The 141,462-nt window shown below is 34.3% G+C and overlaps 8 protein-coding genes across 14 annotated transcripts; 6 read left to right on the plus strand and 2 right to left on the minus strand.

Moving 5' to 3' along the window:
• The first annotated feature begins 1,911 nt into the window (after nucleotides 1-1,911).
• Nucleotides 1,912-4,219, plus strand: LOC136778006 (uncharacterized). Its single transcript, XM_066734605.1, has 7 exons — nucleotides 1,912-2,156; nucleotides 2,263-2,454; nucleotides 3,008-3,082; nucleotides 3,181-3,261; nucleotides 3,357-3,557; nucleotides 3,651-3,781; nucleotides 3,893-4,219. The coding sequence occupies exons 1-7, from the start codon at nucleotides 2,085-2,087 to the stop codon at nucleotides 4,098-4,100; spliced, it is 960 nt and encodes a 319-aa protein (XP_066590702.1). The 5' UTR covers nucleotides 1,912-2,084; the 3' UTR covers nucleotides 4,101-4,219.
• A 5,107-nt stretch (nucleotides 4,220-9,326) lies between these two features.
• ari-1 (E3 ubiquitin-protein ligase ariadne-1) lies at nucleotides 9,327-17,999 on the plus strand. Of its 2 annotated transcripts, none has more exons than XM_066734625.1 (8): nucleotides 9,327-9,384; nucleotides 9,676-9,945; nucleotides 10,061-10,234; nucleotides 10,308-10,373; nucleotides 10,449-10,664; nucleotides 10,738-11,295; nucleotides 11,370-11,596; nucleotides 11,685-17,999. In XM_066734625.1, exons 2-8 carry the CDS (start codon nucleotides 9,736-9,738, stop codon nucleotides 11,764-11,766), a joined length of 1,533 nt encoding a protein of 510 aa, XP_066590722.1. In that variant the 5' UTR covers nucleotides 9,327-9,384; nucleotides 9,676-9,735; the 3' UTR covers nucleotides 11,767-17,999. The 2 variants fall into 2 exon arrangements, with proteins under 2 accessions (XP_066590722.1, XP_066590723.1); XM_066734626.1 differs by lacking the exon at nucleotides 9,327-9,384 and adding an exon at nucleotides 9,469-9,588.
• On the plus strand, nucleotides 12,798-79,980 carry LOC136778143 (uncharacterized). Its single transcript, XM_066734754.1, has 4 exons — nucleotides 12,798-12,810; nucleotides 78,968-79,212; nucleotides 79,287-79,669; nucleotides 79,726-79,980. Exons 2-4 carry the CDS (start codon nucleotides 79,095-79,097, stop codon nucleotides 79,978-79,980), a joined length of 756 nt encoding a protein of 251 aa, XP_066590851.1. The 5' UTR covers nucleotides 12,798-12,810; nucleotides 78,968-79,094.
• LOC136778141 (uncharacterized) lies at nucleotides 27,448-29,615 on the plus strand. Its single transcript, XM_066734752.1, has 3 exons — nucleotides 27,448-28,102; nucleotides 28,185-28,341; nucleotides 28,412-29,615. The coding sequence occupies exons 1-3, from the start codon at nucleotides 27,889-27,891 to the stop codon at nucleotides 29,613-29,615; spliced, it is 1,575 nt and encodes a 524-aa protein (XP_066590849.1). The 5' UTR covers nucleotides 27,448-27,888.
• Nucleotides 77,151-78,564, minus strand: LOC136778142 (putative nuclease HARBI1). The gene is made up of 6 exons (XM_066734753.1): nucleotides 78,359-78,564; nucleotides 78,139-78,267; nucleotides 77,982-78,088; nucleotides 77,588-77,892; nucleotides 77,271-77,509; nucleotides 77,151-77,163 (listed from the first exon to the last, which is right to left on the minus strand). The coding sequence occupies exons 1-6, from the start codon at nucleotides 78,562-78,564 to the stop codon at nucleotides 77,151-77,153; spliced, it is 999 nt and encodes a 332-aa protein (XP_066590850.1).
• A 10,819-nt stretch (nucleotides 79,981-90,799) lies between the features above and the next one.
• On the minus strand, nucleotides 90,800-96,142 carry LOC136778144 (uncharacterized). Its single transcript, XM_066734755.1, has one exon. The coding sequence runs from the start codon at nucleotides 96,140-96,142 to the stop codon at nucleotides 90,800-90,802; it is 5,343 nt and encodes a 1,780-aa protein (XP_066590852.1).
• Nucleotides 96,143-104,858: 8,716 nt separating this feature from the next.
• Atg2 (Autophagy-related 2) lies at nucleotides 104,859-113,906 on the plus strand. 2 transcript variants are annotated; one of them, XM_066734636.1, is made up of 19 exons: nucleotides 104,859-105,737; nucleotides 106,014-106,326; nucleotides 106,401-106,714; nucleotides 106,799-106,984; nucleotides 107,059-107,283; nucleotides 107,380-107,849; nucleotides 107,912-108,190; nucleotides 108,266-108,383; nucleotides 108,460-108,560; nucleotides 108,623-109,117; nucleotides 109,373-109,651; nucleotides 109,715-110,234; nucleotides 110,309-110,496; nucleotides 110,565-111,064; nucleotides 111,139-111,622; nucleotides 111,704-112,450; nucleotides 112,547-112,821; nucleotides 112,886-113,196; nucleotides 113,287-113,906. In XM_066734636.1, the coding sequence occupies exons 1-19, from the start codon at nucleotides 105,567-105,569 to the stop codon at nucleotides 113,524-113,526; spliced, it is 6,216 nt and encodes a 2,071-aa protein (XP_066590733.1). In that variant the 5' UTR covers nucleotides 104,859-105,566; the 3' UTR covers nucleotides 113,527-113,906. The 2 variants fall into 2 exon arrangements, with proteins under 2 accessions (XP_066590733.1, XP_066590734.1); XM_066734637.1 differs by having other exon boundaries at nucleotides 104,860-105,737; nucleotides 112,895-113,196.
• An 18,715-nt stretch (nucleotides 113,907-132,621) lies between these two features.
• LOC136777984 (uncharacterized) lies at nucleotides 132,622-140,301 on the plus strand. Of its 5 annotated transcripts, none has more exons than XM_066734572.1 (14): nucleotides 132,622-132,887; nucleotides 133,817-133,975; nucleotides 134,127-134,259; nucleotides 134,425-134,579; nucleotides 134,703-134,773; nucleotides 137,545-137,728; nucleotides 137,975-138,106; nucleotides 138,174-138,227; nucleotides 138,289-138,375; nucleotides 138,538-138,750; nucleotides 138,818-138,901; nucleotides 138,973-139,190; nucleotides 139,502-139,661; nucleotides 140,062-140,301. In XM_066734572.1, exons 5-14 carry the CDS (start codon nucleotides 134,771-134,773, stop codon nucleotides 140,187-140,189), a joined length of 1,263 nt encoding a protein of 420 aa, XP_066590669.1. In that variant the 5' UTR covers nucleotides 132,622-132,887; nucleotides 133,817-133,975; nucleotides 134,127-134,259; nucleotides 134,425-134,579; nucleotides 134,703-134,770; the 3' UTR covers nucleotides 140,190-140,301. The 5 variants fall into 5 exon arrangements, with proteins under 5 accessions (XP_066590669.1, XP_066590668.1, XP_066590667.1 ...); XM_066734571.1 differs by lacking the exon at nucleotides 132,622-132,887 and adding an exon at nucleotides 132,910-133,504; XM_066734570.1 differs by lacking the exon at nucleotides 132,622-132,887 and adding an exon at nucleotides 132,910-133,075.
• Nucleotides 140,302-141,462: the final 1,161 nt, after the last annotated feature.

Consider the following 141,462-nt stretch of genomic DNA (forward strand, 5'->3'; position numbering starts at 1 on the left):
TTCCATTCCATTTTTCGACATCCCTACATTTCCAACATAAATAATATGCTTTCTGGATAATACTTTTACCAGAGATGAAACGGGAGATTGCTCATGCGAGGTCCCGAGGCAATCCCTACCGGTAGGCGGCGCTGGTGTTGGCAAACGCGTGTCTCAGGTCCATCTAACCCCTAACGCCATCTATCGGAAGAGACCACGAAGCACGAGCGTTAAGCTTAGAATAGGGTAAAACATATATGCATTGTTGCCAGAAAGCGGAATAAAGAGAGAGCGGAGATATTTTCTCGGACCTCTCTGTCTTTCTCGCTGTTAGCTTCTAGCAGAAGAGTCGAGGCAAAATCTTTCCGTTTCGCTTTGCCGAAAATCTACCAATATTCGATGTCATTTATATTTGCAGGCCAATGCCTTTATACATGATTTTTTCAGCATATTTATTTATCAGCATTGATTTATTTAAATCAATAATAAATTAAGGAAATGCGTATTTGATATATAATAATTATTTTAACTATAATTTCATCGTTATATTTCGCTTATTTCCGTAAAATCTGAATTTCTTTAGTTTATTATTGATTATTGTAAGTCAATGGCCATTAAAAAAAATTTAATCTTAAAAAAAAAAGAAAAGTACCGTTCAGGAATCGAACCCGGACCCACAAATCGCCACGCTATTACCTTACCGCCTAGACCACGAGGCTTCTTCAGTGCACCGTAAACAGATAGTCTTTTTAAGGGCTTGAAATCTTCTTTTAAACCATATAAATAAACGAGCAACCGACAGCTTTATTCATTATTATTCTGTCATAATGGTACACAAATTAAGGAATAATTATATTTTGAATAGTTTTCAAAAGCTTTTCCAATAGCCAAGAACGAAGATAAATAATCAACGCTCGCAGTTTCCGTTCTTGGTTATTGGAAAAGCTTTTGAAAATCTACATTATATAATTATTCTTTAATTTGTGTACCATTATGATAGAATAATAATGAATAAAGATGTCGGTTCTTCGTTTATTTATATGGTTCAATAGAAGATTTCAAGCCCTTAAAAAGACTATCTGTTTACGGTGCACTGAAGAAGCCTCGTGGTCTAAGAGGTAAGGTAATCGCGTGGCGATTCGTGGGTCCGGGTTCGATTCCTGATCGGTACTTTTCTTTTTTTTTTAAGATTAAATTTTTTTAAATTGCCATTGACTTACAATAATCAATAATAAACTAAAGAAATGCAGATTTTACGGAAATAGGCGAAATATAACGATGAAATTATAGTTAAAATAATTATTATATATCAAATACGCATTTCCTTAATTTATTATTGATTTAAATAAGTCAATGCTGATAAATAAATATGCTGAAAAAATCATGTATAAAGGCATTGGCCTGCAAATATAAATGACATCGAATATTGGTAGATTTTCGGCAAAGCGAAACGGAAAGATTTTGCCTCGACTCTTCTGCTAGAAGCTAACAGCGAGAAAGACAGAGAGGTCCGAGAAAATATCTCCGCTCTCTCTTTATTCTGCTTTCTGGCAACAATGCATATATGTTTTACCCTATTCTAAGCTTAACGCTCGTGCTTCGTGGTCTCTTCCGATAGATGGCGTTAGGGGTTAGATGGACCTGAGACACGCGTTTGCCAACACCAGCGCCGCCTACCGGTAGGGATTGCCTCGGGACCTCGCATGAGCAATCTCCCGTTTCATCTCTGCCATGAAGACTACACAAGGAGATTCAACTCTGGGGTATGAGCTTGTGCCCATTACTTGACTTACAATATAATTATAATTTCTGCCACCCGTGGCGCAAGTGTTATTAGTGTACCCATATGTATATGTATATTTTCATCAAATACTTATATACACAGTGACTCACTTGTTCTATTCCACATTTTAGTGATGACATGACGGATGATCGCCTGAATTTGAGGGAATTGAGCCAGTTGAGGTGGCTTGATGTACTCGTCGTTGCTTCTTTGCCCTCAAATAATACTTTCTTAATTATTTTATATACTGGATTTTTTATGAAATTTGTGAATTTTAAATATTTAACCTTTTCCACTGTTACAATATATATTTTCTAGCAATATGCGCTGTTGTTGTTACCCCAATTGCAAAAGAGATAAAAACCAAATTAGGTCACTTTTTAAGGTTCCAAAGGTATGTATTATTAACAAACATAAACATGAGCACAATATTTAGTATATGTATAACTCTCATCTTTATTACTCAACATCATTATAATTCATTTATTTATCTTTCATAGAATTCTGAAAGAAGGAATGAGTGGAGACTTGCAATGGGTTATACATCACTATGTAATAATAATTATGTATGTGAGCTTCATTTTAAAGAAGACGATATCTTGAGATCATATAAGACTTTAATGCCAGATGGATCTTATAATATTATAGAGAAGGCTAGACCTAGATTATCACCTACGTCAGTGCCCATTAAGGTATTTAATAAAAAATTTAGGTATCAGTATCCAAAGTTTATTATAAGCAATCTATATATATGTTGTATACAAAAATGTATTATTTGATTTGGCACAAAAACCGATAATTTTTTAATTGGTAAGAGTTAAAGTTAAATTAACTTTCTCATTGACATATTGTTATTAGAATAAGACAACCAAAATTAATATTGTCTCCTTTGATAAAATGCTGTAAAATATTGGACAGAATTAATCTTTTTTTGATAGAACGAGATAGATTCTATCCAGCATTTTATAGCATTTTAACAAGGGCTGATTTTCTCTCTTTAATAAACAAATTCTTCTCTAATAAATGATAGATATCACTAAAACAAATTTAACCTTGACTCATTGCAATAAAGTTTATAGTGTAATTTACAACTTTTCTACTTTTCTAATAATACATGATTATTAGTACTGCGACAGAAATACTAACATTGAATATTAAATAAGACATCTTTTTAGAATATACAAGTTCAAACCAAACTAAACCAAAAAAAAATAAATAAATACAAATGTTAAAAGTTATTTTTAGATTGTAGGTAACATAAGTACAAAAAAAATTGGAGGCAAAACATCTGACATATCTGAAACAAGTTCAGTTATTAGTGTAAGTAATTTTTATAATATTAAGCAATAACGATTTCTTAGGATTAATAATTGAATTCTTTTTCCTATATTGGTCTTGTGTCATTTAATTTTTTATAGACTACAAATGATGTATCAATAATGGATTCGCAAAATAATGAAAGTGAAAGTATTCCATTGTTGGAGTTGTTTCCTAGTGAAGTAGGTATTTGTATATATTTAAAAAAAGCAGTTGTGTTAAATCAAATAAAGGTAAATAACAAGATTAGTACTAGCTACAAACAGTTTTTTTGTAGGATATGAATGTACCGCCATTGATAGCACTGTCTCCATCCTTTAAATGTTTAGATTTAAGAAATCTTCAAAGGCAAATATGTGATCAGCTTCCTACAGAATGGACTTCCTTCATTATTTGTAATCAGCTGACAATATTAAATATGTCAGAAAAAAGTGAAAATATAAAAAGTCTAATTATTCATGAAGACACAACTACTGAGGTAACAATGATTTATATATTCTTACATATTTCAATTGTTATAATAGTGTGTATAGCTTTCCTAATAAATCACTAATTATAATTTTAATTGCAGTTGTATATAGCAAATAAGAAAATGGTTAATATATCAGGTTTAGTCAATGTTGAATCTCTTAGTGATATATTAAAGAATATAAAAGAAATTTCACCGTTATTATTGTGTCAGGGTATAGGGGATAGCAAAGGGTAACTATTTTTGTAGTTCTTATATTTTTATAATTTAGTTTACAAATGCAGTCAATAAATATATAATTTATAGTTATTTTAACTCATTTAATTTTTTGTTCATATATATAGTTATTCCACAAGTTGTGCAACATATATAACATTAACATCTCGTAATCGAAGATGTAAACAATGTGCAATTGATAAACATAAAATTTTGCTGAGAGAAAAATTGAATGGTCATAAACTAACTCTTCTAAAACAAAAGCTTATGGATAAAACCAGAGCTCTAAAAGTGGCAAACCAAAGAATTAAGAGATTAATTTCTAAGGTAAAGTGATGTAGTTTTAAGAAAAATTTATTTAAATTGTCAATCTTTACTTCTTAAAATCTAGCACAAACATACACCAAACTCATTTTACATTTTTAGACTATTGAAGTTAACAATTTTAGGTTCAAATTTTTCAATAAATCAATGTATTACATAATGAATATATCTTTGATTACTATGAAGTTATCATTTAAATTTTGCATTAAAATAAATTATATGATGAAAAATGTAAAATTTAATCGCTCATATTTTAGTAATAAAAGATATGATATATTTGAAATTTTCAGAAATTCAATGTTTAAAGATATGTCGTCATTGAATGTAATATTGAAATATATATCAAAGACTTGTGAAAAGGTAGTGCATATATACTTTAGAGGCCTTTTTAATACATATATGCAAAATTTCCTTTCATGTGTTTCAGATGAGTGAAATGAAAAAAAAAATTTCTATAATGCATCATCAATTTTTAGAAAGAGATAATGATTTGATAGAAAAAAAAATAAAAAATTTATGCAAAGAACAGCAAGATATAGTAAGAACATACTTTTTAGCAGCCGAAACGCCAAAAAATGGAATACGTTACACGAAGCAATGGATATATGAGTGTTTATTAATGCGTATAAAAAGTAGAAAATTATACGAACATCTTCGTAACCATAATATTTTGCCTTTACCTCATATAAATACAATCCGAAAATATATTGAAAAAATATCAAGCTCATATGGTTTCCACGACAGTGTTTTTCGATCAATGAAGGAAAAAGCTATTGAGCTTCCGCAAGAGGAGAGACGCGGTATAACAATTTATTGTTATTATTGTCTTCATTAAAATAATGATATTCTTGATGCTTATTCACAAATGGACTAGGTCATAATAATTGCATATAAAAATAATTCCTTATTCGACAACAGCATAAAACTTACAGATATATTTGATTGTTAACGATTCACTGTGTTTTCAATGAAGCACTATTTATTGTAATAGCCCTAATTTTAACTAATAATGATTTTAGGTGCAATTCTAATTGATGAAATGAAGCTTATGGAGAATACATCATTTGATCGTAAGACCATGCAGTTTAAAGGTTTGGTTGATTTGGGCGATTACACACCTGAACACCAGAAAAATGAGCGTGGCGACCATGCTCTAGTAATAATGTTTCAGCCATTTAGAGGGCAATGGGTGCAAACATTGGGATGCTTTTTAAGTAAAGGTTGTGCACCTAGCAATGTTTTGTGCTGCCTAATTCTTGAGTGTCTAACGCTATTAGAACAAAGCTCTTTCTTTTGCGATGTTCTTACTACTGATGGTGCTCAGTGGAACAGATCTATGTGGACTAAATTTGGTGTTGATGAACATAATATTAGTTGTCAACATCCTTGTGATCCAGAAAGAAAACTGTGGTTCTGTTCAGATTTCCCTCATCTCGTTAAAAACTTCAGGAACTTTATTGTTGCGAATGATGAAACATTTGTAATCATTGCATTTTATTATTACTTGTAAATATTGAACTCTAAAAATGAATATTTTTGTATAAAAACATGTTTTCAGACACCTGATGGTATAATAAAAAAAAGACATTGGGTAGCTTTACTGGATATTGAGCACCAAGATACATTTGGCTTAAAAATTTCTTATAAATTGACAGCTGATCATTTGCAGCCGAAATTTTATCAAAAAATGAACGTCCCCATGGCTTTTGAGGTAAATATTCAATATTGCATAGAAAATTATTATATTGGTAGATATGATTTTATTTCAATTATATAATTTATTTGCGTATTACAGCTTTTTTCAGATCGTGTATCAGCCGCCATGTTAATTTTTAAAGATATAAATGATGCTTTATGTGATAGTGAACCAACTGTTAAGTTTATAAATCGTGTAAATAAAGTAATTAAAGCTATGATGTCACGAAGTGCCATAAATGCTCTCCGGTTACATTCATCAGAATATCAAGTATTTTTAAATAACGATTTTATTATATTACTCCAATACAAACATCTATAAACAACTATTATATTCTTTAATTTAATTTAGACTTTATCCGACTTTCTGGATTATCTCCAAAAATGGGAAGATCTAGCTGTACAAAACAATTATAAATTTTTGACAAAAAATAATGTGACAGGACTAAAAGTTACACTAAAGGCAGCTTTAGAAATTGTTACATTTTTAAATTTTGAGCATAATTATCTTTATCTCATGACTACAAGGCTGAATCAGGATGCATTAGAGGTAATTCTTTAATGTGTTATTTATATATTCTTGTGCATTGAAGGAAGTCAAAAAATTGTCCAACTTTTTAGATAAGAAATTATTGATTATCATGTAAAATATATATTATACATATTATTTAGTGAGCATATTGCAATTCATAATTTTTGAATAGTTATATCAAATTACTTATGAAAGTAAAACAACAAGAATATTTATTAAATATAACTGCTGCAATACAAAAATATTACAAAAATTAGGGTATACGAGGTTTAGATGTTATACGAATAAAATGTAATAGCTTTATACAGTATCTGAGCAATGGGTTTTAATAGGGTGAGAGACTAAGCACATAAACTGTTATCGGACATTATATCAAATGCTTATTATGTTTTCTCTACGTTTCTCTGGGATTAATTATACGTACAATGCTTTTAAATTATTCCTTTTTACCCCTGTAACACTTATCGACAGTTTCCCTCTGCATTATGTCATACTCCATCTTTGCGTTAAAATATTTTGCAAATAATCATTTCATGCAGATTTCTTTTTTTCCCTCTAGATAGGTACAAAAGCAGTTCAAAATGAATTGAAGATTTTTTCCACTTATTCCAATAAAATATATGCAGCACGTTTTGTGTAATTAAAGCTTTACAAATAGAAGTTATTGTTAGCCTATATTATTATTAAAAGTAGGCAAGGCTAGAACAGTTGTAGGCTGGAGTATGCAAAGGACAATACTGGATGATATAAAAACAAAGGCTAATTAAATTGTTCCCATTAAACATAGAGTTAAAATACATGCTGCATATATGTGTTACTGAAAAGATGACATAAATAATACTAAAAAGAATATGCAAATTATCATTTTTTAACAGGTAATAGATTGAAAGAGGTGAAATATCAGGTTTGATTGTATTATTTGACTATACCACGTTACTTGATTCGTGCTTTACGCCAAATTCTCCACATATTGGTAAAAGTATGTTTGATAAAAATTACAAACTAGTCAATTCTATTCAGTTTCAAGCTTTACCTAACAGAAAAATTTATCAAGACGTTTAACAATATGTGAAAAAACTGGCCTTTAGTCAAATACTCCAAAACCATTATTATTGCTACTAAAAATATTTATTTTTTAATTTTTTTTTAGCGATTTTTCGGGTTGGCTCGAGGTGTATGTGGGTCAAATGATCATCCTGATTCCACTTTATTTGGATACATGTTTAATTTAATGTCTTCATATTCGTTGCTGAAACCTTGTAAAGGATCAAATATTTGTGGAGGTGATAGGCTAACTGCACTTTTGACAGCTGTAAATAATTCTAAAACATCAAAAGCTCATGAAGAGTATACGCTAATTCTAGATGACATAATAGAAAACAAAACATATATGGCCGATGTACGAAATCCGCTTATTGATGAAGTAAATAATAATACACAGTGGTCAACAAACTACAATGACACATCAAAATATATTTTATCGTATATGGCTGGATATATAGTCAGAAAGAGTAAGAGATGGACAAAATGTGGTGAATGCATGGGGAGCCTTCAGGAAATATCAGAATTCGAAAAAAAGAAATTAGATGAAAATAAATTGATTAATTTGTTAAGCAAAGGTTTGCTAAAACATCCTTCTAAAACTCTATGTTTACTGCTACAAAAAGTGGAAAAAAATATAATGGAAGTTATTTTAAAGAACAATAAAATAGAGGCTGATACATTCTTTCATATATTATATTCTTTACAAGAGACAGAAATACCAAAAGTTGGGTGCTCCATTCATTTAGACAACTTAACACGAAAAATTTTAAACTTCTATTTAATAATGAGGGCTAATTTTCTCTCTAAAGGTGAAAATAAAAAAGCTAATAAAGCTAAAGAACAAACAAAAAAATCCAGGAAAATGGCAAAGCTATAAACTTATTGTAATAGATATGATGAGAAGTATGTTGGTGATTGGGAGATTGTTTTCCTTTGAATATTTGTTCATAGGTTATCAAAGCGTATAAAAATTGTTCGTTGTAATCCATATATGTATAATATATGATTATTTATATAATATGTTAGAAAAGTTGAAATATATTAGAACTGAAATAAAAACTTCAAGAATATAACTTTTTTTTTATTGAAAATGTAAAACCATCAATAACAGAAAGTCGACGTTTTTCGCTTTTCATAAATAATGTAATAATGCTTATAATATAAATAATTTTAAATGATATAAATTTTTTAATAATTTCTAAAAAAATGTAATGCACTAAAACATAAACATTTATATTATAAATGAAAAGCTAAATCCATCTTTATGAAATCATTTATTTTATTCAAAATATCTTTCATTTTGCTGTTTTCAATATATTCTAAATTCTCCACCCGGTATATGCAGTTGGATAATGTACTACTATATAATAATACGATATATATGTATATGTATATTGTACACTAGTTACACATGCGCTGCCAGTAGTCAAAATATTAACTATAATATTGTTTCATCGTTAGTCTTCAAATATCTAGTAAGTTTTACATGGAGTTGAACCTCCTTGTGTAGTCTTCATGATCTCTGCTTTTACTACGTCCAAAACGTCATCTTCATATTTGTCGATGTCGCATTTCGTCTGCTGTTGTCTTTAAATTTTTACTATAAGATAGTATAGAGGAGTTGAGATACTTGAGATGGACATGAATCAATTTTGCGAGAAGCATTTTTGCTACAAGATAGTATAGGGAAGCAGAAACTATACGTGTACATGATTCAGTTTTGAACAGTGTACCTATAGGTCTGTTCTTTTTCGCTGTATTACTGCACTAGTGCAATAAGTTAGAGTGAGAAAACATACATATGTATGCAGTTTGTCTTATTTCAACTAATTGCACCAGTTCGATAGTGCAGTGAAAAAGAACAAACCCTATGAATACGACCATTGGTGAACCTCACCCTAATAACGTTTCCGTGAACACACCTTGAAGTATAGCTAAAAAACGAACAAACCTCTTAATTCAAAATGGCGGAGTTGGCATGAAAATACTGTTTTCCTTGCTCTGTCGCAGTTAACATTAATGCAGGTGCGAGCTGACAAATTTACAGTGTTTACAATTATCCTTCTACCTGAAAGAACATCACTGACTATAATTCTGTTTTATTTGATATAAAATACTTTAACCTTTTTTAGAGTAACATCTGCTTAATGAATGAATATACAATGCAAAGCTAATGAATTTTAAGCCTCTCTCTTTTATAACTTTTTGTCTTTGCATGATATAAATCCAGTACTTTTTATTTTGACTAATGTGTTCTAATACATATTCTTTCTTCTGATTAAACAAATGATTATTAAAATTTTATATCTCCTACAGATTTAAATTTATACCAAAATACAAAAGATTACACAGATTTCAAAAAGGAAATTAAATACAATGGATTCCGAAGAAGAAACATTGTATGATGATGTAGACTCTGGCAATGAATCCAGTGGTGATGATGTTGATTTTGCCATGGAAATAGAGTCAGGAAACCTACGTGAAAGAGCAGCTGATGTTGATGATTATCCTTTTGAAGTATTATCTACTGAAGAAATTGTGCAACATATGGTAGATTCAATAAAAGAAGTTAATACAGTTGTGGAAGTAAGTATCTTATTAGTGTGGCTAAGAATTTTATAATAAGGATAATTTATTTTATACATTTTTTTCAAGAATTATATAATTGTTTCTTATTATCAATAACTTTTTAATATTATAGATTCCAACTACAACAACAAGAATTCTGTTAAATCATTTTAAGTGGGACAAAGAAAAATTAATGGAACGATTTTATGATGGGGATCAAGATAAGCTTTTTGCAGAAGCACGTGTTATTAATCCATTTAGAAAGAATCCTTTGGGAATGAAAAACAAATTCTCTCAAGGCTCATTGGTAAAATTATCTCATCTCTTTATGATAAAATATTATCTCTGAACTAGAATAATAAAATGTTATTATTTGTCAGTCAAGAAGATCTTCAACAAATAATACAGAAGAATGTGGAATATGCTTCATGACCCTGCCATCATCAGTAAGTAAATAATATAATATGGTTGATTTAATTGACTTTAATTGCCTGATCATTAATGAAATAAACCTTTGCTAGATGATGACTGGGCTTGAGTGTGAACATCGATTTTGTACAGGCTGTTGGGGAGAATATCTTACTACAAAAATTATGGAGGAAGGAGTCGGTCAAACTATTGCTTGTGCAGCACATGCCTGTGATATTTTAGTTGACGATGCAAGTGTCATGCGTCTTGTAAAAGACTCTAAAGTGAAACTAAAATATCAGCATCTCATTACTAATAGTTTTGTAGAAGTAAATATTTGTCATATAGATCTATATACTCAAACATATTTACAGTACACTAATATTAAATTTATATTTTTAGTGCAACAGACTGCTAAGGTGGTGCCCATCTCCAGATTGCAATAATGCGATAAAAGTACAATATGTTGAGTCACGACCTGTGACATGTAAGTGTGGGCATACATTTTGTTTCCATTGTGGTGAAAACTGGCATGACCCTGTTAAATGTCACTTATTAAGGAAATGGATAAAAAAGTGTGATGATGATTCAGAAACATCTAACTGGATTGCCGCGAATACAAAAGAGTGTCCTAAGTGCAATGTTACTATTGAAAAGGATGGTGGCTGTAATCATATGATTTGTAAAAATCAAAATTGCAAAGCTGAGTTTTGCTGGGTATGCCTTGGACCTTGGGAGCCTCATGGCTCCAGTTGGTACAATTGTAACCGTTATGATGAAGAAGAGGCTAGGACTGCTAGAGATGCTCAAGAAAAATCTAGATCTGCTCTACAGAGATATTTATTTTATTGCAACAGATATATGAATCATATGCAGTCCTTAAAATTTGAGAGTAAATTATATGCTAGTGTAAAAGAAAAAATGGAAGAGATGCAGCAACATAATATGTCTTGGATCGAGGTAAAGCAAAAATTGAGCTAAGAAATTAATCGCAACAAAATAAATTAGTAAATAAGATATACTTACTTTAACAGGTGCAGTTTTTGAAAAAAGCTGTGGATATATTATGTTCCTGCAGACAGACACTTATGTATACCTATGTATTTGCGTATTATCTGCGAAAGACCAATCAATCTGTGATTTTTGAAGATAATCAGAAGGATTTAGAGAGCGCTACAGAGTGCCTCTCTGAGTACCTAGAAAGGGATATAACAAGTGAAAATCTAGCTGATATAAAGCAAAAAGTTCAAGATAAGTACAGGTAAATACATATTTATTATATTCTTTATTTGTTGCTTTTTATCTCGTAATTTTTAATTATCCATATTTCTTCATTTTTGACTTTAAAGATATTGCGACAGTCGAAGAAAAGTTTTATTAGAACATGTACACGAAGGTTATGAGAAAGAATGGTGGGATTACATGGAATAAGTAAAGAACATAGAATTTACCTGTGGAGATATCGTCTTGCATACCTTTCTCTTTCTCAGTTCCGCCCCCAGCTGTGATAAATCCAAGAAGCTGACAGGAGAAAGAGATAGAGCATATCCAGTGTTATGCATGATATGTATATTAAACAAATAACAAAACAATATAGTCTCTGGCAACTCGTGTAATAACATGTTTGTTAGACTTATCAAAATTACATTTTGTTATCGACACAAATTTAAGGTATTTTAGCTCATTAGCTTACTTATGAAAAATTTGCTGAAAGTATATGGGTTTGATTAATGAGACATTTACTGATGATAGTTCATCAGCCAGTTATGAGTATGAATTTCGTTTAACTAAAGGTAACACATTTATTAACATCATAATGTGACACAATGGACTCATATACAGACTACATTAAACGTTTATTGGCACTGACTGATTTAATCATCATCAGTGAAAAAGATCTCCTGATATTATCTTTAATGTAAAAAGAAAAGGACAACAATGATCAGTACTGTGAGATTACCCCACATTATCTCTTCATAGTTATTCTAATTGTTAGAATGATCCCGTACTTAGAAGGGTACATTTTTAATACCTTAGCACCTAATGACTAAAGGTGCAATTATAATAAATTGTCTTAATGAATTTTATGGATTTTATTTAATCTGGACGATAGGTCTAAACGACAACTGCTAGCATTTTACAAAAAACATTCGTTGCTTTAAATACAAATGTTCAATTTGTTATAAATCAAAGATATTGAACGTCGCAAGTACTTTTACACGATATTCATCAATTTCTTTGTTTTTCTTTTTTTTAAATATCTCCATCATAAAAAAAAATAATACTGCTTCATACAGTAAGCATAGCCTTCAATTAATACATTTTTTGAAGCACCATACGAGTACTTAGCACACTATAAATTTAATTAACAATGGCTGCGTTAGCGCACCTCAACTATTGAGTAGGCTGAACGCAGCCGATAGTTGTAAAATATTTGAACATAGCTTGAATCGTTCTCTCTTCTGGACTTTTTACGTAAGAAAAATTGTAATTGATAATAAAAAAATTGCATAGGGCTACAAAAAGTAACATATTTTAATAATCACAGTTCTCGGAATAGGTATTCCTAAAAGATTGTGGTGTGCTAAACACCTGTTCGTTGGCAAAATTGTCTTGACACATCAAGGTTTTAGGGTATCGTAATCTAAATGTACGGGATAGACCATTTTTTGCCTCATAACGGATATGATATCATTTAGTACTAATATTCACTTTCCAATACCATTATTAGAAAGTATTAAGCGATCATTCTCCGAGAACTAGCATATTAAGCGTAAACTTGGCAAAGTTAAAATAAACATTTTCTACCAAAATTACTAGGCATAAAACGCTTATATTTTAAATGAAATTATATAGGTATCCTTAAGGGGTTTCCGAGTCGTTTAATGTGAATCCACTATCAAGCTTAACAAACTCAATATGGTTGTTTTAAAACGTTAGATTTGATATTAACCCTTAGATGATCGTATCTGTTAAAGCTAATAAAACTTAATAGTATCCAAGTAAAGACTGCTGAAACTTTTAACACAGACACAAACAGTGGCAAATATGTATATATACGTTTAGGCATGACGTTATAGAACGTCATAGCGATCTTCTAAAGGTTAGTGGGATATCAATTTTAGCCATTAAAACCCGTTTATTGAATTCTTTAAGTTTCATTACGAATTCATATTCAGTGTTCCGAAAATCTTTTATAGATACCTATAGGGTTTCGTATAAAATGTATGTTTCTTTGTGCTTATCAGTTTCGTTACACAATACCTTGCTTATAAGCCTACCAAGAATTATGAATATGTTAGCTCTAGGAGAAGATAGATCATTTAGCACTTTTTAACAGTGGAATTGGAAAGTGAAGATTAGTACTAAACGATATTATATCGGATATTAACCAAAAAATTTGCTGCCTTTGTCACGTAAACACAAATACTCCTAAAGTTATCTTTTCGCATATTCAGGCTACGAAATCTCAACATCTGGACGTCTTTAGTAATTTTGACAACATCTTTTCGTATTCAGCACACCAAAATACTTCAGGACCATCTATTACATTTTTTTTTTTTTTTTTTATAAAAAAGCGTTGACCTGTATTATCTGTGTATTTCTAAATAATTATTGAAATATATTAATATTGCTATTTTTTCTTAAATATTATTTTGCGAATTAATGGAAATCAGTATGTTTATATAATATAGCGAAAGTTTGTTTGGCAAATTATGATTATGTTTATCGATGGATTTTAATGTTATTGAATAGTTTTGGAGATGTTAGAAGCTTATAGAAGGAAGTACGTTAAAAAGTTAAAAAAAAAATGACAAAATAATGAAATTGTTTAAATAATGACATTGATATTTTAAAAACCACGCATAAATTGAAACATTTTCCAACATACTACGCTATATAATCTTACGTTTCTAGAGTCCAATAAGGGTATCATTACATGGCCTATGGATGGGCACGTTACGTCGTGTATCTATATATCTACGAGTAGATAAAATCTGAAGTAGAAATTCTCGCGCCGCGTTTCTGTATAGGTAGGCTTATATCTACAGGGTGAGGCACTTAAGCCGCCCCAGAATACGAATGCCAAAAGAGGTGTATCTCTTTAACTATACAGATATTCAATTTTTCCATAGGACATTTTCGAAGCCTCTTGTTGTTTGCTTTCAGAAAGGTTCTATGCAAAAATGGAATATCTTTTATAGGTGAAGAGATACGCGCCTTTCTGTATCCATATTCTGGGGCGGCTTAAGTGCCTCACCCTGTATATGTACTATATCTTTGCTTGTGTACGACGGTTGACACGCCATAATACTTAAGAGTGGGATCTCACGGCCTGAAAACTGTCGCGCCCGACTTGCGGTAAGTAGTGAGTGAAACACGTGTCGACTGTCAGTCGCATCGTGTTCCTCTCACTATTTACGCCAGGCGCGACAATTTTCAAGCCGTGAAATCACATCATAACCCATTGAGACCGGATAAACTATTGTGGCGTGTGGAAAGCCAAAAAATATCGTACACACGTAAAGTTTGCATATCGGTATAAGCTCACTCTTATACAAACGCGCGATGTGAGGAACTCCAGTTCGGGTTTTTTCTACCCGTAGGCCGTAAATAGATACAGGCGTATGGTGTGTCACTCCACATGTCGCGTAATGGCACCTTAACACGAAGTTCCGTCAAGAAATAACAACGATACATTTTAAATAAATAAATCAAAAAGTTTAGAACGAAATGAACTAAGGGCTGGTAAAGCAGAGCCAATCGGCCTTTCGTTTATTTCACAAGAATTCTTAATTTATTTATTTGAAATGTAAGGCTGATATTTCTTGACGGATTTTTTTTATATTATTGGGCTCTTTAGAAATGTAAGGAGATTATCTAGTGCAATATGTTGGCAAATATTTTTATTCATACGTGGTTTTTAAAATATCAATATAATTATTTAAACAATTTTTGTATTGCTTCGTTTTTTCCAAAATTATTCAGCATACTTCCCTGTATGAGCTTTTGTCGTTTTCAAGACGAATCGAATAATATTAAAATCCGTCAAGAAATACGGACACAATATTTCAAATAGATTTTCGTTCTGTAATGTCAAAACACAGATTCCCCTTAAGATTGAGACCGTTACTCAATAATTTTTTCGTCTGTTTTTAGTTATATTTTTACTATGCTTTTACAAATGAGCAAACTGATAATATAGAAGGCATTCAGTAAACTCACTCCAAACCGATAAGTACATACACAATGAATGATTTTAAGAATAAGATTCTTGTAAAGAATGTTTGATTTATATACCTTAATGAAAAAACTAAGGTTTAAAAATCCTACATTTTAAAACTTTTTATCAAACGTTGAATTACTTAAGCGATGACTGATCTGTAAGGGCTATGACACAAAGAGTGGCACAACGATTTTAGTCAATTGTTTATTTACTGATCAAAATCGTTTGCGTGCGTTTGTATACATAGCAGCCACCGCGTAAACTGCTACACGGCGCACAGCTTCGTGTCATAGCTTTAAGATAATTTTGTAAAATAGTGCTACTACCAGAAAATGTCTCAAATCAATAAATATTTAATTAGGAGGTAAATAAGAAATTATATAAGTAATTTATTTTTAAAATCACACGCTCAGCAATATATCGGTTTGGCATGAGCTAACCGGAGACACTCACTTAGTAACCGCGGACAATATTTGCACGTTGAGTTTGAACAACGGATATTTTTTTCTGTAAACGTTTATCAATTGATCCATTCTTTTTCACTGCACTGCTGTATTAGTGCAATAAGTGGGAAAGAAAAAACATGCCTTTCTCGTTTCAACAAATTGCACTAATTCCGTAGCACAGCGATAACGAACAGATCTAATGTTTAGAATGTACATTCACGAAATGAAATGCATAATTCTTGTGCATATCTAGCAATAAGTGAAATATATATCTGCTAGAAATACATAAGATTTGTGTAATTTATTCGCGAATTTATATTCTCGGTATAGGTAAGCATTTGCGTAAACGGAGTATCTAATTTTCGATATTACCCGTGGCTACTAAGATATGTATACACAACCATAAGTAATTATGTAATGCTTTTATATCACTAATTATACAGAGCATCTTAGAAAATATATATAATTCGAATATAATAAAGTTAAATATAAAACTCGTTTGTCATTAGGTAAAGTTCGACGGCTGTAATAATGAAGATGGAGTATATGCTTGTTCCTTTATTTATATTGTATGAGAATGAAAAAAGAAATATTCTAAACCTTTTTTTTAATTTCAGTCAATTATAATTGTTAATTATAAATGTAAGAACAAACACATATACTTATATATATGTAATATTATCAATATCAATAGTATATAGTGAATTAAAATAGTAATTTTGAAAAGTTATTGAAAACAAAAATTAATTCTTACAACCGTGTTCATGATATTGTCAATGGAAAAGTATAGACAAATTATTTTCTACAAAGATTAAAATACAAACGGGAGTCATTATATACACCAGAAGTAGGAACTTGGGTTTAGTTCTTGTATCAGATAATAGATTTTTAAATTCACCACTGTATATGAACAACTATTTTAAAACACTATTAACGGAATCCTTCACGCCTACTTTATCGATAGTTCAAGTCAATAAACAATTAGTTTAATAAAATTCAAATGCGAAGCAAATTGAACAATCAGGCGTTTGTTGGACAATGTGCCAGTCCTAACGAGTCAAACGAACTTAAAAACACTCAAATTAGTTGAAAAACAATGCTGTACCATTGCGCCGCGTTCTTGAAGAGAGGTTACTTTTGGTTATTTCCACTTCAAGAACGCGGGACAGTGGTACAGCGTTATTCTTCATCCGATTTGAGTTTTTTAAGCTCGATTGGCTCGTTAGAATTGGCACCTTGTCATAAAGAAGCCCGTTTTTGCAATTTGCTTCGCATTTGACTTTTATTAAACGAAATGTTTATTGTCTTGTACTGTCGGTAAAGCACGCGTGAGGGATCCCGTTAACGGGATCCCTCAAGCCCTCTGTTACCAACATTCTGGAACGAAAAAGGAGGGACAATGGCCCGGTGTAATTTTTCCTCCGATTTCAATGTTTTTGGATTTGTTGGAATCGTTAAATCAAGCAAAGTGTCATAAAAAAGCCAGATTGTTCAAAAAGCGTCAAATTCTTTAAACAATTGCATTAACTATATTTGAAAGTAAAACAAATCAAAAAAACGGGCTTCTTTAAGACAAGGTGCCAGGCCTAACGATTTCAACAATCTCAAAAACATTGAAATCGGTTGAGAAATAGAGCTGTACCATTGTCCCGCGTTTTTGAGGTGGATGAAAACCAAAAACATTTAGGGAGGAAGCTAGCCTCCCGCCCCTCTCACAGTTCACGCTAACGTGTTCCCCCATTCCAGCACCGAAACTTTATTGCGAAGCTTTCCTCATATTTACGATATTCCCCTATCTGTAACAATATATATAAATACCGCTAAAATAACGTTGAGAACATTTCGCCGATATAATGAAATTGCTAAAAATGTAATTATCGTTTTGAAATAAAATTGTAAAAAAGGAGATTTCGTAATACTTGAAATATAAGGCATACGGCGAAACGCGGTACAATGGTACAGTCGTATTTTTCAACAGAATTGAATGAGGCTAGTAAGAAATAAAGCCATTCTTCATGTAGATTGTCCTAAAGAGCTCGCATTTTCGATAAATCTTATAGTTTTTCAGCTATAAACGATTGAAATTGCACGGCGCACAAATACATATTTCTTCTCTCGCGTAGATCAGCTGTTGCGCACGTTCATCTTCAATCGTTCATAACTGGAAAACTATAAACTTGATCGAAAATGCGAGCTCTTTTGGACAGTCTACACGAAGAATGGTTTTAGTTATAACTAGTCTCATCAAATTCTATTGAGAAATACGCCTGTACATACCATTGTTCCGCGTTTTGCCGTAATTTCAGGTCTTCAAGCGTCACTGACTCGTTCATTCTGCTATTTATTTCGGAACAAATAAAAGTATGATTGCACATTGAAAAAATACATTAGAAGCTCTCGATAATGTACATGCTGCTATAAGTATTTCTTAATCTTATGAAATTTGTCGTAGGAGGTGTAATGCAATAAATTTATAAGGGCGATTTCGCAATAGAACATAAGACCCACGTACATACAATGACCGGCAGAAATGGCGTCCCTTGATGCGTTTAGGAACCGCGTTTTAGGATCCTTCGTATACTCTATTCTGCTAGGCGGAGATAGGGGAATGGAACCATGGAGGTACGAAGTATACCTGGAGGCAAGGTTGCCAAGTCCGCCATCTTGAATAGTACTACGCTCTATAGTAAGTGAATTTTGATATAAGGAATGCAGACTGCACAAAGTATACTGCCAGCGGAAATACGTCAGTAGCCATCTTAAATACAGAACGTAATATATCAAAAATTATATATATTATATTCACAGCCTGTCACCGTGAACGGCGTGAACGAAGACAAATGTTTTTTATACGGAAAAATAAAGTGTAATAAAGAAATAAGGAGTAGTGACAGCTTTGATCTATCTGACAGCTGATGTACTTATGGTATAAGTGAATAAATAAAATAAAAATGCTTTTCCTAAATTGATTTTTAATTTTGATAAAATGGTCAAATGTAGCCATTAATTAATTAGATTTGGTAATAAATACAACAAATGCGTTTTATTATAACAAATGAGTTGAGGTAAAATAAACTCAATGTTTTTATATTAATCTGTTAATAAATGCATTTTTTTATTTATTATAGAGTCCAATAAATTAATGGTTATTAAAAAAAAAATTCCTTGTAATGAAAAAAAAATGAAAAAATTTTAAACTTCACCAAGACTCGAACACGAGCCCACCGCATGACAAACGGCAACCTTACCGCCTGCGCTACAGCGCTCACTTGATGTACCAAGAGCAAAACAGCCTTTTAAAGACTGACTACAATTCTTTCACTAACTCGTCATAAACGATCAAGAATTAGCTGTAATAATAAATACATTTATCTACATAGCATTATTGTACTAAATTTATTGTTTTTAATTTGAAGCATACATTTTGCATGAAGATATGATAATTTAAAACCATTCAGTACTCTATATACAAAACTACTCATATGCTCAACTATCATAAATTAATTAAGTAATATTATAATATTTGTTATATGTAGTCGAATAACTATGATAAACCAGCATATGAATAGTTTTGTATTTAAAGTATTGCATGAACATCCTTAAAGTATCGTATCTTCATGTAAAATGTATGCTTCAAATTAAAAACATAATAAATTTAGTGCAATAATGCTATGGAGATAAATGTATTTATTATTGCAGCTAATTCTTGATCGTTTATGACGAGTTAGTGAAAGAATTGTAGTCAGTCTTTAAAAGGCTGTTTTGCTCTTGGTACATCAAGTGAGCGCTGTAGCGCAGGTGGTAAGGTTGTCGTTTGTCATGCGGTGGGCTCGTGTTCGAGTCTTGGTGAAGTTTAGAATTTTTTCATTTTTTTTTTCATTACAAGGAATTTTTTTTTTAATAACCATTAATTTATTGGACTCAATAATAAATAAAAAAATGCATTTGTTAACAGATTAATATAAAAACATTGAGTTTATTTTACCTCAACTCATTTGTTATAATAAAACGCATTTTCTGTATTTATTACCAAATCTAATTAATTAATGGCTACATTTGACCATTTTATCAAAATTAAAAATCAATTTAGGAAAAGCATTTTTATTTGCTTTGAGTTTTTAGGTAAACGCAGGACCACCTCACACGGATGACACGTAAAAATGTCACGGTTAGCGGTAGTCGCTCTTCTTCTAAAGCCAATGTTGCCTGAAGTCCAAATCACACCTATGCTCTCCAGGCATAGTTGTGTTTGTACCGCTTCCCTTTAAATTTTCTATACTGCTGCTTGCTAGCGCTTATCTTCATTTTTGTTGCTAAAAGCTTGATTCTGGCATCACTGCCGTGTGGAACTATTAGTTTGCTAATAAAAGCAGAGGCTTAATTTTAAGAGTTTGCAACATATAGTAATTAATATAGATACAATTGTAAAAAGAAAACAAAAATTTTATTTTACATATATTAACTTTAAATAAAATCCCACAAAGTACTGTAAAATATCTTACATGTTATATTATATATCTAATCTGTCAGCTTCATTGTTTTAATATTCATCTCAATTAACACAGTTTGATCCTCATCAGCGATGAAACAGAAACAACATTATGGTGAATCTATTCCTTTTGTTTTAATGTTCAATCCACATAGCTCCATTCTCAGCATTGACATAGTAAACACTTTACAATAATTTAATCTGAAACAAAATCCCAAAAAGTACTATATAAAATCTTACATTTGAAATTACAAATGTAATCTGTCAGCTTCTTTATTTGTATCGTACTTACCCATTGTGTTGACTTGTTTATTTTAATATTCATCTCAATTAACACAGTTTGATCCTCAGCGATGACACAGTAACCATAATATGGTGAATCTATTCCTTTCATTTTAATGTTCAATCCATATAGCTCCATCCTCAGTAGTGACATAGTAAACACATTATTATAATTTAATCTGAAATAAAATCCCAGAAAGTACTATAAAATATCTTACATTTTATATTATATATCTAATTTGTCAGCTTCTTTATTTATTATTGTATTTACCCAGTTTTTTCACTCGTTTATTTTATTATCCGTCTCAATTAACATAGTTTGAATCTCAACGATGACACAATAACCACATTATGTTTAGTCTATTCCTTTATTTTAATTTTGAAAATCTGCATAGCTCCATTCTCAGCACAGTGACATAGTAAACACATTACTATAATTTAATCTGAAATAAAATCCCACAAAGTACCACAAAATATTTATATCTTACATTTTATATTATAAAATTTATTGTTATACTTATCTAAAATGTTCAGTCCTTTATATACTTTTAAAAATTATTTTTATGTACATTTTACAAATTTCGTCACTTTATTTATTCACTTATACCATCAGTATATCAGCTGTCAGTAAGATTAAAACTGTCACTTTATTTCTTTATATTACTTTATAACTTGTGGTATGTATATACTAACATTTGTCTTGGCTCACGGACCATGCATTATGTATTTTGAAATTAGTAATTAGAAATATCTATATTGCGGTCCCTCTACAGTCTCTACCCTCTGACGTATTTCCGCCGACCAGTAGTATCAGCAGCGACTATAGCGTAGTACCCAAAATAGTACTACGCTATAGGATATGTCGCTTTTGGGTACTACGGTAGTACCGAAAGTACTACACTTGGCAACCTTGCCTGGAGGGAGCATTTGGCCTGTTTAGGGCTACAAATGTGAAGCCGAAGGGTGGGGGTAAAATAGATGGCCGCCATATTGAATGTAGGTACACTGTTCAAAACTGAATCATGTACAGGTATAGTTTCTGCTTCTCTATACTATCTTGTAGCAAAAATGCTTCTCGCAAAATTGATTCATGTCCATCTCAACTCCTCTATACTATCTTATAGCAAAAGTTTACAGACAACAGCAGACGAAACGCGACATCGACAAATATGAAGATGACGTTTTGGACTTGGTAAAAGCATTATCCAAAAAACATATTATTTATTTTGGAAACGTAGGGATGTCGAAAAATGGAATGGAAAATAATGCAAATATGGTGCATATATATAATATTATTTATCAAGTATAAAAAGGAAGAGATCGGATGTAATTTTCAACCTATAAAGAGGAAAAAGCATCAGATAAGTATCGGGAGCAGTAAATCAAAAGAAAGATTAAAGAATATTTTGCTTTGTTAAATTAATCTTTCTTCTGACTTGCTGCTCCCGATACTTATCTGATGCTTTTTCCTCTTTATAGGTTGAAAATTGCATCCGATCTCTTCCCTTTTATACTTGATAAATAATATTATATATATGCACCATATTTGCATTATTTTCCATTCCATTTTTCGACATCCCTACATTTCCAACATAAATAATATGCTTTCTGGATAATACTTTTACTACGTCCAAAAAGTCATCTTCATATTTGTCGATGTCGCGTTTCGTCTGCTGTTGTCTTTAAATTTTTGCTATAAGATAGTATAGAGGAGTTGAGATGGACTGGATGGACATGAATAAATTTTGCGAGAAGCATTTTTGCTACAAGATAGTATAGGGAAGCAGAAACTATACCTGTACATGATTCAGTTTTGAACAGTGTAAATATAGCACATAATATATATATATATATATATATATATATATATATATATATATATTTAAAGGTAGAATAAAAATTTTCACACAATTTTCAAATATATTTACTTTCATTAGATATAAACTGTTAATATTTCTTTATATGATGGCTGAGGCAAATATGATTAAGGTATGCATCAATATTTATTCGTGTCATTTCCAAAGTTCTTGAGACATTGCATTCTACGAATAGGGTCTTGCTATTAAGAGTTTATTTGATAACAGCATAATATAATTATAAGCTAAATGAAAAATTAGTGATAATTCATCTTTTATTTATAGGTCATCACATAGGCTTTCTCATTTTAAACATTAGAAGACATAGGAAATTTATGAAGATTGTAGAGAATTATAATTTACGTTCCTAAATGGCTTGCGAAGGATGGTTGCACCACAAGAGATATTTTGCAAGATATTGGTGGTATGAAATTTCAGCAGCTCTTGAATTAAAAAGTGATAGTAACATTGTGTGTGTAAGCAATTATTACTTTCAATAATTCGTCCCTATTTTAAATTTGTCATGTTTGCTCATCTAATATGAGTAAATTAGATGATTATCATTTTTCAACGAAACAAAACTGCTATGTCCTTTGTATCAATAGGACTGCGCTATTATTTGAAAATTTAAAATAATTAAGGTCAAGTAATCAGGGACCATTACATAGAAACAAACAGAATTTATTTAAACCTAAACAAGCACATGTTCATAAAGGATAAAGGAAAGCAATACGTACAGTATAATATTTAGGTAACTTATTGATTCAGATATATTTTACATTAAAATTATCATAAATATTTTGTGTAAATGTCAAGTTGATCCATTTTAATAATTGTATAAGTCAAAACCATTCATCTAATTATTATGAAATTTAATATAATCTATAAATAATTTTATATAATATAACATTTATAAGTTTGATCAATTAATGTAATCTATTCCTTTATTGTGTATGGAAATGTTAATTAAGTTGAATTCGTTGAGACGTATGTACTCTACCACACAAGTTACTTTGTTGCATTTCTTTTAATGTACATAAATTCTTTAAAGTCAATTATACATACAGGGTGTTTTTCTAACGGCGGCATATAGGAGATTCGTGTTAGTTGACTATAGCGCTCAGGATGATGGTATCTGAGAGCGCTGATTGGTCAATATCATGTAGTGCCAACATGAAATGGTCCGTTACCAATAGATGAATAAGAAAAATGAGACCCATCCGCCATTTTGGAGTGGAGAAGTGTTTACATGCTAATCCCTAGCAGAAAGAGGTGTAAAATGGAGAAATGTCAAATGGTAAGGTTACTAAAGTAAAAATTGAAAATAATGAATGGAAAGTACGAATATTTTTCATTTTCATTCAAAGTATTCAATTTTTACTTTAGTAACGACTACATTTGACATTTTTCCATTTTACACCTCTTTCTGCTACGATCAGCATGTAAACATTCTCCACACCAATATGGCGGATGAATCTCATTTTTTGTATCCAACTATTGGTAACGGCTTATTATCTGTTGGTACTACGTAAAATTGACCAATCAGCGCTCTCAGATTCGATCATTCCGAGTGCTATAGTCAACTAATCGAATCTCCTATGCTCCGCTGTTAGGAAAAGACCCTGTATCAAGGTTGCCAAGCAAGGTTGCCAAGTCCGCCATCTTGAATAGTACTACGCTCTATAGTAAGTGAATTTTGATATAAGGAATGCAGACTGCACAAAGTATACTGCCAGCGGAAATACGTCAGTAGCCATCTTAAATGCAGAACGTAATATATCAAAAATTATATATATTATATTCACAGCCTGTCACCGTGAACGGCGTGAACGAAGACAAATGTTAGTATACGGAAAAATAAAGTGTAATAAAGACATAAGGAGTAGTGACAGCTTTGATCTATCTGACAGTTGATGTACTTATGGTATAAGTGAATAAATAAAATAAAAATGCTTTTCCTAAATTGATTTTTAATTTTGATAAAATGGTCAAATGTAGCCATTAATTAATTAGATTTGGTAATAAATACAAAAAATGCGTTTTATTATAACAAATGAGGTAAAATAAACTCAATGTTTTTATATTAATTTGTTAACAAATGCATTTTTATATTTATTATTGAGTCCAATAAGTTAACGGTTATTAAAAAAAAAATTCTTTGTAATGAAACAAAAAATGAAAAAATTTTAATCTTCACCAAGACTCGAACACGAGCCCACCACATGATAAACGGCACCCTTACCGCCTGCGCTACAGCGCTCACTTGATGTACCAAGAGCAAAACAGGCTTTTTAAAGACTGACTACAATTCTTTTATTAATTCGTCATAAATGATCAAGAATTAGCTGTAATAATAAATACATTTATCTACATAGCATTATTGTACTAAATTTATTGTTTTTAATTTGAAGCATACATTTTGCATGAAGATATGATAATTTAAGGGTAACCGTTCAGTACTCTATATACAAAACTATTCATATGCTCAACTATCATAAATTAATTAAGTAATATTATAATATTTGTTATATGTAGTCGAATAACTATGATAAACGAGCATATGAATAGTTTTGTATTTAGAGTATTGCATGAACACCCTTAAAGTATCGTATCTTCATGTAAAATGTATGCTTCAAATTAAAAACATAATAAATTTAGTGCAATAATGCTGTGGAGATAAATGTATTTATTATTGCAGCTAATTCTTGATCGTTTATGACGAGTTAGTGAAAGAATTGTAGTCAGTCTTTAAAAGGCTGTTTTGCTCTTGGTACATCAAGTGAGCGCTGTAGCGCAGGCGGTAAGGTTGCCGTTTGTCATGCGGTGGGATCGTGTTCGAGTCTTGGTGAAGTTTAAAGTTTTTTCATTTTTTTTTCATTACAAGGAATTTTTTTTTTAATAACCATTAATTTATTGGACTCAATAATAAATAAAAAAATGCATTTGTTAACAGATTAATATAAAAACATTGAGTTTATTTTACCTCAACTCATTTGTTATAATAAAACGCATTTTCTGTATTTATTACCAAATCTAATTAATTAATGGCTACATTTGACCATTTTATCAAAATTAAAAATCAATTTAGGAAAAGCATTTTTATTTTATTTATTCACTTATACCATAAATACATCAGCTGTCAGATAGATCAAAGCTGTCACTACTCCTTATTTCTTTATTACACTTTATTTTTCCGTATAATAAACATTTGTCTTCGTTCACGCCGTTCACGGTGACAGGCTGTGAATATAATATATATAATTTTTGATATATTACGTTCTGCATTTAAGATGGCTACTGACGTATTTCCGCTGGCAGTATACTTTGTGCAGTCTGCATTCCTTATATCAAAATTCACTTACTATAGAGCGTAGTACTATTCAAGATGGCGGACTTGGCAACCTTGCTTGCGACCGATATTTTTAACGACAATTATCGAAAACTTTGTGTTACAGAATCGCTCTTAGCGATATCTCTCGGTAACTCGATTCAATTATCGAAAGTTGTCGGTAACTAATTACTGAATCCATATAGACGGAAGTTACAGAATCGCTCTTTTCGTTACTGCAAGCGACAACTATCGGTAGTTAGCGATACCGACAATCATCGCTGGGAAGTTACAGAATCCCAGTACAGTGATGCCAGATTCAAACTTTTAGCAACAAAAATAAAGTTAACCGCTAGCCAGCAGCAGTATAGAAAATTTAAAGGGAAGGGGTATATATTCCTTCCCTTCAAATTTTCTATACTGCTGCTGGCTAGCGGTTAACTTTATTTTTGTTGCTAAAAGTTTGATTCTGGCATTACTGACATCACTGTACAACGTAGTATAATCAAAATGGCGGAGTTGGCAACGCTGGTTAGAGAATCCCACTACTGCTATAGTTATTGCGTTCCATTAAGCGAGCAGTTTATACACAGGGGAGTGAAGCTATGGTGGGGAGGAAAATTTCTTACCGCCATCTTGAATGTTGGTAAATATAGCACATAATGACGTATATATATCGTATATATATGTTATATTGTGGATTCCACAATCCCGTGAACCAAGCCAAACCATTCAATTGTACTGTAGACCTGTAGACTCAACAACCCCGTGACCAAAGCCAAAACCATTCATTAACGTACGACATCAGCGACATGGTATTTGTTAAAATATCATCGAAGTGGACTGAACTAAAACGCGGGAGAAAAACGGAACGACGAAACAGTTTAAACTTCCAACCAAACCGACCAAAAAGTTCCGTGATTATAATTTTGTCTTCCGTCACGGGATTGTGGACTGTGGAGTGTGGAGTCCACAATATATATATAAATATATATATATTTATATATAAATTTGTACCTATTTTGTTTACCAGTATTTTTGATATAATTAATTTTATAATAGCTTTATTGTACAGCTGCAGTACTTTCAATGTTGTGATTATATATTGCTCACGAGTCTTCAAACTATTGCATGTATGATTTTTTCTCATATTCAACATCATGCGTAGTCTTCCCTCTGCAGCAGGCACATCTTTGGAGCGTTTGTCTTGTTTTTTCCTCTATGATGATAAATCTGTATAACCTGCGAAATAAAAACACTATTAACTTTTATAGATGTAAACCTGAAGAAGCAAATATTTTATTAATTATAGTATTAACATCTTTATCCAAACGACAGGAAACTATATAAGTGACTGACTAATGTATTCTATAATTAGCTAACAAACATGTGTTAAGAAATTAATATATAATTTCTACCTTTTTACTTGTAGCATTAACTCTGTTACAAATAGTACTAATATAGGCTGCTTCTAAGCTGTTTGCGGCCAACCCAATAGTCTTTTTTAATTCTTCATTTGAAATTCCAGTAACTTTATTGGTAAAGCCTGAGTAATGAATAATACAATTTTAATTTAAAGTAACCATAAATTGCATGAAAGAATATTTATTTCTATATTATAATAATAAATTAATTATTAATACAATACCAACCTCTGCACATCAGCTGCTATAATCTCTTAGATAATATATGTTAAAATTTTTGACATGTAAACATATACATAAAATCGAAGTCCATTTTCCTCTGTGTCAATTTTGATTAATTTCTTGAACGCTACGGTGCGCCACATTCGCTGAGAAAGGTCATATACACAAATTCGCCCTGTTAATAGTAAAGTGAGCGCCTCTTATGGCCGAAATAAGAACTGCTCTAAGAGCGGTAAACATGTGTAAACATAATGATTACTTATAAAGCTGTTAAGAATCATGTCAAATTATACGGAAGAAAAAGAAATTACTCGAAATAAACGGTATTGTTCTGCACCACAATGCAGTTTGATTGAAAGAGGTTCGCTGCACCACTTTCCAAGAGATAGAAGATTACAAAAAAAGTGGGCAATTTCTCTAAAGATAGGCAAACCCATAACCCCAAATATGCTTGTTTGTGCTGCTCATTTTATGAAAACAGATTTCATACCAAGTAAATAATTTAAATCTTTTTATCATATAAATTTAGTCAGATTTATTATTAAGATTAATGAAAAATTAAAATTAAATTTCAGATCCCAGTGCTAAACGTGTTAAGTTGAAAAAGAATGTGATTCCATCAATGAATTTGCCAAGAAGAAATTTTGATAAAGTTTGGAACTCCAAGCAAGAAGAAGAAAAAAAGTTAAGAAATATACGTGCTTTAAATAGAGAGCAAAAAAACAATGTCAGGTATATGTTTTCAACAGTTTTATCTAATACAAATTAAATAAGATTCCAATAATGTTCTATTAAATTTTAGAGATTCCAATGACTCTTCAATGGAAAAAGCTAAAAATACTCCCAAGGAATTAAAATTAGATAAAGAACAGGATATTGACGAAGAAAGTGCATCGAGTTGTAATATGAATATTATAAAAGACAGAGAAGAAATTTTACCTATAATTTTCAAGAATAATTGTGATTGTGAAGTGGATTCTATTTCTAAAAATATAAATGAAAATGAAGATTATGATATTGCTAATATTCTGCTTGAATTCCATGATCAAGAATTGCGGAAACATAAGAATCCACAAGAAGCACGCATTAAAGAATTTGTTTCCAGCAAAATACAGAAAGAAAATAACATCAACTTGATGCAGCTATTAAAGTCAGATGAACATTTAAAAACTTTTACAGGAATAACATTTATGTTATTGAATAATTTAAAAGAAATATTAACTTTATGTGAAAATAATTCAAATAAATTTGGATGTAATATTGAAACAAGAATAGTACTGTGTTTGTGTAAATTAAAATTGAATTTCACCTTTAAGTGCTTATCAGTTTTATTTTGTATGACACGACAAACTTGTAGTAGTTTATTTGTAACTACATTGCAATCCTTAGCTTATGTTTTAGAAAAAGCAATATACTGGCCAACAAAGGAAGAAATTTTAAAGAGTATGCCTAAATGCTTTAAAAAGTTCCAAGAAACGTATGTAGTCTTAGATTGTACAGAAATACCAGTAGAGAAGCCTAAATGTTTAAAATGTAATCTTCGTTTGTACTCGCACTATAAAGGTTGTGAAACTAAAAAATTTCTTGTTGGTGTAGCTCCTTCAGGATTAATAATATTTATTAGTGAACCTTTTGGAGGAAGGGCATCAGATAAAGCTACCTTTAATTATTCAAAAATAATTGAAAGACTTGAACCAACGAGAGATGCGATAATGGTCGATAAAGGTTTTGCTATTGAAGAAGATTGTGCATTAGCTCACATAAAATTGTTTATACCGCCTAAATTAGGAAAAAATAAGCAGCTATCAAAAGAGCATGTTACAAGTACTGTTGAAATTGCATCATCTCGAGTTCATATTGAGCGAGCAATTCAGAGAATTAAATTGTTCAACATTCTCAAAGCAAAAATGTCTCTGAAAACTGTGCCCTTAATAGGAGAGATTATTAAAGTCATTTGTGGTATAGTAAATTTAAGCGAATCAATTTTATCCGATGACAAATTTTAATAAATAACCAAGCTTATTAAAAATTTAAATAAATATTGTAGAAATATTGTATTAAAGAAACTATTTATTTGTAATACAATTTATTAATAAAATTTACATATGGTTTTAATAATGGATCACATTAGTAGTTTATCACATGCTTAAAACTTAAAATTAAAACAAATACTATAGTATTTAACTTCTATTAATTATACATGCTTTAATCAACAATTTTAAACTTTTATAAGTTATCAAAATCAATTTTCATATTATATATGCATTACATATAAGAATCTTATTTTCTATTATCACATTTTACAGGTACATTATTATTTAAATCACATTTGTTAGAGCATGAACTATTATTTTCTTTATCTTCCGAAACTAGATGTTTTAAAAGATATGAAAAATATACATTTCTTAGAGTAGGTAAGTACACGTTTTGAACAATATTCTCATCATATGAAATTTCTAATATATACATAGATGAATCATAAGAACAAAAAATGATGAAGTGGCACAGTTTTAAGCCAGTTAAAAACATACCTAACTCAATTTGGCAGTAATACTTATGCTTTGTTTTCAAATTCATTACTGTATGAACATCCTCCAAATATTTCAATTCTTTACAAGCATTAGATGCTGACATTGTTTTTCCAATTTTAGGGCTTATTATTTCTATTAATAATTTCTTAGGTACAATACCATCTGGGCTATATCCTAGCCATGGAATACTTTTATTTATTATCAGTCCTACTCGAATCACTGATAATCCAGTTGCTTTTTGGTATTCATCAATGACTCTTTCCTCCATTCATATACCATGACGTGTATCATCTGAGCCTGTAAACTTAGATTGCACATTTTTTTCAATTTTTTTATCCCAATTGGGATGTTTGTTTTTTGAGTATGTTACATAATCATACGCATTGCTAGCAGTAATCCTTAAAGCTCTTTCGCTTCTCCATAAATTATCATTTTGATAGCGAGTATTAAAGCATATATTGATTGCTTCTTCATGTGTCACTACTACTCGACTATTATAAAAATAAATTTCTTCAGCTGATATTGTATTATTTATCTTATATGTAGCTTGATATATTTGACCACTAGTTAAAACTTTAATTTCTTCTATCAAGAGCTTATAATTTTCATTATTATCTGACTCTATTTCAGCAATACTTCGGTATTTTTGTTTTACCTTCAGTAATTCTACGTTCTTCCCTAAATCTGCGAAATTTCAATATATTAATATTTTCAATTTTATATGAGTAGCATATTTTTCTTACCTTTCATTAAAATATCCAGAATATTTATTTTGTCTGAAGTAACTTTTATACTCGATTTTATTATCTTATTTTGTTGCAGATGACAAAATTTGCTTAAGGGCAATATTTCATACATCTCTTTTGCTGAATGTTTTAGCTTTCCCCATTCTTGTTTGATATCAGTACAGGTAGCTTCTTCAATTGCATTTGACGGCGTTCTTGAAAAATTAATTACTTTATTAATTTATTTCAAACAACCAAGAGATATTATATATAATACTAAATGCTTACTTATTTAAATATATTAATACAGCAACAGAATGTTTACATTTTCCCAAAGTTCCTGCTTTGCATGAACAGAGACGATTGATATTTTTGGCATCCTTCATTATTATATCCACCTTCACTTCGCGAGGATTTTCGCTTAATGCTGATGTTCTGAGACATAATGCAATAATTTTTATCCTTGTAGTAATTCGGCTTTTTAGTCCGCAGAATATGATGTGGTTAGCTCGATAAACTCTGTCTCCTTCCTCGTATGGCCTTAATCCATCGCCAACATATTTAACAATGTCAGCTAATTCAATAAAGTAATGTTCTTCGGTCATTCTTTGTTGCAATAATTATATTTTTTTAACAAATACATAAAATAAGCTTCGAATAATCACTATACTCAAACATTATAATTAATATCACAATTCGCATCGCATAAAAATGGATCATAATGAATTCATCACACCACTCTTAGAGCAGTTGTTATTTCGGTCGTAAGAGGCGCTAACGTTTCTTTTAACAGGGCGAATACTATAGATGTCCAGGCACCACCGCCATTTCGGCCTAGTATTTTTTCGGGCAAAAGAGCCACTACCAGTGCTGTAAGATCGTGCCGGATATCTCTCCCCACCACGCGACCGTAGTCTCACTAACACACGGTCAGCCGGTAGCATCGGTGAGACATCCCTACTCATGCGCAGCTCCCTAGTCACGCACACCATTGCAGCGATACGTGCGTGTCTCGGCTGCCTTCGCTAGGTCTCGGTCGGATTCGGCAAAACTGCAGAGCGAGAGAGAGCAGTATAGTTTTCTCGGCCCTCTCACTCTCTTCCAATCCTGACTGTCTCTTAGCCAAGGAAGCGTGGCAAAATCCTTTTCAGCCAGCACGGCAAGTGTAGTCCAGTCAAATAAATAAAAATAATTACCAAAAAATCGTAATTTTTTTTTTTTTTTTAAATTGTAAATCTTTAGGAGCGAAAATTTGCAAAATTCAAATTCCTAAGGGGTTTGCTAACGGGGGAGGGGGGTGAAAAGGGGGTAACCAAAAATATTTCGACTCCTGTACTTCGTAAAATAACAATTTTTTTTTATTTAACTTAGAAAAATATTCTCTACAACTATTATTGGAGAATATTTTTTGTAGCGAAATCGGTTAAAAAGTTATTCAGGAAAAAGAAATACAAATTTTGCAATGTTAACTTATTTAATTTAATATTTTGAATCCGGCTATTTTAATCGAAAATAAGTTTAAATATTTTTTGTAGGGTATTTAATTAGCTAGAATCCAAATTAGTTAAAAAATGATTTTTGTCAAATAGAACCTTCGGTAGGGTGCATCGCGCGAAGTTTATTATTTTAATGACTTATTTTGATCAGCGAATGAAGTACACATCTTTACTTGCTATTTTTTATGTTCAAACATTGAGCTCCTCGTATTTTTAATATATTTACAAAAAATGCTTTAAATAATAAACTCGTTTCCACACCACCCTGGAGGTAGAGTTGAAGGCGCATTTTTTTTAACGTGGTATCCCCAGAAGGTATATTCCACAGCATTGCTTATTTAGCCAAATTTAACACCATTACAACTTAATTTGTCAAAGGGATTAGTGTCAAGACACGCATTTGAAAACATTGGTGGCCTGGCCTAGTTTTACCGAAATTGCTGAATAGTATTTTTCTGGGAAAGTATGTTGGCTTAGCAAAAATCATACTTCCTCCTTTAATACTGGCCTATTTGGAAATTATGTGGAAATAGGAGGTAAGTGGGTAATATAACGTTCCTCCCTACATGATGGGAAGAGGGGGAGGAGGGGGAGAAGGCATTACTAGAACCCTTTTTATTTGGGTGGTAGCGAATTGTGTAGGTGGAATGGTTGGTTTTGGGTGTGTTATAGGTGAAATGGTTGGTTTTGGGGGTGTTGTAGGTGAAATGTCTGTTGATAAGTCCCTGATGTTGTCCGTGGGCGAGGTTCGTGTAACCGTTTGCATAAGTGCTTCGTTGTTTCTCTTGCGTAAATGATGACATAGTGCAAAGACGGCTGCTGCTATGAAGACAATGATGAGAGTTGATGCTGATGTGATAATGTGATGCTGGATGGGTTGATAGAAGTTTTGGTCGTCTTCACTGAGCTCCTTGTCCAAATTATTGAGATGGACGCTTAATTGATTGAGGTCGCTGACCCTTGTAAGTATATTTTCTAGCCGGGGTACGTTGCTAGAAGACTGCTGTATTCTTTCATCTAGAGCTTCCAATGAAAAGTTAAATCTCGGCACAAAATTTGTTATGCTCGGCGATTTAGCGGTTTGTACGGTCTCTAGAATAAAATCAGTAGCAGTAATAATGCAATTATTCCGTATCGTTAGCGTTCCAGAGCCTGTTATTTCTAGCGTATATTTATCTTTATTTTTACAAGTTACAGTGAGTTCTTCCATACGTGGTACTGTATAGAGCCAGGAGGCTCTGTCTTTTAGTGAGATTAACATAGGTTGTACAAGGTGAATAAGTTTATGTTCGCATGTTTCGGAGGCCTTGTTTTTTAGGTATAGAGTTATTTCGCATGGGTTTTCGCTTTTCATTTTGTTTGACGGCTTGTATGTGGGACAGAAATATTGGTCACCTACATGACTGCATTTTTGTAGGTCTTCTGCACTGTATTCGGTGTACCGTTCTGTCGTAATGTCTATTGCCAAGAATTCATTTCTGATGTCGATAATAGAGTATAATGACGTTGAGTTTGATACTGGTATGGGTATAGGATATACTTGTAGTAGATCGAATTCTTGTGGAGTAATCAGTGGGATGCATAGAACGATTATTAATTTGTTCGTTTTTGAGAATATGGTTGGTTTTAATAACTTCGACAGTAAATGTATATTTGTATTGGTCAACGATATTGGGAATTGTGTGCCTGCAGGAATGTATGGTTGCGCTTCCCTCAGATACCGCATAATTTGAGAATGTGGTATGATCTTTGGATTGATTATACCGTGGTTAGCTTGTGTGACGAAATCTAGTAGAGAGTCAATTTCAATCAAAAGTTCTTCTACAATTATACTGAGGTTGTATAGTACTTCTAAATTAGTTTCCTTTTCCATCAAGTCCTTTTTCAATTGTAGTAGTCTTTCTTCGTTCTCGTTTACTTTAGTTAAGGTATCGTTTAGGATTTCTAAATTTCTGCTGACTATTTGTATCTGCTTTTTCATTGCCATTTCGGTTTTGTGCATTTTTCGATCTATTAGTTTTAAATGATTATTAAATTCTTCTTCGTCTTGACTATCCATAGTTCCGAGGAGAATTTTACCTATAGATCCTACCCCATTTATTAAACCGCGTTGGATTCTTGTCGAAAATGATGTCATTTCTGTCACTTCGCGGAGTTCCCTTTCGATAGTGTCGAGTTTAAATGTTATAGGGTCCACCGCAGTGACGCAAGTTCTTACATTATTATCCATAAGACAGAGGCGTTGATCATAGAGGAATTTCATAACCCGTGTATGCCTTTCGTGGTATACGGCCATATCAGTATGCAGGACTAGTTTCCACTGTTGTCGATAGAAATTTAGTAGTCCAAATTTTTCATAATACAACCCTGGTTGTCCTTTAATTGGTCTAATCTCTACCTGCCCGTAGATCTTGCAAATTCCGATAGCCACTACGGTCATAACATACCTATAATTAAAATGATAAGTTTATTCCCTATTCTATTTGTTTAGAGAAATAATTTTTCTTATTCCATTTTTTATTCAACGTTTACTCTGATAGCGTAAAAGTAAAGTAACATTCAATATTCTAATGTGTAGTGTGACTTTTTCGTGGACGTTAAGTCAGCAGTTTTGTAACATTTTTCGGTAAGGTGGGGGTCTTCCTATATATATTGACTTGCCTTGAGACGTACTGTTATTTGTAACGATTTATTCATCGAAATTAAAAGTGACATGATTAATAACGCATAGAAAGTAATGGAGGGTAAAACAACCAGAAAGCAGCAAGTTGCTAAGGCGAGGCCCCATGACAGAGGCCTAAGGGACCACCGAGGAAGGAAATTATTCGCCATCGTGGCGGGTGGTAAGTAAATATATATATATATCCGTATTCGATATATGTGCGATTAAATTTCTTAATCATGTAACATTTTAATTTAATATTCTTTTCCTTGTGTTTAGTTTTAGTGCAGGATGGCGCTGCTATAAAAGATAGGCAGCTTTTCCGCGCCGGGGTCCGATTGGATCAAGCCTGGGAAGAGGAAATGGTGCAATCGGACGACGACTTTCGATGGGACTTCGATTACTTCGGGATCTTATGGATGCAGTCCACTTCTCCTTACCGTGGATGGGGGAGGACTAACCGCCAAGTGGAGGATCCAAGGCAATATGAACTGCCCCATATGTCCGAGAAGGACGTACTTATGTTCCATAATTTATTGTAATGTTAAGAAACTGCTTTTATATACCATTTTTATAATGGGGCGGCGCGAATGGCAAAGATACATGGTGGCAAAGTTAAAATTCAGACACAGCACATTGAAATCTTTAAAATTTTCTATTGTTAAAGTTTCCGGAAAACTTTCCAGGTAACCTCTTCTTTTTGTATTAAACGACTGTTCTAATATATGATGTTAAAATATTTTTATAGCTTGTACTATTTATAAAGTAAATGTATTTATTTACATGAAAATATAAATAAATCCAAAATGATTCAAACTTATGATCCATACTTTTATTATGAATCATACAAGCTATAAAAATATTTTTACATTAGATATACTGTTTCTTCGTAGTTTAAAAAGAATGAAGAAAAATGTTCTTTGACGCAAAGGAGTTTACATTTTATTGGTTACCCCTTTCTTACAGACCCTTCCCTATCCCTCCCCCGAAGCTCAACCCCTCTAAGTTTAATTACTACAAATTTTTACTTTTTATGGTTTACCAGTTTAAAAAAATATATAATGAAAATTTAAGTATTTCTTTAATTATTTCGTAAATTTCATTTTAGTATGACTGGATTATTACCATTTGTGGCTTTTCTGGTTGAAGGTGCCAAATTTGCTCTAAGGTAGATCAATTTCTCTTACAACATATATGCAATAGGTATGTTTGCCCCCCTCTAGCCACTGGGGAATTCGGGTAAGATCGCGTCTGGACCGAATAGATTGGGTCCTATTGCATGGAATTTCCACGGTCTCTCGGTAACATTTGATTCACAAAAATTATTTCTAATACCGAATTACTCATAACTTTACTCACCAGCTCTTCATCTTCTTGGCTGGCTGCAATTCTTCTGTTCCCAATCGAAGAAATTGCCTGAAGGCAATTAAGATCGTTGTCGAAATTAGAGGTGGCGTCGTTATTCCGTGACTTCTGAGAGGAAAGATTGACAAATTGATTAGGTCCGTTCGTGAAGTTTGACGATTCCCACTGATGCCACTAGCTTAATATTGTTTTTGAAAATTCTCTCAATAAATATCGTCCAGGAGGTGAAGGGTGGTGAGACGAATGCGTCAATCGTGTTTGGTACACTTGCTTGATTAGTGAAGGGGTTACCCCTTGAGGTGACTTAGGTTGAAGGATCCAAAGTCATACAGTGGAGTCAGACTTGTAAGTTTGATGATACTGATTTATTAGTTAAGAGAAGATGACTGCTCTTGATGAGAATCGTAGCACAACTGACTTTTTTGTTGGCCAGGCCCGTATTTAATATATAAAATGCAGCATCATACTTTACTATATTAGGAAAGGTCTTCATGTAATACTCTTTCCTAATTTATTTTTAATTTAGATATTTTCATAAAGACTGTTGATACAGTATGTATGGCAACACATGCATTTGTAAACATAGGTGGCCTTGCCTGACTCTGAAGAAATCCTAAGATCGTATTGTTCCTTTAGTGTGTTGGCTTAGCAAAAAGATAACTTTCTGATGCAATAATGGCTTACTTAGAAAGAATTTAATAAGTTAAATGGATATTATCAATATAAGGTCTATTGTGGATGAAAGTAGGTTGTGTTTTGGTCATATAACACTTTCACAAGAAAATAATAATGTTTTTACTTTTCTTGACTTGTACCAAGCTGTATAAAAGTTTATGCAGACTTTTGGCATAAATATATTTTTATACAGAAAGAGAATGATAGGCAGCATTAAAAATAAAATTTCTTAAAATTTTTTTTCCATTAGCTTTCCATTTATTTGAAAATTTCTTCTTTCAACATTTCGTAAATATTTATACATTACATTAATTTAGTACTTAATAAAATTCAATTGTTTTACAACTCATGAATAACAAACATAAGAAATAATATTTAAGATTTTCAAAAATATGACATTAATGTCAGTTGAATAATACTCCCATGAGATTTTGATTTCTTATTTATCATAATTAATATCAAATTCATTCTCATCATTACCACTATCCTCAGGATCATGAAGAGAACGTAAATTTAAATTGCTTTCTCTTTCTTTGGATGTTGGTAAATATAAAGTATTACTACTCATTAAGTTTAGATGATCCTTTGTGACAGTCATTGTAAAAGAGGATTCTTCTTTTGTCATCAGTGCGTATTTAATAACGCAGATAGAATTTAACGTATCATGCCCAAGTGTATTTCGTTTCTTCGTTTGCAATCTGGTATAATAGAAAAACATCTTTCAGCCTCTGCGTTTGAGTGAGGCAGAGATCTGACCAGATTCAATAATGACCTTAATTTAGGATATCGGAATGTGGATTTGTCTGTTGTCGCAGAACATATAGCTTTCTTCATATCATCAAAAGATAGTTTGGACCAATAATTTCTTATATCTGAACTTTCCTTTGAATATAAACACATCCACTCTTGCTTAATACCTTCGTCATCAAATATACCGAAACGGTGACAAATGGGAATTAGCTGCAAAGAACTTGTTTCTCGGTCCTCATCAAATAATGCTGTTTCCCTATTTATAATATTCAAAATTTAAAAAAAAGGATCCATAATTGGAAAACGATCACGAATTTCTTCTGTCGCTGTTATCAAAAAAGATAAACATTTTTCCCTTATTAATTTCACTTCATCTGCATTCAATTTATTTTCTATTAATTTTTGATCTAAATATTCTGCACAATCAGAATCGATATCTATTTCGTCAATAGGCAACTGATTTTCCTTTTTGGAAAAGTCAATATTATTTAAGTAAGGTAAAAATATTTGTAGCTTTAGTAATGCCGGCTTTATAAATTTTGTAGCCATAAATATTAAACATTTCAAAGATGCTTGATATAATCTTTGAATTTTTGTTTCTTTTGCTTGAAAAAAGGCGTTAAATGAATTCAATTTATTAAGGATGTGTTCCAAAAACATTAAATAGGCCCTTGTCTTGCTATCTTCCATTATGATGAGTAGTTCCTCTGCTTGAAGTACTTTTTCTGAAGTTTGTTCTAATAGAAATTTCAGTAAGACATCCCATTCTTCTAGGATACGTTTGATACATTCATAACGCGATAGCCATCAGGTCTCGGCATATTTTAATATATTCTTTGTTTCGCCCGTAAAATATTTTTGGAAATCTTTGAAAATTGCAGTCCGTTTAGGGCTTCCTCTTATAAAAGCTACCAATTTCTTTATAAAGTTTCCACATTCTAATGGTAAAGCTTTACATGCATTAGAGGCTACTAGAGCAGATGAGTGGCAAATGCATGGTATAGTAATCAACCGCGAGACCACTTAGAAAGTTTCGTTTGAAATGATTCATTTTTTCCAGTCATTACTGATGCATTATCACATCCCAGGCCAATTATATTCGATAATGGTATTTGTTTTTTTATTAGTTCGTTGTAAAATGCGGTAAAAATTTTCTGTGCGGAACAATCGCTTGCATCCAAATTTATTAATTCTAATAAATCAGTCTTTACGGACAAAGATTCACTATCCACATATCGAGTAAGAAGAGTCATTTTTTTTTTCGTTAGTAATGTCTGACGTTTCATCAACCAAAACTGAAAATTTATTATGTCTCAGTGTTTCGGAGATTCGTTCTGTTTCGTAAGCACATATAACGTTATTAATAATCTTCGTAAGTTTCATTCTGCCTAGAAACATAGACTGTAGAATCTCCGGTTCTTCGCCTATATCTTGAAACATGCTGAGCAAAGGTGCGCTATATATAAACGGAATATTGTGTTCCACAAAAAATGTCGATAATTTAATTTCAGCGACTCTAACTCTTTCATTGAAAGAGAACTGTCCACTAAAAGAAGAACGGGGATTTACGTTCTCATAAATCACTTCTGTGGCATTCAATTTTTCCATATTTTTTATATGACTTTTGGTTTTACTATGGTCCTTGATATTCGATTTACCACATTTGTTAGTAACATTGCAGGCAATGCAGTGATACTTTTCGGTATCTGTGGGTACATTCCGCAACCAAGCCCTCCAAGAAGGAAACTCATCATACCATTGATGTTGAAAAGTTTTCGGTCTAGTTGAGCTCATTGTTATAATAACCTATAAATAGTACAAAAGTGGTAGCGGCTCTTATTTTTTCAAAATAACAAAATAGAAAAATTAACTTACTTATTGCTATATAGTATGATCAGCGGTGTCTTTTTAAAAGTTGATACCAGCACTGCCACCACAAAACAATTATATCAGTGATTACTCCCAACAATATTAAAAAACTTATTTTCTTGAATTTCACAATTTTTAGCAATACACGATTTTAATTAACACAGAAACGTCCAAATAGTAACATCAAGACTATTACGTTTGTATATTCAATAAGCCACAAAAATTATATATATTTTGTACACTTGGAAATCAGCTTGCACTACTATCCAATGAGGCTGTTGATTGACTGTACCCGCTTAAGGAATTACAGGAATATAACAGAAAAGTATTACATGTACGTATTTATACCATTTTTTTGTTTCCATTCGTAATCACGGCATATACTAAGATCATAATAATTTTTGTTGCTCGTACGCCTTTTCTAAAAGATGTAATTGTACGTGGCAGATTGTAGAAATCGCGAGCACAACATTTTTAAATCTGGGGGAGCATCAACTAACACATTATACAAACTTCCTACATAGCAAAGTCCCAAACATCACGATTACTTAAGACATATAATTTCAATGTTTTAGCCCATAATGTTTTATATTGTGATGAGATTACATTGAAACAAAATATTAACACTATGGTCTATTATGTCATTATGATGAGGAGCTCAGATCATGATATTTACATATAATTAATGACATACTATAATTTATATTTGACGTCATACTGTATAATATTATGAGTTCCTGTCATGATAATAGAATGAAAATCGGAGAATTGCTGACGACAAATCATGAGTGAATTATGACTAAATTGAATGTTATTGTAGTAATACATTTAATATTTTGCAGTCAGGAGCGTTCAAAAAGCAAGCTATTTATCGGTATTAGCGCTAAGGCACGTATATTTATTAAAAACTTAAGAACCCATTACATAAATTCTATTCATTTTTACGCAACGGTGAATGGTTATACTGCATTGAATAAAAATGTAGGAAACACGAATATTATTGTCCTCGGTACGTGCTTCTAATGGGAATATATATATAACAAAGGAGATTCTAATTTTAATAAAATCATGCTGTTGGATATCGAACTGATTAACGGGATCCCTCACGCGTTCTTTACCGACAGTATAAGTTAATAAACAATTCGTTTAATAAAAGTAAAATGCGAAGCAAATTGAAAAAACGGGCTTCTTTATGACAATGTGCCAGTCCTAACGAGTCAAACGATCTTGAAAACACTCAAATTAGTTGAAGAATAACGCTGTACCAGTACCACTGTCCCGCGTTCTTGAAGTGGAAATAACCAAATGTAACCTCTCTTCAAGAACGCGGCACCATGGTACAGCGTTATTCTTCAACTAATTTGAGTGTTTTTAAGTTCGTTTGACTCGTTAGGACTGGCACATTGTCCAACAAACGCCCGATTGTTCAATTTGCTTCGCATTTGAATTTTATTAAACTAATTGTTTATTGACTTGTGCTGTCCGTAAAGCACGCGTGAGGGATCCCGTTATATCTTTTGGTCAGTAGTGGAAGAAGTGCAGATATTCAAATTTTAAGTCGAAATGAAAAGAAGAATGGAAGCAATCAAGTACATTCGAAGTAAAATCAACCGCCAATACGGTCAAAGTGAGTATAATTCAAGTTGAGGTGTTTGAAGAGTTACATATATCATTTTATCAGATTTTTTTTAATCATTTTTTAAAATTATTTTTCTAATTTAATTTATATTAAAAACATTAAAAAATAAATGCTCTTTAAACTACTGCAATTCATGTAACCTATGTATTTATCAAATTAAAGGTAAGTTTAAATTTTTTAGTTTTTTTATTGTTTTCAGTTGTGATTATTGACTATATTGAAAGAAACTACAAGCGGTACATTCGTTGATGCAATCGTTAAGCCGAGGACGAATTGGTTCGGCGAATGATACAGGATATGTTCTTCTAGGAGGATTTCGACTGATGGGGTTTTCGATGGCTCCACTCATGCGGCTGGGTCAACAAAAAATATCAATTGGAGAAGGGTGGTCCGGGTGTCAGCCGACCAGAACAGAAGAGGAAATCCTCAAAATACATAATTTAATATAGGATTTATATAAGGGGGGTGGGAGGTTAGTTAAGTTTAATATAGAAAGTAAGACAAAAAATAAATTGTAAAGATATATGTGTGCAGAGAGAAAAAATGTGAACATGCTGGCTTTAAAAACAATGTTGCCTAGGCGAATAAATGAATGTGAACTGGGCTCGAGGCAGTTTATTGTGATATGTTCCTTCATGTAGACTCATAGTAAATCAATTTTTCTAAATAATGGAATAGCATTTATTTCATTTCGTTATAACATTCTTCATTAGTATAAGTAGGTGACAACTCTGACAATTAGCACTCGTAGCTGTTACAGCGATTTTGCCATTGCTTTAAACCAAAAATTAGCGAGCAAAAATTACTTTAAAATAAAAATATTAACGGAGAAAGTATATTTTAGTCCTAAACGTTTCTTCTATTAACAATTAATTAGTATATTAAATTATTTCGAAATGTTCATTTGACTGGACTATCACTCTGTAGTCCCAATCAACTGCCATGATTGCGTCGCTTACAAAGGAGACACGCGAAAGGTTGCTGACCGGCCGCGAATTAAAACCCAGCGTGTATTATGTATTCGATTTACTGTGTCACTAGACAACTGGACTCCGCATGCTGTGTCAGCATTTATAATCTGACCGACAAAGAGACTATAATAGATATGTAGGTTGTTATTCTCAAAATGCTAATTGGCACTGGTGGGCTTCAATAAGGAAAGAGAAATTATGCGTCATAGAGTAAATGAAAACACAATTATTAAAAACTAGATTGTTAAAGTAATAAATTTTATTCACTTTGAAATGTTTGAAATATATAATTTTATATTTTCTACATATTAACAAAAATTTTCAAATATATTTATTTAAAATAAAACTATTCATGCTCTCTTTTATTTCTAATGAAATTAATATATTCCTTATATAAACTCAAATAAAAGATTTGATAATATTACAATGGGTGTATTATAGATTTCAAAGATGGAAGGTAGAGATAATAAGTTTTTTTTTAAATATTAAAACATTAATTATTGATTACTTAAAACTTAAAACTAATATACATATATTATTTTTTTTAACATATTTTTTAAACATATATTTACATATTTCCCCTGCGTTGGAGGGAACTTACAATAAATTATGGAACATAAGTACGTCCTTCTCGGACATATGGGGCAGTTCATATTGCCTTGGATCCTCCACTTGGCGGTTAGTCCTCCCCCATCCACGGTAAGGAGAAGTGGACTGCATCCATAAGATCCCGAAGTAATCGAAGTCCCATCGAAAGTCGTCGTCCGATTGCACCATTTCCTCTTCCCAGGCTTGATCCAATCGGACCCCGGCGCGGAAAAGCTGCCTATCTTTTATAGCAGCGCCATCCTGCACTAAAACTAAACACAAGGAAAAGAATATTAAATTAAAATGTTACATGATTAAGAAATTTAATCGCACATATATCGAATACGGATATATATATATATTTACTTACCACCCGCCACGATGGCGAATAATTTCCTTCCTCGGTGGTCCCTTAGGCCTCTGTCATGGGGCCTCGCCTTAGCAACTTGCTGCTTTCTGGTTGTTTTACCCTCCATTACTTTCTATGCGTTATTAATCATGTCACTTTTAATTTCGATGAATAAATCGTTACAAATAACAGTACGTCTCAAGGCAAGTCAATATATATAGGAAGACCCCCACCTTACCGAAAAATGTTACAAAACTGCTGACTTAACGTCCACGAAAAAGTCACACTACACATTAGAATATTGAATGTTACTTTACTTTTACGCTATCAGAGTAAACGTTGAATAAAAAATGGAATAAGAAAAATTATTTCTCTAAACAAATAGAATAGGGAATAAACTTATCATTTTAATTATAGGTATGTTATGACCGTAGTGGCTATCGGAATTTGCAAGATCTACGGGCAGGTAGAGATTAGACCAATTAAAGGACAACCAGGGTTGTATTATGAAAAATTTGGACTACTAAATTTCTATCGACAACAGTGGAAACTAGTCCTGCATACTGATATGGCCGTATACCACGAAAGGCATACACGGGTTATGAAATTCCTCTATGATCAACGCCTCTGTCTTATGGATAATAATGTAAGAACTTGCGTCACTGCGGTGGACCCTATAACATTTAAACTCGACACTATCGAAAGGGAACTCCGCGAAGTGACAGAAATGACATCATTTTCGACAAGAATCCAACGCGGTTTAATAAATGGGGTAGGATCTATAGGTAAAATTCTCCTCGGAACTATGGATAGTCAAGACGAAGAAGAAATTAATAATCATTTAAAACTAATAGATCGAAAAATGCACAAAACCGAAATGGCAATGAAAAAGCAGATACAAATAGTCAGCAGAAATTTAGAAATCCTAAACGATACCTTAACTAAAGTAAACGAGAACGAAGAAAGACTACTACAATTGAAAAAGGACTTGATGGAAAAGGAAACTAATTTAGAAGTACTATACAACCTCAGTATAATTGTAGAAGAACTTTTGATTGAAATTGACTCTCTACTAGATTTCGTCACACAAGCTAACCACGGTATAATCAATCCAAAGATCATACCACATTCTCAAATTATGCGGTATCTGAGGGAAGCGCAACCATACATTCCTGCAGGCACACAATTCCCAATATCGTTGACCAATACAAATATACATTTACTGTCGCAGTTATTAAAACCAACCATATTCTCAAAAACGAACAAATTAATAATCGTTCTATGCATCCCACTGATTACTCCACAAGAATTCGATCTACTACAAGTATATCCTATACCCATACCAGTATCAAACTCAACGTCATTATACTCTATTATCGACATCAGAAATGAATTCTTGGCAATAGACATTACGACAGAACGGTACACCGAATACAGTGCAGAAGACCTACAAAAATGCAGTCATGTAGGTGACCAATATTTCTGTCTCACATACAAGCCGTCAAACAAAATGAAAAACGAAAACCCATGCGAAATAACTCTATACCTAAAAAACAAGGCCTCCGAAACATGCGAACATAAACTTATTCACCTTGTACAACCTATGTTAATCTCACTAAAAGACAGAGCCTCCTGGCTCTATACAGTACCACGTATGGAAGAACTCACTGTAACTTGTAAAAATAAAGATAAATATACGCTAGAAATAACAGGCTCCGGAACGCTAACGATATGGAATAATAGCATTATTACTGCTACTGATTTTATTCTAGAGACCGTACAAACCGTTAAATCGCCGAGCATAACAAATTTTGTGCCGAGATTTAACTTTTCATTGGAAGCTCTAGATGAAAGAATACAGCAGTCTTCTAGTAACGTACCCCGGCTAGAAAATATCCTTACAAGGGTCAGCGACCTCAATCAATTAAGCGTCCATCTCAATAATTTGGACAAGGAGCTCAGTGAAGACGACCAATACTTCTATCAACCCATCCAGCATCACATTATCACATCAGCATCAACTCTCATCATTGTCTTCATAGCAGCAGCCGTCTTTGCAATATGTCATCATTTACGCAAGAGAAACAACGAAGCACTTATGCAAACGGTTACACGAACCTCGCCCACGGACAACATCAGGGACTTATCAACAGACATTGCACCTACAACACCCCCAAAACCAACCATTCCACCTACACAATTCGCTACCACCCAAATGAAAAGGGTTCTAGTAATGCCTTCTCCCCCTCCTCCCCCTCTTCCCATCGTGTAGGGAGGAACGTTATATTACCCACTTACCTCCTATTTTCACATAATTTCCAAATAAGCCAGTATTAAAGGAGGAAGTATGATTTTTGCTAAGCCAACATACTTTCCCAGAAAAATACTATTCAGCAATTTCGGTAAAACTAGGCCAGGCCACCAATGTTTTCAAATGCGTGTCTTGACACTAATCCCTTTGACAAATTAAGTTGTAATGGTGTTAAATTTGGCTAAATAAGCAATGCTGTGGAATATACCTTCTGGGGATACCACGTTAAAAAAAATGCGTCTTCAACTCTACCTCCAGGGTGGTGTGGAAACGAGTTTATTATTTAAAGCAGATTTCGTAAATATATTAAAAATACGAGGAACTCAATGTTTGAACATAAAAAATAGCAAGTAAAGATGTGTACTTCATTCGCTGATCAAAATAAGTCATTAAAATAATAAACTTCGCGCGATGCACCCTACCGAAGGTTCTATTTGACAAAAATCATTTTTTAACTAATTTGGATTCTAGCTAATTAAATACCCTACAAAAAATATTTAAACTTATTTTCGATTAAAATAGCCGGATTCAAAATATTAAATTAAATAAGTTAACATTGCAAAATTTGTATTTCTTTTTCCTGAATAACTTTTAACCGATTTCGCTACAAAAAATATTGTCCAATAATAGTTGTAGAGAATATTTTTCTAAGTTAAATAAAAAAAATTGTTATTTTACGAAGTACAGGAGTCGAAATATTTTTGGTTACCCCCTTTTCACCCCCCCCCCCCCCCGTTAGCAAACCCCTTAGGAATTTGAATTTTGCAAATTTTCGCTCCTAATGATTTACCATTTAAAAAAAAACAAAATTTACGATTTTTTGGTAATTATTTTTATTGATTTGACTGGACTACACTTGCCGTGCTGGCTGAAAAGGATTTTGCCACGCTTCCTTGGCTAAGAGACAGTCAAGATTGGGAGAGAGTGAGAGGGCCAAGAAAACTATACTGCTCTCTCTCGCTCTGCAGTTGTGCCGAATCCGACCGAGACCCAGCGAAGGCAGCCGAGACACGCACGTATCGCTGCAATGGTGTGCGTGACTAGGGAGCTGCGCATGAGTAGGGATGTCTCACCGATGCTACCGGCTGACCGTGTGTTAGTGAGACTACGGTCGCGTGGTGGGGAGAGAAATCCGGCACGATCTAACAGCACTGGCCACTACCTGCAAGTTCTGCTTGCTGATTACGGCTCACTTGTACGATTAAGTAGTAAAAGCAGAGTTGAAACGGGAGATTGCTCATGCGAGGTCCCGAGGCAATCCCTACCGGTAGGCGTCGCTGGTGTTGGCAAACGTATAGGTTTCTACCTACAATAATTTAGACGTGTTCGTTCTTTACTCTTTTTATTTACCGATAACATCAGGAGAATTCTTCACCGAGTTGCTCATCGCTCTACCCATCGTCTCGTATCTCCACAAAAATTACAGTTTCTACCGGAAGTACTACTCGATCCAGCGTAGCTTTTTCCTATTGGCTCGCTAACAGCCAATACTGATCGTGGTTTCGAACTATAGCTAAGAATCCTCATAATACCCCCTTCCAGTAATGTACGTACAAAATTAAAAGCGAAGTGCATTACTTTCGATACTTACAGTCTAAAGCTAACATATTACAAAACGTAAAATATAAAGATAACAAAAGATTTTTACATTAACCTAAAATTATATTTTATGTTAAATATTAAATTGCACTCTTTTCTTATTTGAATAACAACGTATTGCTCCGTGTGCACTGTTACTCGACTCAGGAAGGGTTGAAGTGTCTTCGCTCGCATCTGCTGGAGGCTCGTTCGTATTTACTGCTTCTTCTTGGCAAATGTAGGCTGGTTTAAGCCTCTCTGTTAACACGACTAGAACTTTCTCTTCTCCCAGTTTTATTTTGAATACTCTATCAGAGCAGTGCTCTAATACTAGAAACGGTCCTGAATATGGTTGTTTCAAATGCTTCTTGACTGCATCTTCTCTCAGAAATACGTGCGTACAGGTAAATAGATCCTTGAAAACGAACGCACTTCTCTTGTGATGGTGTCCTGCAGGTTTTGGCCTCATCTTCTTTAAGATGCTTCTGAACTTCTTTTGAAAGATTTCTGGAGGAATGTCTTCGTCTTCGTCCCAGAAGAACTCACCGGGTACTCTCAGCGTTGTACCATAAACTAATTCGGCTGATGTACTGTTTAAATCATCTTTAAATGCTGTACGCATGCCTAGAAGCACTGTGGGCAAGTTGTCCAACCAGGAACCTTCTTCATGGCACATTAGTGCAGCTTTTAATGTTCTATGGAATCTCTCAACCATGCCGTTTGTTTTAGGATGATAAGCCGAACTCCTTGACCTGTGACATCCAACTGTATTCCTCAGAGCTGTGAAAAGACGGGCTTCAAATTGGCTTCCTTGATCCGTGATTATTCCTTTAGGAGCGTCGAACCTGGATATCTAATTAGTATAAAATGCGTCAAATACTGTAGTTGCCTCCATATCTTTCAATGGGATAGCTTCAATCCAGCGTGTGTAACGATCTACCATGGTCAAACAATAACGAAATCCTCGCTGTTCTGGCATGGGCCCAATAAGGTCCAGGTGAACTTGTTCGAATCTCACGTCAGGTATTTCTAACTTGACAGGGTCATTTTTAACGTGACGATGCAACTTTGCCTTCTGGCATGATATGCAAGATTTTGCCCACATTCGAATATCCTTCGACATGTTAGGCCATACGAATTTCTTCCTGATGATTATTGCTGTTGCTTTTCCACTGGGATGAGACAATATGTGCACGGTATTCAAAATTGTTTCCTGAGGACTTTAGGTACGATAGGACGGATGTCACCAGTAGAAATATCACAATAAATGTGGTCTAGCGAGTCGTTTATTGCTATCTTTTTAATAACCAGTGCAGTATTAGATTGAAGCAATGAATCGATTTCCTCATCAGTTTTCTGCTCATTCGCTAAATCTTGCAAATCCACGATGACCGGCATGGTGATTGCTTCGACTCTCGATAAAGCGTCTGCTACGATATTCTCTTTACCAGCTACGTGTTGTATTTTAGTGGTGAATTGGCCAATGTATTCTAATTGTCTCGTTTGTTGAGCGGTGGCCTTGTCAGCATTCTGTTTAAATGCATATATTAAGGGTTTGTGATCGGTCAAAATAGTCAAATCTCGGCCCTCTAACATATGTCTAAAATAACGAATGATGTGTTACGTACTGGGTAGTCGTGGCCGCCTATCGGTCGAGTTTCGGCTGACATGACACTAGAGTCTGGGTCAGTAGAAACGCCGACTGAGCTTTGCGACTCACAGTACAGTATACTAAAGTATTACACTCCGAGCGGTAAGAATGTAATGAGTTGGTAAGATTCGGGGTGAATGATAGTATATATAAACATACGTTGGAACAGCAAGTTTGACACAAAAGTTTGTATTTTCAGGTATTACAATTATACTTACAGTAAACGCTAATTATGCTGGATCAGCATTCGCAGGATTATTTACTATTTGTCACAACTATTGGAGAGACTAGACTCTCCGATGGTTGTGGATTACTCGCACTTAATTAATTATGATCAGTTCGTAGTAATTGTGCTCGTCTTCCAGAAAGGTACGTGTTAGGCACGACTGAAAGATGTACACTCGCGACAATTTCTACACGACTCGTTTCGGATTTAATTATACTAGACTTAATTACCAGTACACGGCGACTGGGCAAGAGATTTGTTAGAATACGGTGGAGTACTCTGCTCCCGTGGAACGAACACTAGAGTTACGACCTTGGAACGCGGATGATGCGGCAGCGGCTAAGCTTGCACAGAATAAGACTCGACTTGAGGGTCGCGGAACTCGCATATATGTAGGAGGCTTAATAGGTCATGTGTCGTCAGTAGCGCCATGATCTTTCGACACATGACGACCAAAAAGTCTCCACATCCACGGCCGACGCCCAAGGTTTGACGCATTTCCGGAAAAGAATTCCGGGTGTCAGCAATGTGCAATACTACCGGTATTGCACACGGACGCGTGCGATCTACTTTGGTTCGGCGAGGTGGTTAACCCCTACGTTACACCTCCCCCCTTAGATGAAACATTGTCCTGTGGAGGTCAATGTTTCCAGGATGAGAAGTATGGGTCAGGCCAACTGCCGACAGTTTCTAAAGGAATTCGGTACTTATTAACTAAAGGGTAGCGAGTCCCGTGGCATCGCTATTGGTTCCAGGTACAGCATACTCTGCACATGTCGAATAGGTTGTTGAAATGGCATGCTGACGGTGCGTACCGGAAGCATTGGCATGCTTTCGGCTGCTATCGTTGGAGTGCTTTGAACTCTGATAGAGGTGGTTGACGTCGGGCTGGTATGCGCAGGTGTCGGATTTCGTTTAAACCACAGGGCCGCAGCGATTAATATAATGAAGATAAAAAGAGATCCGGATGAAGCATATGAGATGATGGATGCTCTAAGGGTAGTGGAATCTTGTTTCTGCAGTTCCTTTGCTTCTCGGGTTATATCCTGAAGGGCTACGCTGTTTTTGGAGAGATTCCAGTCCTCCAATAGTTTACTCTTAATAGGCTGTATTTTTATTAATTTCTGTAAAGCTGGTAGGTGACCTTCGGGTAGAAGTTCAGGGAGAGGCATGGGCTCTAGGGCTTCGAAGTGAGTAACATCGGACACCATCAGGGTTTGCAGCGATCGTAGCTGAGTAGATGTAGTGTCCGCGAAGCATCCTGCTTCTAACTGGATAATTCCATCTCCAAGGATGGTTTCAGTTCCCCTTACGTTTCCTTGGCAGATGAGGGTGATTTGTTCCGGTTTTGGGAGAGAATATAACCAGGTTCGAGGTTGGACCAAAGGTGTCCAGAAGGGACCGGTGAACGAGGCGACCCTGATGTCGCAACCAGTCCATTGGGTAGTGTCATGGTGCTGGAGGATGGATAGCTCACATTCCTGGTTATACGCGACCTTATGAAGAGGTGCTCCGGGAGCACAGTAGTATGTTTTCAGGTGATGAAGGCAATGGGATAGGGACTCGGAAGGGATGGGGGTGTAGAAGCGTTGGGAAGAAGAGACTGCTAGATAGGGATGGGCGGGTTGAATAAAGGTGATGATAGTTTTGGTTATCGGGACGATTATGGTGGGTTGGGTAAGGATAGGTTTTGTACAGATGGTATTCTTCCTTGTTAAGTAGAGGGATTTCGATCACGACCACCACTTGTCCTTTATAATGATTAACGTGTAGGTGAGAGAGTTCTTGGATGTCCTCCATCAGTAGTTCCTCTTCGTCGAAAGGCAAGGAAAATCCGGTCCTGAGGGTGGCTTCCTGCAAAGCCTGTTGTAACCGGGTAGGTGTAAGTATCATGGGGTGCAAAATTCCACGACGAGCGAAAAGAACAGCATCCACAAGGAATAGAATGCTGGTCCTGTATTGATCGGCATACATTTCCATTTGTCGGATGTAATCTCGATGTACCCTCGCGTGTTTTTCCTGTTCTAGGGCATCATCGGTGAGAGCGATAGCGTCGGCCAAAGCCTTGGTTTGTTCTTGAAGCTCTTGGGTATGGTTATTTAGGGTAGTGATAGAAAGGTGCAAGGCGGAGAATTCCGACTGTACCACATGCGTCTGTTTTTCCAACAAATGAGCGGTGTGTACTCCTTTCTCTTGCAGCTTTAATATTTCGCTGGTGTAGTATTCGCCGTCTTCTTCGGTCAAGGTACCAAAAAGGGTTTTAGAGAGTCCTCCTACGAATCCTAGTGGAGCGCTTCTACGGTTCCGATTAAGGTCCGTAGGATGTAAGCCTCGGCGAAGTATTGAAGCAAAAAGTTCGGTGTCAACAATTTTGCGTCCGATCTCTTCAAGTTTACTATCATTGATGCAAGAGATGTTGCCCTTGCACACATAGAAAAGTGTGTCGTAGAATTTTCCGAGATTAGGGGCTTGGCTGGTCAAACTGGTGATGTCAATGGTTGTGGCGACCTTCCATAGCACAGGATAGTACTGTAGGGTTGCAATTTTTTCGAAGAAGATACCGGGGTTGTGTTTCAAATGAGTGATGTTGTATGCATGGGTCCAGGAGATCTGCGTGAGGCTTAGCATCATTATAAATAATATATTTATAATGGTCGTCATGGTAATATCGGTTGTGTAGTGCAGTGAATCTCGTGCGTCACAAAGTTGGTGTTGCAATCGCGAGTGGAGTGGGAAATTTGGTATAAAAGAGCGGTATTGATGCGGAGCGATATTGTTCTGATTAACGTAGCGACCGAAACAGTATGATCAAAGTTGAAGGAGACGATAAGATCAAGACAGGAACAAGAAAAGGAAGAAGAAATGGCCAGAAGGAGATACCCGAGCTTGCTGAGTTTTGGCGGGAGGAGGTTCGCGGGAGGGGTGGCTGTGCACACTCGCTCCGGTAAGTAGTGTGGATAGTTGAAATTATGCCGCAGGGAGAAACTTGAGAGTTCTCTAATTCGTTTCTTCCCCTTGCTTGTAGAGGTGGTCCTGGACCTGGAGGAGATCAGGTGGATCCGGGAAGGGAGGAGGTCCTCCCGGGCTGCCAATGATGATTTGGCTGAACGATTGTTGGAGACCTGGTCCTTCAGGGAGGACTTCGACTTCCTGGGGCTACGCTGGCTCCAGGACAGCGGATGGAGGAGGATCAACCTCCAGATGGAGGATCCCTGGAGCGAGTGGGAGCCAGAGCTCACGGAGCAGGAGGTGCTGGCGTGGCACGGGCTGGCGTAGATTTATTTAGGCTTAAATATCATTAGTATTTAAGAAAACCATTTGTAACAATACATGATAGCTAAAAGGAATTCTTGCGTGTTTATTTATGGAGTATTTCCCTTGCGTCCAATCCTATAGGATTCCAGTTGTCGAGAAAGGGGAGGGACAAGGTTTAAGAAAGAGAGGGATCGTGGTGGTTCGGTGGGAAACAGTGTCCTGCGTCTGGATTTTCGTGGTCCGGGATTCCTGAAGAACTTGGCGGATAAGGCAAGAGAAGGGGCTTCCTGGGCGAACTTCGAACCTTCCGTCTTGTTCCGGCTATAGGAAGTGTTTGGGTTGCACGGATTTGGATTAGAGTAAAGAATAGATGAATAATTAGGCTATAAAGATTCAGGAATGTAACAATATATTGGTTCTGGTTTCGTTGAAATTATGGTAAGCGTTCCTTCTTCGCGTAACCCCAAAATTCCTAGGCAGCTCCCTTTCGTTGTTGCAGGGCAGTGCCGTCCTCAAGGGTTCCACCTTGCACGATTAATTTGGAAGCTAATTATCATCAAGAATTTCTAGTAGACGAGTAAACGAGGAAACGCTACAAAAAGAAAGTCGTACATGCATTAGATTTCGTGGTTAGTAAAGGTGGGGGTAGGGAAGGGGGGGTGTGGGGGCAGGCTTTAATTTGTCCAGATGTTTAGTGATGGGAACTCCAGCGTCAGTAAGGAGGATGGCGTTGTGCCTGTCGTTGATGGAATCAATGACGTATGGTCCTAAATACTGGGAGTCTAATTTATGCTTTCTAGGTTCTCGTAGGACATAGACCAAATCTCCAGGGGAATAGGAGACAACAGCTGCGTTCCGATCGTAATATTCCTTAGATTTTTCTTTAGCTTGGATTTCGCGTTCTCGGGCTAAAGCGTGAAGCCGGGTTAACTGCTGAGCCAGCTCCTGTGCGTATGCGTCGTAGGTTAATAACTCCTCGATCGCATAGGCGGAGACGGGGGACTGGGCTTTGCGTCCATAAACTAATTCATATGGCGTAAATCCTGTAGCTTCATGCACGGAAGTATTATAGGAGAACATGGCGAAGGGGATGAATAAATCCCAGTCCGAGTATTGGTTGATGTTATGTTTTAGGTATTCAGTGAGTATCAGATGACTTCTTTCCAGGGATCCATTGGTCTGGGGTCGATACCCAGAGGTAGACAGATGTTTGATTTTGAAAAGAGAGGTTACGCCTTTGAGTAATTTGCCTAAAAAGCTGGTGCCTCGATCCGTGAGAATGGCACGCGGAAGTCCGAATTGCGCAACAAAGTGTCTTGAAAATGCGTCAGCAATGGTAGCGGCGCGAATATTGAGTATTGCGACAGCAATGCAGAATTTAGTCAAGTTACACTGCATGGTCAAAACATGTAAATTCCCGAAGGGTGTAATAGGAAAAGGGCCTACAGTGTCTAAGGCTACCTTATCAAAGGGGGCGCAGGGGGTGTCCGTTATTAGCATTGGTAGTTTGGGTTTCACACGAACAAGTTTCTGTCGTTGATAGCTATCGCAGGATCGTACAATGCTCTGAACATCCTTATGGAGACCGGGCCAATTATAATGCTCCCTAATCCTATGATATGTCTTGGTCACTCCCTTATGACCTCCAACTAAACCTCTATGATATTCCAGAATGATGTGTCTTCTTATCTGAACTGGAGGAGTCACAACTTCACCAGTGCAGATAGTGATTTCGACATCGTCATCGTGGAACGCACGGGAAAAGACGGAGCTCAAATAGCGCGCCGTCAGCCGAGTGGTTCCGAGTTTATACGGACCGATGCTGAACTCTGAAATTTTATTCTCGCGAACAAAGTCTTTTAGCTTTTTCAGAGAATTATGAATTTCTTCGTCGCTGGCGGGGATTAATTCGCGGGGATGGGTAATGACCAGGATGATCTTGGTGGTTTTGTAGGGAAAGTCTTGAACGGACCCAAGAGGAAAAGGATGATTTTTTATGGTTTTCAGGTCGATTCTTCCGGTTTCTATTAGCATTTGGCTAATGGGGTCTTGAAAGGAACAGTCAGATGCGATCAGATGGACAATGTTGCTGGGCTTGTGGCATAGAACATATGCGGAGCTTTCTATTTTACATTTCATGGGTTCGGGGGGGAGTGAAAGGGGAATTCTTCTGAGATCGGATTGGGTTCAATACGGCTAAGACTAGGGTCTAGGGATGGATCGTATTGAAGGGATAGCATGGTTTTGTTTTGGGTGGCGTCCACTACGGTGTTATCCGACTTGGCGTCGGAGCCAGAGAGTTCATCTTCGGGCTTTTCGAAATCACTAGGTATCCAAGTGGAGCGTCCTATGGGTTTTATTTTAGCAGGCGAGGGGAGAATAAAGTTCAGGGGTTCGGATGTTGCGGTAGGTGTTAAACACGGGTCCGCATCGGTTTCCTCATCGGAATCGGTGTCTTCGTCCGATGATTGTTCGTTGTGGAGGGAAGCCAAAAGTTTATGGATTTCTTCTTGGCTAGAGCTCAATTCGCTAATAATAGAACATTGTTCGGGGGTCAGTGGGGTACATTCTGCCTCGAACGAATCTCCGAGAACACTGGGTTCCTCAGGGAAGTTTTCTGGAGGATTCTCCGAGTTGGTGTCGTCGGGGAGAGTCGTTTCTTCCATCAGGGTTGGTAACATGCTTGTAGGGGGCCTGGAATCAATATTGGTTAAGGGGTGAACTTCTGTAGAAGTCTCGAGATCGGTGGAAGAGTCCAATTCGGCATAATTAATAGGGGGAGCGGCTTCCTCCCGGCGACGGCTTCTCAGACGGGCACCAATTGATTGTGTGTCCACCGGAAGTTGTTTTTGATGGGGAAGGTAACTGGGGTCATCGCGGAACACGGGTAGAGCAATCGGCACAGGGTTCCGTGATAAAGCGTCAGCATTGCAGTTAGTTGCTCCTTTCTTATAGATGATTTCATAATCGAATTCCTCTAAACAGAGTTTCCATCTTTGGATACGATTGGTGGGGTCGGTTGCCTTGCTGAGCCACACGAGAGGTTGGTGGTTAGTGACGAGAGTGAATTTTCTTCCAGATACGTAAAGACGGAACTGTTTAATAGCATAAACAGCAGCTAGTCCTTCTTTCTCGGAAGTAGAATATCGAGTTTCAGGGTCGGTAAGCGTACGAGATGCGTATGCTATAGGTCGATCGTGTCCAAGTTTTCCTTGACTGAGGATGGCCCCTATGGCAAATTCAGAAGCGTCGCAGGTAATGATAAAAGGGAGCTGGAAATCTGGATAGGCCATACTGGAGCTTCGCATAGGCAGGCTCGTAAGTCTTCAAAGCTGGCCTGGGCCTCCCCGTTCCAAGTAAAGGTGATACCTTTCTTGAGCAGTTGAGTCAGGGGTTTGGCTCTTTGAGCAAAATTTGGAATAAAGCGTCGGTAATACCCGGCTAATCCTAGAAACTGTTTGATGTTTTTGGGGTTCGTAGGTACTGGAAATTTTCGTACAGCCTCCACCTTGGAGGGAAGGGGCTGGACGCCATTTGGGTTGACAAGATGGCCTAAATAGGTGATTTGTTGTCTGAGGAAGGCACACTTTTCCGATTGTAGCTTGAGACCGTATTGTCGAATTCTGCTGAATAAGCGCTTGCACTTTTCGATGTGTTCAGAGAGTGTGGCAGAAAATACAATAATATCGTCAAGATATACAAAAAGTTCCTGTCCTTGGAGTCCTTGTAGGACTCGATCCATAAGGCGCTGGAAGGTGGCGGGGGCATTTTTGAGTCCAAAGGGCATTCGTGTGTATTCGTAATGTCCAAAGGGCGTAGAGAATGCTGTTTTATGTCGATCCCGGGGATGAAGGTGAATTTGGTAGAATCCACTGGCCAAATCGAAAATAGAAAAATACTTAGATCCGCCTAGTTTATCCAAGATGTCCACAATGATAGGCAAAGGGTAGGAATCTCCTACGGTTTGATCGTTCAGTCGACGGAAGTCGGTAACTAGGCGCCACCGTTTCTTTCCCTGGGAGTCGGGAGTCTTTGGTACAATCCACAGCGGAGAATTGTAGGGTGATGAGGAAGGGACCACTATGCCGTTCTCTAGAAGTACATTGACCTGGCTCTGTACCTCAGAATGTAATGTTTCTTCAATTCGGTACTGTCGGATCTTGAAGGCCGTTCCTCCGGGGGTATCGATTTCATGATAAATATCGGCCTTGTTTTCGGTGTCGGGACGGTCTCCCGTCAGGTAGAATATGTCAGAATACTCGTGAATTAAGGAACTAATCACAAGTTGAGCATCTGGATCTTCCGGTGCTGGGTTGAGGGAACAGGGCTTCCAAGGCGGTAGTCCTTTCCTGGGGTTTTAAAGGTTCAATTCCGGGTCTAGCATCTTCGTAGGGCAACTCTCGTCTGGCATCTTCGCCTAGGTAGGGAAGAGTTGTTGGAGAATCTTCCTCCGGAGGCGCTGTTGCAGGAGAGCTTATGGTAACATTAAGGGACTGAGGAGGGTGCTGAGAGGCGTTGACCTTGGTACACCCTTCTCTTATACTTAGGAGTTCGTCACTATTTTTGAAGGGTAGAGGCCTCACTGGTTTACTGGCGGTAACTAAGGTCCGATGTAACAGGGAGATCTGGGCTTCGGTTTGATTGAGGAAGGGCATCCCCAAGACTCCGGTGTAAGGGAGGTCAAAGTCTTCTATGACTTGGAATCTATGAGGTTCCTCATCGATGGTAAAGGTTACCGTTCCTACTACATCCAGTTGTCCTGTGAGACCTCGTAGGGCCGGGAAATCGGGGTATTCGAGGCCAATATCCTCCCGAAGGGCATTATACACTATGATGTTGATGTGCGAGCCTGTATCCACCAGAAATTCTCCATTCGAGTAGCTCAGTTGGGGAACTTCCTTGAGTACCAAGGTAGCGTGAGGTGAATAGCTCAGCGGTGGGTACCGGTGGCGGATCTTTTCTCTTTTTCTGGGGTGGAGTTAAAATTTGAACGGACGCGGTTTCTATGAGGGGTTCGTCGACGCGTCGTTCGGGCGAACCTGATCGTAGTTTAAATCACCGGTCTCTTCGACAGCCTCCATTACTGCAGTAGTAGGAACATGAGTAGTGGAAGGATATGCAGGAGAAGCTCGACAGCTGGATGCTCTATGCCCAACCCTTCGACACCGTCCACAGGTGAGTTCTGGATCGTAGGACTCTGACTGTGGAGGTCTAGGGGGTCGTGATCGATAGTGTTGATCAGACGGAGGTGGATAACCGTTAGGTCCAGGTGCAGGTGGAGGTTGAGGATAGCGGGGAAACGGAGGGTATTGAGAAGGATGAGGGGGAGGATATGAGGAATAATACGGGGAAGGTTGATAGGCACTTGGATTCTGGGAATAAGGAGGATAATTGGAGTGATCGAAGGCTTCTCTTCTTTCTATACCGAACTCCCGTAAGCGCGCGTAGTCACAAGCCTCTTGTAGATTTCGGGGGTTTCTGGAATACACGGGAGTGTAATATTCTGGAGCTAATCTATCCATGAATACTTCCAGAAATTCCCGATCATTGGGCTCCTGTAACAAGACGAGCGATTCTCACCCGTATTTGTTTTCATACGCGGCATCAAGGTCAGCTTTCAGGCGTTCAGTTCGATCTATATGAACCTAAGGCTTCGTTAGGACGCATAGCTAATTTTCCACATTGTGTGACCAAATCTATAAAAGTCCGGGGAGGTTGAAATTTTCGTCGTAAGTGAGTGATCAAGTCCTTGACGGTAGGGAATCGTTTACCAGTAACGCTCACACGAGCAGAACCGACTAATTTGGCCAATACCAAAGGAACGAATTCCTGACGAGCGGCGTCCGACAAGGTAGAATAAATATTCTCTAAATTTTCTATAAAAGGTCCCAGATCGTCGCGGGAGCCATTATAGGAGGGTACGGTTTGGAGTTGGATTAATACCTCTCCTCGGGGAGAGCAAATTCCGTTGGAAACATTTAAATAACCGGACACATTTCCGCGGTGGCTGCCGTTAGCGGGTGGAAGAGGTGGAGGTCCGGGTGGTGATCGTGTAGGGGTGAAAGACATTTTATATGGGAAGTTAGTAGAAAATTGTGAATGAAACGGTGTCAAAAAAGCTGTTCACACCCTGAGGAAATTCTATGGGAGCAGAATTTCCTGCGAAATCCCACCGCTGTCACCAGATTTGTTACGTACTGGGTAGTCGTGGCCGCCTATCGGTCGAGTTTCGGCTGGCTTGACAATAGAGTCTGGGTCAGTAGAAACGCCGACTGAGCTTTGCGACTCACAGTACAGTATACTAAAGTATTACACTCCGAGCGGTAAGAATGTAATGAGTTGGCAAGATTCGGGGTGAATGATAGTATGTATAAACATACGTTGGAACAGCAAGTTTGACACAAAAGTTTGTATTTTCAGGTATTACAATTATACTTACAGTAAACGCTAATTATGCTGGATCAGCATTCGCAGGATTATTTACTATTTGTCACAACTATTGGAGAGACTAGACTCTCCGATGGTTGTGGATTACTCGCTCTTAATTAATTATGATCAGTTCGTAGTAATTGTGCTCGTCTTCCAGAACGGTACGTGTTAGGCACGACTGAAAGATGTACACTCGTAACAATTTCTACACGACTCGTTTCGGATTTAATTATACTAGACTTAATTACCAGTACACGGCGACTGGGCAAGAGATTTGTTAGAATACGGTGGAGTACTCTGCTCCCGTGGAACGAACACTAGAGTTACGACCTTGGAACGCGGATGATGCGGCAGCGGCTAAGCTTGCACAGAATAAGACTCGACTTGAGGGTCGCGGAACTCGCATATATGTAGGAGGCTTAATAGGTCATGTGTCGTCAGTAGCGCCATGATCTTTCGACACATGACGACCAAAAAGTCTCCACATCCACGGCCGACGCCCAAGGTTTGACGCATTTCCGGAAAAGAATTCCGGGTGTCAGCAATGTGCAATACTACCGGTATTGCACACGGACGCGTGCGATCTACTTTGGTTCGGCGAGGTGGTTAACCCCTACGTTACAGATGTTAAAAATAGCTAGTAACTCTCTGTCATATGCACTACGGTCACGTTTACGAGGTGACAACTTTTTTGAGAAAAAACCTATTGGCTGCCAAACGTTATCAACCCTCTGCTCAAGAGTGGCGCCTAATGCCGTGTCTGAAGCGTCCGTAGTTCACCTCAAAGGAGCGTTCTCAGCAGGATGAGCCAAAAATGTCGCATTGGACAAATCTTCTTTGCACTTATTAAAAGCAGCTGTAGCTTCGTCAGTCCAAACAATGGGAAATTTATCGTTCTTTTTACTTCCCTAAGGTATCCATTTAACACCGCTTGGGATCTGGCTGCGTTTTTCACAAAACGCCTGTAAAAATTAATGATACCTAGGAATCTTCTTAATTCTACCACTGTACTAGGTTTCTTGTAGTCTTTAATTGCTTTAACTCTTTCTTCGAGTGGGCTTGTGCCGTTAGCGTCAATATGAAATCCCAAAAACTGTATTTCTGAGGCACCTAGGACGCATTTGTTTAAATTAATGGTCAGGCCATACTCGCGTAACCTTACGAAAACTTTTTTTAGATGTTCTTGGTGCTCTTTTTCATCTTGGGAGGCAATCAAAACATCGTCTATGTAGCAGTAAACAAAATCTAGGCTTCTTAGGAGGATATCCATGAATCTCTGGAATGTTTGTGCCGCGTTGCGTAGTCCAAATGTCATCTTAGGAAACTCGTATAGACTGAATGGTGTAATTACTGCCATTTTTGCAATGTCGTCCTCTGCCACGCTGATCTGTTGATATGCGCGTACCAAATCCACTGTAGAAAAAATTTTCCTGCCCTGCAGTTTGTACGAATAGTCCTGTATGTGTGATATGGGGTAACAGTCAGGTTCAGTTACAGCGTTTAAACGACGATAATCTCCGCAAATTCTCCATTCGCCTGTTTTCTTTTTAACCATATGTACCGGACTCGCCCAAGAACTACAGAACGGACGACAAATTCCTTTCTCAAGCATGGTATCAAATTCAGCCTTTGCAGCTTGGAAATTTTCTGGTGGAAGCCTTCGTGCCCTTTGAGCTATTGGCGGACCCTTACAGACTATGTGATGTCTAAAGTCTTTCAACTTGACTTTTGCTTCAAGGTAACCTGCACTAATAATTTCTGGAAACTGAGACAATAAATAAGCATATGGCTCCTTTGGGTTGATCGTCGATATTGCACAACTAGGAGTGTATGCTATTTGACAGATTGTTGTCAAGTTAGTCTCCGAATCGCGTAGACGTTTTCCTTTCAGGTCCACTAACAAACCGTAAAATCTTAATAAGTCTGCACCTATTATAGATCTTATCACATCGGCGATTACAAAGTTCCACTTTATAGCTCTCCTCAATCCTAACTTCAAATTGAGTGTTTTGGATCCGAACGTTGCTATTTCTGTGCCATTGGCTGCAAATAAACAACGTACGTCACGTACCTTCTCTGACGTTCTAGGAATTACAGATACTCCTGCGCCTGTGTCGATCAGAAAACTTTTCCCACTGTTTGAGTCGCGTACGAAAAGACGGATTTCCATTGGGAAATCATTACTCACCGCCTCGAGGAATGATATTCTTAGTTTTCCGTTTTAAATTCGCAGGGCTGACGACAATGGTGTGCTTCTTTGCCGAATCGTCTATGATAATAACAGAGCTTCCTCTCATCTGCTTGTGAAGCTTTAGCTTGCGATTGATGGCGTGTAGAACTTTTCCTAGACCTTGATCTAGATTGTGGCCGTTTTTTGTAACGATCTCTTGGTTTTCTATCTAATTCCAGATCTGCCAATCTTTTTTCTAGTGCTGCCAGGACGCTTTGCGTAATGGCGTCTACTTGCGCTGATGTAGCCATTGCATTTACCGACGAGGATAAAAAACTAGCTTCTGCGTAACGATCAGCAGCTTCTGCTTTTTCTTCTAACGATTTCAATGGATTCTCTGGATCTACGTCAGGAGCTGTGATCAAAATGCAACGCAGGGTATTAGGCAGTGCGTCTAACCATAATGTTTTTAAAGCTTTTGCAGACACTACCGATCCTGCCAATTGTTTCATTTCTCTCAGCAAATTTGACGGTCGTTGTCCATCAACTAACTTTTTTCCTTGAAGTAGCTTTCGGATCCTCTTTTCTTCAGAGTCGGTGTATCTTGTCAAAATGGCGCGTCGCAGGGTGCCATATTTGTCTGAAACCGGTGGATTCTTGATCATATCGTGGACAAAATCCAAAGTGTCCAAATCTAATTCCACAATCACTTTATGGAATTTAGATGTATCGGAAGCAGAGATGTTAACTTGTGGGAATTCGGTATCCCCACCACGCCGCCACTAGCTAGCACGCACACAGTGCAGCGGTGCATTGGTGAGTCGACCCCACTACTGTCGCCGCTCGCTGGTCACGTACACAGCTACAAGGGTACGTGCATGTCTCGGCTTTCGTCGCTGATGTTCGGTTAGTTCCGGTGGCGTATGAGTGCGAAAGGGAAGGATATACTTTTCCCGGACCTCTCTTTCGCTCTCTATTTCACCTAAGTTTAGCCAACGAGCCGCGCGAAACTCCTTTTCCAAGGGTGTCGGCTGGCTCGATGCGCTCGTAAGAGAAAATTATTTTTTGACAATTATAATACATGAAAATTGTTAAATGTTACTATAATTTAACAATTATCCTCAAAATTGTAAAAAATGGTTGTATATAAAAAATTATTATGAGATGAAATAAAACTAACAAAGAAATAATATTATCCGTGTAACTAATTGAAAGAAAAAACCCTTATTATATTGCATAAAATGATCACTGAAGTGTGACATTTAAAATTAATTAAATAAAAAATTATACGAAAATACATGAGATTGATTAATTTGAAAAAATGGTTAAAAATGAGGTAAAAACTCGACCATTTTCTTGCAACATCACTGTACCGATGGCGATTTGGATTTGCAAATATCACAATATTGTCCAAAATTCATCAATTTCCTATGAAATGCAAAAATCTGACTTAATTTCTATGATGAGAGCCTAATAAATGAAAATGTGGGGCTGCTCGGATGTTTCTTCGGTTACTTTCTTGTATGGTACACCTATAAGCGAATGAAATCTCCTAAAAAATATGCCAAAATAATGGCAGGAAATAAAATTGCACCTTAATATTACAATGTAAAATAAAATGTCAAGAAATAGCTCAAACTAACAACTTTCAAACTTGTTTTATGCAAAATTTTAGTGTAGGAGGTACTTCCGCCTTGAAAATTTTGCAAATTCATGTATAATTGTTGATAAATAAATAATTATTGATCCAGAATGCACTTAAAATAAAGGATTATTAAAATTGAGTTTTACACTATGAGCTTTAAAAATCTAACTTTATCTCTATATTGAGAGGCAAATAATTCCGTTGGTCAAGCTTCTTGGCTCTTTTTTCGGCCATAATCTGGTGTAAAATGTCCGAATGAACAAGTAGATGCTATAAATGATCACCAAATCATGTTGGAATCAAAAGTTGACTTTCATAGCTATGTTGTAAAATAAAGCCTAGAAATGGCTAAAATTGTCCATTTTCAAACTCATTTTCCACAAAATTGGAGTGTCGTAGCCGCTTCCGGTTGGATTTTTTTGCTATTTCAGGTATAATTGTCAGTAATAATAATAAAAATACCCTCTGAAAGCTCTGAAATGGTAAGTTTATTGAAATTGAAATTTATCCTATGAGAATCCAAAATCTGACTTTAAGCACATATTGAGAGGCAAATAACTCAATTTCTTTTGCTTCTCGGCTCTTTTTTCGGCCATAATCTGGTGTAAAATGTCCGAATGAACAAATAGATGCTATTAATCATCATCAAATCATGTCCGACTCTAATTCTAGTTTCCTAAGCTGTGCTGCAATATAGTGTTCTTGAATGGTTGAAATGAAGGTCTTCAAATCATCATATCTAAATTAACGGTCTCTACGAGGTGGCTCCTTCTGTGAAGCAAAATAGGGGTAAGGATTTATGAAATAAATAGAGGTGTGAAAGACATTTTATTGTTTTTTATTTAATTAATTGTAGTACACAAAATAACCCGCAGGACGGGAATTGCTGTGCTGTCTGGGATATTCTTCCCTGACCCGGCTATGATAGTAGCGCCTACTATTTCCCCTACTAGAAGCTCGAGCTGTAACAGAAAAAAGGAAAACATTTTTAGATTAGATACCATTGTAATAAATAATCTAATGCTTTATATAACTAATAGGAAAGGAAAGGTTCTGTAAATGGAAAAGATGAAATGCCTAACTAAATTTAAGATTCTTCATGCTTACGTATATGGCCGGGTCTCGCCGCCTGAGTGGCAGGCACAATTCCCTGCACTGCCACCATTTGTTGCTGCGGCTGCTGTTGTTGCTGTGACTGCTGCTGCTCCAGCGCCTTCAGCCGCTCCTGAATTTGGTGGAGGAGAACCCCGTTCTCCTCCACCCGTTCCAGGATGGTACGCAGGAGATCCTTCGTAGTTTCTGTAACAGATAATCATTAAAAAAAATTTATTATTTGTAACATAGACTTTTCTAAAAAGTTCGTTTTCACTCACCATTCCTATTGGGCAAAGGTTCGGCCATGATTCTGTAACAAACAAAAAGAATTGAAATTATTGTATGAAGGAAAAGGTTTTTGTATTCCATAATGAGACAATCACAATTGAGAATGTAGAGTGAGAAAAATGTCAAAAATTTATTTAATACTGTTGAATTAAGAACTTACATTATCTTTCCTTTGCTGCTGTCAACGGTGTCAATCCTTCGGGATTTAAGATACGAGTGAGGTACCAACGAAGTTCGTCTTCACCAAATCACCACAATACTTTTTAAATTAAATGTACAAGGTGTCCTATTGGTTTTCTAATACAATTATTACATGAGAACCTATTATTGTTGGAGATATTATTTCGCATGATTAGTTGCTTTATTCTATTTGCCATCTTTATTATTTACTATATACCCTGTGTATTATATACAAGTTCTTCTACATTACAGTAACCGTAACTTTAAAATCGAGAAGGAAGTGATTTGGAATTCTTCTTAACGCGATATAAATTAAATTTCTAATTTCCGATACTGAAATGAATTAAATATTACTTACATTTAATAATATTTTAATTATTTCATGAAAATCTTTATGAAAAAAATGACTTGTGCAGTGGGATTCGAACCCACGTCCTACGGTACAGAGGTCTGACGCCTTACCCACTACACCACAAGGCTCCATTGGATAGTTAAAACTTTATCGTCTATATAATCTAAGCAATAATGCGTAAATATTTTATATGCTTTAATAAAATATTATTTGGCAGTTAGGCTAAAAGAATTTGTTATTAATTGAATTATTTATTAATTCAATTTATTACTAATAGCTTGTTGGCTATTTATATCGGAAATTTTTAATTTTCTGGGGAAGTCGTGTAGTGGGTGAGTGGATAGCGCATAAGAATGCTGATCCTGTTGTCACAGGTTCGATTCTCAGTGAAACTATCAGTTTTTTTTAATGCCAACTAATTAATTATCCGTCAGGTCATCAACCCTACATTACAAATCGTTGAACCTTACCCCATTTCTGCTTTTATTTGTACACAATTTAATAAATGTATAAAAGTAGATGAAGCCGTTGTATCTTGGGCATTTGCCTTAAAGCTATTAATTTGTCAAGTTCGGATTAATTGACAGTTTCGTGATATAAAGTGATAGGAAGAGTGGAAAATGTCTTCCAGTGAAAATAGCCCGGTATCAAAAAAGACTAGAATGTCTTCCAATCCGCAAAAGAGAAAAAGCAGCCACAAGAAGAAATTTCAATATCATTGGTATGATTTGAATCCATCTTGGATAAAGTGGGCAAAGCCAATACCTGATGACAGTAGTAAGTTTCACTGTTTAATTTGCGATAAAGTTTTAAATTGCGGTTATTCGGAAATTCAGAAACATGAGTCCTCCAGCATTCCCGTGCAAAATCCTGTTCAATTTTCAAATCGGCATATTCCGCAAGGCTCCAGTAGCTCATCTAATTCCGCAGAATTTTCGACGGAAAAAGAATTTGATTTTCTTGAACGCGTTAAAATAACGGAAATAAGATTGTCAACGTTTTTTGTAGAACATAATATCCCGTATATAGCAAGTTCCGCAATGGTTAATATGTTTAAACATATAGGCAAGGAACCAGAAGTACTACAAGCCATAACATTAGGACGTGTAAAATTATCAAAAATTATAACTAATGTGGTTTGTCGCGAAGAAACACAAAGTCTCACGGAAACGTTACAAAATACAAAATTCTCGGTATTTGTTGATGAGACTTCGGATATAACGAATGAAAAATGGTTTTCAATAATGGTTCGGTATATTGAACCTGCGTCATTGCAAATTCAAACACGTCTATTGCAATTAATAAATCTTGACGCAAGAGATTGTTCGGCCGAAAAGTTATTTTCCGCGTTTAATAATGAAATGGTAAAAAAACAAATACCATTAAGCCAAATATTAGCAATAGCCTGTGACAATGCATCTGTTATGATCGGTAGAAATTCGTTTTTTCGAACGAAAGATTAGAAAAGAATGCAAATATAATAACGTTTCCATGCATATGTCATTTATCGTCACTCGTTGCTTCCGCTACTTGTAAAGAGCTACCTTCATTCCCGGAAGAATTTGTGAAGAAAATTGTTAATTTCGTGAGCGGAAGCCCTACACGGACGGCAATATTTCGGGAATTTCAAAGGTGTTTTGCAGGAAAAATAACAAATTTGTTGAAGCATGCCGAAACTCGATGGCTTACTCGCTATAAATGTATTGATCGTGTATTAGAATATTGGGATGTTCTAAATAACTTTCTATTAGAACAATCCTCAGAAAATAATATGCAAGCCTATGAATTGCACCAATGTATGCAGAACGCTGAAACTAAAGCGTATTTGTATTTTCTGCATTTTATTTTAAATAAGTTCAATACTTTTAATGCCGAGTTTCAAGCACGCGAATCAAAACTGCATTTATTGCAGCCAAAATCAGTTGAAATTTTAATTTTTATTTTAAGAAATTTCATGAAACCTGCATTATTGAAGTTTTGCATAGCTCAAGCAAATTTCTGTGATATTAATTTTTCCAAGGATATTAATATTATTCCGTTGGAAGATATAAACGTAGGATATGATTGTGAAGAATATCTGCAAGACCAAAAGAGTAAAGAAACGTTAACGCAAATGCAAGTTCATGATATTAAAAAAAATTGTTTAAAACTTTTAATAAAAGCTGCTGACGAAATTCGTAACCGTTTCCCAATACATGATGAGTTTTATAAAAATTTTACAGTTCTTGATAACGAGAACTCACTTTTTAACTCAGATAGAGAATCATCGGCTGTAGCATTATTAAAAATTGGCAATACATTTGGTATAAAAAATGACATAGAGCTAAAAAAAGAATGGTTTTCTTTATTTAACGATGAGTCAGCAGATCAGAAATATAAATGGTCTAGACTTTCCTTCGATGACATGTGGATAAAAATTTCGCAAACTAAATGTGAAAGGAAGGAAAAATATCCTTTGTTGAAATTACTATCGTGTATAGTACGGTCACTTCCACATTCGAATGCAGAAGCAGAACGGTGCTTTTCAATAATTCCTGATGTCAAAACGAAAAATAGAAATCGTATAAGTTCTGCTACTTTAAATGCAATTTGCGTCATTAATTATTATTTGAAATGTACAAATCATGATAGCATTACAATGCCAATAAGTAAAAAACACATAAAATTAACTGAAAAAGATAATTTATACGCAAGAAGATACGTCGAAAATAAGGTAACTCTTACAAATCATGGATACGCAAATGACGATGATGATATTGATGGTGATTTTGATGACGAAGTACTTTACGATAATTGAAGGAATGTCTAACGGATTCGACAATTATAAAATCGAGTGAAACTATGTCTGACGGATTCGACAATTATAAAATCAAGTGAAAAAATGTCTGACGGATTCGACAATTGAAAATAGTGTCTGACGGATTCGACAGTTCAAAGAAAATACGTAAAATTGACCGAAAAAATACGTAAACCGCGAAAGGAGGGTTTTTTAGTGGGTAGGCGCTGTCAGAAGAACCATGTAGTTCGAACTTAATAAGTATATTAATTCGACACAAGCATGGAGATGGTGAGTCCCACACTATTTAGTATACGGCTAAAATATATATTCATTCCAACAATTGAACTTGCATTACACAACTGTTTTATAACTTTTTGTGTAATGAAAGAACACAATAGGAAGAAATGTATGTTTCCGTAATACTAAGTGTGCCAGGATGCATTTTTCCCTCAAAAAAAAAAAAAAAAAAAAAAAAAACACTACAACAATTTTCAATTAAAAATTGTTTTCATTTTTCCAATAGGAAATACTTCATGGAACACGAAGAGAAATTCAACAAGCCTTATTCGCTGAGTATGGAGATTCAGAGAGACTTTTGATTCTCATAGGGTAAATTTCAATTTCAATAAACTTACCATTTCAGAGCTTTCAGAGGGTATTTTTATTATTATTACTGACAATTATACCTGAAATAGCAAAAAAATCCAACCGGAAGCGGCTACGACACTCCAATTTTGTGGAAAATGAGTTTGAAAATGGACAATTTTAGCCATTTCTAGGCTTTATTTTACAACATAGCTATGAAAGTCAACTTTTGATTCCAACATGATTTGGTGATCATTTATAGCATCTATTTGTTCATTCGGACATTTTACACCAGATTATGGCCGAAAAAAGAGCCAAGAAGCTTGACCAACGGAATTATTTGCCTCTCAATATAGAGATAAAGTTAGATTTTTAAAGCTCATAGTGTAAAACTCAATTTTAATAATCCTTTATTTTAAGTGCATTCTGGATCAATAATTATTTATTTATCAACAATTATACATGAATTTGCAAAATTTTCAAGGCGGAAGTACCTCCTACACTAAAATTTTGCATAAAACAAGTTTGAAAGTTGTTAGTTTGAGCTATTTCTTGACATTGAATTTTACATTGTAATATTAAGGCGCAATTTTATTTCCTGCCATTATTTTGGCATATTTTTTAGGAGATTTCATTCGCTTATAGGTGTACCATACAAGAAAGTAACCGAAGAAACATCCGAGCAGCCCCACATTTTCATTTATTAGGCTCTCATCATAGAAATTAAGTCAGATTTTTGCATTTCATAGGAAATTGATGAATTTTGGACAATATTGTGATATTTGCAAATCCAAATCGCCATCGGTACAGTGATGTTGCAAGAAAATGGTCGAGTTTTTACCTCATTTTTAACCATTTTTTCAAATTAATCAATCTCATGTATTTTCGTATAATTTTTTATTTAATTAATTTTAAATGTCACACTTCAGTGATCATTTTGTGCAATATAATAAGGGTTTTTTCTTTCAATTAGTTACACGGATAATATTATTTCTTTGTTAGTTTTATTTCATCTCATAATAATTTTTTATATACAACCATTTTTTACAATTTTGAGGATAATTGTTAAATTATAGTAACATTTTTCAATTTTCATGTATTATAATTGTCAAAAAATAATTTTCTCTTACGAGCGCATCGAGCCAGCCGACACCCTTGGAAAAGGAGTTTCGCGCGGCTCGTTGGCTAAACTTAGGTGAAATAGAGAGCGAAAGAGAGATCCGAGAAAAGTATATCCTTCCCTTTCGCACTCATACGCCACCGGAACTAACCGAACATCAGCGACGAAAGCCGAGACATGCACGTACCCTTGTAGCTGTGTACGTGACCAGCGAGCGGCAACAGTAGTGTGGTCGGCTCACCAATGCACCGCTGCACTGTGTGCGTGCTAGCTAGTGGCGGCATGGTGGGGATACCGAATTCCCACAAGTTAACATCTCTGATCGGAAGTCACTTTATGCACTAAAAACTGCGATTCTAAACGATCGAACCATAATTCGGCTCTTGTTGACAAAAATGGCTGCCGTTCCATTTTGTCCACGGAATCGACGCATGAGTTTGGATCCATCGCAATTAAGCTAGGTATAGCCTCTAAGTCCGCTGAGATGTTGGATTTATTTGGCATAAAATCCTCTCGACGCGTAGTTTCGAACGACCCAGGTTCTTCGTTTAAGGCTTTACCGAAACCGAACATCACTGAACTCGATAATAAATATTAATCCGCGATCACGTCGGGGTCACCATATATAGATTTCTACCTACAAAAATTTAGACGTGTTCGTTCTTTACTCTTTTTATTTACCGATAACATCAGGAGGATTCTTCACCGAGTTGCTCATCGCTCTACCCTCGTCTTGTATCTCCACAAAAACTACAGTTTCTACCGGAAGTACTACTCGATCCAGCGTAGCTTTTTCCTATTGGCTCGCTAACAGCCAATCCTGATCGTGGTTTCGAACTATAGCTAAGAATCCCCACAAACGCGTCTCAGGTCCATCTTACCCCTAACGCCATCTATCGGAAGAGACCACGAAGCACGAGCGATAAGCTGAGAATAGGGTAATACAGATATGCATTGTTGCCAGAAAGCGGTCCGTCGGTCTGCAGAATTTTCCCCTCCACTTACAACCACAGACGCAGGCTCGTTTGCGTGAGCCATCCTTGCTGCTACCGCTGCTCGATGGTCACGAACACAAGTAGAAGCGTCCGTACATGTGTCGACCGGCTTCGCTCGCTCTCGGCTATCCTCGGATTAAAGAGAGAGCGGAGATACTTTCTCGGACCTCTCTGTCTTTCTCGCTGTTAGCGTCTAGCAGAAGAGTCGAGGCAAAATCTTTCCGCTTCGCTTTGCCGAAAATTTACCAATATTCGATGTCATTTACATTTGCAGCCCAATGCCTTTATACCTGATTTTTTCAGTATATTTATTTATGAGCATTGACTTATTTAAATCAATAATCAATTAAGCAAATGCGTATTTGATATATAATAATTATTTTAACTACAATTTCATCGCTATATTTCGCTTGTTTCCGTAAAATCTGCATTTCATTCATTTATTATTGATTATTGTAAGTCAATGGCCATTAAGAAAAAAAGAAAAGAACCGAGCAGGAATCGAACCTGGGCCCACCAATTGCCACGAGGTTACCTTACCGCCTAGACCACGAGGCTTCTTCATTGCACCGTAAACAGATAGTCTTCTTAAGTGCTTGAAATCTTCTATTGAACCATATAAATAAACGAGCAACCGACAGCTTTATTCATTATTATTCTATCATAATGGTACACAAATTAAAGAATAATTATATAATGAATAGTTTTCAAAAGCTTTTCCAATAACCAAGAACGGAAACTGCGAGCGTTGATTATTTATTTTCGTTCTTGGCTATTGGAAAAGCTTTTGAAAACTATTCAAAATATAATTATTCCTTAATTTGTGTACCATTATGATAGAATAATAATGAATAAAGCTGTCGGTTGCTCGTTTATTTATATGGTTTAAAAGAAGATTTCAAGCCCTTAAGAATAAGACTATCTGTTTACGGTTCACTGAAGAAGCCTCGTGGTCTAGGCGGTAAGGTAATCGCGTGGCGATTCGTGGGTCCGGGTTCGATTCCTGATCGGTACTTTTCTTTTTTTTTTAAGATTAAATTTTTTTTAATGGCCATTGACTTACAATAATCAATAATAAACTAAAGAAATGCAGATTTTACGGAAATAAGCGAAATATAACGATGAAATTATAGTTAAAATAATTATTATATATCAAATACGCATTTCCTTAATTTATTATTGATTTAAATAAGTCAATGCTCATAAATAAATATGCTGAAAAAATCATGTATAAAGGCATTGGGCTGCAAATGTAAATGACATCGAATATTGGTAGATTTTCGGCAAAGCGAAACGGAAAGATTTTGCCTCGACTCTTCTGCTAGACGCTAACAGCGAGAAAGACAGAGAGGTCCGAGAAAAGATCTCTGCTCTCTCTTTAGTCCGCTTTCTGGCAACAATGCATATCTGTTTTACCCCATTCTAAGCTTAACGCTAGTGCTTCGTGGTCTCTTCCGATAGATGGCGTTAGGGGTTAGATTGTGGCGACTCAGCGCCATCTACATTCATCGCCTTAAACCATTAGTTGGTTATGCTCGGCAACTCTGCTGAAGGTTCGAGATTACCCAGCATTCCACTGACTTCCGTTTGCGTCCATGTTGAAAGAGGTCGTCTTTTTCCGCGCTTTTGAATCTTTATATATTTGAATAATCCTAAGACGTTGTAATTGAAAATAAAGTTAATGCGAAGTCCCCCGTGTAACATTATATTTTTAGTTATTATTTCTCGACCGGTGTTCATATTATAATGACAATCGCATGCTGTTCGAAATTGTGCTTTTAGTGACTTATTTGAATATAGCATGGTTGTCGTGGAAGTTGCTCATTGTATTAGATCGGATACAGGTCCAAGACTTCCACATTGGTGACCCCGACGTGATCACCGGTGAGAGATTCGGTTCTTCGGGTGTTCCACGAAAAAGAGAAGAACTCTCTCGAAATTCCTACAGCAATATGGCGAACGAAGACCACGAAGCGGTTGCCAAAGTACCACGTGTCGAAGTAGGTGCAGTAGGTGTTAAGCCGCCCCAATTTTGGCGAACCAAACCACGTCTTTGGTTTCGACAGCTTGAAGCCCAATTCCACACCGCAGGTATAAAGGTAGATGAAACCAAGTTTAACTACGTCCTGCAAGCATTGGATCCGGATACCCTCGAAGAAGTCGGTGACGCAATATTTAATGAACCTCTAGGAGAACGTTATGCTAAACTTAAGCAATGTCTAGAGGAGGCTTTTGTGGACAGCGAGCATAAGAGACTTAAACTGCTACTGAGCGAACTCGAGTTAGGAGACCAACGACCGTCTCAGCTCTTCAGACGAATGAAAGATCTCGCAGGTAATAAAATGTCAGACGATTTCCTTAAATCCCTTTGGTTGCAGAGGTTACCGACCCAGGCTCAAGCTATCCTCTCGACAAGTGAGGTAGAATTATCCACTTTAGCACAGCTGGCAGACCGCATTTGTGAGGTGTTCTCGTCTAGCAGCAATGGATCTTCTATGGTAGCCAGCGTGAACTCATACAAGCTACCTCTGGAAGAACAAATCGCAGCCCTTTCGAAGCAAGTGTCCGAGCTATCAAGCACCTGTAAAAGACTACAGCATAGGTCAGGAAACAGGTCTAAGTCCAGAGGACGTAGCTCATCACGGGGTAAACGCTCTGAGGGAAGCAAGGATATCTGCTGGTACCATCAGAAGTTCGCTCATAAAGCTAAAAAGTGTACCAAACCTTGCAAATGGACAAATGATTACCAGGAAAACTAATCAACCTGCAGGTTGTGGCGACCAGCCTGCAGCATCAATCTAGTCGCCTCATCATAGCAGACAAGGGGAGCGGATACAAATTCCTTGTTGACACAGGAGCAGATGTGTCTGTGTTTCCAGTTAAATTTACTGATCGTCGTTACAAGACTAATAAGACATTATATGCAGCAAATGACACTAAGATATCTACGTATGGTACCAAGGTCCTGTCTGTAAATCTTGGTTTACGAAGAAGCTTTTGTTGGCCCTTCATAGTAGCTGATGTCTCCACACCTATTTTGGGTACCGATTTTCTTTTCCATTTCAACCTGCTTGTGGATGTGCGTCATAGGAGATTAATAGACCAGGGAACAGCGCTTTCTGTAAGTGGTAAAGTCCCAAAATCAGAAGCCCCCAATATTACCAGCATAGCCAACAGTTGCCAGTTCAGAAACATTATCAAGGAATTCCCAGAGCTAATAAGGACCAAAGTGGTTCCTCCCAAGGTTAAACACAATGTTCTACACTACATTGAAACGACTGGACCACCGGTTACAGCTAAGGCTCGCAGGCTAGCACCGGAAAAACTCAAGGCTGCTCGAATAGAATTCCAATTTATGATAGACCAAGGTCTCTGTCGACCTTCTAAGAGTCCTTGGGCAAGTCCACTCCACCTGGTACCTAAGAAGAATGCTGACTGGCGTCCTTGTGGAGATTATAGAAGATTGAACGAACGTACTATACCTGACAAGTATCCAATTCCTTTTCTTCAAGACTGTTCTCAATTCCTACAAGGTACAAATGTTTACTCAACAATAGACTTAGTCAGAGCCTATCAACAGATTCCTGTTAATCCAGATGACATACCCAAGACAGCAATTATTACACCATTCGGTCTCTTTGAATTCCCTTACATGACATTTGGACTTAGAAATGCGGCTCAAACATTTCAACGTTTCATGAATGAGGTTACAAGAGATCTAGACTTTACTTACGTTTACCTCGATGACATCTTAGTGGCCTCTCACAGTGTAGAAGAGCATTGTCGACATCTCAGGATCCTATTTAAAAGGTTACAAAGTTATGGTGTTGTTATCAATCCAGACAAGTGCCAATTTGGAGTAACTTCTGTACTTTTTTTGGGTCATGTCATTAGTGAAAAAGGGATTCAACCCGCTCCTGAGAAAGTAAAAACTATTGTCGAATTTGAGCAACCGAAAACAGTTAGTGCCCTCAGGCGTTTTTTGGGCATGGCGAATTTTTATAATCGATTCGTGCCAGGAATAGCTGGAATCCAGGCCCCCTTACACGAAGCCTGTGCAGGTGCCAAAAAGACTAGTGTGCAACCAGTGAAATGGAATGAAGAGACACTGCAAGCCTTTCAAGACGTAAAAAACAAGTTAGCAGCAGCAACATTATTGAGTTTTCCCAGTGAAACGGCGAAATTAGTGCTACACACAGATGCATCGGATAAAGCAATAGGGGCAGTTCTCCAACAAGAAGTGAATGGTAAATTGGAACCACTTGCCTTTTTCTCAAGAAAGCTGTCGCTTACACAACAACGTTATAGTACTTATGATCGTGAGTTGCAAGCTATATATTCTGCAATTAAACACTTTAGATATATGCTTGAAGGTCGACAATTCAGAATAGTAACAGACCATAAGCCACTCATCTATGCATTTTCTAAGAAACCAGATCAGCTTTCACCAAGACAATGCCGACAGCTTGCATTTATCTCTGAATTTACTTCAAGTATCAGTCATGTTGCTGGGGATCAAAATGTGGTAGCTGATGCTCTTTCGCGTGTGGAAGTCATTGCAATGCCAGTGATAGTGAGTCTTCAGGAAATTGCTGACGCCCAAGTATCAGATCAAGAATTGCAGGAGTTACTCCAGGGTGATAGCTCCTCAATCAAGCTGCAAGCTTTCCATCTATCTGACTCTGTAAATAATATATACTGTGATACTTCAACAAATATTATCCGTCCTTTTGTTCCTAAACCACTGCGCCATAAAGTGTTCTTATCAGTGCATAAGTTGTCTCACCCCAGTGGACGTACAACTCTAAAAACAATTAGTCAAAAATTTGTTTGGCCTAGTATTAATAAAGACATTAAGGAATGGTCAAGATCATGCCTGGAGTGCCAAAGAGCAAAGGTTAGCAGGCACACACAGTCAACCCCAGCGAAGATACCAGTCCCAGACCAACGCTTTAGCCATGTACATCTGGACCTGGTGGGTCCATTACCATTATCAGATGGCTACAAGTATCTACTTACAATGATTGACAGGTTCACTCGGTGGCCAGAGGCTATTCCGCTTAAGACTATGGACGCTAATACGGTAGCTCACAATTTCTTGACACACTGGGTAGCAAGGTATGGTTCACCAGCTACCATTACAACAGATCAAGGTGCGCAGTTTGAATCAGCACTGTTTAAGTCACTCACTAAGTTCCTAGGTGCTGAAAAGAAACGTACAACCGCTTATCATCCTGAGTCTAATGGGATATTAGAGCGCTGGCACAGAACACTGAAATCTGCCCTGATGTGTCATGAGAATAAATGGACAGATGCACTTCCATTTGTTTTACTTGGGCTTCGCACAGCTTACAAGGAGGATTTGAAGGCATCACCAGCAGAATTTGTATTTGGAACTACCTTGGAGATTCCAAATGAATTCTTTGAAGAACAGAATCCTGCAAACAAAGACTTTTCGCTTAGGGATCTTCGCTCTAGACTGAGGCTCATCCGTCCATCCCAAACTACTCATCACTCAACAAATCAACCAGCATTCATCAGCAAGGACCTGAAAACATGTACACACGTATTTCTTCGTATCGAACCAAGGATGTCATTGGAAGCACCATACTCAGGACCTCATGAAATTATAGAGCGTGTGACAGATAAGGTGTACGCAATCAATCTTAATGACAAGCGAGTTACAGTGAACATTAATAGACTTAAACCAGCGCATTTAGTAACAGAAACAAACGTACAAACTCCAGCGTCACCCTACTCTAGTTTTGCCAGTGCTGTGATACTTGATAGGTTAGCTGTCAGTGAAAATGAGATTGGTTCACCACCAGTTAACACAAACACAAAGACCGCTCCTAAAAAGACCATTACATTTAACGTTTAAGTTTGCGTTGTGAAAAACCTGTAAAACTGTAAATATTGTAAAAATTCTAATTTTATACTTTATAACATAGCATTAACTCTCGTTACACTAGAGGAGGAGCCCTGTGGCGACTCAGCGCCATCTACATTCATCGCCTTAAACCATTAGTTGGTTATGCTCGGCAACTCTGCTGAAGGTTCGAGATTACCCAGCATTCCACTGACTTCCGTTTGCGTCCATGTTGAAAGAGGTCGTCTTTTTCCGCGCTTTTGAATCTTTATATATTTGAATAATCCTAAGACGTTGTAATTGAAAATAAAGTTAATGCGAAGTCCCCCGTGTAACATAATATTTTTAGTTATTATTTCTCGACCGGTGTTCATATTATAATGACAATCGCATGCTGTTCGAAATTGTGCTTTTAGTGACTTATTTGAATATAGCATGGTTGTCGTGGAAGTTGCTCATTGTATTAGATCGGATACAGGTCCAAGACTTCCACAAGATGGACCTGAGAAGTGAGACGCGATTACCAACACCAGCGCCGCCTACCGGTAGGGATTGCCTCGGGACCTCGCATGAGCAATCTCCCGTTTCATCTCTGGTACAAGATGGAATTTCAAGCATACCATTTGAAAAAATAAAATCTGAAAACTGCATATTTATGCTGGCAACATTGCGAAAAAATGACGTCACTTCGTAGACGAGGCTGAGTCAAGAAATTGTGAAATGGTAGTACAATATTTTGACAGGCATATGCATTATGAATTTCGAACGAAAGCGAAATAAGCAATGCCTTTAGAAAGTGTGTGTGTGTCTAATAATTATAAGATAATTAATATTTAGAAATATGTACTTATATATTAAATTAATTGTATGCGAATTATTATTAATGATATAAATGTAGATTGTGTTTTGGTAAATAAAAGTGTTGTTTTAGCTGAATAAGAATATAGGGTTTATTTTTTAAATACAATCATTAAATTGTTATAATTTTAAACAATTATAAAATATAATATTCATTATTTTTATCGAAACAAAATTCCTGTTTATTTCTTAATACAAATTATTGACAATGTAAAATAATTATGAAAATTTTTCTACCTTCCTTTACACTTTGATCTTTTGCTTTTCATTCTACGTTAGCTGTTACAAGAATTTATTGATGTAAAGTTGTGTTCTCCAGGCCTTTAAATAGTCTCTATCTCCATTTGGAGATTGCAACTTGCACTGGGTTACACTACCTTGCACAGTGCATTTGGTTCCCACCATTTTACTAATCCCTTACCAGCCGTGAAATGACTTTATTAACAGCAAAATAACTATTGAACAATATTAAACGAAAACGATTAAAATATGTACATACATGATAGGTGGAAAACTGTACCTGAACTCTTCTAAATTAAACGGCAAGTCTGTAAAAGAAATTGTATATAGTTACAAACAATAAGTTAAATGTTTATGAAAAAGTATAATAATATGCAGTCATCCACTTATTTTTATATGATTTATATACACTTGCCTTGAAAAAAAATTTTCTATTAAATCTTGCCGATCATTAGGCGTTGGAGAGGACCAAACTTGTGGAATATTGAAATAATTCTGCATATCGGTTTTGTGATATGATTTATCACGTTTAATGACGTTGTGGAGAATGGCAGTAGCTATAACAATATTCATTGTACGTTCCGGTTTTTTGAAGCGGGTTCCAATTGTTAAAACTGGAAACGTCCTTCCCCAAACTCCACAGCATCTCTCCACCTAAAGCAATAATATTATAATGAAGATAACCATGCGGATAAAAATGTATTCCATTATTATATTTATAGTTATACCTACCATGCATCTTGTCCTTATGTGTGCTTCATTATATAGGACCTCCGACGGTGTTTGTGGATTCGCTAGCGGTATTATTAAATACCGATGGTTTCGGTAGCCACGGTCACCTAAAATAATACCATTTTCAAATTGAAAATTGTCGAATCGGAATTTGAGTCGACTATTCTCAAAAATAGTACTATCATGGGCTGACCCCGGCCACCTGGTAACGATATCCGTAATTTCTAGTCGGCTGTTAACTAGGCACTGCACATTAAGGCTGAAGAAACCTTTGCGGTTTCTAAAAAGCTCAGCATCTTCACCTCCTAAGTATAAATTGAAATAAATAAATTAAAATAAGGAAAACATAATATTTTCACTATATTTTAAATAAATAATTATTAAAGACGATTACCATACGATCTTATTCGTATATGCACGCAGTCGATTGCTCCAACAACGCGAATCATTCCTGATAATTGGAAATTATCATTCGCTGTCCGTAATATCTCTCCTTCAGTTCTAGGCAGTTTAATATATTTTAAACGCAAATCACAAATTGCAGCTGATACTGAATGGACAACTGTTTAGCACTATTTTTGCTAATTCCGGAAAAATCTGCTACGACTAGCAGGTAGCAGCCTGTAGCATAAAATCTTAGAGCAGTTAATAATTTTATACTGGCTGGAATTGTTATTTTCCTGAAAACCAATAAATTATTATTTATTGAGAGTGTCATAATTATTGATATATGTTATATTAAATTGTGCTAATAATAAAATGGGTACTTACATTACTCTTGAACTGATGTTATGTTCAATTTGTCCCAAAATTTCTAAAAATTGCTTTTTATTAAGCCGAAAGCGATTAACAAATTCAGTATTATTCATTATTTCAAAATAATTTATCCTTCTTAGCACTACTCGACGTCTTTGCGGAGGATCATTTTCAGCTTCTTCTTCTTCATTTGAAGCATAAACCATTTCAGTTTCGTCCATTTTAAAACTTTATATTAAAATTCAGTGATTCGCTGATCTTTCCAATTATATTTATAAAACAAAATAGATATATGTTAATTACCCAGTGACAAAAGAGTTTGCTATCGATATCAATTCGATTTTAAATTGACATCAGTAAAAAACAAAATAATGTCAAATCAATATTGAATTGATATCGATAGCTAACCCTTTTTTACTGAATATTGGTTACGTTACATCGAGAGCGTTTATTAAATTAATATTTAATATAAAGAAAAGGTAAATTTGAAAATATTTTTTTATTATATAATGGTTAATTGAAATTATAACTATTTCTTGTTAATCAGAATTTAGATTTACAAATTACCACATAGTTTTGTTTATTTTTAAATTAATTTATATCAAAATTTCATTTATATTCCAGATGGAAAAAAATCACCTTTTAAGTTTTTGGAGATTGTCCAAAAATATTTCTCCGTGGTAGAAAACAAAGCTACAGACAGTACTAACAAAGGAGAAAAACAAGAAGCCTGGAAAAAATTAAGGCGGAAATGATAGATGCGACCAACGGAGAATGGAGAAATTTTTGCCCTGAAAATATGTGGAAAAATCTAAAAAGGCAAGCTCGAAAGTACCATGCAGCTTCAAGAAAGGAACATTATAAAACGGGTATATTTAATACATATTATATATTTGCGGTACTCATCGATTTTATTAATTTTTATTACATAATATTTTTGTAGGCGGCGGAATATCGATGGCTCCTGACCCTGATGAATTTTTGGAACTTGTGGTTTCCTTACTAGGAAAATCCGCGGCTGGAATGGACTATCGTGGAGATTGTGATTATTTCCCACAAACGGGTTCCATTCAGCAACCTTTAGCCAGCTCATCATTGCAGCAGTATTCTATAAATAAAACCTCCAGCAGTTCATTTATTAGAAAAAATATTAACGGCAAAAAAGCTTCCGTTAAGTCCACAACTAACAATGATAATTTAGCAAAGCAGTCATCACATAAAACTGTAGCCAATACTAAAGATTCTGCTGAAAAATTGTCAACATTAGAAGATTATTTTAATTCCGATGAATTTGAGGACTTTGACGACCCACAGCCTATATTTGATGTAAGTTTTTTAAATTGTATATAGTCTTCTACAAAAATTAAATATTACATTTTTAGGCATTAAAAGAAAATGGAAATATACCTACTTGGGGCAATGATAATGGTTCCAAAAATTTAAAGAAACCCAAAAGCCAACCGCTTCAAAATATAATTTCCAATAGCTGCTTATTAATAGAACCGGTAATCCAAAAGGAAAAAAGTGGTGCAGCTACATATAAAATATTATTGGATGAGCAGATTGCCACCCAAAGGGTAAAAGGAAGTATTATGAACGGAAAATTGAACTTACTAATGAAAAGATCAAGCAACTAAAGGAGGAGAGGTACTTGACGTGCATATTATTATACTTTTTCATAAACATTTAACTTGTTGTTTGTAACTATATACAATTTCTTTTACAGACTTGCCGTTTAATTTAGAAGAGTTCAGGTACAGTTTTCCATCTGTCATGTATGTACATATTTTAATCGTTTTCGTTTAATATTGTTCAATAGTTATTTTGCTGTTAATAAAGTCATTTCACGGCTGGTAAGGGATTAGTAAAATGGTGGGAACCAAATGCACTGTGCAAGGTAGTGTAACCCAGTGCAAGTTGCAATCTCCAAATGGAGATAGAGACTATTTAAAGGCCTGGAGAACACAACTTTACATCAATAAATTCTTGTAACAGCTAACGTAGAATGAAAAGCAAAAGATCAAAGTGTAAAGGAAGGTAGAAAAATTTTCATAATTATTTTACATTGTCAATAATTTGTATTAAGAAATAAACAGGAATTTTGTTTCGATAAAAATAATGAATATTATATTTTATAATTGTTTAAAATTATAACAATTTAATGATTGTATTTAAAAAATAAACCCTATATTCTTATTCAGCTAAAACAACACTTTTATTTACCAAAACACAATCTACATTTATATCATTAATAATAATTCGCATACAATTAATTTAATATATAAGTACATATTTCTAAATATTAATTATCTTATAATTATTAGACACACACACACTTTCTAAAGGCATTGCTTATTTCGCTTTCGTTCGAAATTCATAATGCATATGCCTGTCAAAATATTGTACTACCATTTCACAATTTCTTGACTCAGCCTCGTCTACGAAGTGACGTCATTTTTTCGCAATGTTGCCAGCATAAATATGCAGTTTTCAGATTTTATTTTTTCAAATGGTTTGCTTGAAATTCCATCTTGTATTGGCCCCTAACCGAAGGATGTATATATGTACAGGGTTTTTCTCTAACTCCAGCATACGGGTCTTTTCCTAACAGCGGAGCATAGGAGATTCGTGTTAGTTGACTATAGCACTCGGAATGATGGAATCTGAGAGCGCTGATTGGTCAATATTGCGTAGTACCAACATATAATAGGCCATTACCAATAGTTGGATACGAAAAATGAGATTCATCCGCCATTTTGGTGTGGAGAAATGTTTACATGCTAATCGTAGCAGAAAGATGTGTAAAATGGAAAAATGTCAAATGTTGTCGTTACTAAAGTAAAAATTGAATACTTTGAAGGAAAATGAAGAATATTCATACTTTCCATTAATTATTTTCAATTTTTACTTTAGTAACCTTACCATTTGACATTTCTCCATTTCACACCTCTTTCTGCTACAACTAGCATGTAAACACTTCTCCACTCCAAAATGGCGAATGGGTCTCATTTTTCTTATTCATCTATTGGTAACGGACCATTTCATGTTGGCACTACATGATATTGACCAATCAGCGCTCTCAGATACCATCATCCTGAGCGCTATAGTCAACTAACACGAATCTCCTATGTCCCGCCGTTAGAGAATCACCCTGTATATATATATATCAAACAAATCATCTGGAAGTCATATATTTAAATTTAAGAAGGATATTGTAATAATAATGTAGGGTATATGTAGGTAGTATCCCATATGGCCGAACAGTATTATGGCCGAAAGGTATTATGGCCGAAAAGTATTATGGCCGAAAGGTATTATGGCCGAAAAAATGCTATATTCAGGTCAAGAGAAAAGTATACACATGATACTGGGTGTTCAAAATGTGTGTATACTCTTTAGTTAAGGGCCGTTATAATATGGAAAGTAGGATTCCCAACAAAGCAACAGAAAACCTGAAAATGATCAATTTGAGTTGGCAGTCTTGCGAAGTAGCAGTTACACTTCGGCCCAATAATCTGGCACCAGGCGAGGGGAAGTAGAAATAAGAGTGGTGAAAGGATATCTAAGGGGTCTGTCCGTAGCTGTTAAATGGCTCAGTTAACCTTCCTTTTATATAGTAAACAAAATTACTAATTTCGAAAAAGGAATTACGGAAAAGAAGGAAAGGATTACATAAATAACAAAGAAGAAAAATATATCAGATGAGTATTAACTAATAACAAAACATGAAAGTTATTATATATTTTTAGGGAAATATACTTTGTGGTTATTTTATATTTGTTACAGGTTAAATCCAGTTTCGATGAGTTTCAATACAGGAAAGAAATCCTTATAGACCAATGAATGAAACAGCATTAATTTAAGAAGCATATTTATGTGGCCTAGACATTTCAATAATTGTTACGTAATGTTATAATAGTAAATGTGTAAGCGATTGCTGTATAACAAAGTTATTTCTTTATAAAATAATAATGATGCATGATAGTATTTTGATTCCTATTATTATAAATTAAAGTTAGTTTAATTAAAAACAGGTTATATACGCAGCTCCAGCAGGAGGGCATCTTAGTGGTCCTTCAATTTATCCAGCCTGTCTCGCACCATATATTGTGGTCACTGCCTGTAGCATACAGCATGATTCGTTTCTGGAATTGATACAAAAGGAAAGCTAAACTATGAATGGTGCAAATGGGGATTGATAGGAAAAGATCAGGAATCAACTGTCGATATTGCTCGTATGAAATATTTATATTTTTATTTAATTGTCAAATAAAATAAACAATATTAAAGCTTACAATAACAGCCTTTAGATCAACCGTTGAACATCAGTGATGCATATAGTGGAAGAATAGCGTGTGCTTATAATTATGGAAAATTGTTTACGTGTCATAGGAAAAATGATCCAGACTCTCACTATGGTAACCTTTGTGTGGCTATATATGAGTACAAAAGTAAGGCTGTTAGTGAATGGATATTGGAAGATAAGATACATTATAAGAACTTTCATTTACCTAGAATAGAAGTTGACCAGCACTTGGATTTGAGGTATTTATACGATAGGAGATTTTTAAAAAAAGAAACAAGGACATACCCAAGTTTTACAGACCCTTAGTCTCCAGGAAGTTAGGTCACCAAGGAATGGAGAAAATGAAGATGGTACAAGGTCGAATGTCAGTAAGCGAATGAGATGATTCATGTTCCTTCAAATGTTTATATTCATTGAAGAATACTTTCCAAATTACAACGGCCCTTTTACCTTGAAAAATAATATTTGAAGAGGATAGTTGCAAAATGTATAAAGTGCATCAGATAGCGTCATTATTCTATAACCGTGATCAAATATTTAAATTTAAATCTGCATATCGGTGTGGATTTGGGTAAAATTATGTGTGCGCTACCCTCACATACATTCTCCCACGCTTATTCTATCATCTATCGCTCTAATTTCGAAAATAATGAACTCGGGAACGCCTGATTAAATGGTATATTTTCAAGCATTTTTGGAAATATCTTTAGATAATCTAAAGTAGTATGTACTGACAAATATAGACTCCCTTTTAAAATAAATATTTAAGTGACCTTCGTATGCTTGGCACTACGACTCCCAAAGTCAAAACATTATATGCTATTCAACTAATGTTTACAACTACTATAAGCACATGTATTGTTTATTATTTCCTGAAATACTTAGTTTTCCTAATAAGCAAAGCTACCTGCACTTTAAATTTGTCTTTAGACTCGTAAAGAAGAAGAAAAATAAACAATATTTAAGGATAAATGAAGTGTTTCATATATTACGTCCTATGATTCAGAAAGCAAAATGTAACTTCAAAGAATTTATCGTCTAATAATGAAGCTGCGAAATCCTTTAATAATTTCATTCTTTATTTGTGTTCTAATAAATTCTCAGGGTCATGGTAAAACTGTTATCGCGACATTTACTGCAAATAAATAAAATATATAGATATTCACGTCTACGTCACAGCTTTAATCTTTAATTTTACAACATAAGCATCGATTTATTTTAATACATGGTAAATTTTAACTACGCATGAAAAACCAATTATTCTTCTAATTATTGGGTGCGCTCGGCCAACAATTAGTAATCTCAACTTCTAAGTAAAATACAGGGGTTTTCTCTAACATCGGAACATAAGATTGTGTTATTTGACTATAGCACTGAAGCATTTACTATACATTGTCATAATTAATAAAAGCGTAGATAGTTAACTTTTAGTGGTTATTTTAGGTTAATTGATTCTATTATTTATTATAAACACCATTTTGCTCAATTAATCTCGGTCAATACGTTTAATTCTTAAATTAAAAAAAAAACAGTAATTTGACTATAGGTAAAACTTCTATAGTCAAATAACACGAAATTTCCTATGACCCATTGTTAGAGAAACAACCTCTATAATAAACATTTTCTATAACCTAATGCATTGTGCGTTTTATTGAAACCTTTCCACAACATAAATCACAACGTTTTAAACATTTATTTGCAATCGCCATTATAAATTAAAAAATGTCTGAACAATTAATGACAATTAATAAAAGGGTTTGGAAGCCTTGTACAGTAGATAAGGAAAGTCCTTTAAAAATTCGAAAAGTCGAAAATATATTGCAGGATGGATACACATATTACAAGTGCAAGCAGTATAAAAAAAAAGATGGAAATACTATCACGTATGATATTTTTAATTTTTCTATTAAATGAACAATTTATTAATATAGTAATAATAATTAATTTTTAAGATATTTAACATGTAAAGATCGTTTATGCGCTGGAAAAGCAATAATGAATCATGATGGTAATATAACATTGAAATCTGAGCATAATCTACACGGTCCAGATTTTACCGTAGAGAAAAAAGCTAGAATTCGAAAATATGCTCGCGAGTTATGCCTGGAGTCGCTAGCAACTAGTCGAGAAATATACGACAAATGCAGTGAAAAGTTAGTATTAAATTTTTTTTAACTATGTGCTTTATAAATATCAGTGGATAATTTTAAAGAACAATGACTGATCAGATACAGCCAGATTTTCTAAACTTTTAATACTCTTATTTATAATGTTATACTTCATATTAAAGGCACAATTTAGTGAATTGTAGTTCTGATAAGTTTATTTCCACAAAACTTGTACTACATATTTATAATCGTACATTGCACCTAATTTTTATAATTTGTGCCCAGAATGATACAGTCAAATATGAAACTATATGAAAGTTTTCGAATTTTTATTCTAATTTAAATATTCCCTTGATTTAGTATGGTACAATTCTGTAGAATATAACATAGAATTTCCTTAATTTACTAGCTTAGATGTTTAAACCTTATTGGAAAACATTTTGTTTACAAGAAATTAAGCTATTCAAAATGGTTGAAAGACGTACATTGAGCGTTATAATTTATTACTATTATTTTAAAATAAATAACATATAAAAACTTTCTTTTGTCACTATAATTACAATTACTATATTTGGTAATAATATATTCTATTATCTGCAGATATCCTGAAGATATACAATTTATAAGCTTCGATGAATTGAAGCAAACGCTGAGAAATTGGTGTCGGGTATTAAAGCCTCCTAATCCTAATAATATAAAGGAAGTACAAAGCTGTATTGCAGCATCTGAAAAATGGAAGAGAATTTTAAATTTTAGCTTTAAAAATGATGAGGGGCAAGAGGAAAAGTATAAGCTAAGCTTTTACACATACACCTGCTCTGAAAATCCGGAATACGTGAGCATAGTATTTGGTTGCAAAAATTTTGCCCAAATAATATGTAACGGTGCAACAGAATTTTTTATTGATGGTACATTTAAAACCGCGCCTAAAGAGGAAGGTGTATATCAAGTCTTCACCATAATGACGCAGAGATTTAACAAGGTTAGTTATTATACTGTTTTTATGTATCATGTTTCAACAAAAGTGGCAAACTAAATATTAAAAAAAAAATATGGAGCTATTAATATGAGTTTTGAATTCTAAAAGAGACTAATGAAAACCTTTATTTAAAATTTTGCATCATATCTGTATCTCCATTATTAATTAAAATACATACATTTAAAATCTGCATAATTTTGTCAGAATACACACTGTGACGCTTTTTGAAACTATTTAGAGTATGGTATAAAAGCAAATAGATTTTGCAATAAGTGTTTTCAGTTGCACTTTTTATTTCTTTTAATATTTTTAGCCCGTGCGAAGAAAAAACAGAAATATATACTGTTCTTGAAATAAAATTAGAATTAGGTAATGGAATCTCTGAAAATACGGTCAATGTTAAAATTGTTATCATTTTCTACTTCTTAGATTATTCCATTTGCATGGGCGCTCATGTCGGGGAAGACTAAAGACTTGTATATAAAAACATTAAAATTAATTAATGATAATTTAGCACCAAATATGAATCCTGTGATATTTACCAGTGATTACGAAACAGCACTCTACTCAGCAGTGAACGTAGTATTTCCAGAAGCGCAAACGAAGGGGTGCTATTTTCACTTAATTCATGTAATATTTTAAAATTCTCAAATATTTTTTATATAGTGTTTAAGAATATTATGGAATTTCTTTTTCATCCATACAATGTAATGCCACAATTTTTTTCTCACAAATATACAAGGTATACCATGTATGGCGCACCAGAGTAAAGACATAAAAATGAATTTATCTCTATGTAGCTATAAGAGATATTAACTAAATTACAGGACTTTTAAGATTGAGAATTTAAAGGAGCTTTTCGAAAAAATTCTATACAAAAACTTGATACCTCTCATAGTTACAAGGATAAATGAACTTTTTGCTGGAACTCTGGGACATCTTACATGGTACACCCTATATATTTAATAATTTTAGAAAATAACAAAGAAAGTACCTCCTAATTTCATATTCTGTATTTAATATTGTCTTTAATATTTTTCTTAATTTTTATTCACAGAATATCAGTAAAGAAATTAAGAAATTAAAATTAAATGAGACAATATCACAATTAAATGCTGATGATGAAAAATTAGCCAAGCAATATATTAAAATGCTGATGAATCTCTGTTTACTACCAGCGAGTTTCATTAATATAGGCTACAATTATTTATTAGATGAAATAGAAAATCATGAGGAGATATTTGATACCTTATCGCCACTATTGCTTTATTTCGATAGACAATGGCTAAAAAGGACAGACATCGATTCCTTATCGTTTTATAAAGCGATACATAAAACAAATAATTCACAAGAGCGTTATCATCGCTATTTAAAGGAACGTTTGGGTATCCACTCTCCATTAGACAAGTTCTTATGTTAGTATTCCTTCATTATATTCATAATTGCTTGTGACGTGTTATTTTAATATAATCTGAAACAGAAACCAACTGCTCTAAATACATACAAATTCAGTAATTAATATGATTTAATGAGTTTTAGAAGTACAATATTTTATACAAATAATTTTTTTAAAAGATATAATCTCTTTCTCAATTTTTTAACTAACTAATTAGTTTAATATCTTAACCATATGCTTTCTAAACCATTTTTTGTTTAATTATATTAATTAGATTTTGAGAATATGTATTGTTACACTGATGTTATCAATAATAGTATTATTTTCTGTAATAATATTAATTTATGTTTAATCTTATATTGATTAATTCAGTGAAATTCCTTAATCATCTAGCAATACATTTTTAAACTTTGTATGCTTCCCTTTGAAGTCTGATTTTTCTTTTCGCTTATTTATATTATATATGAATCTATCTTTTATGTAAATGTAGTTGCTTCAATCAACAAAATTACATTTTATGATTCTAAGGTATGCCCAAAGGACTGTGACAAATATATGTCTTGTTTAAAGTGGCTGTTGGAATACATGTGTTCTGATATACTCTAAAGGATTAAATATTGTGACGCTTTGATTATTATAAACAAGATAATACTAATAACCTTTAAATATAATTCGATAACACCATAAAACTACCATAGAAATCATATTTTTTGTATTCAGTTTTGTAAATACTTGAAATAGAATATACATTTTTGTATACTGTTGAAAGTTGTACATAGCTTTCAAAACGCTTTACGATAAAAATAGTACAATCTTTTCATGTAAACTAAACACTTTTACTGATAAATTAAAAAAATTTATTGTACTGCTTCTAATCCAAAGTAACAGTCGGTGGTCAAACTATACCATAGATATTATAAAGTATGATCATATCCTTCAGGGCTTTTAGTATAAAGAAAATAGATAAACAATTATACAGGGTCTAGATATTTAAATTATTTATAGGCGTAAAAAAAGCGGTACATTATTCTGTAATTTTATGATTTTCAACAGATGATATAAAGTGCTAATCTTCATTGCTATATTAATAAATAATGCGTAAAAATGAATAAATGCAAAACTTTCAAATCAATTTGAGGTACACCGTTTTGAAAGTATTATGCATGATATTTATCGTAATAATTTCGTTTCAGATGGAGTAATGCAAATAATTAAAACATATTTAATAACATTTTTTCAATTAAGAAGAGGAACGTACTATAATAGACAAAAAAAAATAAACAACTCATTCAATAAATGGTTGTCTACAGCATGGTCAAATCTAGAACAATATTTAATTCTAGATAGAAATGATTTGCAAGTTAAGCAACAAATTGCCGAGTTTTTGCAACAATCAATAAATCATACACAAGAACAGATTTCACATATAATTGATGAAGAAAATAGTGAGTATAGTTATTATATTTACCTTTTCGTCTCTCTCTTTCACTCACTATTACTCCTTTCTGTTAACGATAAATCCAAATCCAGGATTAGAAACGTTCAATTTAAATTATTTAAAATGAGACTAAATTGGAATCATCTCCAGACAAATAGGACACATACATATATATTTGTTGAATAATACTTTTACTTGAAATAACACTGGTATTTATGAAATAATAGAATTTGAATGTCCGTACGAATCGATCTTACAATAAGAAATTGCAGAAGAAACTGTTTTCGTCTGATATCATGAGCAGTTAATTTATTATGATAGGAAGGCATCCAAGAATCAGAAACGTGTTATTAAATTTATCAATAATAATTTTGATATCGTAATAACTTCTCTTGAAATGAATTACTAAATTCAACAAATATAGACTTAACAAACCTATATTTGTCCTAAGATAACTGTTTTCGCATTGATCACAGATCGCAATGCTTTCATGCTCCTTAGAATCAAATAAAATCTGAAGACTGTTCCAATTACAAACTCCTAGATCATATTATGTAGTTCATAATGAGATAGCCCGTTAGAAACCACGTGAATTTTTTCTTCCTCCTAAAGACACTCGTTATTTCCTATTTTCACTTTTCATCTTTCTCAATAACATTACTATTACGAACATTTATAACGTTGGTTGTGTTAAACAAGCACACAATTATAAAAAATATACTTTCTAAAATGATGAAACATTTTGGTCATTTGTGCATCGGTATGTAAATTATAAATACTCTGAGATCTACTTACTGATATGCTTCTGCGCTTTTCTTACATTAACTCTTCATAAATCTAATTTCTATCGATCAAAAAATATATATACGCTGCTTCTTTACGCACTTCCAAACATTCTTACTTTGGAGCGACTAGTATACAATGACCGACATCTTTGGTGTCCATCGATGCATTTAGGAATCGCCTTTTGGAGCCCCTCACCATCAGTAACTCAAGACGGAAAGCGCGAGTTAGCATACATTTGAGATTAAAACCAATTTGAATAATAAAATTAAAAATGTTTAATCCAAAATGTGTGCTTACTCGCACTTCTCTGTCTAGGGTTAATGATAATGAGGGGCCCCAAAAGGCGGTTCCTACATGTATCAAGTGCACCATATATGTCGGTCATTGTACAAAGATTATATACAGGGTGTCCGGTAATAGGGTGCCAAGCCGGATACCCCAATTAGAGCGGCCGATTCTGAGGAGAAAACTCTTATGAAATTTTTTCGCGAAACCCTTAATTTAGAAGTTATTAAGGGTAGAAATTATTAATATTTTATTCGTCGAGCAGGAGGAGCGAAAAATCCGGGAATCGGATTGGCAGACAATTGACGCACCAATACACTTTAATTAGTATATCATATTACCATATGATCCAATTGAAGATCTGGCAGTAAGACATAGAGTGTGTGGGGAAGGGGGGAGGGAGGTTGTGAGACTGAGCGTGGAAAAACAATTGAACCGAAGCGCTCAGTTTCGAGTGTCGGCCAACAATAGGCTTGAAAAAACCGAAATATGAATTACGTTTAATTGATCAATGTTTGCTTAATTAATCCGGATAGATAATTCTGGTTAAAGAGAAGAGGTAAATAATAAATTGACTCGTTCTTTTCCGACTTAACCAAATAACAATTTTATTAGTCGGTATGTACAGCCAGAAAAAACCCTGTCATTAGGGAAAAAGGCTTTGCAAAATCCGTATTGAACAATGTAACTGAATACAATAGGTGTAATTAATGATTACAAATACCTTGATATGCAATGAAAGCAATACCACCATACCTAGGACTTGGTGTCCCACACTTCAGGAAGCTCTGTGACTTCTTTTTTCTCGGCCTAATGTTAACTATGTGCATTGGTTGCACTACCGCAATGGTGAGAGTGTTCTCTCTGTTTGTTTTACCGTTCTGGTATGTTATAACCCAACTATGCTCAATTATATCACCAACTCCTCTCAGTTTTGATCTGATCTCGCCGAGCGCTCTCTAGACAGTAGTCTCGATCGTTTTCTCCCCTCCTCTTCTGCTCTTGCCGCCGATTCCTCTCACCGCTAGACTACCACGCCTCTCGCGCCTATACTTTGTATTAAACTCTATCCCGATCGCTACTCGAGGAAGAACTCCTCATCATCCCGCCCACTATTTTCGTCTGAATGACGAAAAGCGAGAAAATAAATAAACTTACTTATTTTAATGATTTACATGGTATAGATTGATTGTCTGCTGTCGGTAAGTTCAACGGACATAGATTATTCACATGACGGCGAAACTGAGAGGTCGCAGTCTTTACTGTGACTACCCTTACAAAATTGTCATATCCAGGGTGTAATTCTATAACGCGCGCAAGCGGCCACTTCGACGGTGGATACCGATCATCTCTTAACAACACTAATTGTCCCTTAGTCAGATTCTTGGTAGAGTCCTTCCATTTAAATCTTTCTTGTAGAGTGTGTAAGTACTCGGTTGACCATCTGGACCAAAATTGTTCTTTCATCCGTTGGAGTAATTGAAATCGGCTTAAACGATTTTCGGGTATGTTGGATAAGCTTCCTTCTGGTACGTTCCCCAATGGACCTCCTATTAAAAAGTGCGCAGGTGTCAGGACTTCCAAATCGTCGATAGAGTGGGTAAGGGCACACAAAGGTCGGGTGTTCAAACAGGCTTCAATGTCAATGAGGACAGTAGACAGTTCCTCATAAGTTAACTTGTGTTCGCCAATAACTCTGTGAAGGTGATATTTGACTGATTTAATTCCGGCCTCCCAGATCCCTCCACAATGTGGTGCATGAGGTGGAATAAAAAGCCATTCCGTATGGTCGTTAGCCAAGAGCTCAGCCACTTCCTTATAAAATGTCGATGATCTGGAGAACATTTCTTTAAGCTCTCGAGCTGCTCCTTGGAACGTCGTCCCATTGTCACTGAACATTTTGCGACAAATTCCTCTTCTTCCTGTAAATCGACGATAGGCAGCGAGAAATGCTTCAGTGGTGAGGTCGCTGACAACTTCTAAATGTATAGCACGTGTAAAAAAACAAACAAACAATGCTATATATCCCTTGTAGCTTTTCGTTCCTCTTCCTTTTGCGATCCTTAGTTGAATGGGGCCGGCATAGTCCACTCCGGCAATTTCAAACGGTCGACAACTACGAGTCACTCGATCCTCCGGCAAATTACCCATTAATTGATACGCTAACTTAGGTCTAATGCGTTGACATTTAATACATAAGCGCACTTCGCGTCTTACTAACAAATTGCAGCCTAATATCCAAACATCTTGCAACAATCTAGCCCTTGTCAAAACGATCCCTCCATGTAAAGTGGAATGATGAGCATGTTTTACATATAGTTTACTAAGAGATGAATCCTTCGGTAAAATCGGTGGGTGTTTGGCATCCTTCATTAAATTAGAATAAGCTAATCTGCCACCGACGCGTAATAAGCCATCCGATTGGCTAACAAATGGATACAAACGTGACAATGCTTTATTTTGTAAGGTACTGTGGGAATCTGGAGATTTTGTCAAGATATGCATTTCCTTAGAAAAGGCAGCCGATTGGGCCATGCGAATAGCACAATATCTAGCTTCTAACAACTCAGAGGCTGTCAGAAAGGACATATTGGGCGCTAATTGATTCTTCTTCAAACGCCGATTGCGGAAAGGTCTTAAGCAATACGCTAAAACTCTTATCAACCGTGTTAGAGTCGAAAAACGTGTTAAAAATTCATTCTCTTTAGTCTTATGAACTATAGCTACTGAATGAACTTGCAAAGGTTGATATGGCCATTGTGACCTATGCGTTAACAACCATTCGGGTCCATTCCACCATAACTTGGAACCCATTAAATCCGGAGGTGATACTCCGCGAGATGCCAAGTCAGCTGGATTACTTTTTGAACCTACATGTCTCCATTCTGCAGAAGGGAGCTCTGTTTGGACGAAAGAAACCCGATTTGCTACATAAACCTTCCAAGTACATGGGTGCTTGCGTAACCATGCTAATACTACTTGACTATCACACCATGCAGTGATTGATGCATTATTGAATATTTTCAATTGCTTTATATAATTAATCAATCGAACCAATAACACTGCCCCATTCAGTTCTAGATTCGGAATGCTTACGGTCTTTATAGGGCTAACCTTGGTTTTTGCGATTAGCAAATGTACTTTAATATGGTTATTATCATTGACTCTTAAATACACAGCAGCCCCATAAGCTCGTTGCGACGCATCACAAAATCCGTGTAATTCCAATTGTGCTGATGGCGTTATCCCTAACCAACGCCCTATTTTGAGATCAGTTAGAGCCCCTAATGATGAACAATACTTTATCCATCGATTCCTCATGTCATGAGGCAGCGGGTCATCTAATGGACACTTTAAGATCCATAAATCTTGCAATAAAATTTTTGATAATACAGTGACTGGAGCGAGCCAGCCCAATGGATCAAAAAGCCTTGCAATTCCTGACATAATGGTTCTCATGGTGATGACGTTATTTTCATTTGCATTATGACTCACATTGAAGGAAAAGCTATCTAGTTGCTGAGACCATAAAATACCTAATGTCTTGATTGCATCATCATTTGAAATTAGCTTATTAACGTGGTTTTGCTTGTAAGAGGGCGGTATTAAATCCAAATGATTTGAAGCCCATTTATCTAAATCAATCCCAGCTAACTTTAATAAAGCGCATAACTCCTTTCGAATTTTAATTGCGTCTTCTAATCTATAGGCACCTGCAAAAATGTCATCAACATAGCAATTGTTAAATAAACAGTTAGAACCGAAGGGAAATGCTTGTCTTTCGCTTATTGCTAACTGTTGCAATGTACGTATAGCCAAATACGGAGCGCACGCGGTACCATATGTCACGGTCGTTAATCGATAATCTACTGGTTCTTCCTCTGATGAATCTGCCCAAACTATCCTTTGGTAATCCTGATCTAATTTGTGTACTCTAATCTGACGAAACATCTTTATAATGTCTGCAGTGAATACAAAACGATATTCCCGCCATTGTAAAAGTATTAAGGGTAATTCGCTCTGTAATGAAGGACCCTGATATAAATACTGATTCAAAGAGTGCTCATTGCAGACTCGTCTGGAAGCATCAAATACAACGCGTATTTTACAATGTTCATTTGAAAACTGAACGACAGGATGATGCGGTAAGTACCACGAAGTTGGATTAGGTATGTCCGAGGAAGGAATGCGCTCCATGTGTCCTAATTCTAAATACATTTTCATAAAGTCCTTGTAAGCTTCCGCTAGTCTAGAATCCCGATTGAGACGTTTGTGGATGTTTCTTAAGGATTGCAATGCGAGATGACGACTTTCCAGTCCTACACTTGGAATGCCTTCCTTTAAGGGTAATCTAACTTCATATCGACCCTCTTCGTCGCGTTTATGACTATCGCGAAATAGTTTTTCGCAATATTGATTATCAGGGGATTCTCGTGATGAAGGCGCAACAATCTCTTCTACTCCCCAAAATTTTTCAATTGATGCACGTAACTCATCAATTTGGGTACACTGCGTTGTCAAAACGCAAGGACCTTTAGTCTCCTTCCTGGCCGCCCACCCTGAGATGGTTCCTTCAATGGATCCCGATACTATCCAGCCTAATTTGGAATTTTGAGCGATCATATTACCGAAGGGAAAGTGTTTTACACCTTCCAATAGAAACTGGCTAAAAACCTCCACCCCAATGAGTAGATCAGCTGAGGCTGGTGTAGTAAAATGGGGATCCGCCAGCTGAAGACCAGTGAATAATTTAAGATCCACTCTAGCGGACCTATTTGACGGTAATTTTGTCGTAATGCGAGGTATAACTAAAGCTTCTAAATTAACATAATGATTTAAGGAATATATGGAACTTAAAGTCACCTTGACCTTGGATTTAGATACTCCCGTAGGGTTTGACCCCAACCCAGATAACGAAACCTCGACTTTGTCTCTAGGCAATTTTAACAATTGGACTATCGATTCAGATATAAACGACGCTTCCGAACCTTGATCAATCAAAGCCCTTACTCGACAACTATCCCCCCGTGGTCCATATAATATAATCTCAGCCGTGGCTAAATACACCACTCGACACGAATTTGCTATACTCGCCGTCAAAGTATTTACTGTAGTAATTCCCGAATCCTCTAAGTTATTTTTCGTATCTTTATCCTGAACAATCTCTATAGATTTTAAATTACTCGGTTGTTTTTTATTGAAATGTAAAAGTGTATTATGCTTTCCATTACAAATGGAACAAGTTTTCGTTGACGTACAAGTAGCACAAGTATGAGGGTTAAGACAATTATAACAAAGACGTAAACGTCGTATCTCTACACGTCGCTCATACGGATCCTTTTTAAGAAACTGTTGGCAATTAAATATTCCATGAGCGCCTTTACACAGTGCACATTTATTGCGTGCTGCCTTGGTAGTTGGCGTTGTGGTTGCCGCGAAAGCTTTCTTGTGAGTTCGGCCTAAGGTCTTTGACCCCACATTGGAACTGGTACCCTCCGAACTATAACTCGATTTATTTGTTGCTGTATTGGTTGCAATCATGTTTAAAGACAATGCACGTCGTTCTAAAAAGTCATTGAATTCCTTTAAAGTCGGAAATCTATCTAGGATTGCCGGTTCCTCATTCGTCTCCCTAGCTCTAGCAACTACTCTCTGATCCTTTATGCTAATTTCCGCTTCCCATAATTTTTGCGATTCAGGGTCTAAACTATTCGTAATAATATGTATGATCCAAATACTCCACTGATCAATCGGTAGGCCTAAGTTGGATAAGGAACGGAGGATCCGTTGTAGACGATCAATCAAGGCACGAATTCCGTCGGACGATTCTTTCTTTAACTGTGTGGTTTGCATTAACTCAGTCAGGTACGTCCGCACAGTAAGACGCGGGTTGCAATACCGTAATTTAAGAGCCTTCCATGTTGATATATAATTGGCCTCAGTGACTGTTACTCCTTGTACAAATTCCGCAGCAGAATCAACGAGACACGATTTTAAATATTGTAGCTTAGCTACATCTGATAAATTTGGGCGGTTATGAACCAGTGAAGAAAATAAATCGTAAAAGTTATCCCAATCATGATATTTCCCAGAAAATGATGGTAAATCTAGCTTAGGCAATTTGGCGACGCTTGGATTATTCTGAAGAACAATGTCACTCTGTGTACCAGCACATAACGACGATGACCTTGAACCTGATGGATCATGTAAACTGTCCCTCAAATTAACAAGTTCGTCTTGTGCATCTTCGACAATCTTTTGCATTTGTCCAAATATGTTTTCGTTCATATATTCTCTTACCTCAGCGTCATCTCTACTTGAAATTTCTATGTGAGTCTGTCTTATTTCAGACCAAAGATCTTTTACCGAATTAATTCTATTTTGTATCATATTTCGTGTAAGAGTTGAACGATCTTTCCCTTGAATGCTAACAAGCATATTCCTTACTTCCGTTTCACGTATTTTCTGTGAACTGATTAATCTCTTAACAGTCGGTGCCATTATGACCCTTTACATATACTTAATAAACTGAATTATAGAAATATCGAATGAATACTTCAAAAAAAAATAAAAATATTAACTCAAAGAATCGACCGCTAGTCTCGAACGTAAATATACACAACACGTTAGAGTCGTTCGCGACAAAGGACTAGATGTGTTGCTGCTTGAACAGGTCTAAACACGCACGCAAGTCTTATACACTATAAGTATTACACACATTGATAAGTATACAGTAAATATAAGCACACATATAAATCTTATTCTAACCTATTTACTGACTCTCCTCAAATCAACCAGAATCCGGCTCGAAGGACCAATGTTTGCTTAATTAATCCGGATAGATAATTCTGGTTAAAGAGAAGAGGTAAATAATAAATTGACTCGTTCTTTTCCGACTTAACCAAATAACATTTTTATTAGTCGGTATGTACAGCCAGAAAAAACCCTGTCATTAGGGAAAAAGGCTTTGCAAAATCCGTATTGAACAATGTAACTGAATACAATAGGTGTAATTAATGATTACAAATACCTTGATATGCAATGAAAGCAATACCACCATACCTAGGACTTGGTGTCCCACACTTCAGGAAGCTCTGTGACTTCTTTTTTCTCGGCCTAATGTTAACTATGTGCATTGGTTGCACTACCGCAATGGTGAGAGTGTTCTCTCTGTTTGTTTTACCGTTCTGGTATGTTATAACCCAACTATGCTCAATTATATCACCAACTCCTCTCAGTTTTGATCTGATCTCGCCGAGCGCTCTCTAGACAGTAGTCTCGATCGTTTTCTCCCCTCCTCTTCTGCTCTTGCCGCCGATTCCTCTCACCGCTAGACTACCACGCCTCTCGCGCCTATACTTTGTATTAAACTCTATCCCGGTCGCTACTCGAGGAAGAACTCCTCATCAATCAAAGAATATTAAAACTCTTACAACTTCAATTAAACGTAATCAAAAGGTTGATTAGTGAATAGAAAAAATTGTGGTGATGACAACGAGCCTAAACATGACGTAGATACGACAGCTTTTGATTAAGTTAACTCGTAGTTACCTATAATTATTAAAACTAATAAATGTCGCATTTACACTGCGATTAGACTCAATTTCATCGTAAAAAATGCATCGATTTTTTGAAAATTATCTTTATTACAGTTGTATTTGGGCTATCTTTTCCCCACCACCTTGCGGTAAATAGCTTGGCGCGTTTTTTTTATAGTGGTTTCCCCAGGAGGCCTAATCCACTTTCCTAATTTAATGTAGGAGCTGCTCAAAGTGGCGACCGTTTTGCTCCGAGCATAGTTCGCTCCTTCGAACTATGTTCCGCGTTGCACGGTGCACCATATCTGGCGTAATAGAACGGAAGGCCGCAACAATAGCATCGCGGACTTGCTCTTCCGTCCCATTACGCCAGTCCTCTACCAAGGCCTTGACGTGGCCCCATAAAAAAAAATCCAGTGGATTTAGGTCCGGGGATCTCGCAGGCCATGTAATAGGGCCACCACGGCCCATCCACCTCTCCGGGAACATGTCGTTCAGGGTGCTTCGCACGTTCAATCGGTAGTGCGGAGGCGCACCGTCGTGCTGGAAGATGAGATTATTCCGCACGTGGAGCGGCACATCTTCCAGCAGGACACCGAGTTGTTCCCTCAGAAAATCGGCGTACACTTCCCCGTTAAGCCTCGGTGGTAGAAAATACGGACCGATCTGTAAATTTAGAAAGAAAAAAAAACGATTAGTATAATCAGCCGAATGAAAAGGATCTTTTAATTACTTACGATATTATTTCCAATGAGGCCTGCCCAGACGTTGACCGTGTACCGATACTGGAACGCACATTCACGAGCGGCATGGGGATTTTCCTCTCTCCAAACTATGTAGTTTCGAGAGTTGAAAATCCCATTCGGCGTGAATGTGGATTCGTCAGTCCACAGTATCCTGTCGGGGAAATCTGGATCCCTTCGGCATTGCGCAAGAAATCCTAATTAGAAAACATTTTTATTAATTAGCTATCTATATTAAATCGTATTTAATTGAAACCGAAAATAATAGTCGAAGTTACCTTGGCAGAAGTGCACCCGACTTTCAAAATCGCGCGGCAGTAGCTGCTGGACGCGGTAAAAATGGTACGGCCGCAAGCCGTTCCTATGCAGGATTTCTCCAACTGCAAATTTGGATAAACCAAATTTGCGTGCGGCACCACGCAAGCTGTCTTGCTCACTTAAAAAGTGTTGGATGATTTCATCCTCCAATTGTACACTGATATTACGCGATCTGGCATGATCACGGTTAACCCGTAGGCTCAGTCTTTCGCGCGAACATCGCACAATATTTAAAATCGCGCGTCGTTTCGGGTGGTATTGGCGATTAGGAAAGCGGCTCGCATACAAACGCTCCGCGGCACTTGCGTTTTCATTCGCCATACCATACGTTATCAGTATGTCCGTCAATTCTACACTGGTTAAATTTTCCATGACTATTTCAAAAAATAAAAAATGCAGGAGGTCTCTACAATTCGGAGGAGTCGCTACGAATGCTGCGTTGATTTGAAAACATTCAAAATGTAAACAACTATTTCCTTTTTTGCTAAAAACAAAATGCAAAAAATAAGTATTTTAAACGTTCAACTGTTGTAATCGTCAAGCGCAACATTTGTTTACATTTTGAATGTTTTCAAATCAACGCAGCATTCGTAGCGAGTCCTCCGAATTGTAGAGACCTCCTGCATTTTTTATTTTTTGAAATAGTCATGGAAAATTTAACCAGTGTAGAATTGACGGACATACTGATAACGTATGGTATGGCGAATGAAAACGCAAGTGCCGCGGAGCGTTTGTATGCGAGCCGCTTTCCTAATCGCCAATACCACCCGAAACGACGCGCGATTTTAAATATTGTGCGATGTTCGCGCGAAAGACTGAGCCTACGGGTTAACCGTGATCATGCCAGATCGCGTAATATCAGTGTACAATTGGAGGATGAAATCATCCAACACTTTTTAAGTGAGCAAGACAGCTTGCGTGGTGCCGCACGCAAATTTGGTTTATCCAAATTTGCAGTTGGAGAAATCCTGCATAGGAACGGCTTGCGGCCGTACCATTTTTACCGCGTCCAGCAGCTACTGCCGCGCGATTTTGAAAGTCGGGTGCACTTCTGCCAAGGTAACTTCGACTATTATTTTCGGTTTCAATTAAATACGATTTAATATAGATAGCTAATTAATAAAAATGTTTTCTAATTAGGATTTCTTGCGCAATGCCGAAGCGATCCAGATTTCCCCGACAGGATACTGTGGACTGACGAATCCACATTCACGCCGAATGGGATTTTCAACTCTCGAAACTACATAGTTTGGAGAGAGGAAAATCCCCATGCCGCTCGTGAATGTGCGTTCCAGTATCGGTACACGGTCAACGTCTGGGCAGGCCTCATTGGAAATAATATCGTAAGTAATTAAAAGATCCTTTTCATTCGGCTGATTATACTAATCGTTTTTTTTTTCTTTCTAAATTTACAGATCGGTCCGTATTTTCTACCACCGAGGCTTAACGGGGAAGTGTACGCCGATTTTCTGAGGGAACAACTCGGTGTCCTGCTGGAAGATGTGCCGCTCCACGTGCGGAATAATCTCATCTTCCAGCACGACGGTGCGCCTCCGCACTACCGATTGAACGTGCGAAGCACCCTGAACGACATGTTCCCGGAGAGGTGGATGGGCCGTGGTGGCCCTATTACATGGCCTGCGAGATCCCCGGACCTAAATCCACTGGATTTTTTTTTATGGGGCCACGTCAAGGCCTTGGTAGAGGACAGGCGTAATGGGACGGAAGAGCAAGTCCGCGATGCTATTGTTGCGGCCTTCCGTTCTATTACGCCAGATATGGTGCACCGTGCAACGCGGAACATAGTTCGAAGGAGCGAACTATGCTCGGAGCAAAACGGTCGCCACTTTGAGCAGCTCCTACATTAAATTAGGAAAGTGGATTAGGCCTCCTGGGGAAACCACTATAAAAAAAACGCGCCAAGCTATTTACCGCAAGGTGGTGGGGAAAAGATAGCCCAAATACAACTGTAATAAAGATAATTTTCAAAAAATCGATGCATTTTTTACGATGAAATTGAGTCTAATCGCAGTGTAAATGCGACATTTATTAGTTTTAATAATTATAGGTAACTACGAGTTAACTTAATCAAAAGCTGTCGTATCTACGTCATGTTTAGGCTCGTTGTCATCACCACAATTTTTTCTATTCACTAATCAACCTTTTGATTACGTTTAATTGAAGTTGTAAGAGTTTTAATATTCTTTGATCAATTAAACGTAATTCATATTTCGGTTTTTTCAAGCCTATTGTTGGCCGACACTCGAAACTGAGCGCTTCGGTTCAATTGTTTTTCCACGCTCAGTCTCACAACCTCCCTCCCCCCTTCCCCACAAACTCTATGTCTTACTGCCAGATCTTCAATTGGATCATATGGTAATATGATATACTAATTAAAGTGTATTGGTGCGTCAATTGTCTGCCAATCCGATTCCCGGATTTTTCGCTCCTCCTGCTCGACGAATAAAATATTAATAATTTCTACCCTTAATAACTTCTAAATTAAGGGTTTCGCGAAAAAATTTCATAAGAGTTTTCTCCTCAGAATCGGCCGCTCTAACTGGGGTATCCGGCTTGGCACCCTATTACTGGACACCCTGTATAACTGTAAAAAAATATCTTTATGTTTAGGTAATGAGTATAATGAAAGCATACACGAAGAAAATGACGTAAATAATTACATGCTTGAGCAAGAGCTACCTCAAACCGTAGATTTTGATAGTTGCGAGGAGGATTTATAAAATATAAAGTTTTGCATTGTTACATTTTTCATATATTTTATTTATTTTTACATTCAATAAAACTTTATAACATTAAATGTAATTAATTATTTATTATAGCGTAATTATTATTTTGCGAGTGTCTTATTTCATTTACTTATAGCATACGCCTAGCTTTTACCATGACCCTGAGAATTTATTAGAACACAAATAAAGAATGAAATTATTAAAGGATTTCGCAGCTTCATTATTAGACGGTAAATTCTTTGAAGTTACATTTTGCTTTCTGAATCATAGGACGTAATATATGAAACACTTCATTTATCCTTAAATATTGTTTATTTTTCTTCTTCTTTACGAGTCTAAAGACAAATTTAAAGTGCAGGTAGCTTTGCTTATTAGGAAAACTAAGTATTTCAGGAAATAATAAACAATACATGTGCTTATAGTAGTTGTAAACATTAGTTGAATAGCATATAATGTTTTGACTTTGGGAGTCGTAGTGCCAAGCATACGAAGGTCACTTAAATATTTATTTTAAAAGGGAGTCTATATTTGTCAGTACATACTACTTTAGATTATCTAAAGATATTTCCAAAAATGCTTGAAAATATACCATTTAATCAGGCGTTCCCGAGTTCATTATTTTCGAAATTAGAGCGATAGATGATAGAATAAGCGTGGGCGAATGTATGTGAGGGTAGCGCACACATAATTTTACCCAAATCCACACCGATATGCAGATTTAAATTTAAATATTTGATCATGGTTATAGAATAATGACGCTATCTGATGCACTTTATACATTTTGCAACTATCCTCTTCAAATATTATTTTTCAAGGTAAAAGGGCCGTTGTAATTTGGAAAGTATTCTTCAATGAATATAAACATTTGAAGGAACATGAATCATCTCATTCGCTTACTGACATTCGACCTTGTACCATCTTCATTTTCTCCATTCCTTGGTGACCTAACTTCCTGGAGACTAAGGGTCTGTAAAACTTGGGTATGTCCTTGTTTCTTTTTTTAAAAATCTCCTATCGTATAAATACCTCAAATCCAAGTGCTGGTCAACTTCTATTCTAGGTAAATGAAAGTTCTTATAATGTATCTTATCTTCCAATATCCATTCACTAACAGCCTTACTTTTGTACTCATATATAGCCACACAAAGGTTACCATAGTGAGAGTCTGGATCATTTTTCCTATGACACGTAAACAATTTTCCATAATTATAAGCACACGCTATTCTTCCACTATATGCATCACTGATGTTCAACGGTTGATCTAAAGGCTGTTATTGTAAGCTTTAATATTGTTTATTTTATTTGACAATTAAATAAAAATATAAATATTTCATACGAGCAATATCGACAGTTGATTCCTGATCTTTTCCTATCAATCCCCATTTACACCATTCATAGTTTAGCTTTCCTTTTGTATCAATTCCAGAAACGAATCATGCTGTATGCTACAGGCAGTGACCACAATATATGGTGCGAGACAGGCTGGATAAATTGAAGGACCACTAAGATGCCCTCCTGCTGGAGCTGCGTATATAACCTGTTTTTAATTAAACTAACTTTAATTTATAATAATAGGAATCAAAATACTATCATGCATCATTATTATTTTATAAAGAAATAACTTTGTTATACAGCAATCGCTTACACATTTACTATTATAACATTACGTAACAATTATTGAAATGTCTAGGCCACATAAATATGCTTCTTAAATTAATGCTGTTTCATTCATTGGTCTATAAGGATTTCTTTCCTGTATTGAAACTCATCGAAACTGGATTTAACCTGTAACAAATATAAAATAACCACAAAGTATATTTCCCTAAAAATATATAATAACTTTCACGTTTTGTTATTAGTTAATACTCATCTGATATATTTTTCTTCTTTGTTATTTATGTAATCCTTTCCTTCTTTTCCGTAATTCCTTTTTCGAAATTAGTAATTTTGTTTACTATATAAAAGGAAGGTTAACTGAGCCATTTAACAGCTACGGACAGACCCCTTAGATATCCTTTCACCACTCTTATTTCTACTTCCCCTCGCCTGGTGCCAGATTATTGGGCCGAAGTGTAACTGCTACTTCGCAAGACTGCCAACTCAAATTGATCATTTTCAGGTTTTCTGTTGCTTTGTTGGGAATCCTACTTTCCATATTATAACGGCCCTTAACTAAAGAGTATACACACTTTTTGAACACCCAGTATCATGTGTATACTTTTCTCTCATGGAGGTACGAAGTACCTGGAGGGAGCATGTGGCTTGTTTCGTTCTATAAATGTGAAGCCGAGGGATGGGAGTAAAATGGCTGGCCGCCATCTATGATTGTTGATAAATATAGCACATAATAACATATATATATGTTATATTTTGGACTCCACAATCCCGTGACTGAAGACAAAATTAATATCACGGAACTTTGTGGTTCATGGTCCGGTATGTTTCTGGTAATCCATTGTTCATTACGTGCTTTATTACTTTGTTACTCTCAAACTGCTAAATCCTACAATTTTAAAGAAATATGGTTGAGCCAGCAGGTAAAAGTAAGTGAAGTATATTTTTCCATTTTTATTTTTAAAGATTAAATATGAAATACTGTACATTGTTACATTTGAATGTTTCAAATTGCAGATCAGAAAATGAAATAATTATAAATAATTAACAATTGGCGGCAACTGGGATGCACATACACCGGAATCAAAGTAGGAAAAAGGTTTGGAAGTTTAAATTGTTTCATCGTTCCGTTTTTCTCCCGCGGTTTAGTTCTGTCTATTTCGAAGATATTTTAACAAATACGATGTCGCTGATATCGCACGTTAATGAATGGTTTTGTCTTCGGTCACGGGATTGTTGAGTCCACAATGGAATGGTTTGGTTTGGTTCACGGGATTGTGGAATCTTGAATATAACATATATATATGATATATATACGTTATTATGTGCTATATATATCAACAATCATAGATGGCGGCCAGCCATTTTCCCCCACCACCTTGCTTCACTCCCGCCGGCATATGCTGCTCGCTTGTTTTCTCTTGACCTGAATATAGCATTTTTTCGGCCATAATACCTTTCGGCCATAATACTTTTCGGCCATAATACCTTTCGGCCATAATACTGTTCGGCCATATGGGATACTACCTATATGTATAATACTTTTATTAATTTTGTTTGTTAACAAATTAATGCTATTTTCGTGTATCTTTCTACGCTAAAATAAAAATATTTTCTTAAATTGTAAAATTATCTAATGTAGACCTGTTTTACCCTATTCCACCCTATTCGAAGCTCTGCCGTGTTGTTTCGCATCAGTTTCGATAGATGGCGCGAGGGCATAATCATCTGGAAGCTGCAGGAAGCAAAACGATGGGATCGAAACGCCGCCTACCAGCAAGGATTGCTTCGGGACACGGTAGCAATCTTCCGTTTCATCTCTGCCACTACCAACTTACAGTTTAGCTATTTCGCAGAGCTGCCAACTCAAATTGACCTTTTTCAGATTTATTTTTTTTTTTTGGGAATGCTGCTTTCCACTTTACAACGGGCCACGGGCCATATCCCTCGGCCATTTTATCCATTTGGTAATCTTCTTTACCACCCCATTAATGCCCCTTTGTCATATGGTAAGCTACCCACTGAACGTATTGTTACCGACGGTTACCCACCCCCATAATTCTGTTAGTTGTAACCAACGGAGATATGTATACGAAGGGTGCGTTCACGGAGACGCTATCAACGCTACTGCGCACATATAATAGGCAATTTTCTCTGCGCAGTAACACAAATAGCGCTAAATAGCGTCTCCGTAAACGCACCCGAAGTATGTAACATACATACAAGTTACAACTACTACTTCGTAGTGGTTCGTTCTGCTTCGTTCGTAGTATTCCGCATCCGCACTTCGCACTTCGCAGTTGTTCGCAGTACTTCGTACACTGCTTCGTACCTCCATGACTTGTTATAACATTTGCATGCGCAACATCGTTGCTACCGTTGCTACAGTGGACGTGTTCCAGAATTCACTATCAGTATTGTGAATGTCCTTCTGTTTTCTTTCAATGCTTCATTATTGACAAAGATATAAAGATGTCCGTAGTACTGGCAGTGTATTTTGGAGCACGGCCAGCACGGCAAGTGACAACAGTCGCATCATTATAGCAGAACGACACAAACAGAACAACAAGGAGTCAGCAAACTAGGATAAAAGTACGGTGTATTTGTGAGTTTTCGAAGTCAGCTGATTTCAATCGATGTCGTGTGTTGTGTATTTGGTTTGACGGGTTCAGGACTTTTGGACCAACGTTCCAGTCATTCCAAACATGTTCATAGTGCGTCCACAATGAAGAAAGAAAAACATTGCAAAGCTGGATCATCGTTTAATCGACATCATTAATCGATGATGTTATGTTGATTAATGTGGCATTTATTTAGACACGTGTCAAAGAAATGCGTTTTTCCCAAATAAATCGTTGGTGTGATACTGTGTCAGAATAATAGATCTGCTTCAAACTAAAAGGAAAGTAAAATAATTTTGTAACTCTGATGCCTTAAAACGACTAGAAGTTAAATAGCGAATAAAATGGCTTGGCTAGGATTTCCTTGGTCGGATTCAATTAAAAAAAGGGCTTGCAGGTATCTTCTTCAACGTTATCTCGGGCAATTTTTAGAAGAAAAATTAACATTAGATCAGCTCTCTGTGGATCTTTATAATGGTACAGGACGTGTTACCAATGTTAGCCTTGATGTTCAGGTAACCAATTTTTTTATTCTGTCTTAGCTAATAGCAATATGTATTGCAAATTTAATTCATAATGTATACTTGGAAAACATTATATTTCTTTAAATTATTATATAAACATTAATCATGTAGTATTGAAATAATGAAAGCCAGATTTATTCAACAAATCTATTTCTCCAAAGCTATACGTTAATTGTAAATGAAAAATAACTTGCAGTATGCATAAACATTTTATTTCTTATAGTTATTTATAGTTAATATTTTTTCTAAATATGTTTATTGCAATAGGCCCTTAATGAAATGGGAGAACAACATCATCTTCCATTAGAATTTGTTGATGGTTACATAGCAGAAATGTCTGTAAGCATTCCTTGGTCAGCTTTACTTAGCGAGGCTGGTTATGTAGAAGTTAACAGCTTAAGGTTAACAGTACAGCCAAGGCAAAGAGAAGAATCAAGCACGTCAATGTTTGAATCAATGTGGAGCTCTATGACATCTAGTATACAATTAGCACAGGAATGCTTTAAACAAGATGCAAATATGTTTGGTAATGTACAGCCATTAGAAGGAGTGGAGATATTCGCACAGACAATAGATTCAAGTAAGTAAAAACATTGTAAGTTTATTTGTTATTTATAAACAAAATGTTATTCTCATTTGACTTATTTTTTTCAGTTCTTCAAAGAGTTAAAATAAGATTTATAAATACATTAATTCGCATAGAGCATGTGCCATTGGATTCTGCTTCTGGTGTAGCAATTGAAATGCTTATAAAGAATTTAGAGTACTCTGATGAAGCAGGATCTGATCCTTGTAATTCATCTTTAGATCCAAATCAATCTGCAAAAAGTTATGTGGTGTCTGCATTTTCAACAAAGAGATTTTATTTAGAAGGTGTCAGCTTGCACACCGATGAATTTCCATCTAGAGCAAGAACTTTTTCCCGGAGTATTATAACAACAAGTAGAAGCTCGACACCTAATTCTAAGGTGAAGCTTTGTTTCAAAAGAAGTGAGAAGAATATAAATATAAATTTGTTTTAATGCTTCTGTATACACGTTTTAAATTTCTAGAACTCGGATGGTCAATTTTCATCTGCTCAAATATCCCCTGTACAAAACTCCTGTATAATAACTCCACCTGAAAAAAATGTAATTAATACATTAAGTGAGTCAAATTCTATAATATTTGCAAAATTAACTGGTCGGCAAGAGATCAGGTTAAAGGTAAAACAAAGCGAAGGAATTTCTGGACCAAAGGTACACCTGATTTAAGTAGAAATAATTATATAACACTATTGCAAGAGCTTTTTAATGAAAACTGATTATTTTAGGTAGAGCTAGAAGTTACATTAGGATCATTTATTTCCTACATAAGTCCAAGACAGGTGCATGTATTAAAGGAGCTGGTTCATGGATTGGCTACTCCCGATTTAGAAGATATGAGTAATGTTGCGCCAAGGCAATGCACCAGTAAACCAATGGTAAGCAGTGATTTTAACAGAGTTGAGAAGGAACTTATTCAGCAAATACATCCCACTCAAGGATTGAGAACAACAGTAAGTTTAATGAACTTAAACTGTTATAAAGTTCTATATTTAATTATCTTTTGGTAAAATATTAAAATAATTTATGTTACTTTACTTATATAATAGGATTTACGGTTTACACAAGGTTGGTCAACCGCATCCTTCGATGAATCTGATAATGAAGATGAATATTTACCAATGAGACTACCAGGTTACCCTATAATGAGTGATTCGGTAACGAGCAATAATTTTAGTATGGAAGAAAGTATCTCTAATAGTAGCATCAGCTCAAAAAGTTCTGTGAACAATTTTTCAAAACAAAATAAGCATAAACACAGTATAGATGATGCGTCGGCAGAAAGTTCACAATTTACCATTAGAATTTCCTCAATTGCAATAATATTACTCCACGAAGATATATTAACCACTTGCGTTCAAGGGATCGGTTTGACAAATAGTAGTATACGGCAGATGATAAGCTCAGCCGAAGCTTTTTTTCAGCGATTAGTTGATTTTACCACTGACGGTTATGGAAATAAAGATTTAGAAGAAGCGTCCAAATTAATGCTGGATGCTTGTTCCCTTAATCATATTAGGTACAACAAATTTATATTCTTTGCAACTTTTCTGTTAATATCTCATTAAAATACTTTTTCAGACTATTAGCCGCACCTTTTATGTTTGAAGGAAATGAAAAGACAACCACTCTGTCTTCTATAATATCAGGAACGTTATCCTTAGCTAGTCTAGAGATTGCTGAATGTTTAGTTGATTCAGAAAACTCAGAATTTATTGAACTAGTTGGTTTTTCAAAAGGAAATAAGTGCAATTCTAATTTATCCAATAAAAGTGATTTTACAATGAAATTCAAGCATACTAAAAAGGCTGTCCGTCATGCTCAATTGACAAAATTTACTAATCCACATACGGAAGTAGAGTATGGTCGATAAAATTATTTCTATACGAACTTTTTATGAAATTAACACTCATTATATTATATCCTGCTTTTCAGTATACAGCTAGAGCCATGCAGAAGTGAAGTAGATATTACTATTATAGATAGAATATCTGCAATTCTCAATCCACAACCCATATGTAATATTGGCCCTGCGATAAATGTGAGAAATACTGTAAGTTTTTATGTAACAGACATACCCTAAGTTTGTTTATTCAAATCACATTAATGTTATAATGTTTATTTTACAGAATCAACAGGTACTATTTTATCAAGCAGTGGAAAATCCTATAATGCCAGATTCTAGAGTTGATATTAAAGTCTCCTCTCCCTATGCTAAAATAAAATTAAGGTGGTACATGAAATATCGGACTTATCCTTTATTAATTATAATGTATAAATTTTCTATTTCAGATTTCCAATACCAGATCTAAGGCCCTTACATGATATGAGCCGAGCCCCGTGGTGGAAACGATCGGTAAGACTAGATTATATGCTTTGGAAATTAACGGACGCACAAATTCATGCCTCCATGGAGAGTCGTTCTCGTTGTTCTGCGCGGTATGAAATGCAGTTTCGGCATTTGGCGCTCTCGTACGTGGAAACCGAAGGTGATGTACCTATCGAAATAGGTAAAGCGACCGCGGAAGAGAGAAGCGATGGATCTTATCAACACGTTAGTCAAGGCTTTGGCTGTGCTAGAATTGTTATTACGATATACCCACCGCATTTAGGTGGACCATTAGAGGATAGTTCGGAGGGAGAGTTGGATTCAAGCTTGGACGATAGCATGGATAATGCTCCGAAACACCAACCTTCACCCTTTAGCTCAAAACGCGTAATACATGAATCTGATACGCCTCATTCCAGTCCGTCGACCCAAGGCGATAATGAAGATTCGGATATAAAGTATTTTATACAGTACCATTATTTGCTCTGTGAATTCAACACTAATATAATAAAGTGAGAATGTGTAACTGTATACGTATACAAAAAATTTCCACCAAAAATTACAAAATTTACCGATAGGTAGTGCTGGTAATATTCACATGTATTATTACATACTCTCACTTTATTACATTAGTGTTTGAATGCATGGAACGAATACAATCAAATAATGCAAATTATTATTAACATATTGCTACATTATTTTACTTTCATCAGGGAAGGCGAGGAACTGATTATACCGGGCAACAGGCAGGAAATGAACGAATTTATGGAGGAAGGAACGCGAGGTACAAGGGTGCAATTGGAAATTAGTCTGCCATGCGTATTTCTTCAAATACCATCGAAGCATCTGTATGAATTAATATATAACAGATTTAACAATGACCTATTTCTGTGGGAACCATCAGCCCCGCGACCTAAATATAACGCCCATGCCGAAAATCATATTGGACTTGATTTAGCTTCAACACTGTTGCAAGAATCTGGTTATCCGAAGTAAGTGGTTCCTAATATAAGAAAAACTATTTTCAGAATGTAACACGCAAATTTAAATTTTAGGTTCAGCATGTGCAAAAGTGGGGTTTATGATTCCGATTCTGATTCCGATAATGAGGGAATCTTTTATTCTACTGCTGATAAGAGTTATAAGCCAAACCAAATAAATTTTCCGAAAAATGGACAAAGTAAACTTTCTGTAACTATCAATATAAATCAAGGGATACTAACTATGTACACGCCCGTACGCGATAGTATGCGAAATGTGATTCCTGGTCAACATGGAGAATTTATGCTGCACGTAGAAGAAGCAACGATATTTTCTGTTACTGCATATAAAGGAGACTCTAATTTAAACTATATATGTGCCATGATTAAAAATATTACAGTTAATCATTGTGGTTTAGCCACAACTCCTTTGCAAACACCTCTTTTGAGATCTATTAGCACTGTACCGAAACATTGTGAAAGGACAATATACAAATGTGAGCCTGGTGCCAATATAACTACGAACTCTATAGATAAGGATATGGTATCAATCGCGATTCGTATACAAGCTGCGCATCAAACTCAACGTATAAAGGTTAGATATCCCGTTGAATAACGTGAATAATCTTCTATTAATGTACTGTTTACTGGATTCGGTATATTTAATAGACCTTCAGAATAGCAGTAGGATTGAGAAATGGAACCTTGAGGCACAGGATGTGCACTACAGGTACCTCTTGGTTTGCGGAATTAACAGATGGTCTTGATGTTGCTGACTATCCAGTTGCAGGATATATACCTCCGGGTATTTTAACTGAATTACACTTGCATCTGTGGGATTGTACAATCGATTACAGGTTTGGCTACAAGCTTCCTTTGAAAACTGGACCTAAAATTTTTATTTTTACTAATTATATTTTTTAAGGCCTATACATCTACCATTAAGATCCATGGTTACTCTTGGTAGCTTCAGCATTTCTAGCAACATAGCTGCGCAAACAAATACATCGACTCTCCGTTTTATAGCAGAAGATATAGCTTTATTTATATCCGATAAATTGGGGAAAAGCGTTGATTTGCGGCATGATTATGTTTCTGTGATGGATCTAAGTTTATTTGAATTATCTTTAAGACTGAACGATAAAATGTGTGGTGGTGCTCCGAGAATTGATTTAAGAGCAAGCAATAATATACTACACTTAAGAACTTGCTCCGATTCTGGACTTGCATTGACCCAGCTTCTTACTTATTTTGCAAATGACGGAGACTTACTACCAATAATCGATGGTACGAGAAATATCACAATACCAAGCTCTGCGGGTGAAGAAATTCTTTTAGGTGATGAGAGTATTAATACTTTAAGTAAAAGTCAAGCAGAGAGAGTTAACAGCTTAATGGAAGAGGCTATGCAAGAAACTGTAAACGGTAATTATTTGTATTAAAATATTCACATTTAGGCATACATAAATATGGTAATTTTTTCATAAAAAAAATCTTAGGCGCTTCCCTTACGGGGAAAAACAAAAGGTCTCCTATGGCAGAAAATCAAGTAGAAGTTTTCTTCTTTCCCGACGAGTCAGTACCGTCATCACAGACATTTCCTGGCGCGGAGAGAAGCGATGAAATGTGTTCTCACGTAGTACCTGATGAAGACTATTACGAAGATCCGGATGATGATTTTTGTATATTAGGGGTAGAAGCTGGAGAAGGAATATTACCGAGACATGGAGTACCGGAAATTCGATGTCTTTATCAAGAACCTTTAAAAATTATTGATAATCACTTTTCTGTACCTCTCGGTAAAACTGATTTACTTAAGGCACCTCGAAATTTTCCAAATGCTATTTTAAGATATACACTTTGTGAAATGACGCTAATCTGGCATATTTATGGAGGCAAGGATTTTCAAAGTCATCAAACAACAGCGAAAAAACACGTTACGCTAAATGACAATGGATTGCGAAATAATAATGCACAATGCAGGTATTATATCAATTGTCTCTTTTAATTATTGGATTTCTTAAACAAATTTCTTTGACAAATTTTGTTGCGTTAAATTTTTAGAAATCGAAGTAAAGGGAATCCGAAGGAGTTCCGTCTAGGAAGTATGCCGAACTCACCACGAGCAAGAGGCAGCGAGTCTTTGATTGATTGGCAAGTACTAGGAGGTCCTGGACGACAACACGATGTTTTAATGGAATTACAATTGAACAAAGTTCGTTTTCAACACGAAATATATCCGGAAGATACGCCAGAAGCATCTAGGCAAATACTATTAATTAATGAGATAGAGATCCGGGATAGATTGGCTTCCTCACACATCAATAAATTCCTTTATCAATACAGTAGTGAATCGAAACCTAAACAATCTCACGCAAATATGTTTGTAATGAAAGCAGTTCACATTAGACCAGACCCACGATTATCCGCCCAAGAATGTTGTTTAAAATTGAGTGTTTTACCTTTGCGTTTGAATATCGATCAGGACAGTCTCTTATTTTTGATAAACTTTTTTACCGAATTATGTGGAGGCTCAAAACAGAACTTGGATGGGGATATACTATCAGCTGGTAGCTCTCACTCATCGCCCGTGTCAAAACAAGGCACACCAACGCACCAGCCTCCTGTTATGAGTGTAAATGATTCTGGAATGACCGACAATGGTCAAGATTCAATGGATATGCCGCAAAGTAACACGATAGATAAAAATCTTTTGATCCTTTTGGAAGATGAGTTAATGATAAAAGAAAGCAAAAAGCAAACGACAGTTGTTCAAGAAATTTCTGACGATGGTCAGCCAATCTACTTTAGGTAACTTCATTGAGAGTGTCGCATGCATTTTTAGCATTCGTACTATAAAGAAAAAGATGCGTCATTAATAACGTCGAATAATTTTATTTTTCGTAGGAGTGTCGTATTTGCGCCAGAAGTTCTTGTCAGACTAGACTATCATGGAAAACGCGTGGATCTAACTCATGGACCATTAGCCGGCTTATTAATGGGTTTGGCGCAGCTGAACTGCTCTGAATTAAGATTAAAAAGATTGACATATCGGCACGGACTTTTAGGGTTTGATAAATTAATGGCATTTTTATTGTCAGAATGGTTGCAGGACATTAAAAAAAATCAACTACCAGGTTTACTTGGTGGCGTGGGTCCAATGTATTCCTTAGTTCAATTATGTAAGTGTTTACTATATATAAAGCGTGTTTTTTTTTACATCTGTCCATTTTATTCAATATTCAGTATTAATAGTTCAAGGGATTCGAGATTTATTCTGGTTGCCAATTGAACAATATCAAAAGGATGGCCGAATTGTTCGTGGGCTACAACGAGGTGCAAATAGTTTTACCACTTCCACTGCGATGGCTGCATTGGAGCTTACTTCAAGATTGGTGCACGCTATACAAAGTACCGCTGAAACAGCCTATGATATGGTCAGTCCTGGTCCCAGTGTCAAGCGAAAGAATAAAGGTCAAAAAGGGCATAGAAAAAGATATAACCAACCATTGGATATACGAGAGGGAATGACTAATGCTTACTTACTTGTTAAAGAGGTACATATTCTTTTTAGTCTGCTTTATAATTTTGTCTTTAATGGGGAAATTACATTTATTATTATATTTCGATTTTTGGGTATTTATCAGGGTCTGGGAGAGACTGCCAATCAGCTTGTACGTGTAGCGAGTGAAGAGCATGAACAGAAAGGAGTGTCGGGTGCAGTTGGAGGTGTCTTGAGGCAAATACCACCGACTGTCGTTAAGCCTATTATCCTGGCAACAGAAGCAACGAGTAACGTTTTAGGTGGCATGAGATCGCAGCTTGTTCCAGATGCAAGAAGAGAAGCGACACAAAAATGGCGACAAGAATACTATGATCAGAATTAACTATTATTTATTAAATGTTTGTAATTGAATGACAATCGAGAATTTGTGACGCGTTGCTGGATCTCGCTCAAAAGGGATATTGTGATCAATTGTAAGTGATATTTTTTATGTTTTCAAACTATGAATCACATCGTGTACAAAGATATGAAATTGTTGATAAGTTAAGAGCTGAGAGTTATATCTGTTCCGTTGATTTTAAATACATATGATACGCGGAATAGTAATTAAAATTAGATATATTTATAGACTACTAATAAAAATATATTGCAAAGTGAACAGCTACACTTGCCGCTTGTATGTATTTTCTTTTAATAATATGTATGTTTTGTACCATTGAGCGCTACATAAGATTTATATTAATAAAATTATATACAAGATTTAATACATTGAAGAATTATTAAAACAACAGTCTGCTTATTCGAATGTAATTAATAATTAGTAGTAGCATGGAGAAAGCGGTGCGCAGTGGGAAATTGATTGGTGTGTGGTAGCGTTGCCAACTGTAGCATAATTTCTATAGTTTCGTAAACAGCGTAGTATAATTTTTTCATTTCTTTTATGCTAGTTATGCTACGCCGAAATATTTCTTAATATCCTATAGCGTAGCATAATTTGGTATATTGCGTAGCATAATATCCTATTTTTTAACATTTTACTACAATTATGTCAGAAAAATTAATCAATACAGATCGATACTGCTTTCAATGTGATTAAAAGTATACCTAACTGCTGACACTATTGTGTTTGTAATTCCACTTTCAAATAAAAAAGTACATAAATAAACTGGCTAAGTTTTATTAAAACTGTATAATAAAATACGTTAATAATATTAAGGTAAGATATTTTCATATATGATTTTAACCATATTTGTCTAGCTATAAGTAGTATAAAATTTTATAGATAAACTCAGTTAAAATATTAATACCAGGTATTTATATATACTTCAAAAATAAATTCAATTAAATATTAGCTCACTGTAACACTTGTAATATAATATTAATATACTATTAGTTTAAGTTAGATATAATTGAGTAATTGACTCAGCTGATAGCTGGTAAATGTTATTAGTCGCTACACTGTCTCTTTACTTCTCATCATTTCAGGAAACAGTTAACAAGTATGCTACGCATAGGAGAATGCTACGCAGTCTTGGAAAGAGGGCTACACACATTGGACGCAGTACTCTGAAGGATCTACAACGCAGCAATTGTTTAATCAGATAAGTTACTGCGTAATAATAATTCAAGAAAGATTCTTGATTCTTTAATCTATTTTGTAATATACTTTCAGCTTTGGTTGGATAAACTATGGCATTTGGGCTCCTACAACATTATCTTAGTGTATTTGGACTCTGCTGTTACCCCAGCATACCACGAAATAGATAGCAAGCATGCTACGCATAGGAGATTGCTACGCAGTCTTGGAAAGAGGGCTACACACATTGGGCGCAGTACTCTGAAGGATCTACAACGCAGCAATTGTTTAATCAGATAAGTTACTGCGTAATAATAATTCAAGTAAGATTCATGATTCTTTAATCTGGTTTGTAATATACTTTCAGCTTTGGTTGGATAAACTATGGCATTTGGGCTCCTACAACATTATCTTAGTGGATTTGGACTCTGCCGTTACCCCAGCATACCACGAAATAGATAGCAAGTATGCTATGCATAGGAGATTGCTACGCAGTCTTGGAAAGAGGGCTACACACATTTGACACAGTTCTCTGTAGGATCTACAACGCAGCAATTGTTTAATCAGATAAGTTACTGCGTAATATTAATTCAAGTAAGATTCTTGATTCTTTAATCTGGTTTTTAATATACTTTCAGCTTTGGTTGGATAATCTTGGGCTTCTTAAGTGTTTTCAGTCAGTAGAAAATGCACACTCGTTTACTATGTAGCTTCAGTGATTTACAATTCTTCATATGCCATCCATTGTATATTATGAATTTCAAATATATAAGGACTTATTGAATTATTCGATGAAGTACATCACATATGTTATTTTTTAAAATTATAGCATTGTTATTCATTGTTAGTTATAAACATCATTACATTATTATTCATATTTTATAGTTAACGGATACAGTAAATTTTAATATTTATTATATTTTAGATTGTAATTTACGAGCGATTTTTTCTTTGGAAGTTAATTTCGTTTTTTAATAAATTTTACTCATACATTACAGTAAAATATGTAACTTTGGTTACTAAAAGATATATTTATTATACAAAAATTATAGAAATGTGCAATTAGTCTTAAGACATAAAATAGAATGAGGAATGTTGTAATAGATTGACTCTCTATATTTTAATTACTTCTACTAAGAGAATTGAGACATAGCACTATATAAATTTGATTTAATTCTTTTATGCAATAGCACTCAATTATAAATTTTGATATTTAAATTATAAATTATATAATTTTCAAACTATGTTTTTTTTAATAAAAATTTTAAGTATATTTTATGTTTTACATTTATTTCATGATTTAACTTAGATTTAAATGGTAGATATATTTATCGCAGAAGTGGATTATGACCGAAAAGTATTTTGGCAGAAGCGGATTATGACCGAAAAGTATTATAATCGAAAAAGCTATATTCAGACTAGTGGAAATGATATTGCCATTTTATCGACAGTTACTACTAACCAGTAGGCAAAGTAGAATGATTGACTCAGTTTGTTCTTACATGAGCTGTCCAAACCTGATGATTTAGCAATACTCTTTACTACGTGAAATGATATGTGGTTTTAAATTAGATATGTTTTGCGATAATTTATGATATAATAATATATTTATTTTACTTTAAAGCCTGGTTTATCTGATTTATGAGTGTTTCAAGAAAAATTAATTTTCTCCGTGGAACGTCCGTAGAAAATAAGAAAGAATAGTAATAAATTTTTTATTAATAGGCAAAATTTAGAGTAAATAAGTCAATCTTTTCCAGATGCTTTCATAAATTCAATGAACAGCCTTGTAAATTGTATTACTCTCACTACAATTTTATGAGCTAAAATGTTCAATTGAAAGAATTAGAATATTCTAGAAATATGTAATAAAAGAAACTATAGAAAGGAGAATATTAGCACTGAGTATACGGAATAATTTATAGGAATGCTAACATTGTAAATTAATTAATTTTATACGAATGATATTAAAGTTAATGAAATAATATACATACAAATATAATATGTTACAAATTTATTAATATTGCATAATTTTTTTATTATTCTATATATATATAGATTTTATTATACATAAAAAGATATATAACCTTCCTCAAATTCTCGATGTTATACCTATGATCTCCGCCTGTTAAATTATACTTTCTTGAGCCCATTGTCTAAAAAGAAATAAATGCTTTAATAATTTCATAATATTGCTGTTTCATCTAGTAAAGCCCCCTGTTATTTGAGAAATACGTCCCTTTCACTCTAAAATGTTAACCCTACAAAACTGGAATATATATAAATATGATAAAACCGTTTATATAACGTATGTTAATGAAATTGTGCCCGATTCAAGGTCGAAAGCTGAAAGGCCATTCATAGAGAAAAGAAAAGAATATACAGAAAAGTACCTTTATAAAATTGCTTCTTCCTCAAATGTATTGGGAAACTGTGCCTCTGTCTGACTTATTGATTGTTGCAAAAAATCTTCAATTACAGGTTTTATACGTGAATCGGTTATATTTAACATTAAATACTTTTCTATGTTCATCCAGGCTGTGTGTAACCACTTGTTAAATGTTGAACTAAGTTTGTGTGGCCTGTTATAGTATGTACCTCTTTTTAATTGTAAAAAGGATATCACGTATTGTTTCAGGATTTGCATCATTCCATCTGCAAATAAAAATGTTAATAAAAAAAATAACGTAATTCTATTATTTTACTATCGATAATAGCAAACAAAATATTATAAATTGTCAAGCATATTACAAAAAGATTACTAACAGAAGAATTTGTGTAAAGGGGGATGCACACCCAGAAACTCCTTTAAATAACGATGATAACGCTCCTGCGCATTATTAGTTCTATGAATGGATTTATAGAAGGATAACATAGAAACACCTGTTCTACTCATCCATTGTTGGTTAAAATACAGCAAAAGTGGCGACAAAATTTCAAACAAATTGTCATGATCTTCTTCCAGTTTTTCAACTAATTGGTCGTATCCAATTTCAATAAATTTTTCCGGTAAAAGTGAAAGATTGACGAGCCGTCTGATGAATATTTTAGCCACTCGTTGCTCATCATTATTTATTTCCGCTAATTGACTACTTATTTCCAAGCTTTTCACTTTTTTGTTAATGTTCTGAAAAATAAATTTTATTCAAAGAAAATGCTTTTTCACACACATTTTACGCTAATCATTTATATATTATATAGTGTTAGCTATTTAATTGTTTTATCATTATTAATTAATTTTAAAGATGGAGGGAATACTTTTAATTATGTAATTATTACATGATATAAATGAAAATAGCATCCCTGTGTCCGCGCCTCTGGAAATACCTCATTCACCGATTTATAAAGAGCTAATTCATAATCGCTCGTAATGGTTACAGGATTCATACCGGGAGCCAATTTTTCTTTTATTATTAGTAGAGTTCCAGTATATAAGTCCTTCGTCTTTCTGGACATTAAAGCCCATGCAAAAGGAATAATCTGGAAAAAAGAAAATGATAATCCTCTTATTTGCTACTATAATTTATTTTCTAGTACAAGTTCAAAAACAACAAACCTTATTAAATCTTTCCGTCATGATTGTTAACAGCTGATAAACACCTTGCATATTTGGCGTTGTTTTGAAAGTGCAATCGACAAAGTAATTAGTGGCATTTTCTGTGATATGGTTTGCAAACAGCTCACTGCCAAAAATTATGCTTAAATGATTTTCATTTCTACGACTTTTATAAATATACATATTAAATTTGTAATTAAAATTCACTCCCTCGTCATCTGTGAAATTAAAATTTAATATTTTTTTCCATTTATCACAGGCAAAATTATGATTTTCAAAATCATTTATAGATTTCGGGAGTCGAGGCTTTCCTATTCGGCACCAAGATATTAACGTATCTTTCATTTTTTCGTACGATAGAAATTGTATATCTTCCGGAAACCTAATAAAATAAATTAATTATAAGTAAATAATGCATAAGTTGTAATTATATTTTAATAATTTTGTAATGGATATTAATAACTAATCATTTGAAATTTGTATATAATCTGGCAATTCTATATCTAGAAATCTTTGGTTTCAAAATACTAACTTTTCGACGCATTTATTATAAATTTCCCGGCTCGTTGCTATTGATTCTTGGCTTAATTTGAATGCATACTCTCTGATTTTGCATACTCTTTCATAATGAAAATCAGGCTCATGCTGATTATGTTTAACCGTTTCTCTAATAATTCCGTCACCATTTAAAATTGCCTTACCAGAGCATAAACGGTCCTTACATTTTAAGTATCTAAGCAAATAATGTAATTAATTATTATAAGTCTAAAAAAACTTTTTCTTTTAAATCAAATCAGTTATACAAAAAAATATATTAATAATCATTGAAAACATACGATATAACCTCTCCTCCTTTTCTTTTGTAATTTTTATGTTTATAATACACATAACCGTTGTTAATTATATTGCCTACTTTTCTTATTTTTATCGGATTTACTCGATCCACTAATATTCGTTTCCTTATTCTTCTATCTATTGTCGACATTTGATTGTTCTCCATTTCTAACATCCAAATTGAGTGTAATTATTATTTTACAATTTTATTGTAAACCTTTAACGTTTTAAATGCTTCAGCGATTGTCTTTTTTCACCGTATCGAACATTTTACTTCCAAACGCATTTCCAAATCTAAAACAATTTTATGCGATTCTTTATTGGATACGGTGAAAAAAGACAATCGCTGAAGCATTTAAAACGTTAAAGGTTTACAATAAAATTGTAAAATAATAATTACACTCAATTTGGATGTTAGAAATGGAGAACAATCAAATGTCGACAATAGATAGAAGAATAAGGAAACGAATATTAGTGGATCGAGTAAATCCGATAAAAATAAGAAAAGTAGGCAATATAATTAACAACGGTTATGTGTATTATAAACATAAAAATTACAAAAGAAAAGGAGGAGAGGTTATATCGTATGTTTTCAATGATTATTAATATATTTTTTTGTATAACTGATTTGATTTAAAAGAAAAAGTTTTTTTAGACTTATAATAATTAATTACATTATTTGCTTAGATACTTAAAATGTAAGGACCGTTTATGCTCTGGTAAGGCAATTTTAAATGGTGACGGAATTATTAGAGAAACGGTTAAACATAATCAGCATGAGCCTGATTTTCATTATGAAAGAGTATGCAAAATCAGAGAGTATGCATTCAAATTAAGCCAAGAATCAATAGCAACGAGCCGGGAAATTTATAATAAATGCGTCGAAAAGTTAGTATTTTGAAACCAAAGATTTCTAGATATAGAATTGCCAGATTATATACAAATTTCAAATGATTAGTTATTAATATCCATTACAAAATTATTAAAATATAATTACAACTTATGCATTATTTACTTATAATTAATTTATTTTATTAGGTTTCCGGAAGATATACAATTTCTATCGTACGAAAAAATGAAAGATACGTTAATATCTTGGTGCCGAATAGGAAAGCCTCGACTCCCGAAATCTATAAATGATTTTGAAAATCATAATTTTGCCTGTGATAAATGGAAAAAAATATTAAATTTTAATTTCACAGATGACGAGGGAGTGAATTTTAATTACAAATTTAATATGTATATTTATAAAAGTCGTAGAAATGAAAATCATTTAAGCATAATTTTTGGCAGTGAGCTGTTTGCAAACCATATCACAGAAAATGCCACTAATTACTTTGTCGATTGCACTTTCAAAACAACGCCAAATATGCAAGGTGTTTATCAGCTGTTAACAATCATGACGGAAAGATTTAATAAGGTTTGTTGTTTTTGAACTTGTACTAGAAAATAAATTATAGTAGCAAATAAGAGGATTATCATTTTCTTTTTTCCAGATTATTCCTTTTGCATGGGCTTTAATGTCCAGAAAGACGAAGGACTTATATACTGGAACTCTACTAATAATAAAAGAAAAATTGGCTCCCGGTATGAATCCTGTAACCATTACGAGCGATTATGAATTAGCTCTTTATAAATCGGTGAATGAGGTATTTCCAGAGGCGCGGACACAGGGATGCTATTTTCATTTATATCATGTAATAATTACATAATTAAAAGTATTCCCTCCATCTTTAAAATTAATTAATAATGATAAAACAATTAAATAGCTAACACTATATAATATATAAATGATTAGCGTAAAATGTGTGTGAAAAAGCATTTTCTTTGAATAAAATTTATTTTTCAGAACATTAACAAAAAAGTGAAAAGCTTGGAAATAAGTAGTCAATTAGCGGAAATAAATAATGATGAGCAACGAGTGGCTAAAATATTCATCAGACGGCTCGTCAATCTTTCACTTTTACCGGAAAAATTTATTGAAATTGGATACGACCAATTAGTTGAAAAACTGGAAGAAGATCATGACAATTTGTTTGAAATTTTGTCGCCACTTTTGCTGTATTTTAACCAACAATGGATGAGTAGAACAGGTGTTTCTATGTTATCCTTCTATAAATCCATTCATAGAACTAATAATGCGCAGGAGCGTTATCATCGTTATTTAAAGGAGTTTCTGGGTGTGCATCCCCCTTTACACAAATTCTTCTGTTAGTAATCTTTTTGTAATATGCTTGACAATTTATAATATTTTGTTTGCTATTATCGATAGTAAAATAATAGAATTACGTTATTTTTTTTATTAACATTTTTATTTGCAGATGGAATGATGCAAATCCTGAAACAATACGTGATATCCTTTTTACAATTAAAAAGAGGTACATACTATAACAGGCCACACAAACTTAGTTCAACATTTAACAAGTGGTTACACACAGCCTGGATGAACATAGAAAAGTATTTAATGTTAAATATAACCGATTCACGTATAAAACCTGTAATTGAAGATTTTTTGCAACAATCAATAAGTCAGACAGAGGCACAGTTTCCCAATACATTTGAGGAAGAAGCAATTTTATAAAGGTACTTTTCTGTATATTCTTTTCTTTTCTCTATGAATGGCCTTTCAGCTTTCGACCTTGAATCGGGCACAATTTCATTAACATACGTTATATAAACGGTTTTATCATATTTATATATATTCCAGTTTTGTAGGGTTAACATTTTAGAGTGAAAGGGACGTATTTCTCAAATAACAGGGGGCTTTACTAGATGAAACAGCAATATTATGAAATTATTAAAGCATTTATTTCTTTTTAGACAATGGGCTCAAGAAAGTATAATTTAACAGGCGGAGATCATAGGTATAACATCGAGAATTTGAGGAAGGTTATATATCTTTTTATGTATAATAAAATCTATATATATATAGAATAATAAAAAAATTATGCAATATTAATAAATTTGTAACATATTATATTTGTATGTATATTATTTCATTAACTTTAATATCATTCGTATAAAATTAATTAATTTACAATGTTAGCATTCCTATAAATTATTCCGTATACTCAGTGCTAATATTCTCCTTTCTATAGTTTCTTTTATTACATATTTCTAGAATATTCTAATTCTTTCAATTGAACATTTTAGCTCATAAAATTGTAGTGAGAGTAATACAATTTACAAGGCTGTTCATTGAATTTATGAAAGCATCTGGAAAAGATTGACTTATTTACTCTAAATTTTGCCTATTAATAAAAAATTTATTACTATTCTTTCTTATTTTCTACGGACGTTCCACGGAGAAAATTAATTTTTCTTGAAACACTCATAAATCAGATAAACCAGGCTTTAAAGTAAAATAAATATATTATTATATCATAAATTATCGCAAAACATATCTAATTTAAAACCACATATCATTTCACGTAGTAAAGAGTATTGCTAAATCATCAGGTTTGGACAGCTCATGTAAGAACAAACTGAGTCAATCATTCTACTTTACCTACTGGTTAGTAGTAACTGTCGATAAAATGGCAATATCATTTCCACTAGTCTGAATATAGCTTTTTCGATTATAATACTTTTCGGTCATAATCCGCTTCTGCCAAAATACTTTTCGGTCATAATCCACTTCTGCGATAAATATATCTACCATTTAAATTAAACTGATTCTCATTTATATTTCTTCCTAACATTTCCTTCTTTACCCTTCGAAAGAAATGACGATTCCTCAGATCCAATTAAAGTTATAGCAGAGATGAAACGGGAGATTGCTCATGCGAGGTCCCGAGGCAATCCCTACCGGTAGGCAGCGTTGCCAAGTGTAGTGTAATTACACTACGTAGTGTCCATATCCTATAGCGTAGTGTCCTTTCGGACACTACGCTATAAGATGTGTAGCCTTTGGGATACTACGCTATAAGATATGTAGCATTTGAGATACTACGCTATAGGATGTGCAGTATTTCGGATACTACGCTATAAGATGTGTAGTACGACACTATAATTTCTGTTAGTATATTAGTTTTCTATAGTGTAGTAATAGTCTTACGAACAATACTTCGTAATACTTCTATCTTCCTCGTGTATTTTGACAGTTTATCTAGAATTGTTTGTTATTATTGAACTTTGTAAAGAATATTGAAGTGAAAATTGTTCTGATAATGCATTTATATGCATATATAATTACCTAGTAAATTGAAAATTAAATAAATTTTTAAATATCGTGTTGGTCATTATTAAATAAATAATTTTATTCTTTTATTTTATCCCGAGGATGAATGATCCCTTATAATAATGTTGTAAAAAGTTTATCCTTTTTATAATTTTTAAGAATTTTAAAAAGTATGAAAATTTATTACTCTTGTATAATAAATAGTTGTTTTTCTTGTTTATATGAATTTTATTGAAATTAAATGTCTTTATTTATGTGAAAATGATCGTTGTGGAGATTATAAATTTATGTAAATGTCAACTGAGTTCTTTTTCCTGTAAATTATTATTAAGGGGTGATACTCCTGTAAAACGTTGTTTTTTAAAGAATTTTTATTACAAGAAGAGTAAAATATTTATTGATTCGCCGTAAAGTGCATGTTAATTAATATTAAAGTTAAACGTTGCTGATTCACCCAATGCTGATGCCAATGAATAATCCATCGTTATGGATATTTACAACTCCGCATAAAGAAATTCTATAAGTAATTTGTAAAAACAAACCTAAGTTCAGCATAGAATTAGTGGGCTCCGGAACGATTTATTTACATAATAATTGTTTGTTAACAGCTACTGATTTTATGTTGGAAACAGTACAAACCTATAAAATAAGCAAGTGAAGGAATTATATTCCAAGCCATAAATTTTCTCTTAATACAATTGATCCCAAAAACAGCATAAATGCAGCGGACACCAACAAGATACCTCGATTCCACACTATACTAAGTAAACTCAACGAACAGATAATACCCTCAGCGCCCAGCTCAAGGACCTCGAGAAGGACCTAGATAAAAAGGTCAAGGGAGAGGTCACTACCTGTTTCCTATCAATTTATTTTATACTATTCAACATTGTAAAATAACTCTACGAGGACAGAATAAATTTAGTTGTACCAATGTGATTGAATTTGCTTATCGCAGTGTAAACCCATAACAATATAGTGAAATTTAACAAAAAAAAAGCCTAAAAATTAAAATTTGAGGTTGTTTTGAACAGAAATGTCGTTTTTTTTTATAAACAAAAGGAGAAAAAATTTATTTATAATGGTTTTTTTAATGAAGTTTGAGGTATACTTTGCTTATTGCTGAGGCCAATAAGTTAAAAAATGTATTTGCAAAATTTCCAGTAAATTAGACAAATAATTTTTTATTTGCATTTCACGACGCGAAAAATTAAACGTTTTGAGAAAAACGCGTTTAAAGTTTTTGGACTTAAAAATTCTGTTTACTAACACTTTTATGAATTTCATCCTTATCAAAGTTTAATCTGTTTGCCGTACATGTACATATATGTATTGAATAATATTCAAATAGCAAATTATGTATAAAGCTTATTAGGCCAAAAAAGGCATAAGACAAAACTGCGAACTCGTTTTCTTATTTCATCTCATATATGCGTTTTGAGAGTATAGCTTCGATAGATTTGTAAAGATTCTTAAATTATTTTTTTTCACTTGAAACTTTGGGAATATATTCTTCACATGTTAAAGAATCTTTTTACAATAAAAAATTGTTAACAAACAATTTGTAAATTACTCTTCCACCTTAATAATAGTCATACTTCTTTAAATAAAGTATCTATATATACAGGAATAACGAAAAGTGTGGAATGTTACATGCTGCCTCACTCTCCAGTATCACCATATATGAGTTAGACGAAATAAAAAATAAAGCAATGATATTTGAATATCAGGCAGACATTGAACTTAAGTTATTGATATATCTATATTAAAACATAGATTTTAAATAGAATATACATTGGAGTAAACATTCCTATCCTGGGTGCAAAGAGAGCATCCCTATACCTTCTCTACCTGCATTATCGCTTATAGAGCAATAAACCAAGAACTGTCTATACAATTTACCCTTTTCAGACATCTTTTTTTACATACGGGGAAATCCATCTGCGGTGCAAATAAGCCACCCGGGAGTTTCTCTTTTTTTATGACTATCTACGAAAACCCATCCTGCGATGCAAACATCCTGCTATCGCCAACTTTGTTTTTGGGAAAAATCTTCCTGTGACGTAAAAGAAGTACTTCCCGTCCAGAAAAAATATCCTTAGCCTTCCCTACTCGGTGTACCAAAAATTTCCTCAGCAAAGGAACAACATTCGCTAAACTGAAGATCTGATTGGTCCACAGGGTGGACGATGGACCCCTTCATTTTCTTCTCAAGGAGGGATAATTCATTAAAAGCCCTCGTTAGCCATTAGGCAATGTCTTTTTGTCTGTTTCGTCTTTGATCTTGTTTTTTAAGTTTTTGCTCTAAGCATATCAGCGAAAATCGATAATTATTTTAAATTAATTTCTTCATTTACTGATTTCTTTGGTGAAGTTTAGTGTAATTGTGTGAAAACATTTTTAAAAATAGTAAAAGTGATAAATAAAGCAAAATATAAGCTTTAAATTAAACTACATCATTCAACTACCATCTTCATTCCAATTACGTTTAGTGACACAGACGGTATCTCGAATATACAAATCATCAATAATAAAAATCTCTTTGTAATCCAAAGAAATACGGTTTATGGTTTAATCCCCAGATTAAAACGAGCTGTAGCGGTAAAGCAAAGTATCGTAAAACCGTCCTTTGTTCGAATTAAATAAGTGTTCGATTAGTGGATTATCAATAACATCTGTGAAATACATTTGAAGCATATATCAGTAAAATAGGGGTAAGTTTGTTACATAAAATCTCTCTTCGTCGCTTCTACTAACATTCTTTAATTTTTAAATTTGTAACAATTTCGTTGATATTTCTTTAAAGTATTTTGATAATGGAAGCTGAGCAAGAATTTTCAGTAAATGCCCTGTCTGAAAGCAGGGGTCAAACGTATTGAAAGATTTGGGAAACGGATCCTGCTTTGAAAGATTGGCTTCAGCCTCACGCTTCCAACAAGAAAGCATTATGCTCTATGTGCGAATCTTCCATTTCGGCGCACAATCATACATTACGAAAACACACTCGAAGTAAGAAACATTTGGATTTGATGAGGCGTACAAGTAGCATAAATAGTTTGGACACCGTGGAAACTGCTTTAGAAATTCAAAAAAAAGTAACAAGAATTGAATTAATTTTGACAGGATTCTTTGCAGAACATAACATAGCGTATCGTATAGTAGATCATCTAATACCTCTATTAAAACATTGTTTTCAGGATGTAAATGTTTGCAAAATGTTACGTTTGGGAAGAACAAAATTAACCGCGATGACAGGTGTAATAGCATCTTCGTATAATAATAAATTATGTATTACTTTACAAAAACGCAAATTCAGTATAATGACAGACGAAAGTACAGACGTCTCCAATGTTAAAGTAATTTGCATTATTGTTAGATTTTTCGATGCAGAAATACAACGTATTCGTTGCGCCTTATGGGATTTAATTGAAATTTATAGAGATGAAGATAGCAATGAAACAGCAGAAAATTTATATAACAATATTATTAATTCATTCACTGTTTGCAACATTCCTTTAGAAAATATAACCGGATTTGGTTGAGATGGATGCAATAGTATGATGGGTTCACATAATTCAGTAGCGTCTAGATTTAGAAATGATTGTCCTAATATTACTATTTTGAAGTGCATATGTCATACTGCACATTGATGTGCGAATTATGCTTGTAAAACATTACCACGTGAATGTGAAGATTTAGGGCGCAATATTTATAATTTTTTTAAACTTAGTAGTAAGCGGCAACACCAATTTAAGGAATTTCACATTTTGTTGGATGCTGAAGTGCATAAAATGTTATATAGTGCTCAAACGCGATGGCTTTCATTAAAAGCAGTTGTAGATCGAATTTTAGAGCAATGGGAGCCTCTTCAAATGTATTTCACACAGTTGTGGGAAGAACAGCATTTACCAGCAGCAGAGATAATTTACTCATCCATAACTCATCCATTCGTGAAATGTTATTATTTGTTCTTAAAATGGGTATTACCAAAATTTACAAAATTTAATTGACTATTTCAGTCTGAAAAAGTTATTATTCCATTACTTTACAATCAAGCAGCAGCATTATTTAAAGATATTCTAATTTGTTATATGGACAATAGCTATGTTCTCAGCACGAATGTGAAGGACATAGATCCTGATAACGAGCTTCATTTTCTACCAATAAATGAAATTTATTTAGGTTTAAAGGTAAATACCGAATTGCAGAAACCCGAGATAATACAACAAGCGGAACATGTACAGAATTTTCGTCTGAATACGTTTAATTTTTTAAAAGAAGCAAGCAAAGAGTTATAAAAACGTTTTGATTTTAATGATTTACGTTTGAGAGATTTGGAATGTTTTATTCCTCACAAATCTATTGATCCCCAATTTCATGTAACGGTACCAACATTAACTTCTATTTTTGAAATGTTTCCTCGTAATTTAGATTCTTCCTGTTTCACCAGGCAATCAGTAGATGATGAATGGCGTCTACTACCTTTCGCACAGCTACCACTCGACATTACAAATGAAAAGTTAATAGATGTTTTTTGGGTTAAATTATTAAATTATGATGATATTATGGACCTACAAAAGTACACGAATTTATCTCAATTTGTTTTAAACTTGCTTTGCTTACCTCATTCAAACGCTGAGTGCGAACGACTTTTTAGTAAAGTTAATTTAACGAAAACGAAAAACAGGAACAAAATGAAGACAACTACATTAAAAAATAATTTGACTGCGTGGGAATGTGTTAAGAATAGTGGTACTTGTAAATTATTTGAACCATCCGCAGATATGATAGATCATTGCAATCAAAGCATGTACATTTTAATACATCAAATACAGATAATGAAAATGAAGGTGTTTCCGATGAAGATTCAGAATACTTTATGCTGATGTAACGCCCGTTTCTCAAAATTGCGTAATTTACTGATATTTCAATTATTATCTTAAATTTAAAAAGAATATATAAATTTGTAACTTAATCTATAGTTTTTATTTGAATCTTCGATATTTGAAAATTCTTTAAATTTGTAAAAAAGTTATATGCTTTTAAATAAATAATGTTTATTCTTACAATGTTTTTCTTCATCTCATTTTCATTGCATAAAAATAATATTTTATTTATAAATATATAAAAACAAATAGCTAGATTTCATACAAAAATTATTAATATTATGAAGCACTGTTGAAAATTTAATCAAGATCGGTTGAATAATTTTTAAATGAGAGCTTATGTTACTTCCTAAACTTTGAAAAACTATACATCATATTATTATTTTATTGAGTTTCTGTTATATGCATCATCATATTAATGACGAAAATAGCAGCTAATACAGCCAACGAAGCTAGCCAAGACGCCAAAGACCGATCCTGTTAAAATGGAATTTCAGCTTATCAAAGTCTTAACAAAGATAAATTTTTCTCGATTGAAACTTCCATAAAAGACATTACTCTTCATCCTAAGTAATTAATAATATGATTTTATGTGTACTCAGTTAATTGGCATACGATTTTCGGCACAAATCATCAGTTTTGCAGGTACGGTAATCGAAATCTTTTAATTTGCAAGTGACTTTTCATGATTGGTCAACGTCCTTCCAAATTGACCAATCATATTTAGTCATTCATTCTCGAACGCATCTTAGGTATACTTCCAGTTGAAACTACAGTTTGTAGTCTAGACACTTGCTATACCACGTAGAGTAGTATATTTTGTTCTCGTCACTTACTATGCAGCGTAGTGTAATTCAAAATGGCGGACTTGGCAACGCTGCCGGTAGGCGGCGCTGGTGTTGGCAAACGCGTGTCTCAGGTCCATCCAAGGTTGCCAAGTGTAGTACTTTCGGTACTACCGTAGTACCCAAAAGCGACATATCCTATAGCGTAGTACTATTTTGGGTACTACGCTATAGTCGCTGCTGATACTACTGGTCGGCGGAAATACGTCAGAGGGTAGAGACTGTAGAGGGACCGCAATATAGATATTTCTAATTACTAATTTCAAAATACATAATGCATGGTCCGTGAGCCAAGACAAATGTTAGTATATACATACCACAAGTTATAAAGTAATATAAAGAAATAAAGTGACAGTTTTAATCTTACTGACAGCTGATGTACTGATGGTATAAGTGAATAAATAAAGTGACGAAATTTGTAAAATGTACATAAAAATAATTTTTAAAAGTATATAAAGGACTGAACATTTTAGATAAGTATAACAATAAATTTTATAATATAAAATGTAAGATATAAATATTTTGTGGTACTTTGTGGGATTTTATTTCAGATTAAATTATAGTAATGTGTTTACTATGTCACTACTGAGGATGGAGCTATGTGGATTGAACATTAAAATGAAAGGAATAGATTCACCATATTATGGTTACTGTGTCATCGCTGAGGATCAAACTGTGTTAATTGAGATGAATATTAAAATAAACAAGTCAACACATTGGGTAAATACGATACAAATAAAGAAGCTGACAGATTACATTTGTAATTTCAAATGTAAGATTTTATATAGTACGTTTTGGGATTTTGTTTCAGATTAAATTATTGTAAAGTGTTTACTATGTCAATGCTGAGAATGGAGCTATGTGGATTGAACATTAAAACAAAAGGAATAGATTCACCATAATGTTGTTTCTGTGTCATCGCTGATGAGGATCAAACTGTGTTAATTGAGACAGACATTAAAATAAATGAGTCAGCATTTTGGGTAAATACAATAATAAATAAAGAAAATGACAGAATAAATATATAATATAAAATGTAAGATGTTTTATAGTACTTTGTGGGATTTTGTTTCAGATTAAATTATAGTAATGTACGTGTGTTTACTGTATCACTGCTGAGGATGAAGCTATGTGGATCGAACATTAAAAGAAAAGAATAGATTCACCATAATGTGGTTACTGTGTCATCGCTGAGGATCAAACTGTGATAATTGAGATGAATATTAAAATAAAGAAGCTGACAGATTAGATATATAATATAACATGTTAGATATTTTACAGTACTTTGTGGGATTTTATTTAAAGTTAATATATGTAAAATAAAATTTTTGTTTTCTTTTTACAATTGTATCTATATTAATTACTATATGTTGCAATCTCTTAAAATTAAGCCTCTGCTTTTATTAGCAAACTAATAGTTCCACACGGCAGTGATGCCAGAATCAAGCTTTTAGCAACAAAAATGAAGATAAGCGCTAGCCAGCAGGAGTATAGAAAATTTAAAGGGAAGCGGTACAAACACAACTATGCCTGGAGAGCATAGGTGTGATTTGGACTTCAGGCAACATTGGCTTTAGAAGAAGAGCGACTACCGCTAACCGTGACATTTTTACGTGTTATCCGTGTGAAGTGGTGCTGCGTTTACCTAAAAACTCAAAGCAAATAAAAATGCTTTTCCTAAATTGATTTGTAATATTGATAAAATGGTCAAATGTAGCCATTAATTAATTAGATTTGGTAATAAATACAGAAAATGCGTTTTATTATAACAAATGAGTTGAGGTAAAATAAACTCAATGTTTTTATATTAATCTGTTAACAAATGCATTTTTTTATTTATTATTGAGTCCAATAAATTAATGGTTATTAAAAAAAAAATTCCTTGTAATGAAAAAAAAAATGAAAAAATTCTAAACTTCACCAAGACTCGAACACGAGCCCACCGCATGACAAACGACAACCTTACCACCTGCGCTACAGCGCTCACTTGATGTACCAAGAGCAAAACAGCCTTTTAAAGACTGACTACAATTCTTTCACTAACTCGTCATAAACGATCAAGAATTAGCTGCAATAATAAATACATTTATCTCCATAGCATTATTGCACTAAATTTATTATGTTTTTAATTTGAAGCATACATTTTACATGAAGATACGATACTTTAAGGATGTTCATGCAATACTTTAAATACAAAACTATTCATATGCTGGTTTATCATAGTTATTCGACTACATATAACAAATATTATAATATTACTTAATTAATTTATGATAGTTGAGCATATGAGTAGTTTTGTATATAGAGTACTGAATGGTTTTAAATTATCATATCTTCATGCAAAATGTATGCTTCAAATTAAAAACAATAAATTTAGTACAATAATGCTATGTAGATAAATGTATTTATTATTACAGCTAATTCTTGATCGTTTATGACGAGTTAGTGAAAGAATTGTAGTCAGTCTTTAAAAGGCTGTTTTGCTCTTGGTACATCAAGTGAGCGCTGTAGCGCAGGCGGTAAGGTTGCCGTTTGTCATGCGGTGGGCTCGTGTTCGAGTCTTGGTGAAGTTTAAAATTTTTTCATTTTTTTTTCATTACAAGGAATTTTTTTTTTAATAACCATTAATTTATTGGACTCTATAATAAATAAAAAAATGCATTTATTAACAGATTAATATAAAAACATTGAGTTTATTTTACCTCAACTCATTTGTTATAATAAAACGCATTTGTTGTATTTATTACCAAATCTAATTAATTAATGGCTACATTTGACCATTTTATCAAAATTAAAAATCAATTTAGGAAAAGCATTTTTATTTTATTTATTCACTTATACCATAAGTACATCAGCTGTCAGATAGATCAAAGCTGTCACTACTCCTTATTTCTTTATTACACTTTATTTTTCCGTATAAAAAACATTTGTCTTCGTTCACGCCGTTCACGGTGACAGGCTGTGAATATAATATATATAATTTTTGATATATTACGTTCTGTATTTAAGATGGCTACTGACGTATTTCCGCTGGCAGTATACTTTGTGCAGTCTGCATTCCTTATATCAAAATTCACTTACTATAGAGCGTAGTACTATTCAAGATGGCGGACTTGGCAACCTTGCTGAGTGACTGGAAAGAGTATAGGATGTGTATGATAGGCTATCCTTGTTTAAATGCCTTAAAGAGAAAGAGAGAGCCTTATACCGCGTTCAACGTGGTTTCTCCAGGCCTTCGTTTCTTATTTTCCTATCTAGGACGTCGCCATTGCTCTTCTCTCTCTAACTCATAGATTTCTATCTGCGTCTTTGTCTAAAATAATTCTACGCCACTGGGTGATTTTTTGGTGAGTCTATACCACTGGACCTATCTGTGAGTCTTGTGAGAGTGTGAAAAGTGCAGAAATGTCAGTCTGGCAGCGCGGATTTTTAATCAAACGAGTGTTAGTATAAATTGTTAAAGAGTTTTAATTTGTTGGAAAATGTTAACCAGTTATAGTGAAGTTATAAAATTTTTAATGACTTTTCTGGATTATCGAAAAAAACAGGTATAATAAATTTTTTATACTTTTAAAAACTTACCCTAACAGCACATTTGACTAAAAGTCGACTGGAAGTCGACTTTTCTTAGTCATTCCGAAGTCAACTTGAAATTGTCGGCTATAAGTCAACTTTTCTTAACCATCGTTAAGTCGACTTCAAATTGTCAATTATAAGTCAACATTTTTTAGTAATCCTCAAGTCGACTTCAAATTGGAGTTAAAAGCTGAATTTTTTTGTATAGCGGTGCATTTGAAAATATTTTTCTATATTTCGATACACCGCATGTATGCAGCAGTTGGCCGAATCAGCCTAAAATTATGAAGGTTGGTCTTGAAGTTGCGTCAGAGTTGCAGTTCATATATATATATGTATATATATGTCATGTGTCCCGTGTATCCCTTATGCCCACCGGTAAAGTCATATCAATATTTTAATACATGTATATATTGATTATTTGTCTCGCCCATTTATATGCATGATAAATTTGCGTTTCTTGCAACTATTGTATACGGTAAGATTGAAAATTTCTATATATATTTTGTTAAATAAAAAGTCATTTTTGAGTAACCTTAATTCCTTTTCATAAATGTTTTTTATAATGTCTTAATCATATCTGTCGTTTAATATTTTTCTAATTTATAAAATAACTGCAATAAAATATGATTATACGTATAGAAGCAAACACATAGGGCCAGTATATAACTTAAAAGACCCTAAAGTATGCATACACATAAAAAATGTTTATTTCCAAACTAATAATATTAATGATTTGAAACATTTAACATAAAACTTCCCTAAATATAAATATAGTAAAGAATCTGTCTTCAATCTATGTTTTAGAGCTTTTTAAGTAACTGCCCCTGCACATGTTGTTTAATATTATTGTACTGAATTAACATATATATGTTAGATCAGTGACTATATAAGATCATTTTGAAAGGTAAATTTTCATTTATGTTGTTCTGTTTTTATATTATGAACTATAAAAGAGATGGTGAAACAATACATTTCGTAGACAAGGATACTGATATATATGAATAATTTAAATTTGTTCGATGAAACTCATTATATTGTAGTTTCTATACGTAAAGATTTTATGTTACATGTATTTTATATTATAATCATCCGCAGGTAAATAATTATTATCTCTTTATCACCTTTCAAAGTAAGCTTAGTAACAATTAACATAAAGGCAAATATTACTATTTTGTATACATACATTCTATTCATACGTTGTTATACTTTTTAATAGGTCTGTGTGGAAAATTGAAGAATTTTCAAAGGCTTATATCATAGTTGAGGAAAAATCTGAAAGGATTATAGCAAAATATAGAGATGCTATCATTCAATTAATCAGTGTATAATAAGTTTGACGTCATATTATATGTAAATTCTTCAGTTCAGTGTACAGGTAACTAATTACAATTTTTTATTACTTTTTCTAAGTCGAAGGAGAAACAATTAGATATAAAGGATATATATGTATAGTTTCCACCAAATCTATTGCAATCAATTAATATATTTTTAACAACCATTATATATATGCTACTCTATACTTTTAGATATTTGAAGGAGACTAATATCTTTTTTAAGGTCCACTTTAAGTTTGCAGAAGACTGAATTTAACTTTGTTTTCAACGGAGTATAAAGCTATATCTTCACTATTATAATATAAATTAGCTGCATAACTGTCAGGTAAATATATAATTATCATAGTTATTCATTTTCTAACTCAAAATAGAAACAATCATACATATAATAATTTTAATCTAATAAATATTAAAAAAAAACATTGACATTGCAAATACAGTTGCTTAATAATTTCTGAATCAGTTTGGTGTGATACTGTTCTGCTTTCAGATAAATCTGTATGGGATATTAAACAAATTGTTAAGACTTACATAAATTTGATAAGAAACTAGAAGGGATAGTTTATTAAAATTTTGGATGCTTCTATACGTATTAAGTAACAACAACTTTGAAATCTTCACAAAAATCCTTCACTTCAATGTAAGGTAATTAATTATTATCTTTTACTATTTTTAAATATATATAATATAAGTTCACTTTGTTTTTTATTTTATTAAAAGTTGATATTACCACTTTATAGTCATTTCTATATATATTGCCATTTACAGATTTTTTGCATGTTCAGCCGAAGCCAAATCAATATTAGAATATTGGAAGAATAATCTCGCAGAATAAAATGGTTATTTTATATATTTTTATTCAAATTTTAAGTATAACTCGTATACACTTTTAAGGTTTAACGCATAAGGATAACATTATTTGTGCTAGTAAACGAATTATTTTTAACATTATCTTTCAAAATGAAAAAATTTTCCGAATTATCTAAGCGTCAACAAGATAGACTTTCTTTGGCTTCATATCTCCGCTCTAATGTAAATTCATTTGAAGATGTTTCGTCTTCGGAAATTAATATAGTAGCAACTTCTTCAAATAATGCAATGAGTTTTATGATACACAACAGTTCTGATGTTACTCATTCTTCGAATGATGTATACAACGCATCACCAGTTATTGTAGATGATACTTCTGAAATGAATTTTTCTTTTTCTGATGAATGTTTATCGGACGATCTCTCAGTTAGTTCTTCTTCATCGGGAATATATGATAATAGCGATAAATTATTATTTAATCAGCTTGATAAGGCATGTTTAAAAGAAGAATTGCGAACCTGGTCGACTGATTTTCAAATTAAGCAAAACGCTTTATCAGCTTTATTAAAACTTCTTAAAGTTCATGGTCATGATGATCTTCCATCTGATGCAAGGACTTTATTGAATACACCTAAACCTCAAGCACATAGTATTATAGAGATTCCGCATGGACATTATCTACACTATGGTTTAGTAAAGGTATTAGAATTTCTTGTTCTGCAATTTCCTAATGATTTTCATGATGAGACTGTAGAGTTAGATTTGAATGTGGACGGGACAGAAATTTCTAATGCTCCAAAAAGTCAATTGTGGCCAATCTTAGGTAAAGTGGTAAATTCTTCTTTAAGGCCATTTGTTATTGGAATTTATCATGGATATCAGAAACCTAGTCTTTCAGAATATTTGAATTCATTCATTAAAGAATTTTTACATTTGCAAATTAATGGTTTTAATTTTAATGGGAAACAATGGCAGATTAAAATTCGATCTATTATTTGTGATTCGCCAGCTAAAGCATACGTAACTTGTACGAAATCGCATAATGGGTACTATGCTTGCCCAAAATGCACTGTGGTTGGCAAACGAATAAATGGACGAATGACATTTCCAGATATTAATGAGAGCCTGCGTACTGATGCCGATTTCATTAACAGATCTCAACCTCAACATCATCTTGAAGGAATTTGTTCTCCCTTTGAATCACTTTCAGTTCCCATGGTTACCAGTTTCCCAATAGATTATATGCATAACACGTGTCTAGGTGTAACTAAGCAGTTGCTAACATTGTGGATCAGTCGATCAAAATCTTCAAGAGTAGCTAAAGTTTATGTTAAAGCGTTAGCTGATAAATTGAAAGTTGTGTCTAAATGTATTCCTTTAGAATTTGCACGCAAATTTTTTCATTTAGACGACTTTCTTAGATGGAAAGCTACACAGTATCGTACTTTTTTGCTTTATCTAGGTCCTGTTGTTTTAAATACTATTTTACCGGATTCTAAACTTCTTCATTTTAATTCATTAAATTGTGCCATTAGAATATTATGTTGCGAAAGAGATTATCTTAAAAATAATACATACTCTCAAAATCTATTAGAATATTTTGTTAAAAATATGAGCATTTTATATGGACCTGAGACACTAACATTTAACGTGCATAACTTGATACACCTAGCACAAGATGCTAGACAACTAGGACCATTAGATAATTTTAGTGCTTTTCCATTTGAGAATCATTTGTTTAGCTTAAAAAAGTTGCTCAGGAAATATGAGAAGCCCCTCCAACAGCTTTATAATAGATTACATGAACAATCTCTCTTAGTTTCTAGTAGGCCTGTTTGGTCTATTCCTCAGCTTGAGAAACCTATAACATTAATGTTGCCATTTGACTGCTACGATGCACATGCAAGAATCCGATTCCCTTCGTTTACTTTAACCACTAAATTATATAATAACTGTTGTTATATACAGGAAAATAATATTACATGCATTGTGTCTATTTCATATATTGCATATCATCAAAGAACACCTGTCATACTTGGTCGTAAATTTCTGCATTTATCTAACTTACCTAATTATCCTCTTAATTCTGGTGCTGTAGGTATATATATTGTTAAAGGAATCTCCGATCTTCAAATGTGGCCAGTTTCATTAATTAAAACAAAAGGATTTCAAATTGATACTGATTGTGATTCAGAATATATTGTTATTCCTTTACTAGCACATAATGATTAATTCAAAAATTTTAAGTTATGTAGTTTCTATATCTTATAAAATTTGTTTGTTATATTAGGCATAACTTATCAACCAGTTGAATGTTTTAAAATTTACATTTTAATCGCTTATTGAAGAATTAAAAAAAATTATGGAGATCGTGATGAACTATGTAGCCAATGCATGAAATTGTATTTGTGTATAAATATTATTAATAATATATAGTTTTTTTTATATCTTTAAGTTTTTGTAGTAGTAAATATATTATACTGCTTTCAAATAATTGTTTTGCCATTAATTTATGGAGTTTTTTAATATCATTTTACAAAGTTACTTATATGCATCTATACATATATGTACTTTAAAAGATAATTTTTTTTTTTCTAATAATGGTCTATATTTGCTAAGAGTACTGAAAATATGTTTTCATAATTGTTACCCAAGAAAGCATACATGCATGTATTTTAAGATATTTGTGCCAACTCATGAGCTTTTAATCCTTTTATAAATAAGCGATTAATTTGTAAAAGCATCTAAAATGATATATATTTTATATAATAGCTATTAATACCAAAAATATGTTCATTAGGCATGGTGCGTGGTCATTGGACAAAATTGTGTAGCTACTATCCCAGAAAGCTGGATATTGAAAAATAATTCAAGCTACTGGTGGCCACCAAAGAATGTTAACGCCTCACAAGCAATAAAAAAAGCTATTGAGCCAAACGAAAATTGGGGAATTTATCCGTATAGCCAATCATTGGGTCCTGTAGGTGAGACATATTTATTAATTAATAAAAACGTTCTATACGGTGAGCCAAATTGATTCATTCTCTCATTTGAACTAATTTCACTCTCATACTTGCTTTACCTCGATCTGTCGGGTATGCAGTAGGCCTACCAGAGGAGTGAGAAAAGTACCAGGGTGAAGTTAATTGAAATGGGAATGATTCAAATTAACACTGTTTATAAAAATTTATACAAGTGAAACACAGTAATTCAACATTTTTCTTTACCAGATAGTTATAAGGAAGCCAAAAAATTGGAAATAAAATCACAAGCTTTATCATCGGAAGCAGACACGGATACTATAAAAAAAACTTTATTTGGCAAATGTAAAGAAATATTCTTCAGTGACGATTCTAATGCCTGTAAGCTGCTATAATAGATTATTATAATTCCTCATGTAATCTAATAAGATATTTTTCAATTTCTCAGCTGATGTTGATTCTCCACATGAAATTTTAGAGCCCGATTTTAAGAAAAGGAAAGGTAAATATAAATGGTACATAGTTTTAATTGAACTTTTCTTAATTGTGAAAATTATTTCCAGTTAATTTAATGAAGAATTATAATAATGAAAATGCCAAAGATAACATAATAAACTTGCCTAAGGTGACGTATGTGTCAGATTTCCAAGGTACAGAGAACATATAAATTGATATTTATACTTCATAAATCAATCAGTTATTTTATAGTATATTTGTTGTTTAAATAACTGACAAAATGTGAACATGATTTCTATTAGTCACTAATATTAAATATATTTTTAATGTTATAAATCTTTATTTATTTCCTGCAGATAATAATACAAAGAAACATCACTTGCAGTCACATAACCCTTCCGCCACTACTTCCACAATTCATCAGTCTCCTTCCTCTGATAACAGAGAACAATTGCCAGTAAATCTACCTGCTGCTAACTATAATATTGACAAATTTAATTCCAAAGCGTCTAATTATTCGCACACAGAACTAGTTACGGACTACGCTGATAACAATATAAATGAAATAGGTAAAATAATCAAATGTTTAACATTGCTATAATGTAATGTAATTACTGATATATTATACTATTAAAGGGTGCTCAAGACAAGCGGAAAATGTTGTTTCTTCGGTGCAGCATCAGGTGACGCAAATTGTGAACACTCATAACAATTGTTGTTGTAAGCATTATAATAATACTTCTACTTTCAATAGTTATTTGAAGTTATTAATACCTTTCATTTTATTGCAGCTATTTGTAGAAGTGAGAATGAAAAACAATATAAAAAATTATATAGAATGCTACATGATATCAAGTCATTACTGTTGGAAAAAAATTCAGTAAGAGGAGCAAATGTAGAAGAAACAGCTGGCAATAGCATATTATCGAAATTGCCTTTGAACACTCTATTAGACTTCACTAATTTTGAAAAACTACTAGAAGAGGATAGTTTGGCTAAATATCATTTGGTAGGTAAAGTAATCACATAATAGTGTTATCTTTCTGCTTGTATAGATGCATGATAGTAAATTAATTCTCAGCTAAAAGTAGATAAACTTAGTCTCTATGAGAGGTATTTATAGTCACATTTTATTAATAAGGCAGACTTAAGAATTTATTGTTCCATTTCTTCTGATAGAAAAGGATAACCAATGCTTGAGATGGTGTTATTTATAAGATCTGACTGTAAATAATAGCCTATATATATATATATATATAACTGGGTTATATCATTTTTACGATATTCACTTGTATTCTCCTTTCCCTTCTACAATTATAGGAAAATCTTATTTCTAAAAGTGGTGGAGCGAATGAAAAAATAGCCACAAGAAAAGCTATGAAGCTATTGTTTTCCAATGAGCTTGGCACCCTATTAACATGGGCTGGTCAAAAAAATCGCACCTGCTTTAAAAAATCCAAGTCCTGTCAAATCATTAGTGGTATTTCCTTTATCCTTTATCTATTCTCATTCTCATTAATTAAGTTTTTTAAGGTTGATTGCTCTACTGTCTTGATGAATTTTCTATATTTATCTATTTCGTGAAGGAGTGATGTGTGCTACTGACTTCAAATAAACAGATATATTTACAATCGGCCTTTTATGTTATCATTATATATTACTAATATTATATGTATAGATGAGAACAACCTACACCAATATTAATCCGTATAATTATATTATTACAACAAGTAAATAAACTAGCACTTAATCTACTAATTGTACTAAGACATATGAGCACTTTTAAATTGCTAGAAAATCTCCGATCGATATTTTCAGTGTTAAAATAATATTATTAAAAGACTGTATTTCCAATATAAAATTTACTTTTATATTTACAGATACTATATTAAAATGCATGAAAGGTAGTACTCAAAGCTCAGTGGAACAGTTGATGCAAGAATGGTTGCGGCGATCAAGCGATAGAAAAAGATACGAGAACAACAACTCCAATGCCTCTAATTTATAAGAATTATTTACTCAATAATTATACTGTATTTTTATGTCTTTTTTATGTATTTTGTTTATGGAAGTTTAATATTGTATTTAGGTTAAATATACTAAAATTAGGTCAAAATTAATATTATTTTTTAATTTATTTCATTACATTAAAAATAAAGAACTAAAAATTATACTTTACGAAGGCGGCTTGAGGTCGACTTATAGAAGTCAACTTATAATTGACATTTACAAGTCGACTATATGTTGACTTATAAAAGCTGACTTAAAGTCAGACATCGTCGACTTATAGTTGACTATAATTTGACTTATAGCTGACTTATCGTCAATATGAAATGAAAGTTAACTTGCGAAAAGTCAACTTATAGTTAACTATAAGTCGACTTCTTGCTCTTAGGGTACATTACGTATTAAGGAAATATATTAAGTTAATTCTTGTCAAAATTAACTTAATATATAAATGTATGAAACAAATAGATTCATGAATTTAAATAAGAAATACATAATAAAAAATATTATTATAATTTTTTAAATAAAATGCAGATCCTAGTGTATTTATTATAATGTATAGTTAATTGGTAAAATTACTGCTAATTATAATGTCTCTTTTTCCTAGGTGTAAAGGTTCTATGGAAGGTCCTACCAGGAGTAAAGTGCATACGTCATACTGATTTCAACCAGAGGAATTAAGCAACGCTGAGGAATGGAACACCGATTCAGATCACGCAGCATGCTCTCCACATCTATAATAGCCAACCTGTTTTCTTAGATAAGTAATATTACTGATAATCATATATAAAATGTATTCAAACATGATCCTTTGTGGTTTCCCTTATGTTTCGCAGGTCAGATGTTCTAATAAGGCTGATGAGCTGCATCCAATTGGTGAATAAAAATGAGGCCAGGCTATGTGTCAATTCTGCTGCTTCAAATTTGAAATCTTCATGCAGAAGCCAAATGGAAATATTAAAAAAACATTTGTTATTCAGGTATTATTTAACAATGATCTAAATGCATCAATATGACTATTACTGGTTGTCATTTTTCAAACTTGTTTATATCTAAACTTTTTTCCTTTGCTGGTTTAGGTCCAGTAAATATTAATAGATTTGGCTGTCAGTATTTGGTCTCAATAACTGTCCTGCATTATAATAAATGGAGACTAATAAAGCTGATGAACTGCATCCAAGTGATGAATAAAAATGAGGCCAGGCTATGTGTAAATGCTGCTGCTTCGAATCTGGAATCTCCATGCAGAAGCCAAATGGAAATATTAAAAAAAG

Source organism: Prorops nasuta, unplaced genomic scaffold (genome assembly GCF_024137725.1).
Source record: "Prorops nasuta isolate Cenicafe-Biocafe unplaced genomic scaffold, Cenicafe_Pnas_1.2 PNAS00013, whole genome shotgun sequence".
In the NCBI taxonomy this organism is placed as follows: Eukaryota; Metazoa; Arthropoda; class Insecta; order Hymenoptera; family Bethylidae; genus Prorops; species Prorops nasuta.

Bases quoted from the DNA above. Each gene is read 5' to 3' on its own strand.
- LOC136778006 (XM_066734605.1), top strand. From the start codon at position 2,085: ATGCGCTGTTGTTGTTACCCCAATTGCAAAAGAGATAAAAACCAAATT. The intron at 2,157-2,262 runs GTATGTATTATT...TATCTTTCATAG, and splicing joins CACTTTTTAAGGTTCCAAAG to AATTCTGAAAGAAGGAATGA. The intron at 3,262-3,356 runs GTAGGTATTTGT...GTTTTTTTGTAG, and splicing joins TGGAGTTGTTTCCTAGTGAA to GATATGAATGTACCGCCATT.
- ari-1 (XM_066734625.1), top strand. From the start codon at position 9,736: ATGGATTCCGAAGAAGAAACATTGTATGATGATGTAGACTCTGGCAAT. The intron at 10,235-10,307 runs GTAAAATTATCT...ATTATTTGTCAG, and splicing joins AATTCTCTCAAGGCTCATTG to TCAAGAAGATCTTCAACAAA. The intron at 10,665-10,737 runs GTAAATATTTGT...TTATATTTTTAG, and splicing joins TTACTAATAGTTTTGTAGAA to TGCAACAGACTGCTAAGGTG.
- LOC136778141 (XM_066734752.1), top strand. From the start codon at position 27,889: ATGTCAAATTATACGGAAGAAAAAGAAATTACTCGAAATAAACGGTAT. The intron at 28,103-28,184 runs GTAAATAATTTA...ATTAAATTTCAG, and splicing joins GAAAACAGATTTCATACCAA to ATCCCAGTGCTAAACGTGTT. The intron at 28,342-28,411 runs GTATATGTTTTC...ATTAAATTTTAG, and splicing joins GAGCAAAAAAACAATGTCAG to AGATTCCAATGACTCTTCAA.
- LOC136778142 (XM_066734753.1), bottom strand. From the start codon at position 78,564: ATGGACGAAACTGAAATGGTTTATGCTTCAAATGAAGAAGAAGAAGCT. The intron at 78,089-78,138 runs GTATCAGCTGCA...TAAACTGCCTAG, and splicing joins GCTAAACAGTTGTCCATTCA to AACTGAAGGAGAGATATTAC. The intron at 77,893-77,981 runs GTAATCGTCTTT...ATTTATACTTAG, and splicing joins TATACGAATAAGATCGTATG to GAGGTGAAGATGCTGAGCTT.
- LOC136778143 (XM_066734754.1), top strand. From the start codon at position 79,095: ATGATAGATGCGACCAACGGAGAATGGAGAAATTTTTGCCCTGAAAAT. The intron at 79,213-79,286 runs GTATATTTAATA...ATATTTTTGTAG, and splicing joins AAAGGAACATTATAAAACGG to GCGGCGGAATATCGATGGCT. The intron at 79,670-79,725 runs GTAAGTTTTTTA...TTACATTTTTAG, and splicing joins ACCCACAGCCTATATTTGAT to GCATTAAAAGAAAATGGAAA.
- LOC136778144 (XM_066734755.1), bottom strand. From the start codon at position 96,142: ATGGCACCGACTGTTAAGAGATTAATCAGTTCACAGAAAATACGTGAA.
- Atg2 (XM_066734636.1), top strand. From the start codon at position 105,567: ATGGCTTGGCTAGGATTTCCTTGGTCGGATTCAATTAAAAAAAGGGCT. The intron at 105,738-106,013 runs GTAACCAATTTT...TTATTGCAATAG, and splicing joins ATGTTAGCCTTGATGTTCAG to GCCCTTAATGAAATGGGAGA. The intron at 109,652-109,714 runs GTAAGTGGTTCC...TTTAAATTTTAG, and splicing joins CAAGAATCTGGTTATCCGAA to GTTCAGCATGTGCAAAAGTG.
- LOC136777984 (XM_066734572.1), top strand. The intron at 138,228-138,288 runs GTAAATATAAAT...AATTATTTCCAG, and splicing joins CGATTTTAAGAAAAGGAAAG to TTAATTTAATGAAGAATTAT. The intron at 138,902-138,972 runs GTAAGCATTATA...ATTTTATTGCAG, and splicing joins CACTCATAACAATTGTTGTT to CTATTTGTAGAAGTGAGAAT.